Source organism: Bubalus kerabau, chromosome 21 (genome assembly GCF_029407905.1).
Source record: "Bubalus kerabau isolate K-KA32 ecotype Philippines breed swamp buffalo chromosome 21, PCC_UOA_SB_1v2, whole genome shotgun sequence".
NCBI classification, from domain to species: Eukaryota; Metazoa; Chordata; class Mammalia; order Artiodactyla; family Bovidae; genus Bubalus; species Bubalus kerabau.
The window spans coordinates 14,842,732-14,986,910 of NC_073644.1; the positions used below are offsets into that span (position 1 = coordinate 14,842,732).

Sequence of the window (144,179 nt, forward strand, 5' to 3'; positions counted from 1 at the left end):
GAGCAAAAAAGAGTTAAAAAGGTGGATCTAAATAGTGTTGCTAAATTCTTTATTTTGTCATATTGGGGCTTTGGATGGAAAGAAGACAGAAGGGAAAAGGAAGGAAGAAAGGAAGAGAAGGAGGAAGGGAGAAAAGGAAAAACTCTGTCATAAACAGTATCATTTTATAAAGTAATGGTGAAATGAGGAAAATTTTCATTTCACCTCATTTTCACAATCAGCATCATTTTATAAAGGGCATTGAACAACCAAAACATATTTAGAAGGATTTAAGAATGAATGACCCACTCCAGTGTTCTTGCCTGGAGAATCCCAGGGATGGGGGAACCTGGTGGGCTGCAGTCTATGGGGTCGCACAGAGTCAGACACGACTGAAGCGACTTAGCAGCAGCAGCAGCAAGAATGAATGATGTACATAAGTATGTTTAAGAAGATGCATATGTATATATTATTTATCAATTAATAGGGGCTTAAGTTGCCAAGAAAGGTCCATCTAGTCAAGGCTATGGATTTTCCAGTAGTCATGTATGGATGTGAGAGTTGGACTGTGAAGAAAGCTGAGTGCCGAAGAATTGATGCTTTTGAACTGTGGTGTTGGAGAGGACTCTTGAGAGTCCCCTGGACTGCAAGGAGATCCAACCAGTCCATTCTGAAGGAGATCAGTCCTGGGTGTTCTTTGGAAGGAATGAGGCCAAAGCTGAAACTCCAATACTTTGGCCACCTCATGCGAAGAGTTGACTCATTGGAAAAGACTCTGATGCTGGGAGGGATTGGGGGCAGGAGGAGGAAGGAACAACAGAGGATGAGATGGCTAGATGGCATCACCGACTCGATGGACATGAGTTTGAGTGAACTCCGGGAGTTGGTGATGGACAGGGAGGCCTGGCGTGCTGCAATTCATGGGGTCATAAAGAGTTGGACATGACTGAGCGAGTGAACTGAACTAAGTTGACATTAGTTTAATGATATTTTAAAAAGACAAGATGTAGAAAAACAGGAGCAAAATAAATATCTCAGTCAACATAATTAAATCAAGAATTTACACATAGTTTTGATAAATTAGGAAACAAATAGTAGTTAACCATAGTAACACTAAGGGCTTCCCTTGTGGCTCAGCTGGTAAAGAATTTGCCTGTAATGTTGGAGACCTGGGTTCAATCCCTGGGTTGGGAAGATCCTCTGGAGAAGGGAAAGGCTACCCACTCCAGTATTCTGGCCTGGAAAATTCCATGGACTGTACAGTTCATGGCATCGCAAAGAGTCAGACATGACTGAGTGACTTTCACTTTCACATAATAACACTAGGGTATAAATTTTTTTTTTTTTTTTTGCAAATTGAAGATATCAAAAATTTAATTCTAGGGATGTAATATATAATGTTCTCAAAAATGGAAGTAGAATTTAAACATTGTATGCTCACTTTCCTTGCCTAATTCAAACATCAGGGAAACAATCTTTCCTTGAAACAATTGTTTTTGATAGAATTACAAAGACATTGTCTCGTGTTATAAAAAAAAAGACAAGAAAAGAAACTTGTCCAGGTACATGAAGAGAATACAAAGCTAGAGACTTAACATCAAAGAATAATGATAAATAGTATTACATCAAGTTGAAGTGATATGCCAAGAATAACATCAAATCTGTATTTGAGTTAAAAGAGAGAAGATTATGGAAACATATTAGAAGGCAGCCTTAGACTGCAAAACAACATTGCCCATGTACAACAACAAAGTATTCTGGATAAAAAGTTCTGTAAAAATACAATATGTGCACAAAACTTTAATTTCTTGAAAGTATGAATGCAAACCAAATATTTTAAAAATCCCCACAGGTGTTCAAGGACTATATTGAATAAATCAGAAATACATGGGGATTGCAAGATGATTACAGTTGTTTAAACACAGAAACAAAATAAATAACATATATTGTTAGGTTTCTACTTCTGCTTCTGTGATTTAGAGAATTCTGTAATTCGTAAAATCACAAACATACTGACCTTGAAGTTAGGTTATCTTGTTTGATTTCTCCTTAATATCATGTAATTTTGGAAGATCAAAATATTAATTAATTGCTTTGTTTTCAGGAGCAAAGTGTTAGGGAAAGCCTCTTTGCATCATCTTACAATTTGTCCTTTCCCCTGAGTGGAAAGAGATTAATTATTCGTCAGGATGGACAAAGAAGACAGCTGGGATAGTCAATAGCGGTAAAAGTGATGCTATGAGGGTCTCCTTGAAAACAGGGGGCTTTCTTCGTGGACACAGCTGCTCACAGTCCTGACCAAGCTCCTTTTGAGAAGTGAGAGACTGAAAATAAGTGAAGTACTGATTGTGTAGCCAGGTGTTCTTAGAACAAATATAGCTCTTGAATGTGCCAATTGCTATTCTTCTCACGTGCACATAAAACCCTTCTCTATGAGGGATCATACCACTCCCCACTGCAGAGGCAGGATATCATTGCAGTGTCTGTCCAGAGGATTTCAGCTAGCTGTGGACCAATGACTACTGTGTTGGTGGTCCTTTCCTTGTCTTTCATACTTTACTCCAAATGGGAGTTGGGCTGCTGGTATAGAAAATGGTAGTATACCAGCAGCCCAACTCCCAATGGTATGGACCTAACAGAAGCAGAAGATATTAAGAAGAGGTGGCAAGAATACACAGAAGAACTGTACAAAAAAGATCTTCATGACCCAGATAATCACAATGGTGTGATCACTCACCTAGAGCCAGACATACTGGAATGTGAAGTCAAGTGGGCCTTAGAAAGCATCACTACGAACAAAGCTAGTGGAGGTGATGGAATTCTAGTTGAGCTATTTCAAATCCTGAAAGATGATGCTGTGAAAGTGCTGCACTCAATATGCCAGCAAATTTGGAGAACTCGGCAGTGGCCACAGGACTGGAAAAGGTCAGTTTTCATTCCAGTTCCAAAGAAAGGCAATGCCAAAGAATGCTCAAACTACTGCACAATTTTACTCACCTCACATGCTAGTAAAGTAATGCTCAAAATTCTTCAAGCCAGGCTTCAGCAATACGTGAACTGTGAACTTCCAGATGTTCAAGCTGGTTTTAGAAAAGGCAGAGGAACCAGAGATCAAATTGCCAACATCCGCTGGATCATGGAAACAGCAAAAGAATTCCAGAAAAACATCGATTTCTGCTTTATTGACTATGCCAAAGCCTTTGACTGTGTGGATCACAGTAAACTGTGGAGAATTCTGAAAGAGATGGGACTACCAGACCACCTGACCTGCCTCTTGAGAAACCTATATGCAGGTCAGAAGCAACAGTTAGAACTGGACATGGAACAACAGACTGGTTCCAAATAGGAAAAGGAGTACGTCAAGGCTGTATATTGTCACCCTGCTTATTTAGCTTCTATGCAGAGTACATCATGAGAAACGCTGGACTGGAAGAAGCACAAGCTGGAATCAAGATTGCCAGGAAAAATATCAATAACATCAGATATACAGATGATACCACCCTTATGGCATAAAGTGAAGAGGAACTCAAAAGCCTCTTGATGAAAGTGAAAGAGGAGAGTGAAAAAGTTGGCTTACAGCTCAACATTCAGAAAACTAAGATCATGGCATCCGGTCCCATCACTTCATAGAAAATAGATGGGGAAACAGTGGAAACAGTGTCAGACTTAATTTTTTGGGGCTCCAAAATCACTGCAGATGGTGATTGCAGCCATGAAATTAAAATGTATAGAACAGTCTTATGGACTCTGTGGGAGAGGGAGAGGGTGGGAAGATTTGGGAGAATGGCATTGAAACATGTAAAATATCATGTATGAAATGAGTTGCCAGTCCAGGTTCGATGCACGATACTGGATGCTTGGGGCTAGTGCACTGGGACGACCCAGAGAGATGGTATGGGGAGGGAGGAGGGAGGAGGGTTCAGGGTGGGGCACACATGTATACCTGTGGCGGATTCATTTTGATATTTGGCAAAACTAATACAATTATGTAAAGTTTAAAAATAAAATAAAATTAAAAAACAAACAAACAAAAGAAATGGAATAACCAACCACTAAAAAGAAATGATAGCTATGAAACAAGATAGAGGAGCTAATTATCACTACAGTCATACTACAATATAAAATACATCAAATTGACATGCTATATGCCTCAAATTTACACAAGGTTGTATCTCAGGTGTATTTCAATAAAAATTTTCTTAAAGAGCAAAAAAAAAAAAAAAAAGACGCTTACTCCTTGGAAGGAAATTTATGACCAACCTAGATAGCATACTGAAAAGCAGAGACATTACTTTACCAACAAAGGTCCATCTAGTCAAGGCTATGGTTTTTCCAGTGGTCATGTATGAATGTGAGAGTTGGACTGTGAAGAAAGCTTAGCACCAAAGAATTGATGCTTTTGAACTGTGGTGTTGGAGAAGACTCTTGAGAATCCCTTGGACTGCAAGGAGATCCAACCAGTGTATTCTAAAGGAGGTCAGTCCTGGGTGTTCTTTGGAAGGAATGATGCTAAAGCTCCAGTACTTTGGCCACCTCATGCAAAGTGTTGACTCATTGGATAAAACTCTGATGCTGGGAGGGATTGGGGGCAGAAGGAGAAGGGAATGACAGAGGATGAGATGGCTGGATGGCATCACCGACTCGATGGACGTGAGTTTGAGTGAACTCCAGGAGTTGGTGATGGAGAGGGAGGCCTGGCGTGCTACAATTCATGGGGTAACAAACAGTTGGACACAACTGAGCAACTGAACTGAACTGATACTACCCTGTACTGTATACTTAATATCTGTGCTATGGCTCAAATGCAAAAGCATCAGCTGTGTCTGGATATGGTGGGAAGGAGTGTGTGTCATCTGGGAAGCCTGGATTTAAAGCTAGGTAAAATGACTGCTTACATTAGATTTGGGGTGTGTCCCTTTTGCAAGGAATGAGCATCTTCTCTGTTATATAGAGCAAAATCAGTTCTAACAGATGAACAGATGCTTGCAGGATAAATGCTGTGTTTTATCAACCCCATATTCTCTTTTTTTCTGGGTGCATATACTGTCTCCTCCATACTGCTTTGCAGTTAAAACCATGTATCGTGCTCTGGCCAGTGGAATGTGGGTGGAATATGAATGACACCTACATGCCTAGAACATAGAGCTTAAAAAGTTCCCCACAGCTCTTCACTTTCCTTTACCTACTGGCTGGCTTCAAAGGAAATTGAGTAGGCTTCTGAGTCCAGAGGCTTTGGAGAATCCACATATTGGTAAGGAGGCTGAATAAGAGCACCGTACAGAGTGCTCCTGTGCCATATGAGAGATATACAGCTCTGATATCTTCAGTGATTTGAGATGTTGGGTTGAGACGCAGGTTGGATCCCTGTGCTGGGAAGATCCCAGGGAGAAGGGCATCGCAACCCACTCCAGTATTCTTGCCTGGAGAATCCCATGGACAGATGAGCCTGGTGGGGTACAGTCCGTGGGGTCACAAAGAGTCAGACACAACTGAGCATGCACAAATACAAGCTGGACAGGTCATCTGTGCACGAAAGTGTCCTCACCGTGTCTCTGCCCATTTCCTTGATGGACAGTGGGGTGGAGCCTACCATCCAGTCGCATCCATACTGGAGCTTGAGTTAACTTCTCAGATGCCACAGTGGTCTTCATCAGATCCTTAACTCTGCTTTACCCCATGGCCTCTGTGTGTGTGCATGTGTATGTGTGGGCACACCCATGCCCTTTTTTATAAGCCTCTGATCTACAGAATTTCCAAGAGAAAATATTGTTGAGTGCCATCTACACAACAAGAACTTTCCTACGTGCTGGGAATGCAATGGTAAACAAACTAGGAAAAAGGCATGCCCTCATAGTGCTCGCATTCTAGTGGGAAAGCTTGGAATTAGAATTCATGCCACACATTCTTTTTCTGCTATACTCTATCCCTGCTGTTCCAGAACTGCTTTCTAGTTTCCAAATCAATTATCTTTCTATATTCATAGGCTTGGAGAAGGCAATGGCACCCCACTCCAGTACTCTTGCCTGGAAAATCCCATGGACGGAAGAGCCTGGTAGGCTGCAGTCCATGGGGTCGCTAGAGTCGGACACAACTGAGCGACTTCACTTTTCACTTTTCACTTTCATGCATTGGAGAAGGAAATGGCAACCCACTCCAGTGTTCTTGCCTGGAGAATCCCAGGGATGGGGGAGCCTGGTGGGCTGCCACCTATGGGGTTGCACAGAGTCAGACACGACTGAAGCGACTTAGCGTTCATAGGCTACATTAACTTTAATATTTTTTATCTACTGACATATATTGCCTACACGCAATCTGAGTATTCACCTATGTGAACCTTTCATTTTACATCAGGATGATCAGTCAAAATTCTGACTGGCATTTTATGGCTCTAGATAAGGGAGCAAAGAGCATATCTACAGATTTTTTGTCTTCACAGATTCTGTTTTTGTAATCAAGAGCCAGATACACATTACTTAGTGATCTACAGGTATTTAGAATCTATGTAGAAATATAAGATTGCTTTCCTAGGTAGCTCTTTTATAACAGGAGGGGAAAATATATAAGAATACTATGAGTTAGTGCTGCAACAGTAACTATATTTGAAACTTTCAACAAAGTTCTTAGTTTTCAAAAGTCCAGATAAATATTATATAATCTATAAGCTAATTTTAAATGTCTTGAAATAAGATACATTTTTAAAACTGATTTTTAATTTAGAGCTTAAACAATATTTTGGTGGTTCAAGTACTTTAAATAATTTTATTTAAAGTCTTTTGTAGAAGGAAATAAGAAAAAAAGAGACAGTTACATTCAATTTTCTTTTTGTACTTTTCTCTTGAGGAATAAAATGGCATAGATATGAGGGATCTTAGTATTTTTACCACACTGTGACTTTAACATTTTTATATTGATATATTTCATTGCGTAAAAGACTGAGTCAAGATTTTGGTGACATAACAAGAGTGACTAGTTAAAGATAGTCATTCTCTCTTATATGTCTGTCCAATGCAGGAGACCTGGGTTCAATCCCTGGTTTGGGAAGATACCCTGGAGAAGGGAAAGGCTACCCACTTCAGTATTCTCGCCTGGAGAATTCCATGGACTGTATAGCTCATGGGGCAGCGAAGAGTCAGATATGACTCAGTGACTTTCACATGGACTGTATAGCTCATGGGGCGACAAAGAGTCAGACATGACTCAGTGACTTTCACTTTCTTTATTCTACTCTTTATATTACTGTGCTCCATAGAAAATGCATATTCATTTCTTTAGCCGCATAAAATTACCCTCTTAAATTCCTACAAATAACTAGATTTTCTATGTTTCACAATAAAAGTGTAGAAGTAATTTATCAATCTTGGCGGCTAATACTGAATATTTTGCTCACCAAGACAGAGGTACAGCATTGTTTTCAAGTGCTAACAACTTTCCTGTATCAACCATATGTACCACATTTAAGTTTCTGATTCTGTCCTCTAAAATTTAGGAGTTTGTACTGAAATACATCTGACTTTTATTGCATCTGGTCATATTTTTCCACCATCAGTCCCACCCTCAGTAATCCATCATCATCAGCTCCTGCTGTGTCCACACCACCTGTTTGCTCCACCTCTGCTCTCTCTGCATCAGCTGCTTGAATCCTTTCTTTGCGTGGTTTTCCATCTATCTCTTCATTAGCTGCAGATGAAGCTTGTTGCTTCCAATCTGCCAAAAATACACTGGAACCTCTTTATTTTCTTGTCATAATCATGCTGTACATAAAAATGAATGAAACCTTAAGTCTTTTGATGTGGTGGTAAATCCTATGACAGCTTTGTAAATTAAATATTTAGAGAAATGCAGTTGGTCCAAAGTGAGTGCAGATCTGGAAGTATCATTGTGCCTAGAGAAAGAGATGGATATATGGAAACCACTGAAGCTGATTATTAACAGACCACCACTGATATTTATGTTTTCATAGATTATTATAAGCACTATTGTATATACCTTTATTATATTAATTAGTCATGCAACAGTTAGAACTGCACATGGAACAACAGACTGGTTCCAAATAGGAAAAGGAGTATGTCAAGGCTGTATATTGTCACCCTGCTTATTTAACTTCTGTGCAGAGTACATCATGAGAAATGCTGGACTGGAAGAAGCACAAGCTGGAATCAAGATTGCCAGGAGAAGTATCAATAACCTCAGATATGCAGATGACACCACCCTTATGGCAGAAAGTGAAGAGGAACTAAGAAGCCTCTTGAGGAAAGTGAAAGAGGAGAGTGAAAAAGTTGGCTTAAAGCTCAGCATTCAGAAAACTAAGATCATGGCATCTGGTTCCATCACTTCATGGCACACAGATGGGGAAACAGTGGAAACAGTGTCAGACTTTACTTTTGGGGGCTCCAAAATCACTGCAGTTGGTGATTGCAGCCATGAAATTAAAAGACGTTTACTCCTTGGAAGGAAAGTTATGACCAACCTAGATAGCATATTGAAAAGCAGAGATGTTACTTTGCCAACAAAGGTCCGTCTAGTCAAGGCTATGGTTTTTCCAGTGGTCATGTATGGATATGAGAGTTGGACTGTGAAGAAAGCTTAGCACTGAAGAATTGATGCTTTTGAACTGTGGTGCTGGAGAAGACTCTTGAGAGTTCCTTGAACTGCAAAGAGATCCAACCAGTCCATTCTAAAGGAGATCAGTCATGGGTGTTCTTTGGAAGGAATGATGCTGAAGCTTAAACTCCAGTACTTTGGCTACCTCATGCGAAAAGTTGACTCATTGGAAAAGACTCTGATTCTGGGAGGGATTGGGGGCAGGAGGAGAAGGGGATGACAGAGGATGAGATGGCTGGATGGCATCACCGACTTGATGGACATGAGTTTGAGTGAACTCCAGGAGTTGGTGATGGACAGGGAGGCCTGGTGTGCTGCAGTTCACGGGGTTGCAAAGAGTTGGACACGACTGAGCGACCGAACTGAACTGAACTGAAAGTACTAAAACATATCTTAGAGGTCTAACCAATTTTTTGTGTGTGAGAGAGAAGCCTTGAATTAAATAATTTTTCAAAGATATCATTAAATATTTCGCAAAATATATTTTTACTTAATCATTATAAATGAAGCAATATTGCTTCATTACATCACATATTTATTTGATCCCTTAAATATGTAATAATTATTTATGTAATTTATGCATTCTGGAATGCATTGCCTGGGGTGTCTGCTGCTAGAGAACTCACAATTTAATGGAAACAAAGAAGCACAAGGTTTAGAAGAGAACACAGGATCTGTTCTGACTGACGGATCACCAAGGAGTTGTGGGTTCTCATATGCAGTGGACTCTGACCCTGAAGGAGGGCTATCTGTGAAATGGGAGTGGGGTGAGGCGGGACATAACGATGGGCAGTTTGAGGTAACTTTTGTACAAGGGATTCAGGGAATAGGAGTGGAATTGGTTTAGAGCAGCATGGCACATCTTTGCAATACATGGGAAAAAATTCTGTCACTACTTTAATATATTCTTTATACAAAAATTCCCTTTTCCCTTCCTGGTGAATGTCACCTACTGAAAATTGGCTAGGTGTCATAATTTTTCAGATAGCTCCACTCCCTATTATAATCTCATTTTAGTATTTAATCTTTATTATTATTTTTCAAACAAACCATAACAAAAATTTTTATCATTTTTTCCTTCCTTTTCTGTCATCAAATATGTTTCAGTGAAACAAAAAGACTCAAAGGGTTTTATTGTAAAGAGTCTTTCCAACATGTTAAGAATTTTTTGAGAAAATCATTCATTATAAAGTCTCTATATATCATGAAAAATGTAATCATTTATTATAAAAAAGTATCAGATAATGAATTAATGTTCTTGCCAGAATTAAACTAGTATCCCTGAGGTAATTTTTTTTTTTTTTTGTTAGTCACTCAATCATGTCTAACTCTTGGGCAACCCCATGGACTGTAGCTCATCAGGGTCCTCTGTCCATGAAATGCTCCAGGAAAGAAAACTGGAATGGGTATCCACTGGGCGACCTTCCCAACCCAGGGATTGAACCCAGGTCTCCCACATTGGCCTGCATACAGGTTTCTCAGAAGGCAGCTGAGGTGGTCTGGTATTCTCATCTTTTTAAGAATTTTCCACACTGTTCTCCATAGTGGCTGTCCTAGTTTGCATTCCCACCAACAGTGTAAGAGGGTTCCCTTTTCTCCACACCCTCTCCAGCATTTATTGCTTGTAGACTTTTGGATCACAGCCATTCTGACTGGTGTGAAATGGTACCTCATAGTGGTTTTGATTTGCATTTCTCTGATAATGAGTGATGTTGAGCATCTTTTCATGTGTTTGTTAGCCATCTGTATGTCTTCTTTGGAGAAATGTCTATTTAGTTCTTTGGCCCATTTTTTGATTGGGTCATTTATTTTTCTGGAGTTGAGCTGTAGGAGTTGCTTGTATATTCTCGAGATTAGTTGTTTGTCAGTTGCTTCAAAACTGGAAATAGACCCGCCTTATGATCCAGCAATCCCACTGCTGGGCATACACACTGAGGAAACCAGAAGGGAAAGAGACACGTGTACCCCAATGTTCATCGCAGCACTGTTTATAATAGCCAGGACATGGAAGCAACCTAGAGGTCCATCAGCAGATGAATGGATAAGCAAGCTGTGGTACATATACACAATGGAGTATTATTCAGCCATTAAAAAGAATACATTTGAATCAGTTCTAATGAGGTGGATGAAACTGGAGCCTATTATACAGAGTGAAGTAAGCCAGAAAGAAAAACACGAATACAGTATACTAACGCATATATATGGAATTTAGAAAGATGGTAACAATAACCCTGTGTACGAGACAGCAAAAGAGACACTGATGTATAGAACAGTCTTATGGACTCTGTGGGAGAGGGAGAGGGTGGGAAGATTTGGGAGAATGGCATTGAAACATGTAAAATATCATGTATGAAACGAGTTGCCAGTCCAGGTTCGATGCACGATACTGGATGCTTGGGGCTGGTGCACTGGGACGACCCAGAGGGATGGAATGGGGAGGGAGGAGGGAGGAGGGTTCAGGATGGGGAACACATGTATACCTGTGGCGGATTCATTTTGATATTTGGCAAAACTAATACAGTTATGTAAAGTTTAAAAATAAAATAAAATTAAAAAAAAAAAAAGAAAAAAAAAAAAAAGAATTTTCCATAGTTTGTTTTGATCCACATAGTCAAAGGCTCTAGTGTAGTCAATGAAGCAGAAGTAAATGCTTTTCTGGAATTCTCTTGCTTTTCCTATGTTTAGTAAACTTTTTTTTTTAATCAGCAAAAGTTAAAGGAATTAATGTCTTTATTTTGTGAAGGAATATTTATCATAATTTCAGCAATTTATTTTGCTACATTTTTATTCTGTCCCCCCATCAACATAATTTTGAATAGTTTTCAATTTTAGAAAACTCATCTATGCATATAACTCATAGGCATATATGCATAGATGAGAGATCTATTTATCATCCATCTTCCTCTTATTTTCCCTTTCTGCACAGGGAGTTATCTGACATATCTACCATTATGTTTTCTTGATGTTAACTTGATAATTATATTTAATGACTGGTTTTAGATATTTTAAGGACTTAGGAAATATTTTATGTATTCTAATTTATTTTAATGAGTATGTATAAGTCCTGTAAAACATTCATTTTACCATTTTAAAGAATATCTATCTTCCAGAATAACGCATTGTATGTTGACTGTCAAATTTATGCTAAATGTGTCATTCGGAAGGCAATACATTCCTTCTGTAGGATTGTGAGAATAAGCCTTATGTCAGAGGGAGGGAGAAGTACTCCAGATCTTAGAAGAGTATATAAAATTTAGTGATAGAAAATGAACTATTGTAGGCAAGGGACAAGCACAAGGGACAATATATAAATAAAAGATAAAGTATGTGTTGAAGAATGTACAGCAAATAAAAAATTGAACTTCACCAGCAGTTTCAGATAGAGTACTACTGGTTAAGCATGCACAGAAGTGTGGGTTGGGTATGTTTCACCTTTTTTACAAGCGAAAAACCAAAAAACAAACTGAAGCATCAAGAATTCAAACCCCTTCCCTCAGATCGCACCTTTAATAGTTGATGGGGACACTAGTAATCAATTCATTATGCATCAATCAAGGGTACTACATGGTATTCTTCAGGAGATGACAAGAGATCTAATGCTTTCAACAAGGAAAACCAACCAGCTAAGGAGGTGCTTTGACAGGGACCCCTGGGGCAGGGCAGGACACAGATGAGGCAGGTGTCCATGGAAGGAATGAGGAAAGAGAAAAATTCTCACTGCTTCTAAATCTGATCTATTCACAGATTTCCTCTGATACAGTCCTTGTCACAAATTTAAGTCAATTTCAGCTTCTGACACATCATTAAATCCTTAAATGGACTAAGACCTGAGCTTCTAATAGCCATCTTATATTCTACTTAGAGGTGGCATGCAGTATTTGATATATCCCAGGACTTAGTATTCAAAGGGGATGAAGGCCATGAGAAAAAGTTTGAGTTTGAAATTTAAATGCCAAGTTTAAATTATTCTGAACACCAAAGTATTCAAGCTAAATAAAGCCTGTCAATTTTGCAAGCAAACGCAATTATTTCCTAATTTGTATGCATGTATATGTGTGTGAATAGATATTTGTGATTGTATTAATCACCCATTTTTGAGTTTCATTTTGCTATTGGAGAAGCAGATAGGAAGAAATCACAGAGTTTTTTTTTGTTGTTTTTTTTTAAACCAATTAGACCCTTATATCCTAGCTTGCTTTTCTCATCTGTATCCTACTTTGCCCCAGGGGTACCAGGATTAAAAATCATCTCCCCTTACTCGTTCTTTGGGAACCAGACAAGAGAAAAAAAGAAGAGCAATAGAGATTTTGTATGTGTGTGAGAGAGAGAGAGAGAAGGGAAGAAAGGAAGGAAGGAAGAAAAAGACAGACATTGTAAAGAATTTCTAATTACCTCTGAGTTTAGGGCATTTAAAACCACCCTCAAGCTTCATTTTTCTGACTCACTTGTCTTCTAATGTTAAGGCTGCTTGGAAATAAGATGAACCAAAAGATTTAAACATGTGTCTTAAAAAGATGCACAGCACCTGCAGGAAATGGTAATGAATCGAACCTTAATGCCTCACCCAAATTCCATGTAATCCAAATGCAAATGGTGTGAAATGAAGATAGACATTATGCCAGTTTGGATATTTTTTTTAATGGAAGAAAAACTCAATGAGTATTAAATATCTCCATGTTTCATCATATGAGTTTAAAGTAAAAATTATGATTAGTGTGGCTGACTGTGCTAGTCTGAAAGTTAGGCTACCTTGTAAATCACAATCATTAAATGACTAAAAACAGATGTTTCTTAAATTAATATAAGTAAACATGCCTTTCCTGTACCTCTACAGGTTGGGTAATCAGGTTTAATTTGTTTCGTTGAAAAATCGTTGACAAGGCTATTCATAAATTTTAGTCTAGTGATATCAAACCTTGAGGACTTCTTATATCTACATGAACCTTAAAAATATAGTTTCACACCTAGATAGCCATAAGATATCCAGAGGGGCACCAAGGGATAGAATAAAACACATCATTAGAACAAAGCCTCAGCAGAGAAGACAGATTATTCATATCTGAGACCAGATCTTCAGAACCCCGCCAGCAGCTTCCCTCACCACCTTCTACTTTCTTAAGCCCACACCGGTCACATTCATGAACATAAGACCAACAAAAAGAGCAGCTGCTGCTGGTGGTGGCTAGTCATTAAGTCATGCCTGACTCTGCAACCCATGAATTGTAGCTCACCAGGCTCCTCTGTCCATGGGATTTCCCAAATAAGAATACTGGCGTGGGTTGCCATTTCCTTCTCCAGGGGATCTTCCCAACCCAAGGACTGAACCCACGCCCCCTGCTTGGCGAGTAGATTCTTTACCACTGAGCCACCTGGAAAGTATCCCCAGCAGTTTAGCACAAATCCATTTGATGAGTGTGTGGGGACCATTATAGATTCTGTTTACATAATTCTCAGTATCAAATATTCAACATCACAAGGATTTCTAACTATAGCTTCTACTTCCATCAGACAGTCCAAAACTGAGGAAACCCTCGTTAAAACATTAGAGAGTGTTAAAAGTGGTAAAGTAAAGACATATTAGTATCTAAAGTGTGATTTTTATCCTCTATCAGGAAACACTGCAGAGAACTCACTTTAGAAAAACTGAGCAGCAATCTGAGATATTACAAGCGTCTCTGCCTGAGGCAGTATGTGGAAATTCCAATAAATGGTCAAATATTTTATTCTTATTTACAGAGCTGAGGTTTGCTGAAGAGTCACCATCTGCTGAAGGGTCTGTATGACCTGGATTCTGTTCTTTTCTCTGTATCCACTGCCCATCACCTTCATTCATACTAGGCATTCTACCTTGAACAGTTCTAAGCACTGTGTATATTGCATCCTTTTCCTAGCATCATTCATTCACAATACTGTGCTTATATTCTTGTCACTCAGGGTGAACTCCCTTTACCAGAAGCACAGTTATCTCCTGGTTGCCTGCTAAAAATGTAGATTTTTAGAATCTACCCCAGATCTATTGAATGAAAAATCATTTTAACAAGATTCCAAGTTGGTTCTAAGACACATCACAGTTTGAAAAACATTTCTTCCTCATACCACTAAAGTGACCTTTCTAAAATATAGAACTCATAAGACTTCCCTGTGGTCCAATGGTTAAGACTCTGCACTCCCAATGCAAGGGGCATGGGTTCGATCCCTGGTCATGGGAACTAAGATCCCGCATGCTGCATGATGTGACCTAAAAAAACAAACAAACAAAAATGTGGAACTCAAAACTGAGCGAATGAACATCAGTCATCATCTTTCAGCCCTTAGATTCATGGAGGACTGTAGTGGACAAGGAATCATCTATTCTTCTAAATTGTGGATGAACACATTGAGACAACCATAAGTGTCTCAATGACTTTTCCAACTCACCTAAATAGGAGTAGTGCTAGGACCATAATTCAAGTCTTTGTGGATTAATTAGTTTTTCAATGATACCACCCTGTTTTTTCTTTAAAAGAAGACAATATAAAGAAGGCTGAGTATCAAAGAATTGATACCTTCGAATTATGGTGCTAGAGAAGACTCGAGAGTCCCTTGGACTGCAAGGATATCAAATCAGTCAATCCTAAAGAAAATCAACCCTGAATATTCATTGGAAGAACTGTTCCTGAAAGTCCAATCTTTTGGCCACCTAATGCATAGAGTTGACTCACTAGAAAAGTCCCTGATGCTGGGTAAGATTGAAGGCGAAAGTAGAGGGGGACAGCAGAGAAAGACATGTTTAGATAGCATCACTGACTTAATGAACATGAATTTGAACAAACTCTGGGAGATAGTGGAGGACAGAGGACCCTGGCTGCTACAGACCATAGGGTGTCAGAATCAGACACGACTTAAACATAAACAGACAATATAGAGCCATTGTGGCCAGAATATGAGATAGGATTTTTGGAAGATCTAAAGTTACTTATAACCTTTTTGCTAATGTTTTTTTCTTAAAGTTAACATCTTATACAGAACTTGGAGACAAGAGAGACTCTAATGTAATAAATAGCTCCAAGAAATGCCATCCTGAAAAATCTCAAATGTGGCTTTACCTGTTAGCACATATATTAGCACATATCTTACTAAAAAGTTGATGTAGACTTCCATTGGCACTACAATACTCTAAGGGTTTGAGAGCATGAGAAATGGGAGACTCAGAGCTGTTTTACTTTGTAATATGTTGCTTGTCAACTTTTTCAAATCACAAACATATTTCAAAACTTTGGAGAAAGAAACATGGGCACCTCATATGCCATAAAAATCAAATCAATTTGTATTTTTCACACTGCAAATAATTTCTAAGACTCTTGGGTAGAGAAAATCATAGTATAACAATGTGTTCCCACTGCTCAATTAAGAAAAAAATTTACCACCCCTTAGCAATCTTCAGAATATTTCTTAAAATCAGTATTTTCAGGTCAAAGAGTACTCAGAAAACATTTTTCTGTTCAAAAATTTCATTTTATTACCCATTATTTGAAAAAAGTGATTCTGTTAAAATAATGTATCATAAAAATATGACATTTTTCATACATTAATTAACAATACAATGGAACATCATTCATTAAATTGAACATTTCAGGAATTGTTCAAATTAATGAATCGAACAAATGAATTAATGTTCAATTAATGAATTGAACAACAATTGAACTATAGTGAACAAACCCACAGTTTCCTAGAGTCTTAATTATTTGGTAAGAGTAACTAAATTAAGTATTTGTGGATGATTAGTTGATGCCTCAAAATCTTCATAGGAGATAGGAGTCTGAGATATATTTTTGCAGTTTGAAAGTTACTTTGTGCTTTACAAATAAAAGTATTTTTAACTATTTAGAACATTCAACAACTATTCATTAGATTCCTCCTATGTTATCCTTGTCCTTGTTTAAAGTGTTAGAAATATCACAATAAAACTGAAAGGCACAGTCCCTAAGAGACAATAAGCAAATAATGAACAGAAAAACTAATGAAATATTAGGAAGGAAAAGCATAGAGTAAAATTATATAAAATATCTGGGAAGAAAGGTGGTTTGGACTAACAAGATAATCAAGATAACTTTTCTTTTTTCTCTAAGAAGGTGACATTTAATTGGGGAAGTGAAGAAAAAGCAATACTATTAATAAAAGGAACTTGAGAAAAAAGTATCCTAACCAAATAAAGAACAGATGATAAATTATAACAATGAATTATATTCCAATGAGTATTTATCACTATTTCCCCAAGAATATTCTATGAAATTCTCGTAAGACTATACTCACACCTCCATGACCACCTCCACCGTTGCAACAATTATACTGCCAAAGAAGCTTGGAAGACATAGCAAATTGTATGTACTTTAAGATATTAAAGAACCCAACAAATTTTGCAAGACAAATAGCTATTTTTGCTAATGTTTTCAAAAGATTCTTAACCATTAAATTACTAATGTTTTGATAATTATTACAAGTTAACATCCACAAAACTAGAAAAAATCTGGCATGGGTAAATCATCATCAAAATCATCTTTGTCCTGGCAATGTAACAGTGTCTACTTAGTGGATTTCAGACAGAAGCAGATTTCACGAAAAAAGGGTATGAGGTCCAGCTCTAAAAAGCCATCAGTTGTCATTACTCCACCATATGCCAGGTAGATTTTCTCTCCAAAAATTTTAACAGACATTTCTTTACCTATTAAGTTCTACTTTTTTCATTTCTCTCTCCTTTCCTAGAGTACTGCAACAGTTCACTAAAAGGAAGCCTTGCTTCCAGTATTTTTTTTTTCTCAAATGTATCATCTACCAGTTTCCTAACTTAACTATTTAAAGAAAGCTAACATTACATCTTCCCTATAAAACATCTGGTCACTCACAGTAAATCCCAACTCCTTGATATTTACACAAGAGATTGCATGCACTTGTAGGATATATCACCCCTCAACCACCATTCCACATCCCAGAAACTTCAGACACATCTCACTCTTTTTTTTTTTAAATTTTATTTTATTTTTAAACCTGAAACACTGTATTAGTTTTGCCAAACATCAAAACGAATCCACTACAGGTATACATGTGCTCCCCATCCTGAACCCTCCTCCCTCCTCCCTCCCCACACCATCCCTCTGGGTCGTCCCAGTGCACCAGCCCCAAGCATCCAGAGGGTGGGAAGATTTGGGAGAATGGCATTGAAACATGTGTAATATCATGTATGAAACGAGTTGCCAGTCCAGGTTCAATGCACATCTCACTCTTATGTAAACATCTCTGCTCCTTGTCTCCCACCTGCGATGAAAGCATATCACTAATACCATCCCCACTTCATTTCCTTGATCAAGCTAATCCCTAACCATCTATCACTGTGGTCGTCATCATCATCAATAATACGTATCTTAGTTACGTGACAGGTTCTGAAAGCAATGCAGTGAATCAATTAAAAATCAGGCTCTAGATTCAGACTCTCTTCTATTAAAGTCTACCTAAGTCCCCTTTATCTCTATTTTTTTCTGGTCGTGTGTATTCTTAACTTTAATCCCAAAATATCTTTTAAGGGAAAACATCAGATGAATAATGTCATTTAACATTTTTTTTTTTTTTTTAAATAACAGCGGCTTTAGCTTCACAGCAAAATTGAGAGTAAGGTACCAAGATTTCCTACATACCCCTTGCCCCACATATGGATATTCTCTGCCATTATCATTATCCCCAACCAGTGCCATATTTTGTTATAATTGATGAACTTACATTGGCACAAGATAATCACCCAAAGTCCACAGATTATCTTAGGTTTCACTCTTAATGTTGTACGTTTTATGGTTTAGGACAAACATATAATGATGTGTTCATTGCTACAATATCATACAGGATAGCTTCACTGTCTTAAAAATCCTATGAAGAATATCATATGGTTGAAATTATACAGTATGTAGCCTTTTAAAATTGGCTTCTTTCTCTACATAATAGGGATTTAAATTCTGTCCAGTAATAGGTATTTAATTTTCATTGCTTGTTACATCATTTCTTTTCAGAGCTAAATAATATTTTCTTGTCCAAATGCATCATGCTTTATTTATCTATTCACCTAGTGAAGAACATTTTGGCTGCTTCCAATTTTTGGTGATTATGAAAAAGCTGCTCTCAACCCTGTGTGCAATTTTTTTCTGTGGACACCTAAAGCCAGACATCCAGGACTCTGAAGTCAAGTGGGCCTTAAGAAGCATCACTATGAACAAAGCTAGTGGAGGTGATGGAATTCCAACTGAGCTATTTCAAATCCTAAGAGATGATGCCATTAAAATGCTGCACTCAATATGCCAGCAAATTTGGAAAACTCAGCAGTGGCCATAAGACAGGAAAAGGTGTTTTCATTCCAATCCCAAAGAAAGCCAGTGTGAAAGAATGTTCAAACTACTGCACAGTTGCACTCATTTCACACTCTGGCAAAGTAAGGCTCAAAATTATCCAAGCTAGGCTTCCACAGTACATAAACAGAGAACTTCCAGATGTTCAAGCTGGATTTAGAAAAGGCAGAAGAACCAGAGGTCAAATTGCCAACATCTGCTGGATCATCAAAAAAGCAAGAGAATTCCAGAAAAATATCTACTTCTGATTTACTGACTACACTAAAGCCTTTGACTGTGTGGATCACAACAAATTTTGGAAGATTCTTCAAGAGATGAGAATACCAGACCACCTTACCTGCCTCCTGAGAAACCTATATGCAGGTCAGGAAAAAAACAGTTAGAACCAGACATGGAACAATGGACTGGTTCAAAATTGGGAAATGTATACATCAAAGCTGTATATGTCACCCTGCTTATTTAACGTATATGTAGAGTACATCATGAGATATGCCTAGACTGGATGAAGCACAGCTGGAATCAAGATTGCCAGGAGAAAGATCAATAACTTCAGATATGAAGATTACACCACCCTGATGGCAGAAAAGTGAAGAGGAACTAAAGAGCCTCTTGAAAGTGAAAGAGGAGAGTGAAAAAGCTGGCTTAAAACTCAACATTCAAAAAATGAAGAGCAAGGCATTCTGTCCCATCATTTCATGGAAAATAGGTGGGGAAACAGCGAGAAACTTTATTTTCTTGGGCTCCAAAATCACTGCAGATGGTGACTGCAGCCATGAAATTAAAAGATGACTGCTCCTTGGAAGAAAAGCTATGACCAACCTAGACAGCATGTTAAAAAGCAGAGACATTACTTGGCTGACAATGGTCCGTCTAGTCAAATCTATGGTTTTTCCAATAGTCATGTATGGATGTGAGAACTGGCCCATAAAGAAAGCTGAGTGCTGAAGAACTGATGCGTTTGAACTGTGGTGTTGGAGAAGACTCTTGAGAGCCCCTTGGACTGCAAGGAGATCAAACCGGTCCATCCTAAATGAAATCAGTCCTGAATATTCTTTGGAAGGACTGATGCTGAAGCTGAAACTCCAATACTTTGGCAACCTGATGCAAAGAACTGACTCATTGGAAAAGACCCTGATGCTGGAAAATATTGAAGGCAGAATGAGAAGGGGATGACAGAGGGCATTATGTTTGGATGACATCATCGACTCAATAGACATGAGTTTGAGCAAGCTCCAGGAGATGGTGAAGGACAGGGAAACCTGGAGTGCTGCAGTCCATGGGGTCACAAAGAGTGGGACATGACTGAGTGGCTGAACACCAATAACAAAGTTTTTAATCCTTTGGGTATATACTCAGAAGTATCAGTACAAGCACTAGATTGTATGGTAAGACTGTGAGTTCATGTGGCTGTGCTATTTTGTGTTCCTACCAGCAATAAGTGGTAGTTCCCGTTGCTCCACATCCTCATCTGATTTTTGCTCTCAGAGTTCTGGTTTTGGCCATTCTAATAGGTGTATTGTGGTATCGGTAATTTTAAATCTCTGATGACATATGCATGATGGGAAGCATCTTTTCATATGCTTATTTGCCATCTGTATATCTTTTTCTGTACCTCTATTTCGTGATTTGCAACATGGGACTAATCATACTTCCTATTTTAGATGTGTTGAATGAATTATATAAATTAACCATGAAATGAGCTGAGAAGGATGTTTGGCTCATCTTAAGTAGCTACTAAGTACCATTTTTTTTGCCCAGTTCTTCGTATGCTTCATTCCCTCTGATTCTTGCTACAGAAATGTGATTTATCAGCATTTGCAGATGAGGCAACAAAGATTCAATAGTTTCCACTAGGGATTGTAGGGGTTAAATTGTTAGATCTGGGATATGAATCCGTATGTGTCTAATACCAGAACCAGTTTCCATTAACCCCTCTATTATTTCTGCAGTGAACACTCAGTTTTGGGATAGTGCTTCTAGAAAACACTTTCTAATGTGTCTACTTGACTTCTGAAACCTTTGCCCATAGCTCTATTATTGGACTGCATCATTAGAAACTGCACTATAATTATCTGATTATGTAACCATCTCTTTGAACAATATTTTGGAAACCTGAGAGTAAGAAAAACATGTATTTTCCTTTTTTAGCAATCCTAGCACATAACAAAATAACATTCATGTAGTAAGCAGTCAATTTATTTCTTAAAATATCAATAATATATAAGTGACTGGCCAGTTAAAGTTGTCAGAAACTAGCCTTCAGGATAAGTGATGAATTTATGTATGTGTGTATATGATTTGAATTTGTTTTTAACAGATATCTTTTTGTAATAAAATGCAAAACACTATTTTTCAAGTTGATTGGGGCTTCCCTGGTGACTCAGATGGTAAAGAATTTGCCTGCAATGCAGGCTACTCAAGTTCAATCCCTGAGTTGGGCAGATCCCCTGGAGAAAAGAATGGCAACCAACTCTAGTATTCTTGCCTGGAGAATTTCATGGATGAAGAGTCTGGCTAGCTACAGTCTGTGGGGTCGCAAAGAGTTCAACATGACTGAGCAACTAACACTTTTACTACCCTTTTCTGTAGCAAAATTCTGTTTTTTTCAAGTTGATTATGAAATGTTAGTTATCATAAAAAATATTTTATTTTTTTCACTAATTTGTATTTAGCCTCATTACAGCCATAAAGAAATTACCCATCACAGTCCCTAGAGTGCACCTTGGAAAACTATTTTCCCTTATACAAAATAATAATTTCATGAACAAGTTCACATACTAAAAAAAAGGACAAATTAAGCATCTTTTTTTTTAATCTACTTCAGCTAATTCAAACACTAATCTTTTTATAACCTTGACAAAGCTGTGAATGTTAATAAGCTTTAAGGCAAGAGGGGATAGAAATGGAAATCTTTATTCAATAACAGAAAAACCTAATGATTTTATAAATAAGAAACAGACTTCTTGGCATAGTTCCTCTAATAGCTCAACCCCTCCAATGAATTGAGATGCTCCAAAAATATCATCAGTTACATATTATAAGCTTGCTTTTCCTGTATTTTTGCTTATGGACACTACTTCCATAATCAGCTCCATTCATTTATATGTCTAGTTGTATATTTGAAAAACCCTCTACCAGTCCCCTGTTCATATAGCTTATTATGAAATTTAATTCTTGAATTACATCAAAAGTGAAAATTAAAATGAAATAATTCAGTAATGTTAGTGTTCTTCCTTTATTTCTGACCTCTTAATATAAAAATGAAGGCACAATTTCCCAAGTTGGTTAGTTACAGATGAATTTTTGTTGCTTAATTAATGTAATCATTCAAAAACACCACAGAACAATGGAGTCTACAGAAATATTATATTAATTAACTTATAAAAGAAGTAAAACATCTTTTATAATCAATATTTCATATAAGACGGAGAGCATTTGGGGTTGTTATCATCAAGCACATCAGATAAATCTGAGACTTCCCTAATTAGTGTAAATAAGTTATGGCACATGCTCTGCTTTCTTTCCGACATTGTTTCCCATGCTACTAGCATTGTGCTACTAATCAGAATAATAACATTGAAGAACTGGTGCTACCTAGTCCAATACAAAAATATTTTTAAGGTTAACGTACACAGTACATTATTCACAATATTATCGTGAATAATACACAGACACATGAGTGTCAATTACTTTATGTCAATTTATTGAGCAAATTGGTATGCCAGTTATAACATTCAGTTTATCTCTGTATGGGAAATGTCACTAAAAATATGCAAGAAGATACAGTGAAAATTTGGAAATAAGAAAATGCCTTAAAACAGTAGACAATAGCATACTACACAATAATGGGAATGAATGATCTAGCACTAAACACTGCAACATAGATCTATATCAAACAATAAGAGAATAAAGGCAGAATGGTTACAAAGTGCAAGGTTCCATTTATATATAATTTTAAAATAAGAAAACCTAATTTTTAGTGTTGGAAGTAAGCGTAGTGGTTACTTTTGAGTGGGTAGTGACTCCAATGGAGCAGGAGCCATTATGAGTTAATAGAATATTGTTTTCCTTGACTAGAATACTAGTTACACAGCTGTGCTCAACATTCAAGAATTTATACCACTGTATATTTCTGAACTTTCTTTGAAAGTTCTTTGAACTTGTATGTATATATGCTATAATTCAAAAATGCATTCCAAAACATAAAACTAATGCTAAGTGGAAGCTTCTGAAGTTTCAATAACTTTCAAGATACTGAAAATAACTCATTACAAACTAAGAAAAATAATTTACAGTTATCTCATCATTAGGCTCCTATGTCTTTTTGCCTTTTGGAAGCTCTTGGTTTGTTAAAAAATAAAAAATAACACTAAGAAAAGTAATGTTAACTAAACACTTATTTACACCAGAAGAAATTGTCACTTAATATAGGGTTATAATGGGCTTTCCAGGTGGTTCAATGGTAAAGAATTCTCCTGCCAATGCAGGAGACACAGGAGACCCAGATTCGATCCCTGAGTCAGAAAGATCCCGCGGAGAAGGAAATGGCAACCCACTCCAGTATTCTTTCCTAGAACATTCCATGGACAGAGGAGCCTGGCGAGCTACAGTCCATAGTGTTGCAGAGTCAGACATTGAATCAAATGGGTAGAAATTAAGAACTTGTTTTAATCTTTCCATTAATTGATTCTGAATAAGAAAAATATTATTTGCTCTTATATAAATGTTTGTTCAACTGCAGATATATATTTTTCTCATGTTCCACTGAATTAAATTCCAAGAGGGTATACTGACCTAATTTTAATGCATAAACAAATATTTTCATGGTACATTGATTTTAATATTTTGTGAATTTGTACATTATTTCTAATTAATTACCATAACCTCAATGGCTTTCTTTTTGTAGATGTGGTGCATGCTTTATTATTTTCATGAGTGTTATCGTTATAAACTATAATTAAAAACAGTGATTATTTTATTGAATGTACTTAAGATTTTTGTAAGTATTCTTGAATCATTGAAATAATGTTTTGGTGGTATTTTACAGGATTTTTATTACATTTAATTCATATTTAAACATGAGTTTTAAGAAATGCCAGACAAATATATCTGCTCTAGTAGAATGCAGAAATTATATATAAAACATATACATGTATGTGAATATTTTGTGTACATATATGTGTTTATATATATATATATATATACACACACACACAAACCTGGTAAAAAATAAAAGCATGAGGATGGTATTACCAAAGATCTGATATTTGTGGTTCCATTTCCAGAACTCTCCAGAATTATCTTTGCAGGAATTTGGAAGGACAGTACAGTATTAAAAAAGCACTATCCACTTTAAGTATGTACTGGGTTTAGTTAATGTTGAGGAAAACTTTTTCTCCAATTCTATAGCTTTATTATCTTAAAAGAAATAGATTTATTTAATATGGTTGTTATTGTACTGTGTAGTCTCAGTCTCATCTTACTTTCATTGTTCCACCCTCGTGTTTACAATAGTGACCTATTGTCAAAAAATCTTTGATCGGTAAAAACAGGTAGTTTACAAAAATCCAGCTAAATTTGAGAATCATGAAAAATATACTGAGACCTTGAATATTTTATTTTAGAACATTTATCTATGCATTAATTCAAGAAAATAACCATGTTGTATGCAATGTGGGAGACTTTTTCTTTGTAACACTGGTTGGAGTTCTGAGTCATCTTCCTAGCATAAGTTACCCTTAATTCATTGTTTACAGTTTCCAATTCAGCATTCTTTAAAGTAGTGTGTGTTGGTGTGTGTGTGTGTGTTTATTCTTTAATAGTTGCATGGCACAACTGGTTATAATCATTTTAAAATTACTGTCATGACTTTTCAAGAATTCCAAAAATATTTGGTATTTTCTGTGGGAAAATTGATTCTCTTTATTTGGTTCATGTAAGATGTAATTAAGTTATGTAACTGCAATAACAAGAACAGCAGTTATTTATCAGTTTGGGAACAAATGTTACTAACTCTCAACAAACATCCAGCTAACTGATGTCAGCAGAGGCCACCAACACAGTAGAGCACAGAACATGAGCAGTGACAACACAGTTAGCCAAGAGCATCCTTCCATATGCTTTACAGAACAAACAGAGTGGACAGGTCGATCCAGAGAATCCACTGCACTGAGGTTGATGACGGCAAGTCCAGATGTACACAACTCATTTTTACTAAAATCTGAACATGTATTTCCTATCTTTTGGGGTCAGAAAATGTGACTGCTTTCCATAAAATATATCTCAGAGTCATTAAAGGATAACTAAGCCTCTGTAAGAGTTTTATTTCAACTGTGTTGCTGAAAAGCCTGGGGGTGTTAAGTGACCATAGAAAATTTAGAATCATTGCGAGATTCAAGGTCATTATCACCGAAATGGCAAAACCTCTGAGGGTTTGGTTGATTCAGCCTTCATACTTAGCAGCACAAATCCCATGGCAAGGCCAGCACAGCTCCAACTGCGAGACACAAAGAGGTCAGCATGATCTGAAATATGCATTTCTCATAAAGAAATATTCAGCTATCTGGCTTCCTCTGCCTTTTATCCTTTTGCCAATGAAAATTTACAACAACAACAACAAAAATATTCAGAGAGGCAGTAAGTTGATGCTACAGGAAAAAAGAAAAAAAGAAAATCACCAGGCAACACTACCCAGTACTTTTTAAAATACCAAAAACAAAACAAAACTCAATCTCAGGGATATTCTAATTTGCCTGAAACCAGAGGATGTAAATTAGTGCGCATTTAGGAACATAACGATGATGTAGAGGTGGAACTTTATTAGGCCTTGATATTGCATCCAGTTAAAGAACTGAAGCAAAATCCAGAGAACTTTCCTTGTAGAAAAAGAGCTTCAATGAGATCCTGAGCCTACCTCTGCCATTAAATGATACTTTTCATTGTATAATAAAATTGACAACTCTTCTCTCATCAACTTACTAGCAATTTTGTTTTCTTTCACTTTTTAAAAATTTAAGTATATATAGTTGATAATATAGTCAGTTCAGTTCCGTTCAGTTCAGTCGCTCAGTCATGTCTGACTCTTTGCGACCCCAGAGAAAGGCATGCCAGGCCTCCCTGTCCATCACCATCTCCTGGAGTTCACTCAAACTCATGTCCATCAAGTCAGTGATGCCATCCAGCTATCTCATCCTCTATCGTCCCTTTCTCCTCCTGCCCCCAATCCCTCCCAGCATCAGAGTGTTTTCCAACGAGTCAACTCTTCTCATGAGGTGGCCGAAGTATTGGAGCTTCAGCTTTAGCATCATTCCTTCCAAAGAAATCCCAGGGCTGATCTCCTTTAGAATGGACTGGTTGGATCTCCTTGCAGTCCAAGGGACTCTCAAGAGTCTTCTCCAACACCACAGTTCAAAAGCATCAATTCTTCAGCGCTCAGCTTTCTTCACAGTCCAACTTTCTCATCCATACATAACCACTGGAAAAACCATAGCCTTGACTAAACAGATATATTAATTTCCTGTATATATTAATAACAGTGATTCCATATTTTATAGTTCATACTCCAATTAAAGATATTAAAAAATAACCTTTATATTCCCTGTTCTGTACAATGTATACTTGTTGTTTATTTTATGCATATACTAGTTTGGATCCCTTAATCACATATTCCTATTTTTCCCTCCCCAAATCCTTCTCCCCTCTGGTAACCACTAGTTTGTTTTCTAATCAATACATGTGTGAGTCTTTTTCTGTTTTGACATACACATTCAACTGTTTTACTTTTTTTTTTTTTGAGTCCACATAGGGATAACATACAATATTTGTCTTCCTTTCTCTGACTTACCTCACTCAGCATGATACACTCTAAGTCCTTCCACACGACCGCAAATAGAGTAATTAGTATGTGTGTACATGCTCAGTTGTTCAGTTGTGTCCACCGGTTTGTAACCCCATGCACTGTAGCATGCCAAGGTCTTCTGTCCATGGGATTTCCCAGGCAAGAATACTGCAGTGGGTTGCCATATCCTTCTCCAAGCCATCTTTCTAGCCCAGGGATGAAACCTGTGTCTCCTGCATTGGCAGTCAGATTCTTTACCACTGAACCACCCGGGAAGCCTCAAGTAACTAGTATTCCATTGTAAATATTATATAGATTGGTGGACAATTGAGTTTTTCCATATCATAACTATTGTAAATAATGCTGCTATGAACATTGGGGTTCTGGTATCTGTTTTAATCAGTATTTTCATTTGTTGGATATATTAATATAACCAAGAGTAGAATTGCTGTATCATGATTTGGGCTTCCCTGATAGCTCAGTATTGATCCAACCTAGCTATCCCTCATGGGCCTCGACTCCTTCTCCCTGCCATCCTCAGAGCCCAGTGCCTGGCTTAAGCCTCACAGAGGTGTGTGGTTGAGAATATAAGGTTACTGAGGGATGAAGGATCGCAGGCTTATGCAAAAAAAAAAAAAAAACCAACACTTTATGAGTGTGGTGGAGGAAGATGGCAGAGTAGAAGGATGTGTGCTCATCTTCTCCTGCGAGAACTCCAAAATTACAACTCCCTGCTGAACAACCATCGATAGGAGAATGTTGCATTCCACCAAAATAAGATACACCATGTCCAAGGGCAAAGGAGTAGCCCCAGCAAGAAAGCAGGAGGGGCAAAATAGCACTTAGAAGAGATACTTGGAGGGCTCAAACATACCTTGTTCAAACCAGGACCTGGAGACCCCACAGAGGCTGAGCCCAAACTGTGTTTACTCAAACACAGTGTCTCCTGTGGAGGTATGGGTCAGCAGTGGCCTGCCGCAGTGGCAGGGGCTCTGGGTGCAGCAGTCCTGGGTGTGGCATAAGCCCTCTTGGAGGAGTTCACCATTAACCCCACCATAGTGCTGCCAGAACTTAACACAGGACTGGGGAAACAGACTGGGGAAACATCCCTCAGGAGGGAACAAATAAAACCTTGTGCACACTAGGACCCAGGAGAAAGGAGCATTGACCCCATAAGAGACTGACCCGGACTTGCCTGTGAGTGTCTAAGAGTCTCCGGCTGAGGTGTGGGTCAGCGGTAGCCTGCTGCAGGGCTGGGGGCACTCAGTGCAGCAGTGCATGCATGGGACCTTTTGAAGGAGGTCACCATTATCTTCAACCTCCACCATAGTTTGTTTCAAGTCAAACAACAGGGAGGGAACACAGTCCCACTCATCAACAGAAAATTGGATTTAAGATATACTGAGCATGGCCCTACCCATCAGAACAAGACCCAGGTTTTCCCTCAGTCTCTCCCATCATGGAGCTTCCATAAGCTTCTTACCCTTATCCATCAGAGGGCCAACAGAATGAAAACCACACTTGCAGAAAACTAATCAAACTGATCACATGGACCACAGCCTTGTCTAACTCAATGAAACTATGAGCCATGCCGTGTAGGGCCACCCAAGATGGACAGGTCATGGTGGAGAGTTCTGACAAAATGTGGTCCACTAGAGAAGGAGAAAGAAATGGCAGCCCATTCCACTACTCTTGCCTAGAAAATTCCATGGATGGAGGAGCCTGGTAGGCTACAGTCCATGAGGTCACAAAAAGTTGCACATGACTGAGTGACTTCACTTTCACTTTCAGAGAAGGGAATGGTAAACCACTTTGGTATTCTTGCCTTGAGAACCCCATGAACAGTACGAAAAGGAAAATGATAGGACAATGAAAGAGGAACTCCCCAGGTGGGTAGGTGCCCAATATGCTACTGGAGATCAGTGGAGAAATAACTCCAGAAAGAATGAAAGGATGGAGCCAAAGCAGAAACAATACCCAGCTGTGGATGTGACTGGTGATAAAAGCAAGGTCCGATGCTGTAAAGAGCAATATTGCATAGGAACCTGGAATGTCAGGTCCATGAATCAGGGCAAATTGGAAGTGGTCAAACAGGAGATGGCAAGAGTGAACATCAACATTTTAGGAATCAATGAATTAAATGGACTAGAATGTCAACAAAAGAGTTTGAAATATAGTGCTTGGGTGCAATCTCAAAAATGACAGAATGACCTCTGTTCATTTACAAGGCAATCCATTCAATATCACAGTAATCCAAGTTTATGCCATGACCAGAAGGTGAAGTTGAATGCTTCTATGAAGACCTATAAGACCTTCCAGAACTAACACCCCAAAAGATGTCCTTTTCATTATAGGGGACTTGAATGCAAAAGTAGGAAGTCAAGAGATACCTGGAGTAACAGGAAAATCTGGCCTTGGAATACAAAACAAAGTAGGTCAGAGGCTAACAGAGTTTTGCCAAGAGAATGCACTGGTCATAGCACACATCCTCTTCCAACAACACAAGAGAAAACTCTACACATGGACATCAACAGATGGTCAATATCAAAATCAGATTGATTATATTATTTACAGTCAAAGAAGGAGAAGCTTTATACAGTCAGCAAAAACAAAACCAAGAGCTGACTGTGGCTCAGATCATGAACTCCTTATTGCCAAATTCAGACTTAAATTGAAGAAAGTAGGGAAAACCATTAGACCATTTGGTATGACCTAAATCAAACCCCTTATGACTACACAGTGGAAGTGACAAATAAATTCAAGGGATTAGATCTAATAGACAGGGCCCTGCAAACCTATGGATGGAGATTTTTTTACATTGTACAGGAGGCAGTGATCAAGACCATCCCCAAGAAAAAGAAATGCAAAAAGGCAAAACGGTTGTCTGACGAGGCCTTACAAATAGCTGTGAAAAGAATGGAAGCGAAAAAAAAGGAGAAAAGGAAATATATACGGGTTTGAATGCAGAGTTCTAAAGAATAGCAAGGAGTGAAAAGAAAGCCTTCCTCAGTGACCAATGCAAAGAAATAGCGGAAACAGTAGAATGGGAAAGACCAGAGATCTCTTCAAGAAAATTAGAGATACCAAGAGACAATTTCATGCAAAGATGGGCACAATAAAGGACAGAAATGGTATGGATATAACAGAAGCAGAAGATATTAAGAAGAGGTGGCAAGAATACACAGAAGAACTATACAAAAAAGAACTCATGACCCAGATAACCACAATGGTGTGATCACTCACCTAGAGCCAGACATCTTGCAATGCAGTCAAGTGGGCCTTAGGAAGCATCACTATGAACAAAGCTAGAGGGGATGGTGAATTCTGGTTGAGCTATTTCAAGTCCTAAAAGATGATGCTGTGAAAGTACTGCACTCAATATGTCAGCAAATTTGGAAAATTTAGCAGTGACCATGGGACTGAAAGCGGTCAGTTTTCATTCCAGTCCCACAGAGGGGCAATGCCAAAGAATGTGCAAACTACAACATTATTGCACCCATCTCCCACACTAGCAAAGTAATGCTCAAAATTCTCCAAGTCAGGCTTCAACAGTAAGTGAATTGTGAACTTCCAGATGTTCAAGCTGGATTTAGAAAAGGCAGATCAAATTGGAAACATCTGTTGGATCATCGAAAAAGCAAGAGAGTTCCAGAAAAACATTTACTTCTGCTTTACTGACTCTGCCAAAGCCTTTGACTGTGTGGATCACAACAAACAATGGAAAATTCTTAAAGAGATGGGACCAGACCACGTGACCTGCCTCCTGAGAAGTCTGTATCCAGGTCAAGAAGCAACAGTTAGAACTGGACGTGGAACAACAGACTGGTTCCAAATTTGGAAAAGCAGTATGTCAAGGCTTCATATTGTCACCCTGCTTATTTAACTATATGAAGAGTACATTATGCAAAATGTCAGGGTGAATGAAACACAAGCTGGAATCGAGATTTATGGGAGAAATATCAATAACCCCAGATATGCAGATGACACCACCCTTATGGCAGAAAGTGAAGAAGAACTAAAGAGCCTCTTGATAAAAGTGAAAGAGGAGAGTGAAAAAGTTGGCTTAAAACTCAACATTCAGAAAACTAATTTCATGGCATCCAGTCCCATCATTTTATGGCAAATAGATGGGAAAATAATGGAAACAGTCAGAGACTTTATTTTGGGGGGCTCCAAAATCACTGCAGATAGTGACTGCAGCCATGAAATTAAAAGACACTTGCTCCTTGGATGAAAAATTTTGACCTAACTAAACAGCATATTAAAAAGCAGAGACATTACTTTGCCAACAAAAGTCCATCTAGTCAAGGCTATGGTTTTTCCAGTAGTCATGTATGAATGTGAGTATTGGACTATAAAGGGAGCTGAGTGCCAAAGAATTGATGCTTTTGAACTGTGGTGTTGGAGAAGAATCTTCAGAGTCCCTTGGACTGCAAGGAGATCCAACCAGTCCATCCTAAATGAAATCAGTCCTGAATATTCATTGGAAGGACCGATGCCGAATCCGAAACTCTAATACTTTGGCCACCTGATGCAAAGACCTGACTCATTGGAAAAGACCCTGATTATGGGATAGATCGAAGGCAGGAGGAGACGGGAATGACAAAGATGAGATGGTTGGGGAAGGGAAGACAGTCGATGAGATTACCGACTTGTTGGACATGAGCTTGAGTAAGCTCCCAGAGTTGGTGATGGACAGGGAAACCTGGTGTGCTGCAGTTCTTGGGGTCATAAAGTCAGACACGACTGAGCGACTATTCTGAACTGAACTGAACTGATAGCTCAGTTGGTAAAGAAACCACCTGCAAGTCAGGAGACCCTGGTTCAAATCCTGGGTCAAGAAGGTCCGCTGTAGAAGGGATCGCCAACCCACTCCAGTATTCATGGGCTTTCCTGTGGCTCAGCTGGTAGAGAATCCACCTGCAATGTGGTAGACCTGAGTTCGATCTCTGGGTTGGAGGATCCCTTGGAGAAGGGAAAGGCTAACCACTCCAGTATTCTGGCCTGGAGAATTCTATGGACTGTATAGTCCATGGGGTTGCAAAGAGTCGGACACGACAGCTATGCTCATTCACTTCACTCACTATAGTAATTCTATTTTTAGTTTCTTGAGGAACTTCCATAATGTTTTCCATTGTGACTACACCAATTAACACTGCCACCAACACTGTACAAGAAAAGATTTCTTTTTCTTCACATCTTCACCAAGATTTATCATTTTAAAACTTTTTGACAATAGCTCTTCTGTCAAATGTGAATTGATATTTCATTGTGGTTTTGATTTGCATTTCTCTAATGATTAGCAAGGAGCATTTTTTCATGTAGCTCTTAGTCATCTGTATGTCTTCTTTGGAAAAAATTTTATTCAGGTCTTCTTCCTAGTTTTTAACCAGATTGTTTTATAGATATTTAGTTGTATGAACTGTTTATATATTCTTGACATTAATCCTTATCAGTCATATTATTTGCAAATATTTTCTCTCATTCAGTAAATTGTCCTTTCATTTTGTCAGTGGTTTCCTTTGCTGTGTAAAAGCATTTGAATTTAATTCAATCCCATTTGCTTATTTTTACTTTATTTATTTACTTGCCTTAGGAGTGAGATCAAACCAAAAAATATTGCTATGATTTATGTCAGTGACTGCTCTGCCTATGTTTTCTTCTAGGAGTTTTATGGCTTCAGGATTTACATTTAGGTCTTGAATACATTTTGAATTCATTTTTGTTCATAGTGTGAATAAGATAGGCCACACTCTTCCCATTTTACAGATGATAATACAGAGACTGAAGAAAATAACTAAGATAACAAGCTCTAGAGTTCAGATTTAAAACTGAATTATCTGACTCAATGATTAAATATCCCACTGTGGAAATATCTGATCGCTGAATGAGCTTCCCAATATCATACTTACAATTAAAAATAAAGTTAGAATAAGGACTCTAGTCTCTAGACTTTTAAATCAAAACACTTTTTCATATACCATCTTCTGATCTAATTTATTTTATTGTGTTTTTATGGCAACTGGGTTATGAACATGCCCTTTTTATTTGGTCTATTGGTTTTCATGGAACAGGAATTATTTGCTAACTTTTACCTAAAATTGACATTTGCAAACAGAATACTTGAGACAGTGGTAAGTGAATAAAAAAAATCTGCTTTTGGCAATAATGGAAAATGAGCTTAAATTACTGAATATGTTTCATTATAAAATATTAAAGTAAAATATCACAGCACACCAAAAAATCTTTGTATTTGATTTAGTACTACTGTCATTGGTGGTAGGCATGACTTATTAAAGTAGTGAAATAAATGTGTAAAGCTTGATATGAGAAATTATGTAGCATTTATAATGCTAAGCCTGTTCCTATAATAGAAACCATTATAGTTATAGACATGGTCAAATAGTAGCAGAGATTACAGATGCTGGATAATTATTACTATTTTATTAAGGGAAATTAAAAACTGCCAAAGGAAAATATTTTTGAGGGGAAAATGCATTTCTAAAAAAGGTAGAATAAAGTATAGTTACACTTATGTAGATTGTCAAATCAGGTAAACTTATGGTGGAAGTTCGATAAAAAATGAATTGATGAGCATCAATTCTACAAAATTCCAATGGGAAAAAAGTTCAGAATTATGTCTAGCTCCTATTGCACAATAATTATCAAGAAGATGAGAAAGTAGAACAAGTATGAAGCATAAAGGGTATGAAAAGGAACTAGCTATTCAAAACACTATGCAAAGTGCTTCAATAACATATATCTTACTTAATGGTCATCATTAAAACAAAGATTTAGATTTTTGCTATGCAGGCTTATCTCACTAAAGGCATTTGTTTGTGGCTGCTGATAGAAAATAATAAAGCATATAACTAATTAAATAATAAATATAAATAATATCTCCTAGGGCTTTTTTAGTTTACAGAGTACTTGCATGTGCCTTGTTTCATTTAATTATTATAATAGTATTGAGAGGTAATATTACAGCTTAATTACAGAATAGAAACTAATGCCTCACGTGTCCAGTGGAGGCCAGATTTCAGAAGCGAGAGCATGGGGGCTCTGGCTAAGTTATTTCAGTCCTGTCTGACTCTTTGTGACTCTTTGGACTGTATCCTGCCAGGTTCCTCTGTCCATGGGGATCTCCAGGCAAGAATGTAGGAGTGGGTTGCCATGCCCTTTTTCAGGGGATGTTCCTGCCCCAGGGATCAAAGCCACATCTCTTAGGTCTCCTGCATTAGCAGGCAGGTTTTCTACCACTAGCTCTACCTAGGAAGCCCTACAGAAGTGAGATTTTGTCTCAAAGTGAGCCTTCTGAGGAAGGCAAATCTTTCTAGAAGGGGTGCCATTGATGCTGGCAGGATAGCAAGAAGACTAGAGTTGGGAATTAAGTCAGATCTGATCAAAGTGAAATAAGGAAAACCTAGGTAGTAAAGGGGGGTAGAAGGTGATGATGGGTTTAACAACAAAGCTAATTTTGTTTGTAACTATTATTTATTATTTTTATAATAAATTTTATTATTTACATCATTTAAAATTTTATATAAAAAATTACACAGCAAATATCCACTGAGTACTCACTGTGTGCCAGACTCTCTGTTAGAGTCTGGACATGCAGCCTAGAATAAAACAGAAACAATCACTCTTGCAGTGGAGTTTATATTCTTATGAGAATGAAAAATAGAGCAAAATAAAGTGAACAACATAATATGAGATAATAGTAATGCAGTGAAAAAAAATTCAGAAGACTAAGGAGATACAGAGTTAGACGTGTGTGCTTTTAGAGAGGGTGGTGAAGAAAGTCCCTTCTCAAGTTACAATTCATGAGCAAAATAGAATAAAAGGAATATAAGAGGAAGTCATGAAAGTACTTATGAAAAAGCATTATCAAGGAGGTGCCTGGGCTGTAACAGGAACTCATCATATTCAAATAAGAGCAGTAAGGGCACTGACTGAAGCAGGAAGACATGAAATATAGAAATGTTCTTGGTGAGGCAACCAGAGGTCACATCTCATAAGGTTTTGAGACCATGATAAGAATCTTATTTTTACTTTTTATTAAAAGGATATTTAGAGAACTTTGATAACAGCAGTGAAAAAATATTTAATATTTTAAAATATTACTTTTTATAAATAATTTTTACAAGGTCACACTAGCTACCTTATGCGTAGGAGACTAATTGTAGAATAAGTTTGGAAATAGAAAAAATAGGGAATTGCAAAGAAAAACTGTTTGCCTAGTAAGGATATATTTGTGGATTCAGCCAGTGCAGAGGTGGTAGAATAAATGTGAGGTAGTCATATGCAGAAAATACTTTTAAAGTTGAGCCAGTAGGATCTGTGATTCATTGGACATTGGTTACTAGAGAAGAGAGGAGTCAAGAACGCTGTTTAGTCTTATAATTGAGCAAGCAAATGAATGATGAGGTCATTCATTGAGATCAGGACCCTAGATGAAGAACAGATTAGAAGAAATTCAAAGGTTTTGTCTGGGATGTGTTAGGTCTGCGATGCTGACTTGAATGAACATATCAATCTGTAAGATAGAGGAGTCGAGACTGTTTACTAAGAAACAACTTTTTCAAACTTAGCAGTAAAATGACAGTAACAAAGATTTTGAAAGAGCGAGCAGTGAGATGGGTGGCAAAAGACAGTGAACGAAAGTGAAGACTGTACACCAAGCGAAAAGGAAGAAGAAACTGTTAAGGGGAGAGTAATAAACTATAAAATGCTCCTAAAAGTGAAAGTTGCTCAGTAGTGTCCTGTCTCTTGGTGAGCCCATGGACTTTACAATCCATGGAATTCTCCAGGCCAGAATATTGCAGTGGGGAGCCTTTCCATTCTCCAAGGATCTTCCCAACCCAGGGATCGAGTCCATGTCTCCCACACTGTAGGCAGATTCTTTACGAGCTGAGCCACAAGGAAAGCCCAAGAATACTGGAGTGGGTAGCCTGTCTCTTCTCCAGTGGATCTTCCTGACCCAGGAATCAAACCGGGATCTCCTGACTTGCTTATTGGATTCTTTACCAACTGAGCTATCAGGGAGGCACCCATAAAATGCTCCTAGAAATTGGGTAAATGGATGAAGCTTCTCCTATGACTTTTTAAACAGAAAATAAAGAACAACAGGCAATTTGTGACATGGTGGAAACACAAGTTGAAGTGAAGTTATATGTAAGACAGAATGTTAAGGGTGTTGAGAGGGTGAGGATGAACAATTATTAGGACATTTTACCATAAAGTGGGAGAGGAGACAGAGGCAGAGGGAACTGTGAAGTCCAGGGAAGTGAAGATTTTTTCCCCCCTGTTTTTTTGTTTATTTGTTTTGTTTTGTTAACGGTGAACTGTAGGGCTTTGAAAGTTTTCTAAGATTAGAATCAAGATGCATAATGAATCTAAGTGGATAGGTTAGGTTAAGTTTTGGCTAAACATGAGCTGGGAACAGGTAAGGACATGCAGTCATGTATGGTAAAATACGTGATGTATAGACATTTAAATAATTAGGTTTAAACAACACAATCAGACTTAAATATTATTTTCTTATTTAAAAAATAAATATTATAATTATCATCAATTTCATCACCATAATAATTTTCATCACCATTATTAACATTATTATAATACTGTCTAAACTATATACTATATGTTATACTTAATGAATTATCACATACACTCCCTGTTTGATATTGGTAAACTGGTTAGAGCACTGCTCAGGACATTTAAAATATTGATCTACATATTTTAACTACTGACAACACCTAAGAAGTCAGAAGTTTTCCTAAATGTCATGAATAGCTATGGAATTTATTTATATATGTATACTACTCTTGCTATTAAAATAAATCCTGCTGTGAAAGATTATTTTAAGAAATATCCCACTCCTAGAGTGGCAATTGAAAGAAAATATTCATGAGAGGATGTACTGCTGGGCCTTTTCTTGTTTATTCCTCATTCCCCTTATCACAGCCCACCTTCTTGAGCTCCATAAGTCATTCAGAAAGGATACAGAGGCCCCAAGCTATAGAGAGATTTCCTATACAATCCAATCAAGACAAAGGGGAGTTTTGTCTTCTTGGTTTATAGAATCACTAATCCCACAAATCTCCTTGGAAAGGTTTAAAATTATTTCCTGTTTTGTGTGTTACACAGGTATCCCATTAATATGACAGAATCTATTCTGTTTTATAGTTATTCTATATGAATCATCTCTGTTCAGAAACTAGAAAGAGCGACCTCGTGTATTACTAACCTATTAAGTCAGAGACCTTATGTTGTACTAACCCATTAAGTCCAGTCAATAACCTTGCTTTGGGTGATATGATAAAAGCAGGATTAAGGAGGTTTAACTGGAATGCCACTTGATATGTTGGATTAGGTACCACAGTCCAATATGAGAGTTGTAAAGCATAACTAATAATTTCCTTTTAAGGGAAGCAAAGGGAATTGCACTGAGTGCTAATGTTGACCTCAAGAAAACCCAGACACAAACTCTGATTCAACATCTCACTTGTCAACATAGTGACTATTTATCATGAAATAATGTAAACATAAAATTATAAACAGATGAAATTAATGACATTACCTCTATCGGTATATTTTACATTATATTTTACATGTTCTCCCAAATCTTCCCACTCTCTCCCCCTCTCACGGAGTCCATAAGACTGTTCTATACATCAGTATCAGTGTATTTTAGTAGTGAAATATAGGAGTTACAGTATAATCAGTGGAAGAAAATGAATTGATATTTTACTGAGAGAGATGCTTTTACTAAAATGTGATAAATGTAGGTGTAATATTCATATACCTGAGATAACAGCCTTCTCCTCTGACTTCCCTTAAGTTTTCCTCTCCTATGGACAGAGGAGCATGCATGATGCAGTCCATGGGTTCACAAAGAGTCAGACACAACTTAGCAACTAAACCTACACACAATCAGGATAAGATTAATACCAAATATAATTTCCCATTATCTTTTCCAACTAATATGCTTTTTTTTGACTTGTGGCTTACATATACATTGTTACTTCATGAAGGAAGCATTCCATTGATTTATAAAAGTTATTTTTAATTAACAGGATCTCAGCATCAGAGACTTAATAGATAAAAACACATTATACAATATAGACAGTAAAAGAATTGAAAAAAGAATTGAGAAACATCTAACTTAAATGCCAATGTTTTCACAAAAACAAGTGACTTGACAAATTAGAATTTAACCGATTAGAGATGAAAATAGTCAAGAATATGAATTCTACATAGAAATCATTCCCAATTTTTCTTCTCTTATAATCTTGCAACTAAGAGCTATTTGTTAAAAATACTGTGATAAAGATGACTTTGAATTGTAGGACACAATTGAAGGCAAAACCTACAGAGTTTTCTAATTAGTGAAATTCAAAAGGAAGCATTTTATGGTTGGTTTTCCAATCATTTAATTTTGTTTCTATTCTAATTTTCAAAATGTTTCAGCATTGATCAAATCAGCAAATAGCATAATTAATAAGCAAAATAAACCCTGGCAGGTTATTGCTATAGAATGCAAAGGAAAAGTGACAAGAAACATGTTAATGATGAGACAACATCAAGGTCTAATGGTGGCCTGCAACATAATGTTGTTATTTAATCATTTTTAGTTGCATTCAATATTCCCATTACACACAGGCTGTAATGACCTATCTAGGATGGTGGCCAAAGGCATTAAATCTGAAAAAACCCGGGAAGACCATGCTATCAGGGTAAAATAGAGATTAGAACCCTTGTGCAGGAAGCCATCCTTCTTGGCAGTGCAGAAGAGCATTAATCCATTACACCAGAATGTATGGTAATGACCTCCTCTGTGCAAATTTAGAGACTCCTGGAGAATAACCACTGGATTATGTCATCCTTGCACATAGAAAACAAGGCTATGAGCTTCTCAAGTACTGTGACCATGATCTATGGAACTGATTTACAGCCTACAGCACAATGTTTATCATAAGCTATGGATCAGTAAATGTGAAATCAATCTAGACATTAATAAGGGAAAGAAAGTGATTAAAAAATAGGCACTTTGGACTGGGAGAAAGAAAAGGAGATAAGTGATAGGGAGCAATTATCTGATTCTTAGATGGAGAAGTAACTGGCACCGAGGAGCTCTAGATGCAAAAGGGGAGGATGTATTATAAGGAGGTGAAACAGACTTCAGACCTTGCATATAAGAATTTAGCTCCTAACAAACTGGTTTCTAAATGCCCAACTGCAGGGAAATAAATTATTGTTAAAACGTAAGCATCCAAAGGAATTTATGTGACCAGATGAGATACTTCAACAGGATACAGGAACAAAGCTGCTGTCAGTTATTGTCAAGAGATGTCATAATAATAATAATAATGCCAAGGATTTGGCATTCAGCCATCATCAGAGTTGTGTCTTCTTTAAGGTGTCTTCTTTTATCTGTGAATGATGCAGAAATGTCATTGACTTTTTTCTTTGAACTCTCACTGCATGTGAGCATGCCAAATCACTTCAGTAGCGTTGTGATAACTAACTCTATTTAAAGATAACGGCAAAAGTGGATAATTTAGGCATGCTATTCATCTTTTAATAGAATTTTAATGAAATAATTAAAGAGTGCTGTTGTTGTTTAGTTGCTTAGTCATATCCAACTCTTGCAACCCCATGGCAATAGCCTGCTAGGTTCCTCTGCTAATGGGATTCTCTAGGCAAGATCCCTGGAGTGGGTTACCATGCCCTCTCCAGGGGATCTTTCCCACTCAGGGATCGAACCCCCATCTCTTGCATCTTCTGATTGGCAAGTGGGTTCTTTATTACAATCGCCACCTGGAAAGACCAAGCTCTCAGTAGATGGCTTAGATTTACAAGAGGGTTGTCAGCGTTGCTGTAATGACCTCCAGCCATACAGTGTAACAGAGCCAAGGTAGGCTTTGTCAATCAGTTTTACAGTCGAGGACAAACAGATGAGATCGTTCTGTGCACAGGGCCTTCTGTAAATATGAGATGCATAACCCTGTTTTGTTCAGCAAAAAGATGTCCCCGGAAAACACTAAGGAAGCTTCATGGGGCAGTTTGGTTAAATTTCTGGAAAACATTCAGAGATCCGCAATTTAAGGTTTCAGAAATTCATGAATCTGAGACCTGTGAACACAGCATCGTGTTTCAACAATAATGGAATTCAAAATGTCCACTGAGTATAAAGAAGTGTCTGTCTCTCTAACAGCAGGGTAGCAGAAAGTATCCCAAGCCAATTAGTCTCCCTGCATTGCAGATTTGCTCTGCATTGCTGTTTCAACAGCTCATTACTACATTAATGAATACAGCCTCAGAGGCAGGCATTTGTACAATCGGTGATGGTTCGACCTCTCCAAAAGTGAGCACCTAATTACTGCTTCATGTGCAGGACTGATTCAAAGGTTATTGCTCTTTCTCTAAGCACGATGTAAAACTTCTTATTGATTCACCTGGATTTAGAATAACAATAGGGGTTGTCAGTGCTTAATGATTAGATTCTTTTGTTGTCAAAATATGTCTGCAATATTGAGTTCTAACTGATCTCTCTACAGGAAATTCTATATGCACAAAATCTAATATTTGGTCATTGGCCTTGGAAGCTAACATGTAATATTTCGGAGTGCCTATTGCATACCAGGTATAAAATAAGCATTTTTAGTGAAATGAAATAAAAGATAAGTTAAAGACAGAAAAAAATCGAGCAATAAAAATAAATGATTGTGTATATTATGTGATTTAAAGTCTATAAAAATGATGAAAAATTTAGTGGATGATTCAAGTAATAAATAGTCTTGATATTTCTGTTATTTAGATTTTTCAAACTTATATGTTGCTTTCACATGTATTTTTTGTTGTTGCTTTTTCTTTTGAGTTTTGTTTGTTCCTAGTCTTGGCTTAATTTGGTTTTAAACCCATGACAATGTAAGTTTTTTTTTCCTTGACATTGTTCATAAGAAATGTCACAGAATTCAGTGTAGTAAGCTGTCAGAATCAAATACAATGTTCTTCTTAGAAATGCTCTGTAAAAAAACTCTTCAACAATCATGAAATTAGTCACCTTGAAGCAATATCTGTACTCCCATGTTCAACTGCCATATTATTCACAATAACCAAAATATAAAGATACAGAAATAACCTGTGTCCTCCCACAGATGAATGAAGAAGAAAGAGAGAGCAATGCTACATATTATTCAGCCTTGAGAAATGAGAAAATCCCACCATTTACAACAATATGGATGAACATAGAGGACATTTTGCTAAGTGAAATTAGCCAGATAGAAGAAGATAATCTCATTTATATGTGAAACCTTTAAAAAAAAAAACAACTCATAGACAGAGAGCAGAAAGGTGTTATCAGGAGCTGGGGTTGCAGGAGTTGGGGGATGAACAGGACAGAATTGGGGGCTGTTGGTCAAACCTGAAGTTCTGTAGGATGAGCATGACAAGTGTAGTTCATAATTCTGTACTGAAGACTGGAGATCTGCGGAGAGGGTAGGTTTCAGATGCACTCCTCGCAAAAAGAAATGCTAACAATCTCAGATGACCTGTTAGCTTGACTGTAGAAGTCACTTCACTATATATATGTATATCACGTCATCATGTTTTGTGCCTTAAGAAGTATATGTATACATATATATATATATATATAAAATTTAAAAAATATTTTTTAAAAGATTACTAGAGTATCTGATAATTTGGGCTGTTTTTCAAGGAATCTGTAGATTTTATGGAAGTTGTCAGTTTATCATGATAAAGGTAATTTGAGAAAAGTAAGGCATACAGCTAAAAGGCTGTCATTGAATAAAATTTCATTATCAGAATTATAGAAATCATTAATAACTTAAAAGTGCTTGCCAAATCAATATTCAATCTTCCTAACCTGATATTCTGTTTCAAATAATCGGTGCAGAAGTGGACACTTTTGCTGACCCTTGATTTACCCAGAGCCACAGGCGAGTCGGGTTGCAGATTCCGTCAGTGGCCTTGAAACAGCTATAGCTACGCTTATCGCCTGACACATTAATCAGGCACTATATGTGATTGATTGCACTGTTTCTAAGGCTTTGGAACTGATCACCGGAATGAAGGATTTTTCCGTCTGCATTAAAGCACAAAGTCATTTTAAAGACCAGTTTTAGGAAGGTGAGCAATAACTGTCATCAACAATGAAAATTTCACAAGCACTTGAAAAGTGGTGCAGGAGTCTAAAGTATGAAAAGAACAGCCTTCGGGTGGCTGCCTGGTACATTTTCTGTCTTGGGAGTTCATGGTGCATTTATTAATATACTTTAAATTAAAGTCTCTTTTGATAATGACAGCTTTTCTTTTGTGTGATTTTGTCTGATATTTTGTTTCCCTGTGGAAGTATTACATAGTTCCTTGAGTAAGGAAACTTTAATAAAGCCCTGAGTTTTGCACTGTTGTACAGGATTTAATAGGATCTTTCTTTTTTCATTGTCTGTGCTCAAAAGTCAAATCTCTTTACATTTGTCCAGTTCAAACAAGGAGGTCTGCACAGTTGATATAACCTGACCCAGAGCACTCAGATTTGCAGAGTTCTCTCAGAAAAAAAGCATCTGTATGGATGGAGGAGAGTAGTACGCAGTCCCATGCTTCCAGACCCTTCTACAAGAGCAATGTGTAAATAAACATTGTTGTTTCACTCTTCTTTTTGCCTTGAAAGTTGTTTTTTCCCTATTCGCATTGGGTTACTCTTCTTGTTTTTCTCTATCTCCCTTCACATACATTTTGGAACTCACTTGGATTACATATCTAATCCTTTTGCTCACCAAACCAAAAAAGTGTACCTAATCTTGTTAATGTTTCAGGTTTTAAGAACTTTTATGGTGTTGACAGAAATGAAGCAATCATTACAACACAGAGAACAATTTTTTTTTAAAGTAGAAGGAAATAGCTTCCCCACACTGAACTATTAAGTGTCAGAACATACAATCAGTTAAATAAAGTGGAATGACAGTTGATCCATTAGTCAAACAGGCATGGCCTTGGATCCTATGTTTCATCACTCATTTTGGCATCACAAAGTAAGTTAGTTGGTCTATTTATCTAATTCTCAGTTCCTTCTCCTTAAAGAGTGGAAATAAAGCCACCTTAATATAGTTGGAAAGGTTAAATGATGTAATATATGCCCAATATCTGGTAAGGAGATTGGAACATAGTAGGTACTCTATGATTCTTGCAATTTTAGTTCCTCCTGTAAGTGTTTGAACAAAGGAAATTGCTTCTTTAATGGGATTCCCTAATGCCTCAGCAGGTAAAGAATTTGCCTGCAATGCAGGAGATGCAGGTTGGATCCCTGGATCAGGAAGATCCCCTGGAAGAGAAAATGGCAACCTACTCCAGTATTCTTTTCTGAAAAATACCATGGGCAGAAGAAACTGATGGGCTACAGTCCAAAGGGTTGCAAAGAGTCGACATGACTATGTTACTCAATCTATTCCACAGCCCCCGCTTTCATTATACCATCACAAAAACATATCAAATAGGTAAAATTAGCTGTCAGTTCAGTTCAATTCAGTTCAGTTGCTCAGTCGTGTCCGACTCTTTGCGACCCCATGAATGGTAGCACGCCAGGCCTCCCTGTCCATCACCAGCTCCCGGGGTTCACTCAGACTCATGTCCATCGAGTCAGTGATGCCATCCAGCCATCTCATCCTCTGTCGTCCCCTTCTCCTCCTGCCCCCAATCCCTCCCAGCATCAGGGTCTTTTCCAATGAATCAACTCTTTGCATGAGGTGGCCAAAGTACTGGAGTTTCAGTTTTAGCTTCAGTCATTCCAAAGAAATCCCAGGGCTGATCTCCTTCAGAATGGACTGGCTGGATCTCCTTGCAGTCCAAGGGACTCTCAAGAGTCTTCTCCAACACCACAGTTCAAAAGCATCAATTCTTCGGCTCTCAGCTTTCTTCACAGTCCAACTCTCACATCCATACATGACCACTGGAAAAACCATAGCCTTGACTAGACAGACCTTTGTTGGCAAAGTAATGTCTCTGCAATTAGCTGTAAATTATAATAAATAGTGTATCAGAATCATTTTTGTATCTTTTACAGTCTATTTATCCAAACTGGTGTAGGTGTCTATGAAAATCCTCTCTCCCTCTTTCATGCACACGCACATACACATACACGCAATCCTTAAAATCAAACAAAATATATATACAAAGAAAAAAGGTTGTTCATTTATTCAGAGGCTATCATAACATGTTATTTAATTTATGGCCTTATGTGATGTAAACTCTACAAAGAAACAATCAATAGAGAAAAAATATATATGTTATATATATAAATTGATAAAGAAAGATAACTATGTGGACTTCAAAATTGTTTCACAATTTCCCACTTTTAATAGTTTAAATACAGCTTTGGAAAACATTCTAGTTATCAGTACCAGTTTGTATGTTGAAACAGTCAGAAGTTTCTGATATTGTCAGACTTTGTAAAGTGAGTCAATAATTATGCTTCAGATGATAAATAAAGGAGTAGCATTGTTTTACTTCTCTAGTGAAATATTCACCTAAATTATTTGATATTCTGTATATACCACAGTCAACGTTTCAAATGAAAAATTTCTTTATTATTATATGTGAACAGAAAAGAAACACAAACAAAACTACTGCAGAATAATTCCACTTTACACTATTGAATCCAATTTATATTCCATTATGCAATCAAAGTCATAAATAAAGAATTGTCCATTCTGAAAGACTGACTTTAAATGAATGATTCCCTTTATTGGTATTAATTACAGCCTTGCCCACACACATAGCTAGAAAAATTACCATATATCTTGCAAAGTCAATTTGAAAACTATAATGTGAGGAATGTTTGTACAATTGTACCTGAATCAGACCACTTCTACTATTAACAATCTAGTTGCATCTCCTGTGGCTTTTTCCATTTGAACTGAAAGTTGCAGAGAGGGATAATCTAATTCAAAGAGCTCAAAGGAGACTAAAGTATTCATTGAGGCTGTTCATTTATTTCTGACAGGATTCAAGTGTAGTTCCAGAATTTTGAAAAGATACTCTAATCATGTATGAAAACCAGTCAAGAAAAAACTCACCATGCTTTTCATGTTATTTTTTTTATTTTATTTTATTTTTAAACTTTACATAATTGTATTAGTTTTGCCAAATATCAAAATGAATCCGCCACAGGTATACATATGCACTCTGGAAAAAATCTTGTTTCAGATATGGGAATATCGAAATCGGCACAAGTAAACAAGGACATTCACAAAAATAAAACATAATGATTCCCTTCATATACAATGTGTGTTGCTTCTAAAAAAATATGGAAAATAAGAATTTAATATATGCCAAAGAAGAGCAATTATACCCACTGAAACAACTGAAGCCTACTTCAGTATAATACAGTCAGGGTACTGGATTCCAGTTCTGAATTTGCCAAAAATTCTTTCAAAATGAATATACTAGAGAAAGCCACTTGATGGTCTTAGAGTTCACTTTTTGTTCTAGAAAAGAGAGTTGTGTGAAATGCTTTGCTGTTGTTCAGTCACTCGGTTGTGTCTGACTCTTTTGAGACCTTAGAGTCTATTTCAATCTTGTAATGATTGAAATTACTAAGTTATAAAGTTTAGCAATTCAGCTATGAGATGATGGAAAGTTTTTCTATACTTTGAGCAATTCTAACATGCAAAATGCGAAAATTTGGGGACTTCCCTAGTGGCCTGGTGATTGAGAGTCTGCCTTGAAATGCAGGGTCACGAGTTTGAATCCCCAGTCAGGGAAATAAAGTCTCACTTGTTGTGGAGCAACTGAGCCTGTGCACCACAACTAGAGAGTCTGTGCACCCCAATAAAGATCCCGTGTGCAAAATTTTAGTAATATTTCAGTACTATTTTTATTTTTAAATAAAATTTAAAAGTTACATATTAAAATACTTTTAAATTATAGCATCAATAATATAGGTACTTTTTCTATTAATGATCTTGACAATAGGATAAAAATAGCTATTTGACAATATTATATTAAAGTATATTGGAGATACAGCAGTATCAGTCTACTTCCCAGAAAAAGGTTGCATTCTAGGAATTGTTTATGCACTGGATGAATTTGACTCATTGTATGTCCTTCCCGCTCCTGAGAAAAAATGAATAGATTTTGCAAAGCCAAATCCTAAAAATTGTGCAGAGCTCCCTGCTTCAGTCCATATCATATTTCACTGAAAGCTATTGGTCTTTTTTTAAAAGCATACTAAAAGAGGGACAGATTAAGGGTAGCTTTTATGGGATTTATAGGTTTGGTTCATTCATTTCGGTATGTGTAGAATGGCAAGAGAAAGAAGGGGAATGAAAGAAGGATAAGAATGCTAAGAAGATTTACTAGTTCCTATTCTATCTTAATTCTCCAAACCTAAACTTCAATAGCTCTGGGTCTACTACTTATTTAAAAAAAAAAAAAATCATGTGCATTTTAGACCATGCGGTTTCAAAAATAGTTTTCCCAAATAGCCTGGACAGTCTTCCTCATGAATGACCACCTTGGTTTTCATCTCAGTTGATTGTGGGGTGATTAGAAGCCTGGTCTTTTAATTCTGAAACTGGGTTCCAATCAAAGTACCGCCATGTCAACTCTGTGGCTGAAGGCCAGTTATAAAACTCTCCTCTGAGCCTCATTTTATTAATTTAGGTAGTAATATTGAATAGTAACAGTTCCTAGTCCATAGGTTTGTTGTGAAGAGTTCAGATAGTGTGTGTAAAATCTACAGCACAATTTATTACTTACTAAACTGTCTTATTCTGGAAAAGCATATCTAGCTTCTGTTTTTTCAATATTCATATCCAGTCTTACCTTTGCTATGAATTGCCACTGTTAAGTCCTTATTAAAAGGCAGGAGCTTCAGCTCTGTTGCCAAAGGGACACTGAGTGAGAGATAATCAATGAGACGCGTTTACTTTTGAAAGTTCAAGATCATACTGTTCGATTCTTAGCTCAGTTAAGTGGTATTATTTAGGTAGGTGTCTTTGCTAGACCTCAGTGGGCAACTTTCATCAAACCAAAATCAAAATGAGGTTCTAGCATCCTGACAACTGCCTCATCGTGAGAGTATAGCTGCTAACCACCTTCTATGAGTTCAATAGTTCCTGGGACCCTGAGTTTAGTCACGAGGCATTGCCAAACTACAATACAATTTTTTAAACAGGTAAAACATCTCTTGTGGGTTTTCATTTCTTACATTTTCTCTAATTTATCTGTATACATTGCACTCCTGAAGTCATTTCTATGAGATAAAAAAATAATTGTTCAAATATCACAGTGTTGTGAGTGTTCTGAACAAGTTTTGCCTTATCAGTAAAGGCATCTATTGCTGAAAATAATATGCTTCACAATGTTAGAGAAGCATAACTGTGAAAATATTAATTTCTCTATATTTATGTATCATCCATTTCTCTATATTTATGTATCACCTTTAAAAACTGTAACTCCAGTGTGATCCAGTTGGTTTATTGCTCACTTATTATAAAATGGCATATGACCTAAGTACACGCAGATGCTTCCATTCACATGAGTTCTTATGATATGGCACTCAAGCAACAAGTAATCAAAAACATATTATCAAGAATTATGAAAGGCTCACTGTGCCAGAACGATGGTTTTAAGCAATTAAGTCTTCTGTCAGTATTTATTGCTTCCATATATCAGTGCACAATCAATGAGGCACATGCATATAATTCTTTAAAATGTGCAGAAAGTCCTATGGTCCCATTATGCTCCTTGCATATCAACTCACACTGGCTAAGGAATATGAGGAATCAAATGCTCCCTCTCCACATATCTTATGTATACAAATACCATACCATTGGGAGGTATGGAAAAGGTGTGAATTTCATAAACACTTAAACATGATCATTAGTGTTCCTCACTTTGGAAATACATTTTGAAACAATTGATCTAGAAATTACATCGTTTATCATTTTTACATCTATAAAATAGGAAGCACACATAACTAGGGTGATGCAGGAAAGCAACACTTCTTTGTTGGGAAAGCATCTTTTCATTCTGTCAACAATTATTTAATTAGGGTTTACCATGTACTAAAATTCCATGAAGGATGCTGTAGGGTGTATGAACGTTACTAGGCACTCCAAAGAGGAGCTCGAAGATACTACATCAAAGCATGTATCCATTCAAAAAAACCTGTGCTGCACATGTACTGAGTGCCAGACTCATCCTGGGTGCTACAAACAATACAATGAAAATTAACCATCACTTCCCTGCACTCCTGAGCTTGCACAAGAAAAATAAATAAACATAAATAAAATTTGGACTCAAATGTATAACTGTAAACTGTGATAAACATTATGATATAAAAATAGAGGGCAATTATGAACATATGAATGAGTGAAATCCATTTTGTCAGAATGGTCAGGAAAGACTTAACAAGAAAGCAATGTTTAAGCTGAGATGAGAAGTGAGACAGAAAGTAATTGGAAGAAAGATCTGGTGAAAGCACGTTGGAAAATGATAATGGGACAGTTCCTTTCCTCACAAAATATTCAAGACCCTGAGATGCAAGGAAGTGTAGTTTGCTAAAGGAATTGAAGTAACATAGTCATAAGCCACATGTCCAGAAAAAAAGTCAAGCAAATCTAGTATAGAGATCTCAAACTCGACATATCATTCAAGTATCATAGGTCAGATTTCTTAGATTTGGTCATTTATTTTTTTTTAATTTATTTGTTTTAATTGGAGGCTAACTACTTTACAATATTGTAGTGGTTTTTGCCAAACATTGACATGAATCAGCCATGGGTGTATGTGTGTTCCCCATTCTGAACCCCCGTCTCATCTCCCTCCCCATCCCATCCCTCTGGGTCATCCCAGTGCACCCATCCTGAGCACTCTGTCTCATGCATCAAACCTGAACTGGCGATCTGTTTCACATATGATAATATACATGTTTCAATGCTATTCTCTCAGGTCATCCCATCTTGCCTTCTCCCACAGAGTCCAAAAGATTGTTCTATAATTCTGAGTCTCTTTTGCTGTCTTGCATATATGTGAACTGTGAACTTTCTGATGTTCAAGCTGGTTTTAGAAAAGGCAGAGGAACCAGAGATCAAATTGCCAACATCCGCTGGATCATGGAAAAAGCAAGAGAATTCCAGAAAAACATCGATTTCTGCTTTATTGACTCTGCCAAAGCCTTTGACTGCGTGGATCACAATAAATTGTGGGAAATTCTGAAAGAGATGTGAATACCTAATCTGCCTCTTGAGAAATCTGTATGCAGGTCAGGAAGCAACAGTAAGAACTGGACATGGAACAACAGACTGGTTCCAAATAGGAAAAGGAGTACGTCAAGGCTGTATATTGTCACCCTGTTTATTTAACTTATATGCAGAGTACATCATGAGAAACGCTGGACTGGTAGAAACACAAGCTAGAATCAAGATTGCTGGGAGAAATATGAATAACCTCAGATATGCAGATGACATCACCCTTATGGCAGAAAGTGAAGAGGAATTCAAAAGCCTCTTGATGAAAGTGAAAGTGGAGAGTGAAAAAGTTGGCTTAAAGCTCAATATTCAGAAAATGAAGATCATGGCATCCGGTCCCATGACTTCATGGGAAATAGATGGGGAAACAGTGGAAACAGTGTCAGACTTTATTTTTCTGGGCTCCAAAATCACTGTAGATGGTGACTGCAGCCAGGAAATTAAAAGATGCTTACTCCTTGGAAAGAAAGTTATGACCAACCTAGATAGCATATTGAAAAGCAGAGACATTACTTTGCCAACAAAGGTTCGTCTAGTCAAGGCTATGGTTTTTCCTGTGGTCATGTATGGATGTGAGAGTTGGACTGTGAAGAAGGCTGAGCACCGAAGAATTGATGCTTTTCAACTGTGGTGTTGGAGAAGACTCTTGAGAGTCCCTTGGACTGCAAGGAGATCCAACCAGTCCATTCTGAAGGAGATCAGCCCTGGGATTTCTTTGGAAGGAATGATGCTAAAGCTGAAACTCCAATACTTTGGCCACCTCATGTGAAGAGTTGACTCATTGGAAAAGACTGATGCTGGGAGGGATTGAGGTCAGGAGGAGAAGGGGACGACAGAGGATGAGATGGCTGGATGGCATTACTGACTCGATGGACGTGAGTCTCAGTGAACTCTGGGAGTTGGTGATGGACAGGGAGGCCTGGCGTGCTGTGATTCATGGGGTCACAGAGAGTCGGACACGACTGAGTGACTGATCTGATCTGATCTGATATAGGGTTATCGTTACCTTCTTTCTAAATTCCATATATATGCGTTAGTATACTGTATTGGGGAGAAGGCAATGGCAACCCTCTCCAGTACTCTTGCCTGGAGAATCCCATGGATGGAGGAGCCTGGTAGGCTATAGTCCATGGGGTCACTAAGAGTTGGACACGACTGAGCGACTTCACTTTCACTTTTCACTTTCATGCATTGGAAAAGGAAATGGCAACCCACTCCAGTATTCTTGCCTGGAGAATCCCAGGGACAGAGGAGCCTGTTGGGCTGCCGTCTATGGGGTCACACAGAGTTGGACACGATTGACTTGACTTAGCAGCAGCAGCAGCAGCAGTATACTGTTTGGTGTTTTTCTTTCTGACTTACTTCACTCTGTATAATAGGCTCCAGTTTCATCCACCTCATAAGAACTGATTCAAATGTATTCTTTTTAAAGGCTGAGTAATATTCCATTGTGTATATGTACCACAGCTTTCTTATCCATTTGTCTGCTGATGGACATCTAGGTTTCTTTCATGTCCTGGCTATTATAAACATTCTTTATTTAAAAGCCAAAGGAAACCCAACAGGGTATAAAAGAGAGGAGCAGGGTGTGATGAGATTTATATTTTGAAATCTCTCCAGCACCTTACTCACATTGATAAAACTCAGCAGCTTTTTTTCAGATCTCTTGCATCTTTAAATATCTGTTATTATATTCAATCAGACACCCAGGAACATGCATATTTCCATAGTCATTAAGAAATGCATGCAATATTAGAGTTCACAGAGCCAAGGGACTTCATGCTAAAAATCCTTACTCTATAGGTAAGTGGTATTTGGACTTTTAAGGCTATTGGTCAAACTCTAAGACATAGAAACTAGACCTTACAGAAGCAATTTAATGAAGGGGGCTCTCAAACCCAAGTAATTATATATGGACAAGAATGAGTCTAAAAGATTTTAATTCAACTTTAGTATTAAGGACAAAATTTTAAAGGCTGGATAGCTTAAAATTTGGTTCACTAGTTCACACATAATAAATTATAATCTAGGTTGCAGAAAACATAATATCAATGTAGGACATAAATTAAAAACACAAAGGATTCTAAAACTCACGACCAGCTTTTATCTCTCTTGATCTGATCACCTCTCAGTCAACTTACCTCCTACTCTTACATGTCTAGACAAGTATTGCTACATTTTTTCCTTGTCCTGACTCCTCAGTATCTTCCCTTTATGCAGACATCCATTTATTTTTCAAGCTATTTCAAACCCCTTCGAGTTTTTACTTCTGTGAGGGCTTGGAGACACTTAGTGGAAGTGGAAACACAAAGGGCAGCAAAATGTTGGTAGACTTGACAGATCTTGAATATAGAATTGGTTAAAGTAAGCTTAAGAGAAGGTCTGAAACTATAAAAAAGGAGTGTGTTGGTATCTCTGACACTCAGAAATACATGGGAGAGGATCAGTTTGCAGGATGAGCAGAACGAGTTTAATTTTGGAAATTTGTTTGAAATATTTATGGAAGATCCTGGTTAAACTATATAGCCATAAGCTCAGTAAGGTAAGACTGTTGCTCAAGGGCAAAACCAAGGAAGGAGGTACATTTCAATATGTATGGATGATTAGTAAAACTGAAGTATTGGCTAAAAAGTTCATTTGGGTTTTTCTGTAATAACATACATAGTTGTACAGACAAATAAAAGAGTTCAGACAAGGAATAATAAGAAAGTCAAGATCAGAACCCAGAAAAAACTTGGCTGAAAGAGTAGAACCAGATGACATAAAGGCAGCAGTTGAAGAAGTCAGAATATTTTCAGGTTGGAATGTCATCGAAATAAGTGGAGAATGGTTTCTTGGAAGCTCAGGTTCCATAGTGTCCAATTATCCAGAGACATCAATGAGCAGGAACACTGTGTATGGATTTTGCTTGCTAATAAGTAAACAACTTTTTAAAGAATGGCTTCAGTAGAATTATATAATACAAATGATAGAGAAGCAAAGACTTGGAAATTGCTAAAAATTTTTTGTTTTTTTTTTCACTGAAAACACAGATAGGACAGTGTGCCTTTTTTACAATTTGTGAGTTCTGAGTACTTTTAAGCAGTTGAGTTCAATGACTGAAAGAAGTTTTTCTTTTTTCTAAAGATGAGAGCCAGAGAAAATAACTGAAATTTTAGGATAGCAACAGAAGCAGGGAAGTGAGTGAATGGATGAAGAACACACAAAAAGATTTGGACTGCTAGAGCAAGAGTACTGAAACTTCAGTAATTTAAGAAGCATATATATGCATATAAGGTTTCACATGAAGCATGCAAAATAACAGTCACCTAGATGACCAGATATTGGAAACTCCTAAGATCCAGGGAACATTTCAAAAGGACCTAAGGTCTTACTGCATCCAAGAGGCTCTTCTATTGTCTCTACTCAATGACCCAACTTATCTTATTTTGGCCTATATTGATAAGCATTAAGTTAGAAGAATGCTTACTTTTTTGTCATTTCTCATCAAAGACCAGACAGTAAAATAAAAACCATGTAGGGGGAGATAACTAGTGAAGTTAAAAGAATCCATTTTGAGAGCTGAAAGCGGAAATGGGTGACTTAGTGCGGTGCGTGTGTGTTTAAACCATCACAGCTTTCTTTCAAGAAGAGAACCAAAAAGCACACAATGTGGCAGGTCAGGAGCAATTCAAACTTAAGTGAATCAAAAGAAAATTTTAGGAGCACTTTTCAAGGCAATAAAAATCCCAATAATGAAAGGTTCTTTAAATACATCAAAAGGACTGACTCATTCAGCAAGCATTTATCCAGTGCCTATTTCATGAGCATCAAGAGGACCAGGGGGCAATCATTGACTTAAAAGGTACTCAAGGGGGAAAAATGGACTGAAGGACAGCTGTGAAGATTTGTTCCTATTTTTTTGAAGAAAATTATCAGAAATTTACCAACTAAATTTCCTTCAGTGTTACATGATACATTTTTAAGCCTTTCTATTTTGAAATAATTTTAGATTTTTAGGAGTTTCAAAGACAGTATAGCAAGTTCCCATATATCTTTACCAATTCTCCTGATGTTAGCATCTTACATAAACATGCACATTTCTCAAAATTAAAATAAACTTTACCTAATGCTATTAACTGAACTAGAAGTTGTATATGGATTTCACCAATTTTCACATGAAGTTTTACTGCTTCTATGTAACAAATGGGTGAGTATAGTCCACAGAACAGAACCTATAGGAAATGCACATACCCTTTAGCATGACAGCAGGTGGCATAACAATGAATGTAGATCCAGGAAATGACTGTTTTTACCACACTCTGGAGCCAAGAATTATGCCACTTCCATATATTCATTCCAATATATTTTAATTTATTTTTAAAGAAGCTTTGTTGCCTTTCAGTAGAGGAGGAAGAGACAACAAAATTTCTATATACAAATTACACCTTCTTAATTTCCTTAAAAACCTCATGTCTTCAGTTGAATTTTAGTCAGGATGTTAAAAGGCTCAAAAATGCTCCACACAACACAGAAAAAAGAGTGACTAACACTTTCACTTTTTTTTTTTTTAATGCTCTGTATTCCTGTTGCTGTTTAGTTGCTAAGTCGTGTCTTATTCTTTTTTGATCCCATGGACTGTAGCCCATCAGGCTCCTCTGGCCATGGGATTTCCCAGGCAAGTATACTGGAATGGGTTGCCATTTCATTCTTCAGGGGATCTTCCTGACCCAGGGATCAAACTTGCATCTCCTGCATTGTTGGGAGGATTCTTTATTGCTTATACCCAAATCAGATTCCCATCACTCTCCCTCTAATGGGCTAAAGTGAAGAATATGGAGCTTGTATGGCTCTTTTTAGGCTTCCCAGATGGGCGCTGTGGTAAAGAATTTGCCTGCCAATGCAGATGTAGGTTAGATCCCTGGGTTGGGAAGATTCCCTAGAGAAGGAAATGGCAACCCATTCCAATATTCTTGCCTGGGAAATCCCATGGTCAGAGGGCCTGATGGGCTCCATAGTGTTGTAAAGAGGTGGGCACGGTTTAGCACCTAAGCAGCAAGGGCTGTTTTGCCCTCCTGTGGCCTCCTGAGTCAGTCTTCAGAGTTCTGTCTTGCTTTCTTTTAGCCTGTGCCACATGCCAGTTCTCTTTGTTGTCCTGGGTTTACTTTGAATACTTTGTTATTATTGAATACTATATTATATGGTTCCTATCTCTCATCGTTTCTTGTGTGGTCCAGTAATTAAAATACTGTTGCCTTTGGAAATTCCCTGGCAATCCTGTGGTTAAGACTCCACACTTCCACTGAAGAGAGCACAGGTTTGATTCCTGGTCAAGGAACTAAGATCCTGCAGGGCCGGTAGTGTGGCCAAAAACAAATAAATTAATAAAATAAAGTATTATTGGTTACATTGTTAATCTTGGCCTCTTGGCCAATGTGTTACTTTTGTGTAGTGATCATAAAGAACAAGATTTAACATAAAATAGGAGGGTTAGCTTACATAATGATAACAGTTTAGCATTCCTATCTTTTGCCTTGCTATTTAAAACATTATGTAGTCTCCACAGAATCCAATTGACTTTAATTCCTATTTGTAAGTTGGGCTTATATGTTATTGTTTCCATATTTTATTAATAAGTCATGAGAAATTTTAGAAGCTCCTTGAGAATGAAAGTAATTTGAAGATTAATCACAATTTTGTCACTAATCTGGATAATAATCTGTCATTAAACCAGTTGTATAGGAGATTAATCTAAAGAACTTATAAATTCAAAATCCTGGGCTCTATACATTTGCATTTTTAACCAGCACTTACAATTAGACTACATTTTGAGAACTACCAAAATACTTGCTGTTGATATTAGACTGTGAAAAGGTAGTTGTAAAAGGTAAAATGACACTTTTTCCCAATTTTTGCTAACAAAAACTTAATATGAACCTGATTTTTAAATCATAGAAAAGTATATATTTTGAATAAGATTCTCTCCCTTCAAGGATATGACTAAAATCTTCAATTGTATTTTTCATCATAATAATTACACTTGCAAAATGAATTCACCCAGCAGTTTATTTGCAAAAGCCATAAATGTTTGTAAAACTCCCTCATAACTTTTTATAAGGCTTGCTTAAGCCATTATGGGAAAATGAGCTTGTTGATTCAATGAAGAGAAAGTCATTATCTTGTCTTTTCTACACATGGCATTCCAAAAATTTAGAAAAGACATGATTAAAATAAAATTCCTTGCCCAACTTGTCTATCAACCAAATGTGAAAACTTTACCCAATAGGACTGCAAACTGCTAGTAATTCAATGAGAATGGTACAAACTTAGAAACATACTCTCTCTCCTTCTTTCAATCACGTACATTATATTCTTGCTTATAGTAATGACTGAGTAGTTTGTAGCATACTATTCTGTTGCTGTTCAGTTGCTAAGGTGAGTCCGACTTGTTGCAACTCCATAGACTGCAGCACACTAGGCTTCCCTGTCCTTCACTACCTCCTGGAGTTTGCTCAAACTCATGTCCATTGAGTCAGTGACGCCATCCAACCATCTCCTCCTCTGTTGCCCCCTCCTCCTCATGCTCTCAATCTTTCCCAGCATCTGGGTCCTTTCCAAGGAGTTGGCTCTTCACATCAGGTGGCAGTCCTTCCAATGATTATTCGGGGTTGTTTTCCTTTAGGATTGATTAGGATTTCCTTTAGGACTGACTATTGTTCAAACCAATGACAGTTAAATTTCTTTTAAAAAAAGTAAACTTAAAAATCAGCTGTCTGAAAGTACCACAATGCATACAAGTAGAAACTGGGGGCCTTGAAGGATAGAATTCAAAATGCTTAAAGACTCAAATTTTATCTAATTACCCCTGGAAATACTCACAGGTCTGCATGGTTCTCAATAATAGAGTTTATGCAGAAAGTGCAAATATTATTAGACTGAAAAATAGAAATAAAGATTCAGTTGAAGCAGAGTGGGTTACAAATTTAGGCAAGAAATCCTCAAACAGAGGATGCCACGGTTTGGAGGCTCAAAGTCCCTATGTACAAGTGAAAATGAAAGTCTCTCATTCATGTCCGACTCTTTGTGACCCCATGGCCTATATAGTCCATGGAATTCTCCAGGCCAGAATACTGGAGTGGGTAGCCTTTCCCTTCTCCAGGGGATCTTTGCAACCCAGGGATTGAACCCAGGTCTTCCACATTGCAGGTGTACTCTTTACCAGCTAAGCCACAAGGGAACACCCTTCACCCCCCCATTCCCTACCATGTACAAAACTAGCTTGAAATCTTGGCTGACTCCTAAATTACACATATGAAGGACGTTAATCCAAGAAGTCCTGAGAAAAGTCATAGAGAGAGGCTAAGAAGATTGAGCAGAGATTTCAATACCTTCTCCCTTCTAGAAAAACTACAATTTGAAATTCCAGCATAAATAATTGAGGGGTTGGAAAAACACTCGAGATTCCCAATGAAACCATCAAGGAGCCATGCCTTAGGATTAACAATCATTTCACAGCACTGATAACTTGAAATATCCAGAATATTCCAACTGAAGCAAGCATAAAAATAAGCTTCCACATTATCAAGGTGATCTGTCGATAAGGTAATTTCTGCTAGAAGAGAAATCAACACTTTACAGAGGAAGACAAAAATATTCAGGTTCTTTGCAAGGAAACATCTATGATCTTCATTATACAATAAAATGATAAGATGTGATCAAACAATGTGCTCAGAGAACCACAGAAGATTCTTACATCAGAAGACAAAGATTTTAAATAATCATCAATGATGTCTTAAAAACTATAGAGAATGATAAGCATAACGAAAGAAGAAATGGGGAATTTGAAGAGAACTATAAGTCAGTTGCAAATAGTACAGGTATTTGCAAACATTAAATATAAAAATAAAACATCTGTAACAAAAAATACATTATGTGGAACAGTCAACTGATTATGCAATGCAAAAATAAAGGTTCAATAATCTCAAGAGCAATTATTCAAACAAAACCCTGCCACTCAAGAAAGAACTGAGAAAAAATAAGCAAAACTTCAATAATCTGTAACAGTGTAAAACAGTGTAACTAACACAAGCCTTAGAGAAAGTGAGCAGAAAGTAGGGAAGGGACAGATAAATACCTGAAGAAATATTGGCCAACATCATTTCAAATTTGTTTAAAAATATCATATAGTTCCAAGAATTTTAACAAAGCCATGATAAGACAAATAAATAGAAAAATACATTTAAGGATAACACATTCAAAAATCCTAATTAAAATATAAATTTCTGGAATCACCTTAGCAGTAGGAGCTACTATATAAAAAGGACTATTAATAAAAGTGCCAAATGACATATTATCAGAAATAAGGACCTATAGTAGAACACAGGGAAATCTACTCAATACTCCATATTGACCAGTATGGGAAAAAAAAGTCTTAAAAAGAGTTGATATATGTGTATGTAAAACTGATTCACTTTGCTGTTTGCCTGAAACTAACACAATACTGTAAATCAACTATACTCCAATAAAAATTTGTTAAATCTGGTACAGTTATACTAATGTAAGGCAAAACAGACTTCAAGGTAACAAGCGTTGCGCTTGGTTGTTCAGTCGTGTCCAACTCTTTGAGATCCCATGGACTGTAGCCCGCCAGGCTCCTCTGTCCATGGAATTCTCCAGGTAAGAATACTGGAGTGGGTTGCCATGCCGTCCTCCAGGGGATCTTCCCAACCCAGAGATCCAACCCAGGTCTCTCACATTGCAGGTGGATTCTTTTTTTTTTTTCTGTTTATTTTTTTATATAAATTTATTTATTTTAATTGGAGGTATTCTTTACCGTCTGAGCCACCAGGGAAGTGCAACAAGCATTACACTAAAACAATTTTAAAAATTATTAATTTTAATGACAAGAGTGTCAATTCATCAACGAGGTATACAAATCTTAAATATGTATGCCCATAATAACAAAGGGCTTCTCTTGTGGCTCAGACGGTAAAGAGTCTGCTTGCAGTGCATGAGACCTGGTTCGATCCCTAGGTCAGAAGGATCACCTGTAGAAGGGAATGACTACCCATTCAAGTATTCTTGCCTGGAAAATTCCAAAGACAGAGGAGCCTGGCAGACAACAGTCTATGGAGTCACAAAAGTCAGACATGACTGAGTGACTAACACTTCCACTTTCTTTTGTAATAACAAAACTTCAAAATACATGAAATGAAAATTGACAAAACTATAGGCAGAGATAGGCAAATCTATAATCATACTTGCAGACTGAATAGACATCTATTAGTAATCGAAAGACCATGTGGATAAAAATGTCAGTAAGGAAGCAGAAGAGTCACATTTCCATTCGACCAAACTTGTATTCTTAAAACACTACACCCCATACTAAGACAGGCCATATGCTGAGCTATTAAACAAGCCTCAACACACTTACAAAGATTGCATTCATTTAGAGTATGTTGTCTTGTCACAACAAAATTAAAACAGCAATCAAACTATGTTTGGGATGCAACTAAAACAATCCTTAAAAGGGAAATGTTTCCTTTAAATGCTTATATCAAGTAAAAGAACTATTTACAAACAAACATCAATTAGGCACAAATAAACGGAAGGAAATAAAGAGAAAAATGAAAGAGAATAGAACAAACTGTAGAAAAAAATTGACAAATTCTAAGTCTGGACTTTTCAAAAGATTGATGAATTGATAATCTATATATTTCAAGGGATAAAAAGAAATACAAATATTAGCAATGAAAGATGATTCATTTTCATAAAACCTATAAATCTTAAAAAGAAAGTAATACAGTGATTAAATTTTTGCCTCCAGTTGTTCCCAGTGCTAGAAGTGAGTCTGGCTTTTCAGAACCAAAAGTCCTTTTATATGTCTGCTTCCTATATTGCCATTTGTTTTGCCACAGGGAGAAATGTGTTGACTTCTGCTGGACCTTTCCTTTGTGTAGAAGAAAGTCCTTGTCACTAAGGGACTTGAATTATTATTATTATTATTTTTTGCTTTTTTTCTTAAAGTGAAAGTTTTGGAGACCTGTTATACTAATACATTAAGTTCTTTATTATTAAAAGTAATTTGAGAGACACATTTATTGAGTTTCAGTTAAGTTCAGTTCAGTTCAGTCGCTCAGTCATGTCCAACTCTTTGCGACCCCATGAATCGCAGCACACCAGGCCTCTCTGTCCATCACCAACTCTCGGAGTTCACTCAGACTCACGTCCATTGAGTCTGTGATGCCATCCAGCCATCTCATCCTCTGTTGTCCCCTTTTCCTCCTGCCCCCAATTCCTCCCAGCATCAGTCTTTTCTAATGAGTCAACTCTTCACATGAGGTGGCCAAAGTACTGTTATTGAGTTTACTCAAAGTTAAATTTAAAAATGTATCTTTTACAGCTCAATACTGTAGCCTGCCAGCCTCCTCTGTCCATGGGATTCTCCAGGCAAGAACACTGGAGTGGGTTGCCATGCCCTCCTCCAAGGGATCTTCCAGACCCAGGGATTGAACCCGAGTCTTTGATGTCTCCTGCATTGGCAGGCAGGGTCTTTAACGCTAGTGCCACCTGGGAAGCCCGTTTTCTTTATTAGTGCCAAATAACTTTCCCCTGTAGTATTCTATTCATGGTGAAATATAAATTATATTATATTCTATCAATTAAAAGTGAATTTAAAAGATACAGTAACAGCTTATAAGAATTTATAAAAGAACACATTAATTGAGACTTACTGAAACAAAGGTATATATTTTGTCATGTGTAGAGAATTAAGGGGCGGTGGCTATTTGATAGTCCTAGGTAACTCAGTTGGTCTTCTCTAATCATGCCTCTTAATATCCTTCATAAACAAGTCTGAAGGTAAGTTCACGCTATCTGAAGTTAAAATGTTTAAATGAAAAAAAAATTTTTAAGAAAACCTTTATTTAAAAATCAGAAAGTAAATTTAGTCCTTTCAAGGTTATGAAGTGCTACAATATGGTGAGGGAGACATACAAGGTACTTAGTGCTCTAAAATAGTTAACGGACAAAGGGAGATTGAATGAAAAATAAAACTTCATTTAAAAATAAGCAGATTTCATTGCTGAGTATTTGCCATTGATATAGATTTTTCTCACACCTCTGCTGTTATATACATTTATCATCTAGCTTTGGCAAAAAAAACTTTCAGAAAAAGTATATGACAATTTCCATTTGAATTTTATTTCATTCATTCAAAAATGTTAATTAAATTTTCAACATGACAGGAAGAGCAGCACTAGATAATATGACCAGAGATGAACTGGATATATAATCTCTAACATCCATTCATCTGGACTAAAACCGATTTAAAGGAGTTCTTTGCAGATTATGTTTTCAAAAATTAAGTATGGCATGGACATCATATTCTCTGTTTACTTGTACAACACATACCACCGTAGCACCAAGAAGACCTGATGTATTTTACAGAAAAAGACTACAAGTCCCTCTTTATCCTCAGATGTCCTCTTGCAGTTATTTTTCAGAATGCAGAAAAGTAGTACCAGCGGTATAATGAGTCAAAATTAGACTTGCCTTTCCCAAAGCCAAATTAGTGTCATTCCAAGAACTGTTTAACGAGTTGAATGTGAGATTGCTTTGACATCTGTTATGGTTAAGTTTGGCATTACTCCTGGCTAGAAGGATATGATATTTTATGGGGTAAAATCCAAATCCACTTTTTCCTGAATTTCCTTATTGCTGATGTGCTATTGAACAAAAATTCAATGATTATTCCTTGTCTTTAAAGCTGTAAAAAACAATTATTTATTGACCAAGAATTTAACTACCCACTCAGTCATCAAGGGCTGTTCCTACCTTGTGGTTTTTAATTAGTATTTTCTTGTACAGTTTTCCTGCATATTCTTGTAGCCCATTCCTTCACTTACTTAGGGTCTTTTAACTAAATGAAAGGTCACCTAATAAAGGGATCTGAAACCCAAATCCAGTGTAGGAATGTGAGGAGTGAGGGGTTCCCTCACAAGTCCAATGCTTTTCTGGACTCCTGCTGGGTGTCCTAAAATTCACCTCAATTCTGACACTATTTACCAGATAGAGGATTTGCAAGTTAGAGGTTCCGTCCCACAAGACTGCCTCCTCCCCACTTCAGATGCCAGTCACCAAATCAAGGTTTTCACCTGTGCTTCTTACCAACTGACTACAGATGGAAGGCCCCCATGACCCCCTCCTAAGATTCAATTAATTTGCTAGATCACCTCACAGAACACACAGCAACATTTTACTTGCTAGATCATTGTTATATTATAAAAGGATATAACTCAGAAACAGGGAGATGAAACAGCTACATAGGACAAGGTACAGAGAAAGGGTACAGGCTTCCATACCCTCTCTTAGCATGACTCTCACCCCAAATTTCCACATTTTCACAAACTAGGAACCTCTCTGAATCTGTCCTTGTGGGTATTTATAGAAACTTCATTACATCGGTATGATTGATTAATTCATCGGCCATTGATGATTGAACTCCATCTCTAACCCCTTTCCCTTGCTTGGAGGCCAGGATTTGAGACTGAAAATTCCACCCCTCTGATCACATGATTGGCTCCACTGGCAACCAGCCCCCATCCTTAGAGGAGTTCCTAAAGTCACCTTGTTAGCATGACAAAAGACACCTTTAGGACTCGCAGTTCTTAGGACATTCCAAGTATTTTAGGAACTCAGAGTCAGAAATGAGGAGGAAGACCAAACATATACTTCTCATTATGAATCACAATATACCTCCTCAGTGGGATCTACCCTGACAACCTAAAAATAGAACTACAATTTGATCCAGCAATTTCATTCCTGGTTGTATATCCAAAGAAAATGAAAGCACTAACTTGGAAAGATTCATGGACCCAATGTCCCAATGTTCACAGCAGCATTATTTACAAGAACTGAGATATGTAAGCAACCCAAATGCCAAACAACAGATAAATGGGTAAAGATGTGGTATATATATTCTGTGTACATACATATACATACACACACTGGAATATTACTCAGCTATAAAATAATGAAATTCTTCTATCTGCAACAACATGGATTTAAAAGATATGTGAAGGGTAATACCCTCTAGATTCATCTATTTTGTTGCAGATAGAATTTTAACATCAACTCAATGGGCATGAGTTTGAGAAAACTCTGGAAGATACTAAAAGACAGGGAAGCCTGGTGTGCTACAGTCTATGGGATCACAAACTTAGCAACTGAACAACAGAATCCTTAGTGAAATAAGTCAGACAAAAATGCATACTCTGTTATTACTTATATATACAATTAAAAAATAAATAGATATAACAAAACAGAGAGAGACTCAAAGATGTAGAGTACAAATTAGCAGTCACAGGTGGGGTGATGTAAAGGTGGAAAGGGCCAGACAGAGGTAGGGGATTAAAAAATACAAACTGCTATGCATAAAATAAATCAGATACTAGGATATATTATACAGCACAAGGAAATACAGCCATTAGTTTATAATAACTTTAAATGGAATATAATCCATAAAAATATTAATAATTATATTGTACATCTGAAACATAATATTGCAAACCAAAAATATTTAAAAATTAATAAAGTTCATTTTAGTTTAAAATAAATAAATATATAAGTAAAATAACAGGCATCTAATCCAAATCCCTGATACTTGCCCAGTTTTGTTTTCTCTTTTTATAGTCAAGACTATCTGATATACTCTTTAATATTTTATTTTATATTGTATGTCTCCATGCACTGGAATGTAGTTTGGATCTTTGGTCTTTTATGTTCTCAGCCTAGAACAATGTCTGGCACATAGCTCACATTACATAAAAAATAAATATTTGTTAAGTGAATGAATAAATTTTATAACTTATTCAGTAAGTATTCAAAGATATTGTGAGGTCAAGACTGTGACTTTAATACACAAATAAATTTAAATTTCCTTTTTATTCATTTATAATTTTATTTTTTGAAGTAAAAAAGCATATGTCAATTGAAGGAAATGAAATTTTCACTTATTGTAAAAACTTACTTCATTTGAGAATAAAAAGCAATTTATCACATAACTATGTTTTTGAAACATTATACACAGATGAATTCTAGACAACTGAAGTGTGCAGTTATATTAAATGAGTTAAAGAGAATACTGACTGCATTACATTGAAATGGGAAATTTTAGCTGATATATATATGTGTGTGTATGTGAGTGTGTGTGTGCATACGCTCAGTCATGTCCAACTTTTGAAAATCCATGGACTATAGCCTGCCAGGCACCTCTGTCCATGCAATTTTCCAGGTAAGAATCCTGGAGTGGGTTGCCTTTTCCTGCCTCCAGGGCAGCTGACATATATATTGGATGGGAAATGAGCTAAGTTTTAATATTCAAGGGATGTTCCCGACCCAGGAATCAAAGCTGCATCTCTTATGTGCAGGTGGGTTCTTTACCACTGGTGCCACCTGGGAATCCCATTTAGGTGATTAGCAGAATGCAAACGAATGTAAAGATTTTTTGTAATATAAGAAAATAAACGATAGCAAAGAATTTTTCATCTAAAGAAAAATAAATGAGGTATTATTTAATAGGTTCTATCAGTGTACATTATACCTTAGAGTGTTTTATCAAGACTATCTACATTTTTGTTTGTTTGTTTTATGCCTTAAGGACAAATACTTTGTTTCCTGAAAAAATGAACTAGATATTTTAGAGAAACAATAACAACTGTTGAGAATTCTGTTGAATCTATTCAAATTCTATTTTTTGTTTATAGCAAATACTTCAAATTTTGAACTGAAGCATTTTACAATATAAACATTAGACAGGATGAACTCTATTTGCAGAAAAACTATCAGAAACTTAGAAATAGACAAAAAATTACTAGAGGTTCTTTAGGTGCTGTTGTGGGCTATGTTTCTGGTTCACTTACTGTTGACTAAGATACATCATAATTCTTCAAAGGTTAACATGAATTTACAGATTTTTGTCTAGTGAAAATGCACATGTATTTTATCCCCAAATAATCCACATTTTACTGTTATGACTGCAGAATGCTAACCAGTTTTGAAATTAACTCAGCAAACATCATTTATTAATGTATATAAATATTCAGCTACTCAAATGCTTTTTGAATCTGTTTTAACATCTTAATAATTCCTTCATTAATTAATGAGCTGAATGAAACCTTTGATACATAGTTTATATTGTCATGAGAATCTTGTTTTTATTTTTCCCCTTGTGTAATATATATATAATGATAATAATTATATGCCAATTCAGTTCAGTTCAGTCGCTCAGTCCTGTCCAACTCTTTGCGACCCCATGAATCGCAGCAGCCAGGCCTCCCTGTCCATCACCAACTCCCGGTGTTCACTCAAACTCATGTTCATCGAGTCAGTGATGCCATCCAGCCATCTCATCCTCTGTCGTCCCCTTCTCCTCCTGCCCCCAATCCCTCCCAGCATCAGGGTCTTTTCCAATGAGTCAACTCTTCACATGAGGTGGCCAAAGTATTGGAGTTTCAGCCTCAGCATCAGTCCTTCCAATGAACAACCAGGACTGATCTCCTTTAGGAAGAACTGGTGGGATCTCCTTGCAGTCCAAGGGACTCTCAAGAGTCTTCTCCAACACCACAGTCCAAAAGCATCAATTCTTTGGTGCTCAGCTTTCTTTATAGTCCAACTGTCACATCCATACATGACCACTGGAAAAACCATAGCCTTGAATAGAAAGAAGGACCTTTGTTGCCAAAGTAATGTCTCTGCTTTTCAATATGCTATCTAGGTTGGTCATAACTTTCCTTCCAGGAAGTAAGTATCTTTTAATTTCATGGCTGCAATCACCATCAAAATCAGTGATTTTGGAGCTCAAAAAAATAGTCTGACACTGTTTCCACTGTTTCCCCATCTATTTCCCATGAAGTGATGAAACCAGATGCCAACAATGACATACAAACATATATACATGCTTACACACATATTTGTATAATTGATATACAATTATTGACACTTATTTAACAGGTACATCTTGAAATATGTTGATACCTTCAGTTACACAATATATTAAGTTCTAGAAATATGCTGAACAACACTATGCCTATAATTAATAATACTGTTGTTGCTATTGTTCAGTCACTCAATCATGTCTGACTCTTTGTAATACCATGGACTGCAGCACACCAGGGCTTTCTGTCCTTCAACATCTCTCAGAGTTTGTTCAAATGCATGTCCATCGAGTCAGTGATGCCATCCAACTATCTCACCATCATCAACCATCTCTGTCTTCCCCTTCTCCTGTCTTCAATCTTTCCCAGCATCAGGGACTTTTCCAATGAGTCAGCGCTTCACATCAGGTGGCCAAAGTACTGGAGCTCCAGCTTCAGTATCAGTCCTTCCAGTGAATATTCAGGTCTGATTTCTTTTAGGATAGACTGGTTTGATCTCCTTGCTGTTCAAAGGATTCTCAAGAGTCTTCTCCAGCACTACAGTTCAAAAGCATAAATTCTTCAGTGCTCAACTTTCTTTATGGTCCAACTCTCACATCCACACACGACTACTGGAAAAACAGTAGCTTTGACTAGATGGACCTTTGTTGGCAAAGTAATGTCTCTGCTTTTTAATATGCTGTCTAGCTTTGTCATAGCCTTTCTTCCAAGGAGCAAACATCTTTTAATTTCATGGCTGCAGTCACCATCAGCAGTGATTTTGGAGCCCAAGAAAATAATACTGAATTATTCACTTAAAAATGTGTTAAGTCAGATATCATGTTAACTATTCTTACCACAATTTTTTAAAAAGCTATGTGATATGTGAGCCTTTGTAGTAGTGGCATGGTGCTTTCATAATGTTTTCGTGTTTCATCCTTATTGTGGCATATATCAATATTTCATTCCTATTTAAGGCTGAATAATATTTCATTGTATGCACATCCCACAATTGGTTTGTACATTCAGTCACTGATGAACATTTTGGTTATTTCCACTGTTTAGTTGTTGTGAATAGTGCTGCTATACATATGTCTATGCAAGCATTTGCTTGACTACCTGTTTTAAATATATAGTAGGAGTGGATTACTGGGTCATATGGTGATTCTGTGTTTAACTTTGAGGAACCACCAAAGTGCTATATGAAACATTTTTAATCAGTAAAATCTATAGAGACAGAAGACAGATTGGTAGTTGCTAGTCAGCTATGGTGGGAGAGTAATGGGGAACAACTGCTTAATGGTTATAGGTTTTCCTTTGGGGATAATGAATTGTTTTGAAATCAGATAGAGGAGATGATTATGCAATATTGTGTAAATACTGTCATCGAATTTTACACATTAGAATGTTACATTTTATGTTATATGTATTTCAACTCAGTAAAAAATGTTAAAAAGCTAGTAACTGCTGACAGCGTTATAGAAATAAAATTTAATCTCTTATTAATATGCTTGAATTAATAAAAATGTTTTTATCTCTAATAACAATGAAAAATTATCACTGAAAATGTCAATTTACAGATTTCTCTAAATACTAAGTATAATTTATTTCATTAAAATATATTATTGCTATTCAAGGAATAGCAATCAGAAAGATTAATTTATTAATCAGATTAATAAATTAATCAGAAAGATTAATTTATTAATAAGCTAGAGTGCCATATTTGACTCCTTGTTTCCAAATTATAATAAATATACTGAAATATCTTTATGAAAGGTAATTAATTTACTTATTCATATATTTTTAGGGGGATATAATATATATATATATATATATATTTAAAAAGGCTTCCCATGTGGCTCAGTGGTAAAGAATCCACCTGCAATGAAGAAGATACAAGAGACATGGGCTCAATCCGTGGGTCCAGAAGTTCCTCTGGAGCAGGAAATGGCAAGTCACTCAGTATTCTTCCCTGGGAAATCCAAGGACAGAGGAGCCTGATGGGCTACCATCCATGGATCTGCAGACAGCTGGACATGACTGAGAGATTTAGCACCCACATTTACACACATAAAAGTAGTAATCCTGGTTTCTTGCTTAAATCATTCAAAAGAGTAAAATAGTTATTTTTTAAAGAAGTCTTTACATTTGTAAACTGTAAAATATTTTTACATGTTATTGCAGGAGCCAATAGTCCTTTATATATCTTAGATTCTGTATCCAAACCTGCATACATGAAACATATTAGAAATGGGAATATTATGATTTTTATCTTATTGATTTTATCTTATTTTTATGTATATTCCTTATAATATTTCTCCATTAAGATAATTTTAAAGATGACAAACTAAAGAGCATTTAAAACAAAAATTCCTTTGTCAAATTATATCAAAATGATGACAAATTTTCAAGCTGAAAAGGGAAATAGTGCATGTAGCACTATCTCAAAGTGTTATGTTTTTATATCTTATTTTTCTATCATTATATCTATTCAAACATGTTCATTATCATCTTCTAAATCAGTATGCTAACATAAAGTTTTTAAAATATATTTAGTTTCCAGACTGTTATTATTTTTATTCTTACATATACATCACAGTAACATTGCTGCTACTGCTAAGTCGCTTCAGTCGTGTCCGACTCTGTGCGACCCCATAGACGGCAGCCCACCAGACTTCCCCGTCCCTGGGATTCTCCAGGCAAGAACACTGGAGTGGGTTGCCATTTCCTTCTCCAATGCAGGAAAATGAAAAGTGAAAGTGAAGTCACTCAGTCGTGTCCAACTCTTCACGACCCCATGGACTGCAGCCCACCAGGCTCCTCCGTCCATGGGGTTTTCCAGGCAAGAGTACTGGAGTGGGGTGCATCGCCTTCTCTGCACAGTAACATTATGTTTCTATAATTACATACCCAATTTCAATATCTTCTTAATAATACCTTATCTCTTTCCATCGTGAGTTTCATTACTATTTATTTTTCAAGGCTAAATTGCAACATGCTGATAAAGTATCATGAAGAATATACATCAGAGTTATTGAAATATTGTATTCGATGCTTGCTAATTTAAGTAATAACCCATTATGTCCCCCAAGAAAGGAAAAACTATTTTATACTTTTTGGTTCCCTGAGAGGAATAGCTCAGTTCAAATCTGGTCTAATCTAAAATGCCAACACATAGTATATTTAAATGTTTTTATCATTGTATCGCTAGTTCTCATATGATTCTCCCTTTGATGAAGCTGTGATTACAGCTTCCCAACCCACATATGGAAGAAACTCCAGGAGAGAGTGAAGAACAGGGGAGCCTGGCAAGCTGCAGTCTATGGTGTTACAGAGTCAGACAAGACTTGGTGACTCAACAACAGCAACAACACATGGAAGAAAAAATGTAGAACATCAGCACACTTACAGGGGTGACCTCAGAGTACACACACACACACATACATACAGTAAACGCACAAAAGTGAATTATAATAAGCCCACTAATGGCCACTTGGCAGGAATCACATTTTTAGAAAGAAACATGCAAACTTATTTAAGTCCGACTATGTAGTATTAACAGAAACCAGAATATGTAAATTGGTTCCTTAATGAAACCTGTGGTATTAAATGTCATTTCAAATAATATTAATGGTTTCCTTTAAATTGTAGCATTCTTTAATTTTGAATAAGAATTTAGTATTAAAAATCAGAAAGAGGTTACTTAAAATAGCACTGAATCCTGAAAAAGGCCAATCATGCAATTAATTTAATTTTTCAAAAACTAGGAAATAAGTTACCGCATACTAAGTCTAAATTAGTCAAAGAACTATTGGGACAATAGATAATTTACCATCTGTGCTTCACTATCAACAAGGACACTAATTTCACATATGAAGTCAAACACAAGAATTATGAGAAAGTTACATGATGCTGCTGAGAGATTACATGAATAATGGAACTCTAAAATTAACCTCAGTCACCAGCAAGCAGATGCTCCTCCAACCTGTCAGTCAATCTTAAGTCAATTAAGATATTTTGAATAAACTACTGCCATGGAGAGAATTCATTCATTTTAATATGTCACTCTCATTGAATGTTTTTCACTGTGCCCTAAAAATGCATTTACATTGATGAAAGTTTAATTAAGTCCAAGTAAAATTTTCCCTATACTTAAAAACCAAGACTACAGAAAAATTATAAAGTTTATTCCTTAAATATTTGAAGTTTTGAGTGAAGCAGAAAGTGACAGGATTGAAAAGAAGGAGAGAATTTGTGATTAGAAAATTGGGAAGGTTTGGATTTAATTGGTATATAATTTTAATGTGAAAATGGCACACTTATTATCCTAAATCAGGTATCATCCAAGCCAGCTAAAAGCAAGACAGAGATAGTTGGTTGAGATTTTTAGAAATAGTTATAATTTTAGCTGTTTTCAATTATTGCATATAATCTAAATATCCATCTGGTTCTGCATGTTATGAAAAGAAGTCATGAGAATTTTGGCCAATTTATGTAATCAGTTTAATTGATCACTATAAAGATGATCTTCTGCCCAAGGTGACTGATACGGGCAAAGACAAATAGGTGATACAGCTATGCCAATTCAGCCTGATTTCTTGAACCTGTCATGCAAATACAACCAAGATGTCTTTTAAGCTTTCTTTCCTTGCCTTTGACACTCATAAATTCAGCTCCAATCTATTAATCTCAGGGCTTCCCAGTTTGCTCAACTTGTAAAGAATCCACTTACAATACAGGAGACTCCAGTTTTATTCCTGGGTCAGGAATTTCCCCTGGAAAAGGGATAGGCTACCCACTCCAATATTCTTGGGCTTCCCTGATCATGAACCACTGGAGTCCTACACCATGCACAAGTTCAGCGTCTACCCTATGATTTCTACAGATGGGCTGACATTCATATGATGACTTCTGGAGTATTTCTTCCGCTGCTACAGAATCAGTTTAGCTTATGAATAGTCAGCTCATATGTAAGCCCTTCACCTTAGACCTACATATGAAGCCACATCCCTTCATCTCCAGACACACATCTTTCTATCTAGAACATGTCATTTACCGAGGATCATCGTGGTAGCTGAGATGGACTGTGGCTTAAAGGAGGGGGCGAAGAATGCAGCCTGAGGAAGGAAGGTGAATACTGATGGGGAGATGGATATGTTCTGCAGAGGCATAAGCATCTTTTTATTCGACACCTCCGTTCTTAAATGAGCCTGGTGATGCTAGTAGTAAAGAACCTACGTGCCAACGCAGGAGAGGTAAGAGACATGGGTTCAATCCCTGGGTTGGGAAGATGCCCTGGAGGAGGGCATGGCAACCCACTCCAGTACTCTTACCTGGAGGATCCCACGGACACAGGAGCCTGGTAGGCTACAGTCTATGGGGTAGCAAAGAGTCAGACATGCCTGAAGCGACTTAGCAGGCACAGCACACATGCACATTCTTAAATGTCTTTAAGGTGCAAAGCAAGTGTCCTGGCAATCTCTCTTTTCTCCTTCTTTTCTCTGCCTCCTACCTGAGATTTCAGAGAAATTGAACTGTTCTTCTTTTTACAAACTATTCACCTATTCAGTTCAGTTCAGTTCAGTCACTCAGTTGTGTCTGACTCTTTGCGACCCCATGGACTGCAGCACACCAGGCCTCCCTGTCCATCACCAACTCGCAGAATTTACTCAAACTCATTGTCATTGAGTCGGTGATGCCATCCAACCATCTTATCCCTGGTCATCCCCTTCTCCTCCTGCCTTCAATCTTTGCCATCATCAGGGTCTTTTCAAATCAGTTCTTCCCATCAGATGGCCAAAGTATTGAGTTTCAGCTTCAGCATCAGTCTTTCCAATGAATATTCAAGACTGATTTCCTTTAGGAAGGATGGATTGGATCTCCTTGCAGTCCAACGGCCTCTCAAGAGTCTTCTCCAACATCACAGTTCAAAAGCATCAATTCTTTGGCACTCAGCTTTCTTTATAGTCCAACTGTCACATCCATACATGACTACTGGAAAAACCATAGTTTGATTAGATGGACCTTTTTTGGCAAAGTAATTTCTCTGCTTTTTAATATGCTGTCTAGTATGGTCATAACTTTTCTTCCAAGGAGCAAGTGTCTTTTAATTTCATGGCTGCAGTAACCATCTGCAGTGATTTTGGAGCAACCATCTGCAGTGATTTTGGAGCCTCCAAAAATAAAGTTTGTCACTGTTTCCACTCTTTCCCCCATCTATTTGCCATGAAGTGATGGGACCAGATGCCATGATCTTCGTTTTCTGAATGTTGAGTTTTAAGCCAATTTTTCCCACTCTTCTCTTTCACTTTCATCAAGAGGCTTTTCAGTTCTTCTTCGCTTTCTACCATAAGGGTGGCTTCATCTGCATATCTGAGGTTATTGATAATTCTCCCAGCAATCTTGATTCCAGTTTGTGCTTCATCAAGCCCAGAGTTTCTCATGATGTATTCTGCACATAAGTTTAATAAGCAGGGTGACAATATTCACCTTTTAGCAGTTTATTTATTTTTTTGTCTCACAGAAAAAAATTGAATTGTAAAGAGATTACCTGCAGAGTGACATTTTTAAATGATTTGGTTTTGGTTACACCTATAAAGTAATACACGATCCATCCTCCCCTGACAAGTTTGAAGTTAGTACCAACTTCAGAAGGAAACATAAATATTAGCACTAAATAGGGGGCATGGAGAATGTTTCATCTCCATAATGCAAGTGGGAGTGGAAAAACAAGGAATTCTCAGTGGGGCCACAATTTTAGGGAAAAACCAAGTTGAGTTCAACTTTATAAACAGAGATACCCCTTGACAAATATATTTTATTATAAATATATCAAACAAGCAAGTATTTGTCAACTTCATTTTCTATCATTCATCTCCCCATGAAGAGTATTTTAGTTGTGATACAGTTTTGTTTGGTCACTGAGTCTTTGGGACCACATGGACTGTAGCCCACCTGGCTCCTCTGTCTGTGAGATTTCTCAGGCAAGAATACTGGAGTGGGTTGCCATTTCCTTCTCCAGGGGACCTTCCTGACCCAAGGATTAAGCCCAAATATCCTGTATTTATAGGAGGGTTCTTTACTGCTGAGCCACCAGAGAAGCCCACTGTGAAACAGTTACCAGCAGTGTTCTGTAGGTTTAGGGCACTGAACTGGGGGGTTTGGACAGTGCTTATGTATTTTATATATTGGGCCACTAAGAAAATAGGTATATTGTCTATAGAGGAACATCTCTTTCTTGTAAATGTTCACATTAAGGGGAAAATATGACTCATCTCTAGTTCCTGTTGTAAAGGTATAGTACAATCAATTATTGACAAAGTATGTCCACAATCATCATATTTCATGCACATGAATACACACAGGTGTGTGTGTGTGTATGTTTGTGTATTACTGAACAGACTAGATCTCAAAAAGAAAAGTTTGATTGTTGATTTTCCTATATTTTTTTCTGATGAGAGAAAGTATAGCCCAAAGTGTGACCAGAACTAAGGATTTGCAGTACTATAAATATAATTTTATAATTATATTATCAACATGAGAATTTACCATTCATCCTTGCATGTTTTTATTCATTCTTGTAGTATACATTCCTTCACCTTTGATTTTAATAAGCCATCAATTAAAAGATTTGCCATTATTATTTTATGAATCACTAATAAAGAAGAAACCTTGTGAATTCAAAGCTGGCTTACATTAACAACAATCCTGACAATAAATTAATTGGTTGCATAATCCTTTCATTATATTAAAGATTCCTCATCTATTCAAAGGAATTTTGCAATTTTAAACTATATTCCATCTAGTCAAGGCTATGGTTTTTCCTGTGGTCATGTATGGATGTGATAGTTGGACTGTGAAGAAGGCTGAGCGCCTAAGAATTGATGCTTTTGAACTGTGGCATTGGAGAAGACTCTTGAGAGTCCCCTGGATGGCAAGGAGATCCAACCAGTCCATTCTGAAGGAGATCAGCCCTGGGATTTCTTTGGAGGGAATGATGCTGAAGCTGAAACTCCAGTACTTTGGCCACCTCATAAGAAAAGTTGACTCATTGGAAAAGACTCTGATGCTGGGAGGGATTGGGGGCAGGAGGAGAAGGGGATGACAGGATGAGATGGCTGGATGGCATCACTGACTCGATGGACGTGAGTCTGGGTGAACTCCAGGAGTTGGTGATGGACAGGGAGGCCTGGCGTGCTGCGATTCATGGGGTCGCAAAGGGTCGGACACGACTGAGTGACTGAACTGAACTGAACTGAAACTATATTCAGTTTGCATTCTCTAGCATGGATTGGCAAGCATTCCCCATGTGTAGTGACAGTTAAACATTATCGACTTGAGGGCACTTTCCTTTCTTGGTGTCCGTAAAGCACTGGGAGGTAGCTTTGCAGGACACTGTGGAATAGCTGTCGTTTTCCCTGTGGAGAAGATTTGTTTTGCTATTATCAAGGTGATGCCCCATTGCTCTCTTTTTTCCCTTTCTTTGAGCACAATAACTTCTTGCTTCAGTGCTAAAGCATTTTGTAATCTTTAGAAGATTTAAATGGTAATTAATATCCACGGTTAAAGTGACAACAATGAACACAACTTGATTGAAGTGATGAAAATATGATCAAGTTTAACTGAGTTCTCACATGCATAAGCGAGGACAATTGAAAGTGTTACTCACTCATCGTGTCTGACTCTTTGTGATCCCATAAACTGTAACCCTCTGTCCATGGGATCCCATATACTGTAATCCTCTGTCCATGGGATTCTCCAGGCATGAATACTGGAGTGAGCAGCTATTCCCTGATCCAGGGATCGAACCCAGGTCTCCCACATTGCAGGCTGATTCTTTACCCTCTGAGCCACCAGGGAAGCCCAAGCAAGGACAATTGGCTCACATTTATCCCTCAGCCACTGTGACTGTAAGGTGCCACTGATCAAAATATAATGTCTCTGCATTTCAGATACAACATAATCTGAAAGAAAGCTTTAATAAATATGCTGTGATACTTCTTGAATTTTACCACATGCCAACAACTATGCCAGGTGTTAGAAATTATGGAAGGGATTTGCCTGTGGTCAAGCAAGACTTGTGTAATCAAATCTATGAGAGCAAAGAAAGTATGGTGAGGTGGGGAAAAAAATGTGCTCAAGAAATTCAAAGAAGATAATCCCTGAAGCTGGAGAGAACAACACACACTTGAAAAGGAAGACGAAAGAGACGTAGAATTTGGATAAGTGAAGATGGTGAGGGAAAGATACTTGAAGCCCAAATCAGATTTGGAACAAACATTTGGAGGTGCAGAAACAGGAAGGATCCTCAAGGGATGATGAGAGGGTTGATCTGGCTGAAGCCTAGCATGTGAGAAGGAGTAACCACAGATGAGACTGAAATAGACTTTAAAGAGGGAGTGTCCTTGAATGCAGTCTGTGAAAACCAGGTAAGTCTTGAAGTTTTCTGACGTCACTAACATGTTCAGAATTGTTTTTGGAAAGCCAAACCTGTGCTGTTGACTAATCTGAGTCAATATGATAGTTTGACAAAGGTCAGGATAGTGCATATTACGGAATATCTCAACTATTTGCTGGAGAAGGCAATGGCAACCCAGTCCAGTACTCTTGCCTGGAAAATCCCACGGATGGAGGAGCCTGGGGGGCTGCAGTCCATGGGGTCACTAAGAGTTAGACATGACTGAGTGATTTCACTTTCACTTTCCACTTTCATGCATTGGAGAAGGAAATGGCAACCCACTCCAGTGTTCTTGCCTGGAGAATCCCATGGACGGAGAAGCCTGGTAGGCTGCAGTCCATGGGGTCACACAGAGTTGGACACGACTGAAGCGACTTGGCAGCAGGCAGGGATTGATTTTGGCGATTTCTGTATCTTCTAAATGCAAGTCCCACAAACTCCAGCATCCCAAAGCTCCTTCTAATAAAGCCACCACACTGTGTGCATAGACAGAGGATTAACTTGTTCATGCACACACCTAGGACACAACTCACAGACTCAGACAGTGCAAATTAAATCAGCAAAAACACCAGGACCATATGGAAAAAAGAGTAAGCAGATCAGTCGCTGGAGAAATTGCAAACAGCATTTGAGGTAGTAAAGTATGGATTTAACAATATGAAAATTAATAAACAGCTGAGATAAGATAATGGTTGAGGAACTCTGAATGATGGAAGAGGTATTTTAAAAAGCTGCTATAAATAGACCTGTATAGTCAGTAACTTAGTTCTCAATTATGTTTCTGTTTTCATGGGTCAAGGTGAAATTGCATGTTACGGCAAAACTCACTCAGAATAAAATTGGACTCCATTTCCCCCAAAATAAGTAATTTTAAAACTGAAAAATAGAAAAAAAGAAAAGAAAAAAAAAACAAAGCAACTTATGGTTTTCTTTTCTCAGGGGATTAACTGAGAATCTCAGGGGATTAAATGAAAAGCTGGTGGATTATTTGTTGTCCTCAGCAAACAGAAACTAGAAGAAGAAAACCCCAAAATGAAACAAATACTATGAAATTAATTGACTCTTCATACCATTTCTCCATTCAAGCTTGCAAACAACTGAAGATTTTACTAAATCAATTCTGAAAGAGAAGCTTCTGTGTCCCTTTGTCTCACTCTGGATATTGGTAATGATTTGATTCTTTTTTTTTTTTTTGATCTTAATGTTAATTTTCTTTTATTTTTTTTTAATTTAATTTAATTTTATTTTTAAACTTTACAATATTGTATTGGTTTTGCCAAATATCAAAATGAATCCGCCACAGGTATACATGTGTTCTTATTTCTATCTGGTCACACTCGTGTCTTCAGTTTGCAAAAATTAATGTGTACACTTACAGCATATGTATTTTCCTGTACACATTTATTATTTAAATAGTTAAAATTCTAAAATAAACTGTTAACAATAGTAAAGTATGTTAAATAAGTGCTTGTGTAACATTAGGGCTAAAATTAGATTTTCAAACCTTTAGAATTTTTGTCTCTAGAACTACCAGGGGGGATTCAAACGAACATATCTTGATAGCCATTCCAAATACCCACCTCTGTGTTGAAAATTAATAAGCATGACTTGGAAAAATCAAAGATATGGAAAACTGTCTTTAAAGAGAAGCTCTACTGGTGAATGGTAGCCTGACTGCATGTTTGCTAAGTCGCTGCAGTCGTGTGCAACTCTTTGTGACTCTATGGACTGTAGCCTGCCAGGCCCCTCTGTCCATGAGATTTCCCAGGCAAGAATACTGGAGTGGGTAGCCACGTCTTCCTCCAGGGGGTCTTCTCAACCCAGGGACTGAACCTGTGTCTCCTGCCTCTCCTGCATTGCAGGCAGATTCTTTACTGCTGAGCCACCTGGGAAACCCCAAATGGTAGCTTAGCGTCAGCCATATTGGAGACTTGGGGTACACATTATGTCTTCTTAATAAAGTGGACCTGGGGATTCCAATGGAAGGGAGATAGTATAATAGTTGGGCTGACTCTCCAGGAAGATTTGAAATGTAAAACATCCTCAAGTATTGGAAAAAGATTATTTTTTCACCTATAGAAACATAAATAAGTTCAGATATGCAGATGACACCATCCTTATGGCAGAAAGCAAAGAGGAACTGAAGAGCCTCTTGACGAAAGTGAAAGAGGAGAGTGAAAAAGTTGGCTTAAAACTCAACATTCAGAGGATGAGGATCATGGCATCCAGTCCCATCACTTCATGGCAAATAGATGGGGAAACAATGGAAACGGTGACAGACTTTATTTTCTTGGGCTCCAAATTCACTGCAGATGGTGATTGCAGCCATGAAATTAAAAAGACAGTTACTCCTTGGAAGAAAAGCTATGACAAAGCTAGACAACATATTAAAAAGCAGAGACATCACTTTGCTGACAAAGGTCCATATAGTCAAAGTTATGATTTTTCCAGTAGTCATGTATGGATGTGAGAGTTGGACTATAAAGAAAGCTGAGCACTAAATAATTGATTCTTTTGAACTGTGGTGTTGGAGAAGACTCTTGAGAGTTCCTTGGACTGCAAGAAGATCCAACCAGTCCATCCTAAAGGAGATCAGTCATGAGTGTTCATTGGAAGGACTGATGTTGAAGCTGAAATTCCAATTCTTTGGCCACCTGATGCGAAGAACTGACTCATTGGAAAAGACCCTGATGTGGGGAAAGATTGAGGGCAGGAGGAGAAGGGGATGACAGAAGATGAGATGGTTGGATGGCATCACCGATTCAATGGACATCAGTCTGAGCAAGCTCCAGGAGTACTGGTGATGGACAGGGAGGCCTGGCGTGCTGCAGTCCATGGGGTTGTAAAGAGTTGGACATGACTGAGCAGCTGAACGACAACAATGTTAAGCAAAGTTGTGTATTACAAAAAGACAAGTAATGGAGAATAGCACGAAAAGAAATTATGTTAGAATATGATAGTACTACTAAACTTTGCTGTTCTCATTCAGTAGTCTAGTAAAGTTTTACTCATTACTTCCTTTTGTTCCATAGTTAATAAATCTGGGTTAAGATATTTATCTGGCTTCAATTTATTTGTCAAACTAGTTCTTTATTCAACCTAAAGCACAGAAAATTCTAAATTGTGGATAATTGTGAGTGCAAAGATAACTATTTGCTACACTTGACTATAAGAAAGAGTGTACTAATTATTATATTCCCAATAAACTTTTTTTTTAGTTGATCTGGATGTCCCATTCCAGAATGCTGAAGTACATTTATAGACACTAGATGAACACAAGCACTTCACCTGAAACCAAGAATTCAGGTTTCATCAGCCTTTATCAGATGTTGACTTCCTCAACATCTCTTTGTCCAAGGAAGGAGTTAGGACTAAATTAGTCCATAAATGAATACTTCTCTCCTGTAAGAAATTAAGATTTATAATAAAGGCTGAAAAGGCAGTACACTCTAAAGGCTGAGTTTTACTTATTTTAGCCCATGAATGTGATTAAAGCAACAAGAAAACAGTCCCATCTTTCCCAAATAATGAAAAAAGAGGGAACATTTGTCTCTAAGATGAAAAAAAGGGGCTATTATTAGGCTCAATTCTGTGAAGTTATTTAATAGAAAATCATTATAAAACACAGAGAATTAAAACATCCCTTTATACCTAGAAAGTAGCAATTGAGAGTACGTATTTAATAGTTGATTTATAACCTCATTTTACATTTTCCTTTTTACTTGCACCAGTTACTTGAACTATAAGTTCATTTTGTCATAAAGAAATGGGAATATAATCACATCCTAATTACATAGCTTTGGGTTATTTGTACAATTAAGTTATCTATTACAAAGTTAATGAATGTTAATAATGCAATTCTCTTTGGTGACCTGATTGATATACTAACATTTATTGTGTACTGCAGTCATTAATTGAGGAATACTAATTGAATAAACACTAAATATTATAATGTATATTTTTCTCCTCCAAAACGTAGTCATTTATAACAATTTTGTTTTTAACCAGTCTCTCAATTTTTAAAGTTCTAAGTAAAAATAGAGCAGTTAATGCTCACTCATTTATCTTATTTTTCATAAGAACATGGACATCAATGTAAACTAGTCTCCCAAGATTTGGGAGAAAATGTATCCTTTATCCCAGATAGGGACAAGCATGGAAAAGTGGATTAGCAAAAAAAAATGTGCCTCAAATATTAATACCCTTGAAATTTGATACAGGGAAAATTGAAAATAATGGAGGAAATCCTTCTTAGTGGTACAAGATAAGAAAAAATTACATGCACACAAAATTAACACTAAGCATTCCAACGACTGAGGGAAGTTTGCTGTCTTTATTTCTTGTGCTTAGATATTGTCAGTAGTCACAAATCAAGTTAAGGTTTAGATTCTATTTGTGCCTTTGCAAAGCTATGCATCATTGTGCCTTGTGGAAGAAATCGTTAAAGCACATGTTCTGCCAAGTAACTGCTGATGCTTACTTCTAAATTTTGATCTGATTGCATGAGATACTTTAGGCAAAGACCTTAAAAGAGTCCATTTGAAAAAGATTATTTTTAAGATGCTTATTTGTACGTGTCACCACAGATTTACACCTTCTTGTGATAACTTTGAAACCATTAACCTATTTCTTTCAATCCCTTTGGATACCTAAGATTTCCCTACTTAATTTTAGAACATATTTAGCAAAGTACAACATGTTGTTCTAAGGGAAAAAAAAAATCTCTAACATTCATAGAATTGGAACTGACATATTAAAGTTGCACCAAGACATAAAGTAAAGTTGAAGGATGTAGTTATTATAACATAAAAGTTATTTTCATCTGAAGTACCCACATAATTGAAGTAAATGTGAATTCTGCTTGTGGGAATTATCTCAATTTTCCACTTCAGTTATCCAGCATAAAAATAAATAATGATGTTTTATATTCCCAAGCAATTAATACTTAAGCATAAATAATATACTAGTGTTGATTTTTATTGCTTTTTGTTTAGCACTGAAAATGCATGTCACTCACTTAAATGGTTATAAATACATTTGTAGCTATGTTTTTTATTTCTCAAAGTTCAAAATGCATCTTAAACTAATTCATTATGAGTGTTGAGCATGTAACAGCCCATGTTTACTATATCTTCTATAACACTTGGCATAAGGAAAATAAGTGAAAACATATATTCTTCCCTAGATATTATCTTTCTGGAATTGAATAAGAAATGGTTTTACAGCAGTCTTTATCCCTTCCAACACAGTAATGGAATTGCAGCATTGTTGGTACAAAGTCACACCCAAGAATATTCCAAAATTTATCTATAACAAATCTATGTTTCATATTTACGTATTTTATATGCAATTATAACTCAGCAAAAAATAATGTTTTCTCTTGCTAACTTCACTCACAAAATAATGGTGAAGTTTTTGCAAATGTCACAGCATATTCTTCATTTTTTATGAAGGTAAATGACACCCCACTCCAGTATTCTTGCCTGGAAAATCCCATGGACAGAGAGCCTGGTAGGCTACACTCCATGGGGTCACAAAGAGTCGGACACGACTGAGCAACTTCACTTTCAAGCCTAAGAAAATATGGATGATTTTTAAGTGGCTATATTCATATCATCAGATTATTACTACCTTAAGCAAATAAATGGTAAGAATTTATGAAAATGAGAAAAAATTATTTCACTAGATCAATGGCATTTCTGCCATTTTTCTGGCAAAGTGACTGAAAATTATTGTTCAAAATATTCTCTGTATAGATATAAAAATATCAACACAGCTTTGCCTTAAAAATGGCATACCTGGTTTTAAGCAGAAATTTCTTAAATGCGAAAAAAAGTTGTGTTGGTTTCAATTTTAATTACTTTTCCAGGTTGACTTAAGATAGTTATTCTGATTTCTCAGAAAACCATTACTTAGATAAACAGTCTCTTTTAACTTACAGAAAGTACTGTAAAAATTAATAAAGAGAAACCTCAATTAAACAGTGTTGGGACACCATAAAGGGGAACTCTCATGCCCTGTTATTGCAGTGGAGCTAAATGAGAAAAAAGACTCCCCTTTGTTCCTGGCAAGGGCTCAGCCAAAGAAAGCCATGGACGCTTAGTTCATCATAGCCCTCCCAACTTCCTTTTCATTTCTATATGGAAAGGATCCCCTTTCTTTCCCCTGCAGGGGCAGGCATTGGGGCTCACCCTGACTGTAAACCCTGAACTGCAACTCTCTGCTAATCCCTAGTAAACCAATCTTTGCTGGAGAAATATTTGTTTCAGGTCAACTGTGTGTGTGTGTGTGTGTGTGTATTCAACTTGAACCTTTAATTTGACATGAGTAGAAAAGTCTGAGTATAATAAAACTATATAAAACAAGTGACAGTAACTCTTAGATTAAGTGATTTATACAAGGTCATAAGAAAAGTAAGTCATTTGCAGCAATACATAAAAAACAAATTGTTGCAATTGTTTTCACTGAGCTTGAAATCAGATAGCCCCTTATAATGTAGCCAAAGACTTCCCTGGTGGCTCAGATGGTAAAGAATCTGCCTGCAGTGCAGGAGACCCTAGTTCAATCCCTAAATTGAGAAGATCCCCTGGAGAAGGGAATGACTAGCCACTCCAGTATTCTTGCCTGGAGAATTCCATGGATAGAGGAGCCTGGCGGGCTACAGTCCATGGGGTTGCCCAAAGAGTCAGACACGAATGAATGACTAACACTTTCACTGTCAACCATGATAAGGATATCTTAATTGTGAACACTTGACAAATTATTTTGTGCAAAATACATTAGAATTTAATACATAAACCTGAAGTCTCTTTCTCATCTAGCCTGAATTCAGTTCCACAACTTTCCAGGGTTACAGAGATGAACTCTCCCTATAAAGACAATACTCTATGAGCAACAGGTGGTGGCTAGGCCATAACTAGATACTATACTGTTTAAAAGACAATATGAAAAACTGGAGACATAGCAAAGCAAATTTAATTCACAAAGGCAAACTAATAAAGTCAGTCCTAGAGATTTTATAGATATGATGCTCAGTTCAGTTCAGTCACTCAGTTGCATCTGATTCTTTGCAACCCCATGGACTGCAGCATACCAGGCTTCCCTGTCCATCACCAACTCCCAGAGTTTACTCAAACTCATGTCCATTGAGTTGGTGATGCATTCCAACCATCTCATCCTCTGTCGTCCCCTTCTCCTCCTGCCTTCAATCTTTCCCAGCATAAGGATATTTTCAAATGAGTCAGTTCTTTGCATCAGGTGGCCAAAGTATTGGAGTTCAGCTTCAGCATCAGGCCTTCCAATGAATATTTAAGACTGATTTCCTTTAGGGTGGACTGGTTGGATCTCCTTGCTGTCCAAGGGACTCTCAAGAGTCCAACACCACAGTTCAAAAGCATAAATTTTTCAGTGCTCAGTTTTCCTTATTGTCCAACTCTCATATCCATGCATGACTACTGGAAATACTATAGCTTTACTAGATGAACCTTTGTTGGCAAAGTAATGTCTCTGCTTTTTAATATGCTGTCTAGGTTGGTCATAACTTTTCTTCTAAGGAGCGAGTGTCTTAATGTCATGGCTGTAGTCACCATCTGCAGTGATTTTGGGGCTTAAAAAAATAGAAGTCTCTCACTTTTTCCACTGTTTCCCCATCTATTTGCCATGAAGTGATCTGACCAGATGCCATGATTTTAGTTTTCTGAATGTTGAGTTTTAAGCCAACTTTTTCATTCTCCTCTCACTTTCATCAAGAGGTTCTTTAGTTCTTCAGTTTCTGCCATAGGGTGGTGTCATCTGCATATTTGAGGTTATTGATAGTTCTCTTGACAATCTTGATTCCAGCTTGTGCTTCATCCAGTCCAGCATTTCTCATGACGTACTCTGCATATAATTTAAATAAACAGGGAGAAAATATACAGCCTTGACATACTCCTTTCCCAAATTTGGAACCTCTCTGTTGTTCCATGTCCAGTTCTAACTGTTGCTTCTTGAATTACATACAGATTTCTCAGGAGACAGGTCATGTGGTCTGGTATTCCCATCTCTTTAAGAATTTTCCACAGTTTGTTGTTATCCACACAGTCAAAGGCTATGGCATAGTCAATAAATCAGAAATAGATGTTCTTCTGGAACTTTCTTGCTTTTTTGATGATCCAGCAGATGTTGGCAATTTGATCTAAGGTTCCTCTGCCTTTTCTAAATCCAACTTGAACATCTGGAAGTTCATGGTTCATATATTATTGAAGCCTGACTTTGAGAATTTTGAGCATTATTTTACTAGTGTGTGAAATGAGTGCAATTGTGCAGTAGTTTGAACATTCTTTGGCATTGACTTTCTTTGGAATGGAATGAAAACTAACCTTTTCCAGTCCTGTGTCCACTGCTGAGTTTTCCAAATTTGCTGGCATATTCAGTGAAGCACTTTTACAGCATCTTCTTTTAGGATTTGCAATAGTTCAACTGGAAGTCCATCACCTCCAATAGGTTTGTTCATATTGATGCTTCCTAAGGCCTACTTGACTTCGCATTCCAGGATGTCTGGTTCTAGGTGAGTGATTACACACACCACTGTGGTTATCTGAGTCATGAAGATCTTTTTCGTACAGTTCTGTGTATTCTTGCCACCTCTTCTTAGTATCTTCTGCTCTCTTAGACCCATACAATTTCTGTCCTGTATTATGCCCATCTTTGTATGAAATGTTCCCTTGGTATCTCTAATTTTCCTGAAGAGATCTCTAGTCTTTCCCATTCTATTGTTTTCCTCTATTTCTTTGCATTGATCACTGAACAATGAACAATTAAGAAAACAGCTTTTAGGAGGTGTTTATGGCCATTGCTCCTTTGTAATGCTAAAACCAAGATGAGGTGGAAACTTAAATGGTTGTTACCAGGATGTGCTACCAATATCTCTTTAGATTATATTCATTAGATAATTCCCCACTCCCTAGGAGTAAAAAAAAAAGTATAAACATCAAAATAAACTTAAAACTCATACAGGTCAGCTCAATTTTTTATTTGCTTTTCTGTTTTTTTTTTTAATTTTTATTTTATTTTTAAACTTTACAAAATTGTATTAGTTTTGCCAAATATCAAAATGAATCTGCCACAGGTATACATGTGTTCCCCATCCTGAACCCTCCTCCCTCCTCCCTCCCATACCATCCTTCTAGGTCATCCCACTGCACCAGCCCCAAGTATCCAGTATCGTGCATCGAACCTGGACTGGCAACTCGTTTCATACATGATATTTTACATGTTTCAATGCCATTCTCCCAAATCTTCCCACCCTCTCCCTCTCCCACAGAGTCCATAAGACTGTTCTATACATCAGTGTCTCTCTGTTCCTTTATTCACTAGTGGAACAACAGACTGGATCCAAATAGGAAAAGGAGTACATCAAGGCTGTATATTGTCACCCTGTTTATTTAACTTATATGCAGAGTACATCATGAGAAATGCTGGGCCGGAAGAAGCACAAGCTGGAATCAAGATTGCTGGGAGAAATATCAATAACCTCAGATATGCAGATGACACCACCCTTATGGCAGAAAGTGAAGAGGAACTCAAAAGCCTCTTGATGAAAGTGAAAGAGGAGAGTGAAAAAGTTGGCTTAAAGCTTAACATTCAGAAAACAAAGATCGTGGCATCTGGTCCCATCACTTCATGGGAAATAGATGGGGAAACAGTGGAAAGAGTGTCAGACTTTATTTTTTTTGGGTTCCAAAATCACTGCAGATGGTGACTGCAGCCATGAAATTAAAAGATGCTTACTCCTTGGAAGAAAAGTTATGACCAACCTAGATAGCATATTGAAAAGCAGAGACATTACTTTGCCAACAAAGGTCCGTCTAGTCAAGGCTATGGTTTTTCCAATGGTCATGTATGGATGTGAGAGTTGGACTGTGAAGAAAGCTGAGTGCCAAAGAATTGATGCTTTTGAACTGTGGTGTTGGAGAAGACTCTTGAACAGTCCCTTGGACTGCAAGGAGATCCAACCAGTCCATCCTGAAGGAGATCAGCCCTGGGATTTCTTTGGAAGGAATGATGCTAAAGCTGAAACTCCAGTAAAGTACCACCTCATGCGAAGAGTTGACTCACTGGAAAAGACTCTGATGCTGGGAGGGATTGGGGTCAGGAGGAGAAGGGGACAACAGAGGATGAGATGGCTGGATGGCATCACTGACTCGATGGACATGAGTCTGAGTGAACTCCCGGAGTTGGTGATGGACAGGGAGGCCTGGCGTGCTGCAATTAATGGGGTCGCAAAGAGTCGGACACAACTGAGCGACTGAACTGAACTGAACTGAGTGGTTTAGTATTGAATAAATTGAAAATTAATTTGAGAGATAGACTGAATGGTATAAATATGCATCTATAATTATAAATGTTTATATTCAGTGTAAGAATTAAACATAAGAATATGGGAATAAGTGATTCTGAGTGAAACGAGTGCTAATAATATAGGTTGGGGTAAGTATGAGTTATCTTCTTTCTTATAGATTTGGATGTTGCATCCCAGAGTGGTTGAGCAACTTTTTCTACATTGCATGGGCTCTAGGTGATGAAGCATGTATTCAGTGTACATATGGCTTCAAATCCCATGGAAGAACATGGAATGCTGAGTCTTGATTTTCAAAAATTAACAAGAATTTGAGATGAAATTTATTTTACTTATGCTTTGACAAGTTTTGACTGTAGTCATAAGCATGAAATAGTGAATGAAATTAATGGGAACTATGAGAAATTAATATCTGAGAAATAATAGAAATCTATTGTCTTAAACCATGTCTATACTGATAAATTCAAGTAGCTATTCAAAAAAATCTTCATGTATATATCTACATCTATCTATCTATCTATATATCTACATATCCATCTATCCAGTGAATTTAATAAGTATTACTAACCATCAAACTGTAGCCCTATTCACACAAGGTAAGATGAAAGCAGAGTATGGGTATGTATGTATTTATGACTGTGTTATGTATGTATTTATGGGTATGTATGTATGACTATGAAAGACAAAAGTGAGACTACATTAGTATATGTAAATGTGTAAACTTTTTCTGAAATCTATCCTCTCTCTCTCTTGCTAATCTATCTCTATTTGAATGTGTCATTTCTAATGCTGTAATATACTCATTGACTATGTATTACATTGGGTGTTTAAACCAGGGGCAAAGCTACTGACTTTGTTCAAACAATTAGGCTGGCTATGGTGCATACAATCACAGCCAAAATTCTGGTCCCCTCACAGTGCCTTGATATGGTGAAGGTGTTCTAAATTCATGATGATTTTAATGAGTGACTGAACTGAACTGAAGTTAATTTTATACACTAAAACCATAAAATTAGAGTTTTGTAATTCATCAGACATACAGATCTGTGTTTCTTTCTTGGGTGTTGGGATAAGAAAGTACAAGTTGCCAAGGCACAGATATCATTCACCAATCTCATTGAGAAAAGACAACTTCAATGATAATAGATATCTGAAGGGATGTGAGAGATGATTATAATATTTAGCACTGAATTTCTTTACTGTGGACTTTATTACTGAAGTTTTTACTTTATTAAAAAGAAATAATATACTTTAGAAAGGGCTTCCCTAGTAGCTCAGATGGTAAAGAATCTGCCCACAATGCGGGAGACAGGGGTTCAATCCCTGGGTTAGGAGAAGAGAATGGCTACCCACTCTGGTATTCTTGCTTGGAGAATTCCATGGACAGAGGAGCCTTCGGGAAAGTCCATGGAGTTCCAAAGAGTGGGACATGACTGAGCAACAGACAGGTAGGCATACTTTCGAAAGGAGAGACCAAACTACATTAATGCCTAAAGATACACTCAAATATTTCTTCAGAAATTTATTTTGATACATAATGGGTGGCTCTCCTGTCTTGTTTAGAAACTTTTAACAGTTTAAGATAGGAATTTATTTCTGATTCCTTTTTTTATTGCAGGAGTTTCTGAAAATTATCCTGCCTTGCTTTGAGACTTTGTTTACTGATCAAAATTAATAAAAGAAACAAAATTTGAGTCATTACCTTTTTTCTCACAAACAGTGCAAAATAATTTCACAAATATGTTCACTTTTAGAAAACAAAGTTACTGTGACTTTTAAAATTAATTTTTATAATTAAGGAACTTTAGTAAGAGTCCAAGGCTACATTTCTCTTTGGATCTAATTAAAACAGTATTTTATACAGTTGTGCCTGAATTTCTTTTCTCAACCAGCTAAACAGAAAAGAAAAATTAAATTGCCCCCAATGTGGCTTTGCAAAGAGCTTCAGCAAATTTAATTAACCTACCTTGAGTCTCCTTAAATTCAGTGTGAGGCAACTTGCATCAGCAGGAAAAAGGACAAAGCCATGAAGTGATCTCTGAAAGGCTGGGGTCCATTTTAATGGAGTAAGTTGCTAAATGAAAATAAAAACCTATGTCTCTGTCTCAGTTTGAAAATGTAAATTAATTCTTTCAAACTGTTAATCACTCAGATTTCATGGTTCAAAAGTTAAGGAAACCCCTAGAAAAGTAGGGTCACTTAAATGATTTGTAAAGGTGAATGAGTACTCAAATTACACACAAACTTTGTACTTTATATCAAGAGCACATACTTTTTCCTGCATTAGCAGGAAAATGTCTTCTCCCTTCTTACAAATAACAAATTCTTACCTTTACTTGTCTACCCACCTGAAATGGTACCTCTTTTTAAAATATTCCTTGACAGTCGCATGCAATCTTTAGATTTTTCCTCTTCTCTGTATCCCCAAATACTTATTTCCCTTATATAAAGTTGGCATCAAAATTACTTGTATACATAGGTCTTTGATGGAAAATAAAGGACAGCAAGGAGATCAGACCAGTCAATCCTAAAGGAAATCAATCCTGAATATTCATTGGAAGGACTGATGCTGAAAGCTGAAGCTCCAATACTTTGGCCACCTGATTCGAAGAGTTGACTCCTGAAAAAGACCCCGATGCTGGGAAAGATTGAAGGTGGGGGGAGAAGGGGGCAACAGAGGTTGAGATGGTTGGATGGTATCACCGACACAATGGACATGAGTATTAGCAAACTCTTGGAGATAGTGAAGGACAGGGAAGTCTGGTGTGCTGCAGTCCATGGGGTCACGAGTCGAACACAACTTAGGAACTGAACAACAACAATATTGTTGCGAAAAGTTGTGTTTTTCCCACTTGCATGCTAATTTTAATTATTTTATTTACTTATTTTCTCACCAAAGAAGGGAAACTCACTAAAGTTATCCCATTTAAAGGGGTCTTTTTTAAGGTATCATTTGGGTCCTCAATAGTAATATGGTACTGTGTCTGTCTGGGGTTGTTTATTGGATTTCTCTGTTAACAATGAGACTCAGATCCTCTGTTTCTATGTTTGGGCATCTATTTCTGTCACTAGGAATAGCATGTAATGGTTAAGAATGAGTTTTTACCATTGAGTATGAGGTTTTCTGTGGGTTTGTTATATATTTATATACATATGTTATATAATATATATGTATAGTTGCTCACATGTTAATGAATCTGCCTGCAATGCAGGAGAGTTGGGTTTGATCCCTGGATTGGGAAGATCCCCTGAAGAAGGGAATGGCTACCCAATCCAGTTTTCTTGTCTGAAGAATCCCATGGACAGAGGAACCTGGTGGCATATAGTCCATGGGATCGCAAAGAGTCAGACATGGTTGAGTGACTGATACTTTCATTTGTGTATGCCATTGTAATAAGTCTTTATTTTATTGCAGTGAAATGGACTGGAATGGGTGAATTTAACTCAGATGACCATTATATCTACTACTGCGGGCAGGAATCCATCAGAAGAAATGGAGTGGCCATCATGGTCAACAAAAGAGTCTGAAATGCAGTACTTGGATGCAATCTCAAAAATGACAGAATGATCTCTGTTCGTTTCCAAGGCAAACCATTCAATATCACAGTCATCCAAGTCTATGCCCCAAACAGTAACACTGAAGAAGCTGAAGTTGAACGGTTCTATGAAGACCTACAAGACCTTTTAGAACTAACACCCAAAAAAAGATGTCCTTTTCATTATAGGGGACTGGAATGCAAAAGTAGGAAGTCAAGAAACACCTGGAGTAACAGGCAAATTTGGCTTTGGAATACGTAATGAAGCAGGGCAAAGACTGATAGAGTTTTGCCAAGAAAATGCACTGGTCATAACAAACACCCTCTTCCAACAACACAAGAGAAGACTCTATACATGGACATCACCAGATGGCCAACACCGAAATCAGATTGATTATCTTCTTTGCAGCCAAAGATGGAGAAGCTCTATACAGTCAGCAAAAACAAGACCAGGAGCTGACTGTGGCTCAGACCATGAACTCCTTATTGCCAAATTCAGACTTAAATTGAAGAAAGTAGGGAAAACCACTAGACCATTCAGGTATGACCCAAATCAAATCCCTTATGATTATACAGTGGAAGTGAGAAATAGATTTAAGGGCCTAGATCTGATAGATAGAGTGCCTGATGAGCTATGGAATGAGGTTCATGACATTGTACAGGAGACAGGGATCAAGACCATCCCCATGGAAAAGAAATGCAAAAAAAGCAAAATGGCTGTCTGGGGAGGTCTTACAAATAGCTATGAAAATAAGAGAGGTGAAAAGCAGAGGAAAAAAGGAAAGATATAAGCATCTGAATGCAGAGCTCCAAAGAATAGCAAGAAGAGATAAGAAAGCCTTCTTCAGCGATCAATGCAAAGAAATAGAGGAAAACAACAGAATGGGAAAGACTAGAGATCTCTTCAAGAAAATCAGAGATACCAAAGGAACATTTCCTGCAAAGATGGGCTCGATAAAGGATGGAAATGGTATAGACCTAACAGAAGCAGAAGATATTAAGAAGAGATGCCAAGAATACACAGAAGAACTGTACAAAAAAGATCTTCACAACCCAGATAATCACAATGGTGTATCACTGACCTAGAGCCAGACATCCTGGAATGTGAAGTCAAGTGTGCCTTAGAAAGCATCACTACGAACAAAGCTAGTGGAGGTGATGAAATTCCAGTTGAGCTCTTTCAAATCCTGAAAGATGATGCTGTGAAAGTGCTGCACTCAATATGCCAGCAGATTTGGAAAACTCAGCAGTGTCCACAGGACTGGAAAAGGTCAGTTTTCATTCCAATCCCAAAGGAAAGCAATGCCAAAGAATGCTCAAACTACTGCACAATTGCACTCATCTCCCATGCTAGTAAAGTAAAGCTTAAAATTCTCCAAGCCAGGCTTCAGCAATATGTGAACCGTGAACTTCCTGATGTTGAAGCTGGTTTTAGAAAAGGCAGAGGAACCAGAGATCAAATTGCCAACATCCACTGGATCATGGAAAAAGCAAGAGAGTTCCAGAAAAAACATCTATTTCTGCTTTATTGACTGTGCCAAAGCCTTTGACTGTGTGGATCACAATAAACTGTGGAAAACTCTGAAAGAGATGGGAATACTGGACCACCTGACCTGCCTCTCGAGAAATTTGTATGCAGGTCAGGAAGCAACAGTTAGAACTGGACATGGAACAACAGACTGGTTCCAAATAGGAAAAGGAGTATGTCAAGGCTGTATATTGTCACCCTGTTTATTTGACTTATATGCAGAGTAAATCATGAGAAATGCTGGACTGGAAGAAACACAAACTGGAATCAAGATTGCCAGGAGAAATATCAATAACCTCAGATATGCAGATGACACCACCCTTATGGCAGAAAGTGAAGAGGAACTCAAAAGCCTCTTGATGAAAGTGAAAGTGGAGACTGAAAAAGTTGGCTTAAAGCTCAACAATCAGAAAACGAAGATCATGGCATCCGGTCCCATGACTTCATGGGAAATAGATGGGGAAACAGTGGAAACAGTGTCAGACTTTATTTTTCTGGGCTCCAAAATCACTGCAGATGGTGATTGCAGCCATGAAATTAAAAGACGCTTACTCCTTGGAAGGAAAGTTATGACCAACCTAGATAGCATATTCAAAAGCAGAGACATTACTTTGTCAGCAAAAGTTCATCTAGTCAAGGCTATGGTTTTTCCTGTGGTCATGTATGGATATGAGAGTTGGACTGTGAAGAAGGCTGAGCACTGAAGAATTGATGCTTTTGTACTGTGGTGGAGAAGACTCTTAAGAGTCCCTTGGTCTGCAAGTAGGTCCAACCGGTCCATTCTAAAGGAGATCAGCCCTGGGATTTCTTTGGAAGGAATGATGCTACAGCTGAAACTCCAGTACTTTGGCCTCCTCATGCGAAGAGTTGACTCATTGGAAAAGACTCTGATGCTGGGAGGGATTGGGGGCAAGAGGAGAAGGGGATGACAGAGGATGAGATGGCTGTATGGCATCACTGACTCGATGGACATGAGTCTGAGTGAACTCCAGGAGTTGGTGATGGACAGGGAGGCCTGGCATGCTGCAATTCATGGGGTCGCAAATAATTGGACACGACTGAGTGACTGATCTGATCTGATGTTTCCTCTATATCCAGTTCCTAGAGACTTTCTATCGTAAAGGAAGTTGAATTTTGTTGCAAGCTTTTTCCTGCATCTACTGAGATGATCGTATATTTTTTATTCCTTAATTTGTTAATGTGATGTACCATATTGATTTGCAAGCATTGAACCATGCTTGTATACCTGAGTTAAATACACTTGATCATGTTGTATGATTCTTTTGATGTATTGTTACACTTGGTTTGCTAATATCTTGTTGAGGATTTTTGCATCTGCATCTATGTCCATTGGTGATATTGGCCTGTAATTTTCTCTCTTGTGATATCTTTGTCTGGTTTTGGTATCAGGGTGATGCTAGCCTCATAGAATGAGCTCTGAATCTTCCTTCCTCTGCATATTTTTGGAATAGTTTGAGGAGGATAATAGTTTTTAGGAGAAGTTGTAGAAGCTTAATTTTTGGAGTTTTCTATGCCGGAATAAGAAATAATGAAAGAAGGTATGGCTTCAAACCAAGCCCTGGCATTTATTCAACTTCCATCTATTTATGTCCAAAAGGTACATCTTCAACTCTGTCATGAGTTGTAGCAGTCATGGGAACATTTTCAGCTCTTGTTTTCATTTTATTCCAAATATATGGTCTACTGATGCTTGGTAACTATGTCAAATGCTTAAGAATAGGGTCAACAGAAAGCATCAAAGAGCTTCAAATCTAAGAGTGGAGAAAAGACAGTGAAAGCAACAAAAAAATGCCTATGCAGATGCTGTGGGAAGTTCATAATTTGGATTTGAGTTTACATGCATATGTATATACAAGTAATTTTATTTATTAAATAATAGGAATTAATCTAATTACAAATAAAATTAGGGAATTCTATGTTTACTAATTGTTGGATATTGAAATTATTCCAGCATTTTCATCTCACTTTCCTGTGAGATTTTTGCTTATCCCCTACTCCTTCCTGGATGGGAAAAATATCAAATTTCTCTACTCCTTGTAAGTGAAAAATGAACACCTTTGGTTATGTAATAATTTAGAAAGTCAAAAATGTCATTAGGAGAAATTAATAGTTAACTATCAATAAAAAATTTCAATAATTAACTGAGAGCAAGTTTTGGTTTAAGATATGCAATAGATCTGTGGACATGCTTGACATTGTTACACAATCATCTGGGATAAAAAAAAGACATTGACTAAAGCCACAGTGAATAAATTTCTAAAACATAAATAAGTAATCTAGCCTTCAGAAAACAACATATTCCTACTAGAGTACAATAGAAGTCAACAATTTCAATGATTAGTTCTTTTTACTGCTGTAGGAAATGCAAGGGACATGTTTATCACTTTTTTTTTCCTTTAAGAATTCAGCATCCAACATCCTAGATACTAACTGATTTTCATGTTTCCCTGGCAGTATATGATTTATTCATGATTTGTACTATCAACCAGAAAAGTTATATCTTTTTTCAGGATTTTTTCTAATATTGCTCATCTTTCCTTTAAAGACTGATTCCTTCACAGTATCTGAACTCTTTTTTTTTTTTGGTTGACATAGTGGTGTTGAACTGTTGCAATCTCAGTGGTGTCTCAGTTAATGATACCCTTCAGCTCAAAAATACTTCATTTCTCTCCTTATCCTTTGCTTGGAATTGCATGTTTTTAGTCCCCAAACCTCTTGGCAAGAGAAGGAAAAATGCTACTTTCAACAATGCATTTCAAATATAAGGGTTAGAGAGAGAGGGAGGGAAGCACATTTAGAACAAGATGAAGTTACCTAACATAATAAGTGTAAACTTTTATATATCCTCTCTCCTCCTCCCTCCCCAAAATCATAATGCGGGTAGGTAAAATAGAAAATCAAACCAAACCAAAGGGCACTAACATATCTCAGCTACAAAAGTAAAATACTACCATTGATATGAACATTTATGTGCAGTGATTTCACTCATAAGCATATGGAATTGGTGCTGTAAGGATGCCCTCACACAGGTACGTTGGCTGTTAGTTTGAATTTATGTGATATGCTTTGACAGCATGAGTTTACCTATAATTTCTCTTATATCTAAATAATATTTTTTATATTTGTACATAGTTCAGGTGATGCAATCCATTTATGCAATATTCTATCATCAGTTGAAACTAATGCAAAATACAAATATTTCTTAGAAACTAACAACTGAAATTATGAATTCTAGGAGAGTTCAAGCCAAAGTTACTAAAAATAAAGCAGCAGATCTTGATTGGTACCTATCCAAATGTGAAATACTTTTAGTTACCATGACTGTAGGACTCTATGCTAAGATGACATTCTATTTAAATTTAAATTTATTGGTCAACTTGAAATTTAAAATCAACTTAAAAACTAACCTTTCTTTATAAGAAGGAAAGTATAATTAATATATTGGCAATGTTTTATGTATCACCAATATGCAGTATATCAGAAAACCCTTTCTAGCAGGTCAAAGGGCAAGTGTTAGAGATGCTATTATAAAGATGGGTTGGAAGCTGATGTGTATTCCAATGCATTATCTCTAATTTTAATGTAACAATTTAGAGTACTGACTCTAAAAGAAGGATAGCTCCACTTAAAACTGACAAAAATAACATCTTTAAACAAATATTGCATTAGTATAGGGCAAGGCATTTTACATCTACTATCTTATTTTATTAGTGTTAGTCATGCAGTCCTGTCCGACTTTTTGTGACCCCATGGGCTGTAGCCTGTCAGGCTCCTCCATCTGTAGAATTCTCCAGGTAAGAATACCAGAGTGGGTAGCCATTCCCTTCTCCAGGGGATCATCCATATTAACAAATTGAACCCAGGTCTCCCACTCTGCAAGGAGATTCTTTACAGTCTGAGCCACCAGGGAAGCCCATGTCATGCTCTCATAAGAATCAGACAATATGTGAGAATCAAAATGATCTTTTACATTACTTACTTGAATCTAGCAAAACAATTTCCCCTTTTATCCAATTGTTTTTCTCAAAAGACTTGAGACAAAAGTCAGAAGTGATCAGTTCAGTTCAGTTCAGTCGCTCAGTCATGTCGGACATTTTGCGACGCCTTGGACTGCAGCACGCCAGGCCTCCCTGTCTATCACCAACTCCTGGAGTCTACTCAAACTCATGTCCATTGAGTCAATGATGCCATCCAACCATCTCATCCTCCGTTGTCTCCTTCTCCTCCTGCCTTCAATCTTTCCCAGCATCAGGTCTTTTCAAATGAATCAGTTCTTCCCATCAGGTGGCCAAAGTATTGGAGTTTCAGCTTTACCATCAGTCCTTCCAATGAATATTCAGGACTGATTTCATTTAGGATGGACTGGTTGGATCTCCTTGCAGTCCAAGGAACTCTCAAGAGTCTTCTCCAACACCACAGTTCAAAAGCATCAATTCTTCAGCACTCAGCTTTCTTTATAGTCCAACTCTCACATCCATACAGAACTACTGGAAAAACCATAGCTTTGACTAGATGGACCTTTGTTGGCAAAGTAATGTCTCTGGTTTTTTATATGCTGTCTAGGTTGATCATAACTTTTCTTCAAGGAGCAAGCGCCTTTCAATTTTATTGTTGCAGTCACCATCTGCAGTAATTTTGGAGCCCCCAAAATTAAAGTCTGTCACTGTTTCCAGTTTCCCCTTCTATTTGACATAAAGTGATGGGACCAGATGCCATGATCTTAGTTTTCTGAATGTTGAGTTTTAAGCCAACTTTTTTACTCTCCTCTTTCACTTTCATCAATGGTTTTTGCTAATGTCTCGTTAAATACAGCTGAGACTGAGAAATACTTTAAAGAATAAAATGTCTCCACCTAAATAAAATATTCAAAGTATATTATTTGGCCTGACAAATTTGAATTTAGAGTATGTGTTTACTAAATTATTTGGATAATTTCAAGATTCTTTCAAAATAAAGAGCATTTGATAATAATATTGACTATCATATAATCAACACAGTGGGATATCTTATGTGGTGAGTACTGAGGCATGTAGTTAAAACAAAATATGTTACACTACTTCCAAAGCCTTGCAGTAATTTAACATTCCAATTTTGTATTTCTACATTTCACTATGAAGTGAAGTGAAGTCAAGTCACTCAGTTGTGTCCGACTCTTTGCGATCCCATGGACTGCAGCTTATCAGGCAACTCCGTCCATAGGATTTTCTAGGCAAGAGTACTGCAGTGGGTTGCCATTGCCTTCTCCAGGGATCTTCCCTACCAGGGATCAAACCCAGGTCTCCTGCATTGCAGACAGACGTTTTTACCATCTGAACCACCAGGGAAACATTTCACTATAATGCACATAAATATTTTGTGGAACATTCATAATTTCTCCCATTTTCTAAGTGTTCTAGGAAAAATGAACACTAAAAAGTGTTCTAGGATTTGAAGAAGTTCTATTTACATAAAATTTATTTGTTTCAGCAGTTATTAAATAGAATACCTGCTATATGGCAAATATTACACACTTCAAGAACTGAGAAAATAATTAGGACCAACCACCTATCCTTAAATGTTTATAAAATAGTGATCCAACTCTGCTTAAGGAAAATAAAGAATTCTGTCTATATTGTGAGGATTGTTATTTTTAGGAATATGCATTTCATAGAAGTCCTTATAAACTCTGCATTTTTATTTCATGTGTGCATAATTGTACTGCATAGTCTTATAATCATGCATCTTTTAGAAATATTATGTAACCCTTTATAACATTTTCTATCTAGCAAGTCAGACAGTTAACAGAGGTGTTACCACTGTTTAAAGAGCCCATCATAAATCTCAAATTTAAAGTCTTTATTTCCCTTTTGGAATAAAACTAGAAAAGGAAAATAAAATAATTTCCTTAAGTTCCACAGAGGTGTGATGCAGAACATTTCAGACCTTATGTGACGTCTTCCAAAGCCAAGTGTAATTAAGCATGTAGAAAGCTGGAGACTGCTCTACGGGTGAGAGGGGAATGCAACAATCGTGTGTTCTTATTAAAATCATAAAGTTTTCTTCTAACTTGTATCCTTCAGGTGGCAAAACTATTATCAATTTCATGCATTATGTTCTTTCCTTATAACTTTTCAAGCTTATATTTGTGGCCATGGTTTTATTTATTTGTTACAAATTTTTGTACTTTTGCAACATTGGCAGTAAATTCAGATTTTAATTAACATTGAGCCAGCTATGTTTTCACAAAGCACCACAATGGCTGAAAGCTATTATGCCTGATTCTTTTTCTATATTAGATATGATGCTTTTGTGAGAAAGTGCTTTTGAGTTCATGGGTGTTTATAATACTTTCTATTGCTCAACTGCTGCTGCTGCTGCTGCTGCTAAGTCACCTTAGTCGTGTCCAACCCTGTGAGACCCCATACGGCAGCCCACCAGGCTCCCCCGTCCCTGGGATTCTCCAGGCAAGAACACTGGAGTGGGTTGCCATTTCCTTCTCCAATGCATGAAAGTGAAAAGTGAAAGTGAATAAACTTTTCAAGCTAAGAAAAGTTATTTATCTTTACTGACTAATCAGGTATTCTAGAATAATTTTACAAAGGCCCAGCTGTAAAGGTTCACATGAGCCACACCTAACATGAAACTGTTTTTCTTTTTCTTTTTCAGGTTTAGCTGAGCCTGATGGTCTAGCATATTACATCATGTAGATCCCAACAAGAGGATTTCCCAGATGGCGCTGGTGGTAAAGAACATGCCAGCCAATGCAGGAGACCTAAGAGAAGTGGGTTCAATCCCTAGGTTAGGAAGATCTGGAGGAGGGCATGGCAACCCACTCTAGTATTCTTGCCTGGAGAATCTCATGGACAGAGGAGCCTGGGAGGCTACAGTCCATAGGGTCACACAGAGTTGGACACAACTGAAGCGACTCAGCACAAGAGGATTAAACTAAGTATGTTGAGCAATAGGGGAGAAGGCAATGGCAACCCACTCCACTACTCTTGCCTGGAAAATCCCATGGACGGAGGGGCCTGGTGGGCTGCAGTCCATGGGATTGAGAACAGTCGGACACAACTGAGTGACCTCACTTTCACTTTTCACTTTCATGCATTGGAGAAGGAAATGGCAACCCACTCCAGTGTTCTTGCCTGGAGAATCCCAGGGACGGGGGAGCCTGGTGGGCTGCCGTCTATGGGGTCTCACAGGGTCAGACACAACTGAGGTGACTTAGCAGCAGCAGCAGCAGTTGAGCAATAGAAAGTATTATAAACACCCATGAACTCAAAAGCACTTTCTCACAAAAGCGTCATATCTAATATAGAAAAAGAATAAGGCATAATAGCTTTCAGCCATTGTGGTGCTTTGTGAAAACATAGCTGGCTCAATGTTAATTAAAATCTGAATTTACTGCCAATGTTGCAAAAGTACAAAAATTTGTAACAAATAAATAAAACCATGGCCACAAATATAAATGAGGAATTTATAGAATATAGTTGTTGCCAAAAATATCCATAGCAGGTATAATGTTTATGTTTGGAGTAAAGAAAAGAAGGGAAAATAAAATGTCTGGTCTCTCAGGTCTCTGGGTCAAACTTTAAAACATGACGAGAAATGTTTCATAATTATCCTGTCAACTATATTGTCAATATGAAAAGGACTGATATCTATATCAAGACAAAAAACTTTTAAAACTCAAAAATAAGAAAACAACTCGATTTTAAAAACAGCAAGACATTTGAACAGACCCTTCACCAAAGAAGATAAACAGCAAACAATCACAAAGAAAGATGTCATGTGTCATTCAGTTCAGTTCAGTCGCTCAGTTGTGTCCGACTCTTTGCAACCCCATGAATTGCAGCATGCCAGGCCTCCCTGTCCCTCGCCAACTCCTGGTGTTCACTCAAACTCATGTCCATCAAGTTGGTGATGCCTTCCAGCCATCTCATTCTCTGTAATCCCCTTCTCCTCCTGCCCCCAATCCCTCCCAGCATCAGAGTCTTTTCCAATGAGTCAACTCTTCGCATGAGGTGACCAAAGTACTGGAGTTTCAGCTTTAGCATCAGTCCTTCTAAAGAACACCCAGGACTGATCTCCTTTAGAATGGACTGGTTGGATTTCCTTACAGTCCAAGGGACTCTCAAGAGTCTTCCCCAACACCACAGTTCAAAAGCATCAATTCTTCGGCACTCAGCTTTCTTCACAGTCCAATTCTCACATCCATACATGACCGCTGGAAAAACATAGCCTTGACTACACAGACCTTTGTTGGCTGAGAAGTTCAAATTAAAAAAAAAATTGATATCAGTACATACTTATTAGAAATTTCTAATAGCCAAAGTTCCTAAACACAAGGGGAAGGAATAGGAGGCCCTGTTCACTTCTGCTGGAAACACACAATCATACAGTCACCCTAGAAAACAGTGTGACAGCTCCTTTTAAAGGTAATCATACTCTGAAAAGTACCATTGATATTTTGCTAGGGAATGTATTGAATTGGTAGATTGCTTCGGGTGATATGAACATCATTACATTAATTCTTCTACTCTATGAACATGGAATATTTTTCCATTTACCTGTATCTTAAATATCTTTTATAGTTTTCAGAGTACAGATATTTCACCTCCTTTGTTAAGCTGATTCCAAGTATTTTATTATTTTTGATGCTAATGTGAATTGAGATTATTTTCTCAATTTCTTTTTCAAATAGTTCATCATTAGTATATATAAACAACTGATTTTTTATGTTAATTCTGTATCCTGCAACTTTACTGATTTCATTTATTAGTTTCAATTAATTTTTTTAAGGAGTATTTGGAGTTTTCTGTCTATGAGGTCATACCATCTGCAGAGACAAATTTTCCCTTTCCAACTTGCATGCTTGGTTTTTTTTTTCAATTAATTTTCTTGCCTAATTGCTTAGGCTAGACTTTCCAGTATTACATTGAATAAAGTTAGTATTTTATTCATATTTCTTATTTCTTTTCTTATTTCTGAGTAACTGAATAGTACTAATTTTAGTTAAATATATACCTTCTACATAGAGGAAAGGTTTGAAATCAATATATGTACCACAGACTCTTAAACATATTAAGCATTTTGATTAAATATTCATCTAGATTAACTATCAAACTAAATCAATATATGTATAAATATAGCTTTTATACATATATTAGCATTTAATTTTACCAGTAGTAGTACATTTAAAAATATTCACAAAATAAAATCAATGTGAACGTATCTTGCCATCTGACTCAGATTAACATTGACTACACTAAACAATATTTCTTGATCTAATATAGAAATCAAACATGAAAGAAACTGCAGTCATCAATACTTTGGTATAATTATATTATTTTGGTATAAATTTTGTATATAATCATAAACAAATATTAGTAATATAAAATATCAATGTACAATTAAGAACAAGATTAGAAGGATAGCTATAATAAGTTTTATTCAATACTTTACAAGACATTGTAGCAACTGAAAGGAGACATATAAAATAAAGACAAGGTAAAAAATTTGGAAAGGAAGGAAAATACTGATATTTTTTCCAGCTGGTAAGCTTTAGTTCAGTTCAGTTCAGTTCAGTTCAGTCGCTCAGTCATGTCTGACTCTCTGTGACCCCATGAAGTGCAGCACACCAGGCCTCCCTGTCCATCACCAACTCCCGGAGTTCACCCAAACTCATGTCCATTGAGTTGGTGATGCCATCCTTATGTATATTAAAAACAATTCATAAGATTATTAATTACAAAGGGTTTTTGCATTGTTGCTAAATAAAAGATCAATATAAAATTTTAATTACACTTTATATACCACCTATGTTTAGAAAATTAAAAATAAAACTATTTTAAATTTTATAATAAAAATTATAAAATAAATTTTTTTAATTTTAAAAATAATTAAAAATAACTACCAGTCACAATATTAGTGCATAATATAAAGTATCAGGAATAAGTGTCCTAAAAGCTATCAAGACTATTATATAAATATTATAAAACTACTTTAAAATATATTATGAGGCTTCTATAAATATATATATTGTTATATATAACAATATTTATTTTATGTCAGTATTGTATACTGTCTATAACATGTTATCAATTATATTATACATTAATAAATTATATAATTGATATAATTATATAACATAAAACATTATTACACATTTTAAATTTTACATATATATTTACATTATTTATTAGGAATCAGTTCAGTTCAGTTCAGTCACTCAGTCGTGTCCAACTCCTTGCGACCCCATGAATCACAGCATACCAGGCCTCCTTGTCCATCACCAACTCCCAGAGTTCACTCAACTCATGTCCATCAAGTCGGTAATGCCATCCAGCCATCTCATCCTCTGTCATCCCCTTCTCCTCCTGCCCCCAATCCCTCCCAGCTTCAGGGTCTTTTCCAATGAGTAAACTCTTCGCATGAGGTGGCCAAAGTACTGGAGTTTCAGCTTCAGCATCAGTCCTTCCAATGAACACCCAGGACTGATCTCCTTCAGGATGAATGGGTTGGATCTCCTTGTAGTCCAAGGGACTCTCAAGAGTCTTCTCCAACACCACACTTCAAAAGTATCAATTCTTCGGCGCTCAGCCTTCTTCACAGTCCAACTCTCACATCCATACATGACCACTGGAAAAACCATAGCCTTGACTAGACGGACCTTTGTTGGCAAAGTAATGTCTCTGCTTTTGAATATGCTATCTAAGTTGGTCATAACTTTCCTTCCAAGGAGTAAGCGTCTTTTAATTTCATGGCTGCAACCATCATCTGCAGTGATTTTGGAGCCCAGAAAAAATGAAGTCTGACACTGTTTCCACTGTTTCCCCATCTATTTCCCATGAAGTTATGGGACCAGATGCCATGAGCTTAGTTTTCTTAATGTTGAGCTTTAAGCCCACTTTTTCACTCCCCACTTTCACTTTCATCAAGAGGCTTTTTAGTTCCTCTTCACTTTCTGCCATAAGGGTGGTGTCATCTGCATATCTGAGGTTATTGATATTTCTCCCAGCAATCTTGATTCCAGCTTGGGCTTCTTAAAGCCCAGCGTTTCTCATAATGTACTCTGCATAGAAGTTAAATAAGCAGGGTGACAATATACAGCCTTGACATACTCCTTTTCTTATTTGGAACTAGTCTGTTGTTCCATGTCCAGTTCTAACTGTTGCTTCCTGACCTGCATATAGGTTTCTCAAGAGGCAGGTCAGGTGGTTTGGTATTCCCATCTCTTTCAGAATTTTCCACAGTTTATTGTGATCCACACAGTCAAAGGCTTTGGCATAGTCAATAAAGCAGAAATAGATGTTTTTCTGGAACTCTCTTGCTTTTTCCATGGTCCAGCAGATGTTGGCGATTTGATCTCTGGTTCCTCTGCCTTTTCTAAAACCAGCTTCAACATCTGGAAGTTCACGGTTCACATATTGCTGAAGCCTGGCTTGGAGAATTTTGAGCATTACTTTACTAGCGTGTGAGATGAGCGCAATTGTGCAGTAGTTTGAGCATTCTTTGGCATTGCTTTTCTTTGGGATTGGAATGAAAACTGAAATTTTCCAGTCCTGTGGCCACTGCTGAGTTTTCCAAATTTGCTGGCATATTGAGTGTAGCACTTTCACAGCATCATCTTAGTAAGTCTTCTCAAAAGTTATCAGGACCTTTAAGAAAGTACTATAAAATTACTTTAGCTATATTAAAGAGAATTGCTATAAATATATGTGATTATATAATATTTCTGCTTTTTATCATTTATATTAAATATCCATTTATATCTATTTAATAAATAGCATGTTACAATTTGTTATTCCCTCTACTCAGATTGATTTAAAAGTCAGTGCAATTCCAATTAAGAAGAAGAATTTTTTTTTTTAATTTTCATTTGGCTGCACCATGTCTCATTTGTAGCATGCACGATCTTTAATTGTGGCGTGTGGGATCTAGGTCCCTGACTGGGGATGGAACCCAGGCCCCTGCATTGGGAGAATAGAGTCTTATGACTGTACCACTAGGGAAGTCCCAAGAAGGATATTTTTGTGAACATATAATGTTGACAAGAAAGCAGATATGAGGAGGCTAAGGTTTGAGAATAGTAAACATCTTCTTGATTTGCAAAATTTTTATAAGGCCAAATTGATGAAAATCTGTCTGATTCATGGCAGAGATAAATAACCAGAGTACAGTATGGAAAGCCCAGAAATAGACATAAATAAACTTGACATATAATATATAAAGAATTTACATTGAAGTATAGATAATATATTATGGATCATTTAATAATGCTGGGACAATATATCTATACAGAAAACAAGTTTTAAAACAAAACCCTATTTCATATCATTAACAAAAATCAATTCTGCATGAAACAAAGAGATAAAAGAAAAATACACTTTTACAGGGAAGTTAACCTTTTTAGGGTCATGTGGTTGAGATGATCTCTTTTTAAAGGATTAAGCAAAGTATAAATCATAAAAGGTATATCTTATAAACAGAAGAAACTCTGTTTATTAAAAGTCATTATAAATAGAATAACAAATATGTTAAGACAAGTCCAAAATGAGAGATATTTGCAACACTAGTGAAAAGATTTCAGAAAACATAAAAAAAAACTAACAAATCAATATGAATTAAAAATATGACAATCTCCATTAAAAATAAACAAGTACTTCACAAATATTGGAAAAGAAATGATCAATTTAAAAAGAAAATACATGATCTTTTTGAACACTAATCAGGTAATTGCAAATTAAAACAACTTTTAGTTTCATTTCACACACAAAACAACTGGCAAGATTTTAAGTCTTAGAATTTTGAGAAAATGCAAGATCATGGCACAATTATAGCTCATATACTGTTAAAGATATAAACTGGACAAAAAAATGGGTAATAATGTGGCACATTTTAGCAATGTAGCCTTTTGTAATCTACATGTTTCAATGGTGGATATACACCTTATAGAAGTACACACAGGCGTCAGGACACATTACACAGGAATGTCTGTACCAGTATTGTTCATAATATCCATAGACCTGAAGTCATTCAAATGGCCATCAACATTACGGACAACACATACAGTATTGATACATTCACATATCAGAACGTTATACAGCAGTAAGAATGAACTACAACTATATATAAAACAGTATGTTTGAATCTTCCGAATATAATATTGAGAAAAAGACAGAAATAACCCACATTGTTATCTCAGAGCTAGAGGCTGTAGGCCACAAGCAGTAACATCAATGCAGTGCTCATCACCTCCAAAACATTTAAGGAACCACTATTAGGAAGTCCTGTGTTTATATAGACAATGCTTCATATTAATATTCTAAAATTTCATAGGCTAATATTGGACTTCAATTTTTAAAAGTCAGCATTGTATATATGAGATTTTTAAGAAAATTTTTGTGACACGTCTTAGGACATAAAGAGCAAGTAAAAATGGTGTGGTATTAAATAGATACTGTATTTGCTGGTAGAAATTGTTTCTCCTACAAGCATGTTCACAATTAAGTTATATTTGAAGTCATTCTGGTGATTTCCCCACCTATTTATGGCCTTTAGTGTAATTCTGCAACATAAATATATCACAACAACAGTACCTGAACAAGACTAAGATTTAATGTGCATTTTCCTCTCTTATTCATAAAGAATGAAATGTAAACATCTACATTTTTATAATTCACAGCAATTACACCACTCTAGAATGCCTTTAGATTTAATAAGAATTCACTTCCTTCAGAACTACTTTGTTGAAAGCTGAGGGCTTAGAAATAATACATTGTGCTCAAAACCAGCACAGTGAGGCCCTGCACCAGAAAGTTATTCCAAAATTAGAAGGTTAAATGTATTAAGCTCTGTAGTATGAGCACTGACCAATGTAAAATATCTTTGATTTTCAAAACCCCATTTTAAAGTTGAGTCATCAATTTTGGTTTTGCTTTTTGAAGGACAGGGAAGCCTGGTGTGCTTACAGCCCATGGGGTTGCAAAGAGTCGGATATGACTGAGAGACTGAACAACGACAATGTTCTGGGACTTCAAAATTAATCCAGCTTCTTTGGGGGCCACTGGATTTGGAACTTAATGATGTCACCAGGCAAGCTTCAGTTCCTGAAGGGCCTGTGCATGCCTACCTGTGTGTGGGAGTATATTCATTTCCAGGAAAGCCTACCACTGAGGATTTCTATTACTTGTGATAGTAGAGATCCAGGTCGATTATGCTTTCAAATACACATATGTAATCTTTTGAACAGGCATTGTTGTTTGAGCATCACAGATTCAGAAAACATCAATTGAATGTTACTTCAAAGCAAATCTTACTGCTTTCTGTGTCCTATCAACTAGGAATGATTAGTTCTCTAGATTCGCAGACTCTTAGAAATATGATACAGATTCAAGGAGTAGGAATCTTCCTTTGAAATATAAGCGCAATCAAAAATCTCTCTCCAGACAATATTTAGTTCAGTGGAGGGGACTGTTAAATCTAGATATTTCTGCGAGGCGGCTTCAGGTTATATTTCTAACACTTTGAAAAGAATTCTGATTAGCATTGATTTCCAATAACCTGAAAATCTATGATACCTCCCTGAGGGCTCAAGTCGAGGGCAGCAAACTTTGGTTGGCTTTTCTGCACCTGGCTTCTTTTAGAAGCCAGCAAGGCACATTTCCACAGGGTGGGAAGAAATCCAAATGCACATTAAGCAAGTCATAAAGATAAGACTTACTGTCTCCAGAGGATTGGTAATTTTCTATGACCTGAAAATGAAAATCAAAATAACATTTGAACGTACTCACTTGTTTGATAGTAACACTAGGGTAGGATTTGATAGAACTGGGTCACTGCCCTGAAGGATTGTGCTTCCTAAACTGGAGACAATATATATTCAAAGAAGCTGCAAATCTATGTTTGTTTGATTTTCTTTTGTTTGTTTCTTTGTTTGTTTGTTTGTTTTTGTGCCGGGGCGGAGGGGAGGGGGGGCTTTCTTTCAGTGAAATTGAATCTGTGATAAATTTAATTTTACTTCCTTCCCAGGCTTTCTAATCTATGTCCATACATTATAAACTGAGTTCTTCAAAGCTTAAAGATAGTCTAGATTCTAAGAAAGTAAATGCAGTTGGGAGAAAATATCTTACTTAATGCAGGTTTGACCAAGATAGTAGCAATGAATCGATAACACCCAAATGTAAAAGCTTTTTGGACAATGTGTAGAACCTACATTTTATCTTTCTAGTAAACTTAAGGTGCTATTTAATAATCCCTTTGGCAGCTCAAAAAAGATCCATCCAAATAGGATCAAAAGAATTTCTTGCCCTTACATATATTTCACTTCCTTTCAACTATTTATTTTCCTTAGGAAATTGTCTTGTGTTTCAGCAGTAAATGTGTTCTTGCCTGCCTTTCTCTAACAATACATTAACAATGAATTTATGACACATGGAAAAGTTCTTCATGACTTATCTGTTGTTGAAGATTTTGGCTTAAGTCATTTTATTTCAAAGACTGTGATATTTTGATACCAAACTAGGGAAAAGTATTAGAACTTTAAAGAAAGAGTTATCAAAATAAATTCACAAAATGTCTTCTTTCTCCAGATTTAAACTGCAATATTATATCTGTTCATTGAAATTTGGACTCATCTGTATAGAAATCTCCACAGAGATGCGATTTATTGTGTCCACATCAGAATTTTTATTGCCAAACTGAAACCTATCTTTCTAAAGGCCATTGCCAACTCACCAAATGGAAATAGTATTTCCTCGGTTTTCAAATCCTGGGAGCGCTTCTTGATTTTTCTTTTTTTGCCACTCTGTGCAATTCACTCCACATAAAGAAGCCTCAACTCATTCCTGGCTCCCTCAGTCACAACACTCTATTATATTTTTCTCAATGCATTCATCTCTTTCTCTGAAAATATTGATATCTTTATGTGCTTGTTTGCTGTTTCCCTTTGGCTCCTAAAATGTAAGCTCCCTTTGAATAGAATTTATTTTTAAAGTCCACTATTAATATCATGTGCATAGCACAGTGCCTGGGGCATAAATTAAATATTAAAAATATCTATGTTAAATCATGAAAGAATAAGATACCTTACCTTTAGTACCAAGAACAGGGCTACACATAAGGGCTCTTAATTAATTTCAGAATTCACAAATCCTATATAAGTAAATTCATAGAGACTTATGACTTAATTTTCAATTAGCTTTGATAAAATGAACATTTTATCAAATACTGTCTCCTGCTCAAAAACACAAATCTTCGAGTTTTTCAAAATACCTTCCTTTTAAAACAAGAAAATTTAAATAATTAAGTGTTATAATGATTAAATGGTTTTTATAAAACACATCTAATAGTACATACTCAGCTCTATTTAAAAACAGGAACTTCAGGTGCTTGATTTAATATCCACTTGGTTTCATGCCTGTATTTTGTTACTGTTGATATTTTTATTTTGTGGAACATCTTTGTTACCCTGCATGCGTTGTTTATGCCTGGAAGCATGCAGACAGCCCCCACTGGTAATGAGAGGTGATAAGCTTGTCGGCAGCCAGGTGACTAGACATCTAAATATGGCCTCAATGAGTCAGATGTAAAAGAGAAATAAAACAGCTACACTAACAGAGTTTTCTATTTTCACCATGCTAAAGAAATCAAAACATTTTACTGCCTGAAAACAAACATCGTATGGAAAATAGTTTGCAATAAACAGAATTGTGGTTTTTAAAATGTTACTAAACAGGCTCTTTCGGAGAAGGCAATGGCACCCCACTCCAGTACATACATTGGAGAAGGAAATGGCAACCCACTCCAGTGTTCTTGCCTGGAGAATCCCAGGGACGGCGGAGCCTGGTGGGCTGCCGTCCATGGGGTCGCGCAGAGTTGAACAAGACTGAAGCAACTCAACAACAGCAGCAGAAAAAGAGGCTCTTTAAACAGAAGTCATCAATAAATAATACAAGCCAGAAGTGTCACTGCTGCAGAAGATTATGTCTTCATCTTTGTTTCAACCAGAGACTAGTAATTCAAGATCCACAAAAGATCACAAGTTCTTAAATGGACACTAGACACAGTCACATGCTCCAATGACACAGATGTTGACAATAGGGGAGATTCTGCAAGTATGGGGCCACAGGAACTCTTACTTTTCACTCAGTTTTGATGTGACTCTAAAGCTGCTCTAAAAAATAATCTATTAAAAAAATCTTGCAAATGAGTTATGGTTTGGGAGAAACACCTTAGAGCATGCTAGAAAAGATCACTGTTATGTACATACACATAGACACACACACACTGTCTCTCTCTCTCTCTCACACACACACACACACATATCTCTAATGATTATCTTGTTTTCATGTGGTGAAACTGAGTCTCAGCAAGGACGCTAAATTCTTATAGAACAAACTGGAGTCAGGTTCCAAATTTCAATTGATTCCTAAATGCTTACTCCTTTCCCTGAACCAGTTATTCTCAGGATATTTGCATCAATATAATTTATTCTTGTGTATGTGTGTGTGTGTGTGTGTGTGTGTGTGTGTTCAGTCGCTCAGCCACGTTTGACTCTGTGACCCCATGGACTGTAGTCCACCAGGCCCCTCTGTACATGGAATTTTCCAGGCCAGAATACTGGAGTGGATGGCATTTCCTAACCCAGAGATTGAACTGCATCTCTTGCATCTCCTGCATTGCAGGTGGATCCTTTATGACTGTACCACCTGGGAATCACTTAATCCTGTTAACTCTTCCTAGATTAAAACAATAAGATATCAACACTGCCTTTTACTTCAACTATCAAAAGAGCAGCATTCTGGAAAAATCTTTTGCTATATCTTTTTTAAGAATTATTGACAAGATGATGCCAAAATTTCCATTTAAAAAAATATCAATTTTTTAAAATTTCCATTTTAAGAAAATTATTTTCAAGTTGGCCTCTTCTAACATTTACTGGTCCCCAAATCCCAAGAACTACTGTCCAATGTAAACTTTTTATTTTTTCTTTAAAAAATAAGATACTGACCTCATAATGATGATTTTAGCTTGCACATAGAAAGTATTAGAATTTAAACAGTTGGACAAAAAGTGTTTTTTCAGAGAACATTGATTTTATTATTATTTATGTTTGATGATGAACATATTTTTTAGGATTTTCATAATTTATAAAGGTACTAAGATAAAGTTGTCCTAACAAAAAAGTTAATGGATAAAAATAATTTAGAAGAAAGATACTATAAAAGCTACTTATATAGTAAGAACAAAAGAATAAATCTTTACTTAAAGAAAATATGTTTAATGTTTTAAACTCATTAAATTCATACCATACTTATTATAATCAGGCCAAGAGGGATGCTCATATGTTCCCTTGCGTCGATTGATTTTCCTATGATATTTAAATGAATGGTGTTGTATTATAGTCATAAATAACATCAAAGTGTACTATTCATGTGCTGGGATTAAAGTTCTGCTGCTACTGTGAAGTTAATCATCTTCACAATTATATAATCAAATGAAGAACTTTGAGTAGTTTTTTTTAGAGGGAGAAGAAAAACCCCTAAGGCTCCTTATCTTCACATTTGTGGAAAGAAAATAAAAAGGAGCTTTTAAGCGACACATCCTTGGGGAACTCTTTGGATACCGTGGGCATTTAAGAACTACAGTGAAAAAGTAGAAATTAAAATATCCTGGATTTCAGACATAGAATTTTCTTGAGGGTAAAATTACTAAAAGATGATAAAACCAAAGACAAGTAAAGATTAGTTAGGATAAAGATTTTTTACATTCTACAATATATTAATCACCCATAGAATATGGTATTTCTATTTTTTTGAAAGATGAAAGTAATGACCAACAGGAAAAAGTAGACCTTTGTCATTTCCTTACCTTCTGGATGACAAAGGGGAAAAAATAAGCCTAAAGTTAACTTAAAAGATCATTTTCCATTCATAGTTAATTCATTCCTCAGACAGTAAGAAACTACTTTCAGATTCAGTCCATAAAGTAAATGTCCTGGTGATACTGAATTAAAAGGAGGTATACTGGATATTATGAATTATTAACAGTACAGTCTAGAAGCTGAAGAACACAATATTAATTCAACTTTAATATTATAATCCAACTGCAGTAAAATATCCTTTTTCTATAGATCTGTGTGACCAATAACTTATTTTTAAGAAAATAATTTTCTTGGATTTAAAGTTATTTCAAAAATCGAGGATTGAGTTGATTACTTCTACCAATATCAGAAAAAAAAAAAAGGAAAAAAAATAGAAAGAAAATTACCAGTCTTCTCGAAGCATGTATTAAATTTCCTCTTCAATTCAAGCCATATCCTTGGCCACAGAATGTAACAAACATGGCCCCTTAACAAGCCTATTTAAAGGTGGAGAATCTGAAGCTCTGAACAGTTTAGCATGTCTGTATAAAAACAGTATTTGTTGGAATTTTTCATTTCCATGTGTTCACCTTTTAAAGAATATTTGCTTAACTAAAAATTCAAAAATTGAGAATGAAGAACAGTTACATATGTATTGGGAGTATTGATCCTGTTGTTGTTAAAGTAATTATTTTTGGTCAGATTGATCTGGGGAAGGCTGAGGCCCTGGATGCCAGATGAGAGAATGGTGCTTAGTAGCATGCAGTACCACCTCCAGCTCAACACTTCCCCTACTAACATCACTCTTTGCCTTGTTCTTGCATCCCAGAGTCTGGGGTACCTCACCAGCTGATGTGCAACCAAAAGAGAAAAGAATAAGCCAGAAACTGAAAAATACATCATTGATGATATGGAGTCCTGCCCCAAGGACATAGACATGGAACCCAGAACCAAGGCCACCTCTGAAATTGACTGAGGCCCTTTGTAACTATTGCCAAAAACTTCCCCCCACCAACCATCACCAGCAGGCTTCCTAACTCCATATTAGGCAAAAATGCCCACCCCAGTGCTCTCCCTATAGCACCCTAATCAATCACCTAATGCCAACATTCCAGCAGGAATTTTCTTTGTCTTGAGGCTATGAAAATTGACTACTACCACCTGCAAAGTGTCAACTCTCCCTGATCTATCAGGAGGTTATCACATTATCTCTGCTCTTTGTTTTTTAATAAACTCACTCTTTCCTGTAATACTCTGTGTCTGAATATTCTTTTCCAACCCACATTTGGACAAGATGGACAATAGGGTAATGTAACTAGGGAGGAACTATATACAAAAGCTGCTTGCCATGGTGACCCTCATCTAAGCAGTGAAGAAGTCTTATATCCTAGTCCTGTGATACCTCCTAGCATCAGATGGAAGCGTCCTTCCAGTATGTGATGTGGGAATTGCCCAGGACTTCAAAAAATCTGGGCTTCCAAGCACTGCTGGTGGTGCTCCACAGGAGCCAAGTGAGCCCTAGATGGTGGGCCTCTGTGAGGGCACCAACTTCTGTGCTTCCCACGCGGCTGATGTAGGGATCATCCCAAAGGCCTTCAGCTAGAAGAAACACTTAAGATCCATCACGATGGGCTGGAGGGGGTCTTCCACCACCAAGATAAAAGAAAGCAAACCAGAAACTAAATGTCTTCTCCCCCTGTATCAGTAAGATTTTTGTGTTGCCATTCATAGGATCAAAAGATAACCAAATTAGGAAAGTAGGGAATAGAATCATATATTATGACTTTTTCATTCATATGTGGATTTTTAATATAAATGTGGAGCCATAAAACCCTAATGATTGCAAGTCAAAATATTTCAGTGAACGATATTGAGCAAGTCCTTTCACTGATTGCCTCAGCTGTACCTGATGTGATAAAGGGGCAGCTGGTAACTGATTCACTTAGTATCAATCAAAAACTATGTAAACAGCGTGCTAAACCTGTAACTGTAATATATCAATTTAGTTCAGTCGCTCAGTCGTTTCCGACTCTTTGCGACCCCATGAATCGCAGCATGCCAGGCCTCCCTGTCCATCACCAAATCCTGGAGTTCACTCAGACTCATGCCCATTGAGTCAGTGATGCCATCCAGCCATCTCATCCTCTATCGTCCCCTTCTCCTCCTGCCCCCAATCCCTCCCAGCATCAGAGTCTTTTCCAATGAGTCAACTCTTCTCATGAGGTGGCCAAAGTACTGGAGTTTCAGTTTCAGCATCATTCCTTCCAAAGAATACCCAGGGCTGATCTCCTTCAGGATGGACTGGTTGGATCTCCTTGCAGTGGTTGGATCTCCTTGCAGTCCAAGGGACTCTCAAGAGTCTTCTCCAACACCACAGTTCAAAAGCATCAATTCTTTGCCACTCAGCTTTCTTCACAGTCCAACTCTCACATCCATACATGACCACTGGAAAAACCATAGCTTTGACTAGACAGACCTTTGTTGGCAAAGTAATGTCTCTGCTTTTCAATATGCTATCTAGGTTGTTCATAATTTTTCTTCCAAGGAGTAAGTGTCTTTTAATTTCATGGCTGCAGTCACCATCTGCAGTGATTTTGGAGCCCAGAAAAATAAAGTCTGACACTGTTTCCACTGTTTCCCCATCTATTTCCCATGAAGTGATGGGACTAGATGCCATGATCTTCGTTTTCTGAATGTTGAGTTTTAAGCCAACTTTTTCACTCTCCTCTTTCACTTTCATCAAGAGGCTTTTGAGTTCCTCTTCACTTTCTGCCATAAGGGTGGTGTCATCTGCATATCTGAGGTTATTGATATTTCTCTTGGCAATCTTGATTCCAGCTTGTGCTTCTTCCAGCCCAGCGTTTCTCATGATGTACTCTGCATATAAGTTAAATAAGTTGGGTGACAATATACAGCCTTGACGTACTCCTTTTCCTATTTGGAACCAGTCTGTTGTTCCATGTCCAGTTCTAACTGTTGCTTCCTGACCTGCATACAGATTTCTCAAGAGGCAGATCAGGTTTTCTGGTATTCCCATCTCTTTCAGAATTTTCCACAGTTTATTGTGATCCACACAGTCAAAGGCTTTAGCATAGTCAATAAAGCAGAAATAGATATTTTTCTGGAACTCTCTTGCTTTTTGATGATCCAGCAGATGTTGGCAATTTGGTCTCTGGTTCCTCTGCCTTTTCTAAAACCAGCTTGAACAACTGAAAGTTCACGGTTCACATATTGCTGAAGCCTGGCTTGGAGAATTTTGAGCATTACTTTACTAGCATGGGAGATGAGTGCAATTGTGCAGTAGTTTGAGCATTCTTTGGCATTGCCTTTCTTGGGATTGGAATAAAAACTGCCCTTTTCCAGTCCTGTGGCCACTGTTGAGTTTTACAAATTTGCTGGCAAATTGAGTGATTATATATATATATATATATATATATATATATATATATAATATTTATGGGGTCACACAGAGTCGGACACAACTGAAGTGACTTAGCAGCAGCAGCAGCAGCATCATATATATAGACCTTCCCAGGTGGCACAATGGGTAAAGAATCTGCCTCCAAGGCAGGAGATGTAGGTTCTGACCTGGAGAATCCCATGGACAGAGGAACCTGGTGGGCTACAGTCCATGGGGTTGCAAAGAGTCAGACACGACAAGTGACTGAGCATGCCTGAAGCTCCTGAGCATGCATGCACTGTAGGCAAGAAGACTTGAGCGGGCTGCCATGCCGTCCGCCAGGGGACCTTCCCCACCCAGGGATTGAACCCACATCTTTTACATATCCTGTATTTGTGGGTAGTTTCTTTACCACTAGCACCACCTGGGAAGCTTATATATATGTTTAAACAAATGGTTTTGAAATATGGACACTGTGCTTACTACAGGAGTATTGCTCTCAAAAGGTTATTTTTTTCAGCATATATTAAGTGTATTAATAAATATATATAAAATAGAGCAATATCCTGTTAAGTGTCAAAAGAAGTATATATATAGGGTATTAAAAAGTGAGAGCTGCTTTCTGGGAAAAAAATAGAAATTTGTTTGTTTTTACAAAGAGATAAAGTACAAAAGGATTAATACTAAAGCATAGATAAAATAATCAGAAAGATGTATTCAAGAAAAAGTGTTCTTACAATTCTTAATAGAAAGGTCACTTCATCTTAGGTAATAAACAAACATGCTTAATGGAAGGTTTATACTCTTAACATAATGGAACACTGCTTAAAAGGGAAGCTGATGAAATGATACTTAGTATGGTCTAAGTTTAAAGGAGTTTAATTTTACATGTAGAGTTGTTAATATTTATATTCCCCTTCATTTATTACAGAAAATGAAGTTTTTACAGTTCATGAGGGATGTTCTACACAACAGAGTATGGGAACAGAGACCTTAGAGCCAAAAATGCTCCATGAGAGCGTGGAGATATGAGATAAAATTAACTTATGCCAGAGTTCTAGGTAAGTTTCTCAATCACAACAGTTACCATGGGAAGAATAAAGGATAAATCAAAGAAGTTTTACCTAAGTAAAACTGACTGGACTGGAAGACAGGTTAGAAATGAGAAACAAAAGAGAAAAATGAACCAGCCATGGTGCTCAAGTGTCAAACGTGCATGACGGTCTGTGGGAAGATAGTTCTACTGGCGGATGGGAAGTCATCTGGAAAGCCAGCTTAAACAGGAACGTGATGAATTATGTTTGAGGTATGCTTGACTTGAAGAACAATGGAAAATCCAAGGGGATCATAGCAGATTATGTCTGAGTTACAAATGGCTTCAAATCCTATAAGGGTCTATCCTCACCTGACGCTTCAATCCCTGTCAATACAACCCTGACAAATTGTCATTCAACTCATGTTTGACACCTTTGAGGACAAGAAAATTCCCTATTTTCCTATCAATTCAATGTACTTTAGAAAAATACAACTTTTACAAACATCCTTCTCACACTGATTCAAAAATGTGTCTTCTTAAAAATGCTAGGCTTTGGTGCTAGCTGTTCTCTGTGGAAATAAAAAATAAATCCAATCCTTCTTTCCCCAAAAGACCCCTCAATAATTGTGGGCACTTTTCATGTTGCACTGAACTTTCTCTTCCCGACGTTAAACATCACTTGATGTGCTTTTAGTCCTTTGACTGAGTCTTTCTTTAAAGTGTAGTGAGTAGAACTAAAGTAAAATTTCAGAGAAAGAACAGGGTTAAGCTTAAAAATATTAGAACTGATCATTATGAAGACTCCCGAAGCACAAGGAAAGACTGCTCAGGGAGGAAAATCAAACACAAGGAAGCAGAGGAGAGGGCAGGAGATTAAACCTTAGTAAATGACACACACGAAGTAAATAATAGAGAATAAACAATCTGAGTAAAAGATAGATTTGGTGGGCACCAAGAGAGCCAGGGCAGGGCAGGACTAGTAAAACTAAAGAGTTTCATATGACCAGAATATTAAAAAAAATATATTTATAGAAAATCCTGCAGAGAAACTAATATTTACAAAAATAGCTGAGCAAAGAATCATTGGGTCATTTATCAATTAAACTATGAGTGGTGGGCTTTAGGAATGCTGTGCTCCAGGGAGTCAGATTGCAGAACTTTATATGGTTATGGTGTGGAAAATTTTTGAGAGTAAAAGAATGAGAAAAGTATTGTAACTACTAGAAATAATCCTGTTGACGCTTCAAGATCCAGATCAAGAGGTTTGATCTATGATCTCTGGATCTCTGAAGGTTTCTTAAAAGAAACCTTCCCTAAGACCTGTTGTTGTTGTTCAGTCACTAAATTGTGTCAACTCTTTGCACCCATGGACTGCACCACGCCAGGTTCCTCTGTCCTCTACTGTTGCCTGGAGTTTGCTCAGATTCATGTCCATTGAGTCAGTATTGCTATCTAACCATCTTATCCTCTGCTGTCCCTTTCTCCATTTGCCTTAAATCTTTCCCAATATCAACATCTTTTCCAGTGAGTTGGCTCTTCACCTCAAGTGGCCAAAGTATCGGAGCTTCCTGTGAACATTCAGGGTTGATTTCCTTTAGGATTGACTGGTTTGATCTTTTTTTTTATTATTATTATTTTTTAATTTTATTTTATTTTTAAACTTTACATAACTGTATTAGTTTTGCCAAATATCAAAATTAATCCACCACAGGTATAGATGTGTTCCCCATCCCCAACCCCCCTCCCTCCTCCCTCCCCATTCCATCCCTCTGGGTCGTCCCAGTGCACCAGCCCCAAGCATCCAGTATCGTGCATCAAACCTGGACTGGCAACTCCTTCCATACATGATATTTTACATGTTTCAATGCCATTCTCCCAAATCTTCCCACCCTCTCCCTCTCTCACAGAGTCCATAAGACTGTTCTATACATCAGTGTCTCTTTTGCTATCTCATACACAGGGTTATTGTTACCATCTTTCTAAATTCCATATATATATGCGTTAGTATACTGTATTGGTGTTTTTCTTTCTGGCTTACTTCACTCTGTATAATAGGCTCCAGTTTCATCCACCTCATTAGAACTGATTCAAATGTATTCTTTTTAATGGCTGAATAATACTCCATTGTGTATATGTACCACAGCTTGCTTATCCATTCATCTGCTGATGGACATCTAGGTTGCTTCCATGTCCTGGCTATTATAAACAGTGCTGCGATGAACATTGGGGTACACGTGTCTCTTTCCCTTCTGGTTTCCTCAGTGTGTATGCCCAGCAGTGGGATTGCTGGATCATAAGGCAGTTCTATTTCCAGTTTTTTAAGGAATCTTCACAGTGTTCTCCATAGTGGCTGTACTAGTTTGCATTCCCACCAACAGTGTAAGAAGGTTCCCTTTTCTCCACACCCTCTCCAGCATTTATTACTTGTAGACTTTTGGATCGCAGCCAATCTGACTGGCGTGAAATGGTACCTCATAGTGGTTTTGATTTGCATTTCTCTGATAATGAGTGATGTTGAGCATCTTTTCATGTGTTTGTTTGCCATCTGTATGTCTTCTTTGGAGAAATGTCTATTTAGTTCTTTGGCCCATTTTTTGATAGGGTCATTTATTTTTCTGGAGTTGAGCTGTAGGAGTTGCTTGTATATTCTCGAGATTAGTTGTTTGTCAGTTGCTTCATTTGCTATTATCTTCTCCCATTCTGAAGGCTGTCTTTTCACCTTGCTAATAGTTTCCTTTGAGGTGCAGAAGCTTTTAAGGTTAATTAGGTCCCATTTGTTTATTTTTGCTTTTATTTCCAATATTCTGGGAGGTGGGTCATAGAGGATCCTGCTGTGATGTATGTCAGAGAGTGTTTTGCCTATGTTCTCCTCTAGGAGTTTTATAGTTTCTGGTCTTACGTTTAGATCTTTAATCCATTTTGAGTTCATTTTTGTGTATGGTGTTAGAAAGTGTTCTAGTTTCATTCTTTTACAAGTGGTTGACCAGAGTTCCCAGCACCACTTGTTAAAGAGATTGTCTTTAATCCATTGTAAATTCTTGCCTCCTTTGTCAAAGATAAGGTGTCCATATGTGTGGGATTTATCTCTGGGCTTTCTATTTTGTTCCATTGATCTATATTTCTGTCTTTGTGCCAGTACCATACTGTCTTGATAACTGTGGCTTTGCAGTAGAGCCTGAAGTCAGGTAGGTTGATTCCTCCAGTTTCATTCTTCTTTCTCAAGATTGCTTTGGCTATTCGAGGTTTTTTGTATTTCCATACAAATTGTGAAATTATTTGTTCTAGCTCTGTGAAGAATGCTGTTGGTAGCTTGATAGGGATTGCATTGAATCTATAGATTGCTTTGGGTAGTATACTCATTTTCACTATATTGATTCTTCCAATCCATGAACATGGTATATTTCTCCATATGTTAGTGTCCTTTTTGATTTCTTTCACCAGTGTTTTATAGTTTTCTATATATAGGTCTTTAGTTTCTTTAGGTAGATATATTCCTAAGTATTTTATTCTTTCCGTTGCAATGGTGAATGGAATTGTTTTCTTAATTTCTCTTTCTGTTTTCTCATTATTAGTGTATAGGAATGCAAGGGATTTCTGTGTGTTGATTTTATATCCTGCAACTTTACTATAGTCTTTTCTGACCACAATGCAGTAAGACTAGATCTCAATTACAGGAGAAAAACTATTAAAAAATCCAAGATATGGAGGCTGAACAACACACTGCTGAATAACCAACAAAGCACAGAAGAAATCAAAAAAGAAATCAAAATTTGCATAGAAACGAATGCAAATGAAAACACAACAACCCAAAACCTGTGGGACACGGTAAAAGCAGTCCTAAGGGGAAAGTTCATAGCAATACAGGCACACCTCAAGAAACAAGAAAAAAGTCAAATAAATAACCTAACTCTATACCTAAAGCAACTAGAAAAGGAAGAAATGAAGAACCCCAGGGTTAGTAGAAGGAAAGAAATCTTAAAAATTAGAGCAGAAATAAATGCAAAAGAAACAAAAGAGACCATAGCAAAAATCAACAAAGCCAAAAGCTGGTTCTTTGAAAGGATAAATAAAATTGACAAACCATTAGCCAGACTCATCAAGAAACAAAGGGAGAAAAATCAAATCAATAAAATTAGAAATGAAAGTGGAGAGATCACAACAGACAACACAGAAATACAAAGGATCATAAGAGACTACTATCAACAATTATATGCCAATAAAATGGACAATGTGGAAGAAATGGACAAATTCTTAGAAAAGTACAACTTTCCAAAACTGGACCAGGAAGAAATAGAAAATCTTAACAGACCCATCACAAGCACGGAAATTGAAACTGTAATCAAAAATCTTCCAGCAAACAAAAGCCCAGGTCCAGACGGCTTCACAGCTGAATTCTACCAAAAATTTAGAGAAGAGCTAACACCTATCCTGCTCAAACTCTTCCAGAAAATTGCAGAGGATGGTAAACTTCCAAACTCATTCTATGAGGCCACCATCACCCTAATACCAAAACCTGACAAAGATCCCACAAAAAAAGAAAACTACAGGCCAATATCACTGATGAACATAGATGAAAAAATCCTTAACAAAATTCTAGCAATCAGAATCCAACAACACATTAAAAAGATCATACACCATGACCAAGTGGGCTTTATCCCAGGGATGCAAGGATTCTTCAATATCCACAAATCAATCAATGTAATACACCACATTAACAAATTGAAAAATAAAAACCATATGATTATCTCAATAGATGCAGAGAAAGCCTTTGACAAAATTCAACATCCATTTATGATAAAAACTCTCCAGAAAGCAGGAATAGAAGGAACATACCTCAACATAATCAAAGCTATATATGACAAACCCACAGCAAACATTATCCTCAATGGTGAAAAATTGAAAGCATTTCCTCTAAAGTCAGGAACAAGACAAGGGTGCCCACTTTCACCATTACTATTCAACATAGTTTTGGAAGTTTTGGCCACAGCAATCAGAACAGAAAAAGAAATAAAAGGAATCCAAATTGGAAAAGAAGAAGTAAAGCTCTCACTGTTTGCAGATGACATGATCCTCTACATAGAAATCCCTAAAGACTCCACCAGAAAATTACTAGAACTAATCAATGACTGGTTTGATCTTGCAGTCCAAGGGACTCTCAAGAGTCTTCTCCAACAGCACAGTTCAAAAGCATCAGTTCTTCAATGTTTAGCCTTCTTATTGGTCCAGTTCTCCCATCTGTACATGATTACTGGAAAAACCACAGCTTTGATTATACGCACCTTTGTCAGCAAAAGGATGTCTCTGCCTTTTTTTAAAATTTTTATTATTATTATTATTTTTACTTTACAATATTGTATTGGTTTTGCCATATATCAATATGCATCCACCACAGGTATACATGTGTTCCCCATCCTGAACCCCCATCCCTCCTCCCTCCCCATACCATCCCTCTGGGTCATCCCAGTATACCAGCCCCAAGCTTCCTGTATCCTGCATCGAACCTGGACTGGCGATTCGTTTCTTATATGATATTATACATGTTTTAATGCCATTCTCCCAAATCATTCCCCCCCCTCCACTTCCTCTCCCACAGAGTCCAAAAGACTGTTCTATTTATCTGTGTCTCTTTTGCTGTCTCGCATACAGGGTTGTTGTTACCATCTTTCTAAATTCTGACTGAAACCAGAATTGAAAGAGACACGTGCACCCCAATGTTCATTGCAGCACTGTTTATAATAGCCAGGACATGGAAGCAACCTAGATGTCTCTGCTTTTTAATAGTCTCTCTCGGTTTGTCGTAGCTTTCCTTCCAAGGAGCAAATGTGTTTTCATTTTTTTAATTTCATGGCTGCAGTCATCATCCGCAGTGATTGATGGGGATGCTGCCCAAAGTCATAGGCATGCTTGGCCTCTATTCCTCCCCTAATCTATTCCCTTCAACTCTTTATGAATTCATTTGTACTATCAATACCCTCTTAATAACTCACTTGTACATTGATCCTTGTCCCATATGTGCCTCCAGCAAACCTAATGTAATACAGAACCTCTTTAAGAGGGGTGATAACCAGCTACCTGCCTGTTTTCGGTTTGGTTGGTTTTGGCTATTTTGTGGTGATTAATGGGAATTTCAGGGCATGAGTTTACATAAAAAGGATAAAAAAGAGTCACTTATAGAAATTCTCTCTGCGTTATATTTATCATAATTTCAATCCTTTTTCCATCTTTATTTCTGAAAATTTCAGATACTGGGTTTATAATTTTTTGATCATTTTGTCATTTTTCTGAGAGATTTACTCAAATTTATCTTCTCACATTTTAATCTTTTTCAATTGATGATGTCACAGTGTTAACCAAAATCATTCTTTATGAATATTTGTACATAAATTTCTTTATTGTTGCAAATACACAATATACTCACTTCTCTTTTTGAAGATATTACTTATATATGTATTTATGATTTCCTCTCTTCTTGTTTTTTAATGACCCTTATGAACTTTCGTTATTCATTTCCTTTATATCATTCATGTCCAATATCTTCCTTAAATGTTTGATGTCTGATCTTTCCTCTTTCCTATCTACTTTCCTATCTTTCACCATGACACAGATTCGCCCTTTCAGTGAACTAACTTCAGTTTTATATTTTGGTGAAATGAGTAGTAGTTAGTACTAGACTTAGAAAGTAAAGGAATAATGGTTATCTCTCTTTCACATATAAATGTTTAACCTACACTTTCAAGTACTATCTCATATGCAGCATATGCATCCCACTTTAAAAGATATTTTTATTTCTATTTTCTGGCCTATATTAGTCTACTCTCTGGCTTCTCATGGCTGACAAATTTCAGGTTCCAACAGTCTGTTAATTCAGTTACTACTTGACTGCCACACTTTTCAACTTCCAACATTTTGTTAGCAACATATCCTCTTACATTCTCTTTCTATTTTGGTTTATCTCTTTCATAATTTTTAAAAATATCTTTTTAAAGTTTATTGACATTTGAGGACAGAAGAAAGTTTAAAAGGTACATTCAATCTGTTATTATTATTTTAAAATTTTATAATGACCTTATTGCTCTTATTTAAAAAAATAAAAAAATGAAGACTAACACGGTCAGGACATGCAATGGGGTTCATTTTCTTTACTTGGACACTTTTATTGTATGGCTCTTCCTTAACCTTAATCATGGCAAGGCTTTTCTGATATGTCAGCTTCTCAAAGATTCTGTTAAACTAGCACTCTGTCAATCACATTCCATCCTTACTTTCATTGATTTTCTTAGCATTTCGGGTAATGTATGATTGCTTTCAAAAAGTTTCTTAGGTTTGTTTATGGATATACATGTATTAATAAAAAAAACAACTTTATGGGTTTAAAGACTTCTAGATGGATGTTTTTTTCTCTTTCAGTACTTTAATGATGTCTTCTAACTTGCAAGATTTCTAATTAGAAGTTGGATATGCTGCATACTTATATTTGCCACTCTGTATCTAATGTGTGTTGGTTCTCCTCCAACTATATGCCCTTTCTCATTGTTCTTTATTTTCAGACATTTTAATACAATATGCATAGATATGTGTGTGTTTGAATAGTTTGTGTCTTTCTGAGAATATTTTCATTTTGTCCAATTTATCTAATTTGTTTACATATAACTGCCTATAGCATTCTTTTATAGTTATTTTTGTTTCCGTAAAATTAGTAGTAATGACTTCTCTTTCATTTTCTTCTAGTGATGTGAATTTTCTCTCTTGCTCTCTCTCCCTTCTCTTGGTCAATCTAGCTAACGGTTTATCAATTCTGTCAGTCAGTTCTTTCTAAGAACCATCTTTTTGCTCTATTGACTTTCTCTATTATTTTATCTTCATTTCAATAATTTCTATCCTCATATTTATTATTTCTTTCATTCTACTTCCTTTGGTTTCATTGTTCCTCTTTTCTTCCAGTAACTTGAGGTAGAAGGTTAGGTTACTGATTTGAAGTTTTTTCTCTTTCTTTAAATGTAGAGTTTTACAGCTTTACAAACTCTGAATTTCCCTGTATGAACTGCTTCTATTATATTTCATAAATTTGGTATTGTGTGCCTTCATTTTTAATCATTTTCAAGTACTTTTAAAAGTTTCTTTTATGATTTATCTCTTTTGTGATTTATTTTCTAACTCACTGGTTAATAAGTAGAGTCTTGTTTAATTTCCTCATATTTGTGAACTCCTCTGATTTTTATCTGATTTCACTCTAACATAATCAGAGAACACACTTTTGTATGATTTAAATCTTTTAAAATTTATTGAGGGTTTTTAAAGTGGCCTGCTGCTGCTGCTGCTAAGTCACTTCAGTCGTGTCGGATTCTGTGCAACCTCATAGACGGCAGCCCACCAGGCTCCCCTGTCCCTGGGATTCTCCAGGCAAGAACACTGGAGTGGGTTGCCATTTCCTTCTCCAATGCATGAAAGTGGAAAGTGAAAGCCCAGGAGAAGGCAATGGCACCCCACTCCAGTACTGTTGCCTGGAAAATTCCATGAACGGGGATTCATGGGATCGCAGTCCATGGGATTGCGAAGAGTCGGACACAAATGAGTGACTTCACTTTCACTTTTCACTTACATGCATTGGAGAAGGAAATGGTAACCCACTCCAATGTTCTTGCCTGGAGAATCCCAGGGATGCGGGAGCCTGGTCGGCTGCCATCTATGGGTCGCACAGAGTCGGACACAACTGAAGCCACTTAGCAGCAGCACATTAAAATGTGTTCTCACTATTGTTGGGTGGAGTATCCTGTTAAGAGTATTTTTTGTATGATTTTGTTCAAGTTTTCTAATTACTTGTTGATCTTCCTACTTGTTTTACCCATCATTGAAAGTAATGTATTTAAGTCTCCAAAAATTATTGTTGAATTTTGCATTTCTCCCTTTAATCATTTTTTGTTTCATGTATTTTGGGACCTGTCTTAAAGTGTACATATATTTACAAATGTTATAATTTTCTGATACATGATATATTTTTCATCCTTCTATTTTCATATTATTTGTATCTTTGAGTCTAAAGTGTGTTTCCTATAGAGACCATGAAGTTAGATTTTAGTTTTTACCCAGTCTGACAATTCCTGTCTTTTTTGAGTGTTGAACCTATTCATTTTTAAGGTTATTATTGACATAGTTAGAGGCAAGTTTGCCTGATTTCACATTTTGCTCTGTATTTGTTTCATGACTTTTGTGCCTCTATTACTCTTTTGCTTATTTTTTTTGTAAGAACTGAATTTTTTTATGTGTAACATTTTAACTTTTTGATGTTTTTCTCATTCTATTTTGTAATGTTCCAGGGTTTACCAGATTCAGCTTAATTTACAAAATCTACACATAATATATACTATTTCCAGGAAGGTATAGTGATTTTATATCTATATAGCTCTCTTTTCTCCCTCTTCTCTCTTTTACTTGTGTGTGTGTTTATTTATTTTACATACATGTATTTTGGTCATATATGTGTGTGTGCATATGTGTGTTCATATATAAAACTTGAAAATAACATAGCTTGATAATAATATGGTGAGAAGAAATGTTTGTTTCTCTAGGTAGAGTTATACCCAAGTAATTCAAAGTCATCGTTTTCAATGTATCTTTATGTCTACACCTTTATAACTACCTTCTGCAGCATGTCTCACTCTGTTTATTTCTCAGTTCTATTCCCAATATAACCTAATTCATCTCAGCCTGGCCAACTATGTCAAAAATTGGAGGGCATTTCATTCTGAGTAAGTCACTTTATATATTTTCATCATAGTAAGCTATTCCAGATAGACTAAGAACACTGTGCCACTTACAGATGTTCATTCTCTCATGCCAAATGTATTTTATTTCCACATGTGGTAAATCATGCCAACAAAAATTAGCCATGAGTTCTTATTTCTTTACTTCTTATGCAAGTATCAAGGTTAATCCTACCTAAATAGTTTGAATTTGTCACTCAGGAAAAAGCATTATAAACATTCTTTTAGAAGTTATTATTTCTCCTACTCAACACTAAAAATAATATATTTAATTTTATGAAATAAGGGCTGAATTCATGCACACCCCATTTTAATGAAATATTTACTATTACTAGTTACTAGTACTACTACGGAGAAGGCCATGGCACCCACCCCAGTGCTCTTGCCTGGAAAATCCCATGGACGGAGGAGCCTGGTGGGCTGTGGTCCATGGGATCACGAAGAGTCGGACATGACTGAGCGACTTCCCTTTCACTTGTCACTTTCCTGCATTGGAGAAGGAAATGGCAGCCCACTCCAGTGTTCTTGCCTGGAGAATCCCAGGGGCGGGGGAGCCTGGTGGGCTGCGGTCTCTGGGGTCGCACAGAGTCGGACACGACTGGAGCGACTTAGCAGCAGCAGCGCTACTACTGCCACTATTACTGAGAAAAAACCATCTGGAGTGTTTTGTCCCATCAGTATATTAACATATTCCTAGACAATCTCCATCAGACATGTTCTTAACGTACTAGAATGACTAGCACAAAAACTGACCAAGAAAAATTTTAAACCAGTAGAACTTTAATTCCTAGAACAATTATTTCATGGTAAGCAAACATACTTATCATATTTGATACGAAATGGTATCCTAAAATTATAAAGTCACTTTACAAAATTCATGGAATATTGTAAATATTATTCTACTTCCAAAGATAAAACAAAAAGCATATTTAATGATCAAAAGAATAAACAGGGAGTCAAGTGAGGAAGAAATTAATACATGACACCTTTCACATTGGAAAACATGGAGATGGTAAATTCTCAAGATTCATAGCAGTACACTATCATGATAAAGCTTTAAATTATAAACATCTGGATTTGTACCCTTTCTGTCTTTGATTCAATCTCGGAATTTTAGTTTGCTTTCTGAAAATTGAGGATTAATTTAAAAATAAATCAGGAGCTGTCAGTTTGATGTCTGTCATAAAGGAAACATAAAATATTTTGTAATTTATTTCATTAATTTATAACATAAATTTCAGTATGTGTATCTTTCTCAAAATAGAGTAACTTGAAACAGGGACATTTTCTTTCCAATAAAGGCAATCATATGAACACAAAAATTACATTTTACATTATGTAATATGAAAAACTTTTTAAAAGCTCAAGATCCAAAACATATTGGAAATAATGTAGAAGAAATGTTTAGGCTATATTCCTTAACAATTTGGTTGAGGTCATGGAAAAATTCTCTTCTGAAATATTCTACTTCATTTTCCTATAAATGCTACCTCAGTAATGCATCATAAATGAACTAAATATCTTACTATAGTATGTAAAGTATGTAATTTTTAAAAGAAATCATTACACATAATTCAACTATTGATTTACATTTCTATTACCTTACTAGACAGTCATGTACTTTCAAGGTAATTATCTTTTTTTTAAATTCCAGTGATTGTTATAGGCATGATCACATAGAATTCACAGTAAAATGAATGAATGTATATGATAGAGATCCATGAACACTCATTCTAACAATACAGTGTCACGCAATGTCAAACTTTAAAATCTTCATTTTGAAATTCAAGGTGGATAGACTATAACAGAATAGCGTATCAATATCTGTATGTACCATTTCATTATATGATTTGCTTTTCACAAATATGAAATACATTAATAAAGCAAGAGAACCCCCTTATAGTAGTGCTGTACAAACAATGTTGCTCTCTAGTGCTAGATCTGCTTTCAGTGCAGGAGACCCCAGTTCGATTCCTGTGACGAGAAGACCCCTGGAGAAGGGATAGGCTACCCACTCCAGCATACTTGGGGCTCCCTGGTGGCTGAGATGGTAAAGAATCTATCTGCAATGCGGGAGACCTGGGTTCGATCCCTAGGTTGGGATGATCCCCTGGAGGAGGACATAGCAACCCACTCCAGTATTCTGGCCTGGAGAACCCCCATGGACAGAGGAGCCTTGACAGGCTACAGTCCATCAGGTTGCAGTACCAGTCAGACACTACTGAGTGACTAAGCACAGCGCAACAAGAGAAATTGATACACAGGAAGAACAAATGCTCTAATGATAAATAAGGTCATCAAAACTTTTTTTTCTTTTAGGGAAAAACCACATTGTAACAAGTAAACTAGTTAATCATCAGCAGTCATGAATAGACTCGTCTTATCTAAGCACATGATTTGAGTATATAACAGGTTAAAATATAGTTAGAAGCAGAAAAAGAAATATAGAAAAAACACAGAAGCTCCCTAAATTCTATTCTATAAATGTAATGTAACATACTCATACATACATAAATATTTATTCTCTAAGTAACAGCTTGATTAGAGTACAAACAAAAACAGAAACTTGCAATGAAGCTTGTCCTTTAGTCCATGAAAGAGAAACAAAAAATGGATATTATATGAACTAAATATATTAGAAAGTTCTGAATGGATATCCATTCTATTCCTAACACTGTTTAGAAAGCCCTCTTGTCTAGGGGGTCCAATTTCTAAATGGAAAAATTCTTTCTCATTTTAGAGCAAAGACTCTCTTAAGTATGTTGATTGACATTTGATATGTTTTAATTATGTTCGAAATTAGGCAATTTCCTTGTGATGTGGAAATATGACTGACAAATTGATTTAAAATCTTTAATCCCTGAAGTAAAAGTTCACTCACTACCTAGAACATCCAAGTCCTCAATAACTTTTAATAAATTTATATATTTTTTTCACTATAGAAGGAATATGTTCTATATAAAACATTTGAATCATGCATCAAAATGATAAAAATGTATGAAAATATTTACTTCTAATCACAACATTCAGATATAACTACTCTAATAATTTTGATTTCATTTTATCTACTTTGACTATTTTTGTCTTACGTTTTACTCTTTTGCAACTTGTGATCTCTATTTTCAGTTTCTTAAAGGTTATCTTTAAATTCTAGGTTGCAAAGCCTACCCAGGGTGTTCATATTCTTGGAATAAAAAACTTTGATCAATCCTTTCCAACTTAAATATTACAATTGTGCAAGTTTATAGTTTTATAACTTTTTTGCCCTCCAAAGTAGACATATTTATATTATTTTTTTATGTTATACAGTCAACATTGGTTCAGGTTTATCCACACATTTGCCAATTTCATTGCCCATGATTCCACTTTAGACCTAAGATAGTTTTCCTTCTCCTTAAAGGACATACATGTTTTTATATATCCCTGAGTCAAGAACAGTTCTTAGTGGAATCTCTATTTTTATCTGAAAATGTCTATATATCACCTTTGTTCTTTTAAAACATGTTTTCTGCATTTACAATTAAAAGCAACTTTTTCCCAGGGTATTTCAGGTATTATTGCACTGATGTCCAGCTTCTGGTGTTCTTTAGAAAACACCTGGAAACCCAATTGCCACCCAGTATTAGGTACTGCTTTCATTTAGCTGGTCAGCTCCTGGTAAGTGGGCTAATTAGAAGGTGCTGTGCCACTTGCTTTTTTTTTTTTTTTTTCAGATTACTACCAGATGAAGTATTTCTTGGGAGCCTATAAAGCAGCAGGGATTCAACTTCCATTGTCCAGAAAAGACAGCTCTGGATGCTTGTCCCAGCATCACGCATTCCTTAGCACCTGATCTGGGCAACAGCATCATTTTCTTGCCCTCGGGTGACAGCATGGAAACACTATGATGCACTCCACGGATGAGGGGCTTTTCCATTCAGTATGTCCCACCCATGTTTTTAGTTTTTTACCTGTTTTGACCTGCACCCTTTCACCCCAATAGCCGGGGTCACCCACTCAGAAACACTGCTTAGCCTAATATCCAATAATAACAGCAGTCTTTTTTTGTTTACTTTGTCTTTTCTTTTTTCTTAATATATATTAATATATATTATTGAAGCATAGTTGACTTACAGTGTTTCAGATGCACAGCAAGGTGATTCAGTTATACACATACACATATATCATTTTTAAATTATTTTCCATTATAGATTATTAAAAGATATTGACTATAGTTCCTGTACTATACAGAAAACCTCTGTTGCTTGTTGCATATCCATTTTTTAAAATTAGAAATCTAGCATTCTATTCAATACTAAGTCAAACAAGTGGAATCAGAATGTCATAAATTTTTTAGGCAAGAATTCGTAAGCTTTCTTAAAAGTGTTTTGCATATTATTTATATTTTTGTATAGAAAAGCTTTTCAACTACACTTGATAAAAGCTTAAGAACATACAAAAAAGAAGAGATGGAGAAATTGGAAAACATAAACTAAATTAAATGAGAGTACCCAATATGAAATAGAAAAAGTGAAACAAGCTAGATAAAAGATCATAATATAGTCCAGTTGTTTTTAAACATGGCTGCTCATTAGAAACATATCTGGAGATCTGGAGAAATAAAACCAATACTTGGGCATTTGTATCTTTCAAAATATTCCAAGATAATTCCTGGTTCTTCCTAGCTCAAATTCCAAAGAGATATACTAGGATTTGACAGATAAAGAAAAACAATACTCATGAGAGAGACCACAGCCACATTTAGCACTAATTTGATTGTTCAGGGTGCAGTGAAGGTATAACAATCCCAAATACCTTATGCAAAGCTCAGTGTCAAATATAATAGTAGTGTATATGATGTGGTTGGTCTTTGAGGTGACTCAGTAAAGAGTTAAATGTAAGTAAAGAGTTCCAGTGTAGGAGCGGCAGGTGACCTGGGTTCAATCCCTGGGTTGGAAAGATCCCTTGAAAGAGGAAATGGCAACTCACTTTAGTATTCTTGCCAGGATAATCCCATAGACTGGCTATAGTCCCTGGAACTGCAAAGAGTCAGACATGACTGAGAGATTGAGCATGCATGTATTTTACACAAGAAAATCATTTACCCCATTTTCTGAGAATACTGTATCAGGTAAAATGAAAGTAAAATCTGGTAAGTCAGTAACACACACAGCTATTTATTTTTATTCTCTCCTATATTCTGACATCCCCTAATTCGAGAAAACTTCTGAGTCCTCCCATAATCAATGAGACACATGTTATTTGAACAAATAAGCCAATCCTCAAAAAAAATATTACCAGATGTTTTGGCTCACATTTATTTTGATGGCCCACTCTGCTTAGAGGGGATTAAGGAATGAGACCTGACCACACAGTATTTTGTCCATTCTGCATGTCAAGAGTAGTAAAAGGCCCAGCCTGACCAGAAATAGTAACATTATGTCTGCATCAGCTGAATAACAGGGAATCCTGTTCTGACTTCTCACTGTGTTCTTCAAAGTTGCTATTGTTAGAGGATAAGTGAATCTGAGAGCGACATAGGTGTCAATCCTAGTTAACACCCATTTGCAGCTCCCCAGCGTCCCTAATAGAGGTCCAATACAATCCCCTTGCAAGTCATGTGCGGACTCTTGTCCTTGGGGCATTTTACTTACAGCAGTTTCTAAGTGATTTCTCTCCTGTTGCCACTGATGTGGTTTCTTATCACGTGAGCCACCTCATCAGGTAGGGCAACGGTGCGCTGTGACTCTGCTCACCAGTCCATGGTTGAGCACCCAAGAGCCTACTCATTTCAACAAGTCAGGTAGCCGGCTCTGGGATCTGACTGAGACATCTGTTCCCTTTAACCCACAGCTACACATGTTTTGTGGGCCTTTACCTGACCCACCTTAAGTTCACACAAGAATTCCTGTAAGTAACGGTTCCATTTAAGGGTGTTCTTTATTATCTAGTTATTTTAGGGCTCCTTTGCCTCACAATATAGCAAGGAGACCAGAGGAAAGAAAAGGGTTTCTAAACAGATGAGGAAATGACCCCATCTTTTTGGAGGCAGGGTCTGTGATGTATAGCAATTTATCATTCACCTTCTGAGGAAGGCTTCTGATTTCAGTCCACATCATTCTCAGAAATCTCAAAGACTGGTCTTAGCTTGGGATTTTAGATGGATTTGTCAGTGAAACCCCCTTTGTCTTATAGGTAGCTATGTTTTTAACTCTTTGGCCTCTTTTCTCTCAGAAGGCAATTCTCATGATACCATTCATCATCTATTTCACTAAGTGTCTCATGTTGGTTGTTAAATTCCAGTCCCATTTCACTAGATTATGGAATTAGGCTAGAGAACTAAAAATACCTTTGTGGCAGAATAGTAAATGTATACTGTATCCCATTACATGAGGATGTAAATTGTCTTGGTTCGGTTTAGAAATTGGGATTGAAAATCAGTTTGCTTGTAGTTCTAGAAAAGCCTCTTGGACCTACTGCACTCCCTGAGGTCTTTATCACATCAGGTACAGCTGAAGCAATCAGTGAAAACACTTAGTTTAATCCTCAAGTATAGACTTTAACCTCCAGGAACCATCTGCTTTAAGAACTGGCCAGATAAGAAAGAAGGCTTCATATTACAGGCCTGCCGCCTAATCATTTACTTCCTAACACTCAAATAACATCGTCATACTCACAGAGTTGGAGAATACATGCTCATATTCAAATTGTCAACATCAAACCAAGTATTATATTGATATCAGGCTTTTCACTTACATCAAAAGGATGCTAAGGGTATTGACTACATAAGCAAGATCTAATACTACAAGATAGGAAAAAAAAAGTATCTCTCTTACTTTTATATATGCTGCTACATAAATGAGGCCTTATCTCTGTAGCCACGAATAGGTTATGAATTCGTTTCCCTGAACAGAATCCTTAACCTACATTCTCACCAACATATTATCTCTGTCTGGACTAAATATTAGTCCACTTCATTTACTTACAAAAACAAATTTATTAGTAGAGAGTAAATCATTTAATTTATTATAATTATTATAAGCATATTTTTATATCCTATGTAAAATATAACTTGATAAATAGAACCCATTTCTTGGCTCTGCTGAAAAATAAAGACCTACTCCTCAGAGGAAAATGCTTTGTTTTCTAGAAGGAAAAAAAAAAAGTGCTTCCCTATCCAAACATACTTATTGTTTAACACCGGTGACAATTTTATGAGACTGATGAGATTTAATATTCTCAGCCCCTTGCAGCTTAATGAATTGACTGAAGACAGAAACCCGACACCAGATCCTTACTACTCCAGGTGCCCAGGAAGTATTTCAGGGCCAGATGTTAGAAGGTAGTAATGTGATTTTGCACTTATTATCTCTGGGGCTGGGAAAGAGGTAAATTCACTTTGGTTCATTTTTATTTCAGTGTTCTCTTACTTTTCACTCTTCTCTATGGTGTCAATATAGTTTACATTTCTTAAGGAGTGGTAAAATAACACCTTACTGACTCGGTGTGTTTGGCTTGTGCACTCTTTTTATAGATCTGTCTTTGTTGTTTCAATTCAAAAAGCATTAAATTTAAAGATGTGTACTCTATTGCAATATAAATAAAACAATCAAGTGGGAGAACCCGTTTTATTTTTTTTTTGTTTTGTTTTTTGTTTTTTGTTTTTGTTTTGTTTTTGTTTTTTTTTTTGTTTTTATTTTTAAACTTTACATAACTGTATTAGTTTTGCCAAATATCAAAATGAATCCACCACAGGTATACATGTGTTCCCCATCCTGAACCCTCCTCCCTCCTCCCTCCCCATTCCATCCCTCTGGGTTGTCCCAGTGCACCAGCCCCAAGCATCCAGTTTCGTGCATCGAACCTGGACTGGCAAACATCCATGTCTCCAGGTCATTTCCTCGTAAAGAAAATTATCACAGGAGAAAGTTAGACATTTGTTTGGTATAGCTAATTTTATCTTCAAGTGGGAGCTTGGCAGGGCCCCAGATATATTTGCACTCTATTCTTCAAAAGCAATGGACTGTTATGGCCTTTCATTCAAGGCTTTTCCTTCCATACCATCAGTTCCTAATTGTTCTCTTAGGAAAACAGAGTTTTGATCACAGAATGACTGAAGCTAGTTTTCATTTAACTTTTTATTGTCTCTCAGTGTTTTAGTTTTGGCTAAGACTTTCAATAAAATCCTGTTTTGCATTTCAGGGTACTCCAATGGAAAAAATGATAATTTTAGAAATCTTTTAAAAAGTAAAAGAATTAAAATCCTGTGAATATTAAGATTTTTTTTTCAAATATTACTTAAACTTCTTTAGAGCCATGGCTCTCCTAAAAGAAAAATGTTGTTGATGTTGGGTGTGGCTGCTTTACTATAGTGTCTGCATTTGAAAGAGAATATCTTTGTGTATAGATGTAGGAGTATTTTGCTTCCTACAGGATGGTCTCAATGATCCACAGTCAAGGTCAACATTTGCATTAAATGGAAAATCTGAAGCATGTGTGATTTAGGTAATGAATTTGGAGCCTTAACTAACATTACCACAATACCTCAATGATATGGTTGCCTTAGTATAATCAATAAGGTGAATTTTGCTAATTTCCCTAGCAAGCTGTATGAAAGGAAGATAGTCATCCTAATTTGGGTTTTTTGATAGAGAGTAAACAGCCCCTGGTAACACAAATTAGAGTACCTACATACACTACCCATATTTTTATTGTTAGAATGATATTTGTATAAACATCCCCATGTTTTCCACATAATTTTCACCATAATTAAGTTCTCCTTTTTGCCAGTGTTTTCTGGACTTAAATAATGAAATAGGTAAGGGCAAATTATGCCTCTTTAGGTAGTTTTATCCTAAAACTATACTTCAGATATTGCTGCGGGAATAGACCTTCAATAATACACAGATGTCCAAACAAAGTTATTTAAGAACAACTTTAGTTTCTAGAGTCGAGTCTTTGGATGAAACAGCCACCTGTTAAGTAAAAGTCAAAATATACTTATTGAACCTTCCTGATATTTAATTGGGATAATTTTATGGCCATATTTTAAACTATTTCAACTATTCACATGGCAAGAATTTTTAAAAATGTAAATAACTGATATGAGGATATATTAAGATGATTGAATAAATAATTTATCTAAGCATTCTACCTACCTGACAGGAAAAAAAAAATACACCATTTGATTGACTCCTAAAATGTTAGTTAAAAAATTTTACCTATACTTCTTGCTTCAAAAGTAAAATTGATACTTTACACTCTATGATGCATAAGCATTCTTTTGTAAATAGTAAGATGCTTTGATTTGCTCTAATGTTCAGGAGATAATATTAAGGCTTTTTTGGTTCCTGTTGAGGGACTGGAATAATGATCCTTGTAAGTAAGAATCAGAAAAAAAGCATCCCAAGCTCAGAACTGACCAATGTACAAATTTTGGAAAATGATAAACATTTCCTAACCTCTCAATTTCTACCCCTTATCCACCCTTATTTCACTTGGGTCATGAACTTTGTTGAGTGTGAAGTTGCAAAGATTTTCAAATGCTTGAGCTTCTGTTTTCAAATCTCTTCAGGATGATCGGAAATCATGATGTAACGGCAAACTCGGGAAACCCTGCCTTACTACCTTCTTCTCAAAACCCAAGATTGAAAGTTTTCAAATGATGTGGGCAAAGAAATATTCACTTGGAAGCTGACTAGGATTTAAACCTCTGAGTTTTATGTGGTTTGCTCCTCTGTCTGATCTTCTGACACTTTGAGAGCTGTTTTTTATCTATACTAGTCTAGGACTTTCACATACTTACCTCTAAACAAGGAAAAAGCTTTTTTCCATTAAAAGACTGATTTCTTTTTGAAGTACAGCCCCAGTCAAACCGTGTATATTTAAAGAAAAAAAACACATCAAAGCATCAGTCAAGATTGATATGGGATGGCTAGTGTGATATCAAAGAGCTATTATGGATTAAAAATCCCAGATAACAGAAAGTATGGGTTTAACTCTATGATATTTTAAGTAACACATACATACATAAATAACTTGGATATGCATTTTTCAATGTATAAACTTCCATTCACCAAAAAAATGTGAATAGTAAGATAACCTATGATTAATATCTTCCTATAATTTCCTTTCAGTTTGTAAATTTTCACTAATATATTTTACCAGATTACTATTTAAGCAGGAATCTTCTTTTCCTTTTTCTCTCAGTCCAGCTTTATATTTCCATCTTTAGACCTCCTACAGATATATTACCAGTAAAAATGAATAAATATTATTATTTTTAACTGGAAAATAACTTGCCAACCAAGACAGAGAGGTTGATTCTTCATTTGTGGGGCTAGATTTACACTATAAAGTTTTTTGTTATTTAAATACATTATATTTAATCACTCACTACTGGCTTCAGTGGTAAGATCACCAGATAATGTGCTTTTCTGGTTACCTCTTAAGTTTCTTTCTCCTTCTCATCCTGCGTTTGAGCTCTAAACATTAGAATTTCTCAAGACTCCATTCTGAGTTGTCAGTATTCTTTTGGAAACTTTTTCCTCGGTAATGTTATCCATTTCCATGGCTATAATAGAAACTATATGTCAAGGACTATAACATTAAACTGTAGTCTAGTTGCCTCAAAGAACGTCAAACCCATATAACTTATTTCCTATTTGAAAATATCCCTGTTGATATCTAAAAGGAGAAGAAAAAAGAAAGAAAATAAAACACAGAAAAGAGAAAGAAAATAGCCAAACAAACATAACAAAACATACCCCAGACTGCCCACTTCATCTTCTTGGGTACATCTCTCTCTGGTCTTTGCCAGCTCAGTAACTGGCACTATTATCCAGCCAGTCACTGCACTTGGATGTCTGGAAGTTACTATTGATACTTCTCTTTGCCACCACGACAGACCATTTCCAAGTTCTGTCAAATCAAATCCCAGTGCTTCCTTACCAAGCTCCAGTCACAATAAGTGTCTTTCCATTTATTAATTTCACCAATGCTTTGTCACCTCAGTGTCTTCACTGTCAAGCATAAGTGCCTGAAAAGTATTTCCCAGCACCTTTCAGTGAAGATCTACAGCTTCTTCTCTACCCTCAAGCTTCCAGCTTATGAATCACTTTGTAAGGAGCACTTCCCAAAATAACCAGTCCAAGGGTGGATCACCTGATTCTGGTTTCTGACTGAACCAGCAAAAAGAAAAAAAAAAAAAAATCCTCATCTATCTATCTCATCTTTCTGTCCAGAACCTATCTATGCTTTCAGTTCAGTTCAGTTCAGTCACTTAGTTGTGTCTGACTTTGCGACCCCACAGATTGCAGCATGCCAGGCCTCCCTGTCCCTCACCAGCTCCTGGAGTTTACTCAAACTCATGTCCATTGAGTTGGTGATGCTATCCAACCATCTCATCCTTTGTTGTCCCCTTCTCCTCCTTGCCCTCAGTCTTTCCCAGCATCAGGGTCTTTAGCTTACTGTAGTTTCAACACAGAATATCATTCTCTCCTTTCTTTCTTTTTTTTTGTAGAGCACAGAAAGGAAGGCATTTTTCCCAAAAGATTTATACTGCCTCTTTCAGGAAGATAAATTCTTGTGAGGAAATTAGACTGGAAGTCATTTTCAATAATCTGTGTTCTTTATAAGGTAGTAAGGTAAAAGCAATTCTTTTGGAGATTAAACATTGAAGGAGATGAGCTTAATTGGAAGATCACAATCAAGGAGCTGGGAGTCCTGCTAGAGAAATAATATCCTAATCTAGTGAATTACAGATAAAGAAGGATCTTGTGCACTTCCATCACCAAAGGTATTATTCTCAATTTCATGGGCCAAATACTTTATATTCCTCTTTCATAAATTCATTTTCTTATTAAACCATGTACAAAGTAAACCATGAAGTAGAATTAAATAAAATGAAAAGAGAAAAATGCTATCAAATTAAGTAATAAAAGAGTACAATTTAAAAAAATATTAAAAAAAAAATGTAGACATCTGGCTTCCCTGGTGGTTCAGACAGTAAAGAACCTGCCCACAACCCAGAAGACCCAGATTCGATCCCTGGTTTGGGAAGACACCTTGGAGAAGGAAATGGCTACCCACTCCAATATTCTTGTCTGGAGAATCCCATGGACAGAGGAACCTGGTGCACTACAGTTCATGGAGCCTCAAGAGTCAGATACAACTGAGCAACTAACGCATACTTAGACAACTGACAAAGGTGCTGAAAGCAAAATGACGAAAGAGAAGGAAGGCATGACAACTTACACAAAAACTCTTTTAAAAATAGTATCGTAGAGGGTTAATTGTAATGCAGGATCTCTCAATCTTAGCATACTGGCACTTTGAGTTGGATAATTGCTTTAGGGGAAAGGGAGATTTGACCTGTACATTGTAGAATTACTCATTAGATGCCAGTATCAATCCTCCCCACGCTTGTGACAACTGAACTTATTTCCAAACACGGTGGAAGGTCTCAAGGAGAGTAACATCACCCCCAGCCCCTCTTACCTCGTCCCACTGAGAACCCCTGGCTTCATGTGAAGAGAACATGCCTTTGTGTGAACAAATCTATGTTTAACTCTTAGCTTATCAATCAAATCTTGGAAATGTCATTTAATCAACACATAGCAAAAATTTTCCTCAGGAAAATGGAGGTGCCTACACTGCCTACTTCATAGATTATATCATTCAAATGCTTTCAAGAAAATAATGACAAGGTAGAAAAAGAAAAATAGAAACCAGGGAATAGAAGACTTTAAAAGGCAGATAAAAAAGGTCAAACCTAATTGTTCTATTGAGGTTTCAAATTTCACTCTGATCTTTCTGGCAGCCAAAGTGAAAAGAAAGATGATTACTTTCATAATCATACAAGGGACTGAAAGCCAGTTACTCTAGGAAGCATGGATGCTCTCAGCATTTTCCCGTTAACATTCCTTGCCTTACAAAGAAGACAGGAAGGACACAGAGGACAGGTCCTTAACACTTTTATGGCAAGTATACTCCTGATTTTGACAAAGGTTTTGAGGTGTAGTGTTCTTCAATAAAACCTTGGGGGTTTACATTAAAATATAATCTGGTGAAGGCAACTCTATGATCAACTCAGTTATTAAACCTCAGCTTGACTTAAATATCTTTAAAGTATCAAAACCAGTGATCTGGCTGTAGAGCCCTCAAGGTTTTCAATCAGTCTTACTGTTTTCACTCTGGAGTTTTATAAGGTTTTGTTATCAATTATAGGTGGCACTATCAATTCCCAGGTGGCGGTAGTGGTAAAGAACCTGCCTCCCAGTGCAGGAGACTTAAGAGACACAGGTTCAATCCCTGGGTGGGGAAGATCCCCTGGAGAAGGAAATGGCAACCCACTCTAGTATTCTTGCCTGGAAGATCCCATGGACAGAGAAGCCTTATGGGCTACAGTCCACAGGGTCACAAAGAGTCAGACATGACTGAAGCAACTTAGCATGTTATCAATTATTTTGAGACTCAGTGTGTAGATGAAGGATTGTTATATAGATAGACTGGGTAATAGGGCAATTAAAATTACTCTCTCCCCTTTCTTTCTCCTGGTAGTTAGTACAAGGTATCTACTTGCCTGGGCAGAGCAATGGGAGATGGATCCATAGTAGGTAGAAAAGGTTGTGAGCAGAAGACAAAAGTATAGTCCAGTGAGCCAGACTAGCGCCTTGAGTTTCTTTACCTCCACATTACTGTTGTACACTGTTTATGAGTTTTCCTGATTTTATCTGTCTACAGTATTTTCTCTTAGTATGATCATAATATTGTTAACTACTGTATTTTTCCAATACTTCATCTTCTGAGGTAATCTTTTCACATCCAAAAAACAAAAAACAAACCAGAAGAGAGATTTCTGGCTGTTGAATTTGCAAACAATGAGCTTATTGTTCAATGACCTCCTTTCCACAGGAAAACATTGCAGGGTTAGTCCACTGAAAGTCAGGGAATATTTCTTCTGTCTTTTTTGTTTGTTTGTTTAGTAATTCCTCATTAATACTGTGTATGAAATCATTAAAATAATATACTCTGTGGGGCCATGAATACTGTCTGGTGAACAACTGAGGCACAACCACTTACCAGCTGAGCTTCCTACTGCGGATAAAAGGTAGCCTCATCTTTGTCTCCATACCATTGAAAATAAATGGAAAATAGTCTTTCTTTGATACAGGGCATCCAAAGGCCCCATGGCAGCTAATTGAAAGACATGGTTTTGTGCATGAATCAAGGCATATTGAAAGTGATTAAACAGGAGATAACAAGAGTGAACGTCGACATTTTAGGAATCAGTGAACTAAAATGGACTGGAATGGGTGAATTTAAATCAGATGACCATTATATCTACTACTGTAGGCAGGAATCCCTTAGAAGAAATGGAGTAGCCATCATAGTCAACAAAAGAGTCCGAAATGTAGTACTTGGATGCAGTCTGAAAAACAACAGAATGATCTCTATTCATTTCCAAGGCAAACCATTCAGTATCACGGTAATCCAAATTTATGCCCTGACCAATAATGCTGAAGAAGCTGAAGTTGAACGGTTCTATGAAGGCCTACAAGACCTTCTAGAATTAACACCCAAAAAAGGTATCCTTTTCATTATAAGGGACTGGAATGCAAAAGTAGGAAGTCAAGAAACACCTGGAATTACAGGCAAATTTGGCCTTGGAGTACAGAATGAAGCAGGGCAAAGGCTAATAGAGTTTGGCCAATAGAATGCATTGGTCATAGCAAACACTCTCTTCCAATAACACAAGAGAAGACTCTACACATGGACATCACCAGATGGTCAACACCGAAATCAGATTGATTATATTCTTTGCAGTCAAAGATGGAAAAGCTCTATACAGTCAGCAAATATAAGACCAGGAGCTGACTGTGGCTCAGATCATGAACTCCTTATGGCCAAATTCAGACTGAAATTGAAGAAAGTGGAGAAAACCACTAGACCATTCAGGTATACCTAAATCAAATCCTTAACGATTATACAGTGGAAGTGAGAAATAGATGTAAGGGACTAGGTCTGATAGACAGAGTGCCTGATGAACTATGGATGGAGGTTGGTGACTTTGTACAGGAGACAGGAAGCAAGACCATCCCCAAGGAAAAGAAATGCAAAAAAGCAAAATAGCTATCTGAGGAGGCCTTACAAATAGTTATGAAAAGAAGAAACACAAAAAGCAAAGGAGAAAAGGAAAGATATACCCATTTGAATGCAGAGTTCCAAAGAATAGCAAGAAGAGATAAGAAAGCATTCCTCATGGATCAATGCAAAGAAATAGAGGAAAACAACAGAATGGGAAAGACTAGAGATCTCTTCAAGAAAATTAGAGATACCAAGGGAACATTTCATGCAAAGATGGGCTCAATAAGGATAGAAATGTTATGGACCTAACAGAAGCAGAAGATATTAAGAAGAGGTGGCAAGAATACACAGAAAAACTGTACAAAAAAGATCTTCATTACCCAGATATTCACTATGTTGTCATCACTCACCTAGTGCCAGACATCCTAGAATGTGAAGTCAAGTGAGCCTTAGGAAACATCACTACAGAGAAAGCTAGTGGAGGTAATGGAATTCCAGTTGAGCTATTTCAAATCCTAAAAGATGATGCTGTGAAAGTGCTGCACTCCACATGCCAGTGAATTTGGAAAACTCAACAGTGGCCACAGGACTGGAAAAGGGCAGTTTTCATTCCAATCCCAAAGAAAGGCAATGCAAAAGAATGCTCAGACTATCGCACAATTGAACTTATCTCACATGCTAGTAAAGTAATGTTCAAAATTCTCCAAGTCAGGCTTCAACAATATGTGAACTATGAATTTCCAGATGTTCAAGCTGGTTTTAGAAAAGGCAGAGGAATCAGAGATCAAATCGCCAACATCTGCTAGATCATCAAAAAAGCAAATGAGTTTCAGAAAACATCTATTTCTGCTTTATTGACTATGCTAAAGGCTTTGACTGTGTGAATCACAATAAACTGTGGAAATTCTTCGAGAGATGGGAATACCAGACCACCTGACCTGAACTTTTGAGAAACCTGTATGCAGGTCAGGAAGCAACAGTTAGAACTGGACATGGAACAACAGACTGGTTCCAAATAAGAAAAGGAGTACGTCAAGGCTGTATATTGTCACCCTGCTTATTTAACTTATATGCAGAGTACCTCATGAGAAACGCTGGGCTGGATGAAGCACAAGCTTGAATCAAGATTGCTGGAAGAAATATCAATATCCTCAGATATGCAGATGATATCACCCTTGTGGAAGAAAGTGAAAAAGAACTAAAAAGCCTCTTGATGAAAGTGAAAGAGGAGAGTGAAAAAGTTGGCTTAAAGCTCAACATTCAGAAAACAGATCACAGTATCTGATCCCATCACTTCATTGCACATACATGGAGAAACAGTGGAAAGAGTGGCAGACTTTATTTTGGGGGCTCCAAAATCACTGCAGATGGTGATTGCAGCCATGAAATAAAAAGCACTTACTCCTTGGAATGAAAGTTATGACCGATCTAGACAGCATATTAAAAAGCAGAGACATTACTTTGCCAATAAAGGTCTGTCTCGTCAAGGCTACGGTTTTTCCAGTAGTCATGTATGGATGTGAGAGTTGGACTATAAAGAAAGCTGAGCGCTGAAGAATTGATGCTTTTGAACTGTGGTGTTGGAGAAGACTCTTGAAGAGTCCCTTGGGACTGCAAGGAGATCCAACCAGTCCATCCTAAAGGAAATCAGTCCTAAATGTTCATTGGAAGGACTAATGTTGAAGCTGAAACTCCAATACTTTGGCTACCTGATGCAAAGAGCTGACTCATTTGAAAAGACCCTGATGCTGGGAAAGATTGAGGGCAGGAGAAGGGGACAACAGAGGATGAGACCTTGGATGGCATCACTGACTCAATGGATGACTCAATGAATTTGAGTAAACTCTGGGAGTTGGACTCCAGTGATGAACAGGGAGGCCTGGCGTGCTGCAGTCCATGGGGTTGCAAAGAGTCGGACACAACTGAGCGACTGAACTGAACTGACCAAGGAAGTAAAAGGAATTGGCTAAAGAAATGGACAACCCCAGAGAATTTCCTTGAAATATAATGCTTTGTACATAACTGCACTCACTAAATAGATATTAAATAAAGGAGAATTTCATGTGGTGCTAGGATGACTGTTGGCCAGGGAGATATATATTTACAATTAGGAAGTCAGTAAAAATCTGCTTAAGGGGATTAACAGAGATCATTTAACTATTTGAGGATAAAAAGCATGTTGCAATGTATTCCTTTCTCTTTTAGGGAACACTGATATTGTATAACTTTAAAAAATTTTCAGATTAATTATTCCTTGCCAATGCACATGTATTTCCTATCTATTATCTGGTTATCTGATTTCTGGCATAATTTCACATGAAACTGAAGAGGCAAGCCAGAAATCCTTGTGGCATATTTTGGCAAAAGAGGGCAAAAAGAGTTGAAAATAAAGAGATCTCCCAGTGTCTGAGTTTCTGTTTTTATAAAGTCTGATGTGGCTGGCTTGGCACCTCATTAAGCAAATCAATGCTAATTGCTAACACTTTAGCAAATTAAAGAGGCGTGAGAGGGCAGTGGACAGTCTGGCAAAAAAGTAATGGTCCTGGAAATGCCCACTAACTAAAACCTCACAGGTCTCACTCAGCCCAGTCAAAATGAGGGGCATTTCCTGCAGAAGCCAGTAAAGAAGGCAAGTCTGTGAGCACTTTTCAAGTAAGGAAATGAACAAAATACTTCCAAGAACTTTTGGAGTGTATGTCTTTTTGTACAAGGTCCAATCAATTCTACCTGGGAAAGGAAGTTGGAGGAGAAGCTAAACCAACCTGGGGATTGTCAAGAACCCACTATTTTTTGACACAAATGACAGAAAAGATAATACAAGATAAATTCAAAGGGAGGAAATAAGCATTAATTCTCTAAGATAATACTAGTAGGTTCAAGGTGAGACTTATCCATTCAGAGTTCCTTTCCCCAATCAACCACAGTTTTCATATCAGAAAAAATAAAACTGAGAGTTAGATATGTATAAAGTTATACAGTGCAGGAGAGTAAGATGGGACTGGGTACTCCCAGTCTTAGTTTACTCTTCCACTGGATCTTAATACAGGTAAACATTGGTAAATGCAACATCCATGCATAAGAACAGAGAGCATTAGTCAATGCATATGATGTACCTTATGCTCAACTTAGTAAATGATTCTCAGATAAATTTACATACAGAGAGAGCAGAAGAGCTCTGTAGATGTTGGCTTTCAGGAAGCAGTTGTAAACATAGGTATGAATTTCTAGAGGAATACAGGAGTTATAAATAGAAAAAGATTTTAGATCTTCTACATGGCAATTTTCTGCACAGAATTAGACGAATAAAACCTCCATGGAAGAAGGGTAAACTAAGGATGATTATACGTGTACAGCAAGAATAGAAGAAGAAAGAGGAGTAAGTCAAAAAGACAGTATTTTCAGAGAAGAATAAGGAAAGGACAGGGCTGTGGACACCCAGGAAAGAGATGGCCAACACTGGCAAGACTTGAGAAGAAGTTATGAAACATGAGAATGTGAAAGTCAATGTCTCAGCTGATGATGAGTTCACGTGGACCTTAAGAGGAGGTAGCTTATAAAGCTGAGGTCTCAGAACCCCAGGAAATATACCTTGTGGTTCACCCAACTGGAAGGAATCATGGACTATCAATTATTCTTAGACTTCATAACTGAGACCTGGAGGGGTGTGTGTGTGTGTGTGTGTGTGTGTGTGTTTGGGCATGTGTGATTTTTAAATAGAAAAGAAGGAAATCTACAAAAGGGCATATGGAAATTTTTTTTCAAGAAAGATCTTGAACACTAACAAAACACAAACAAAACCAAAATAATTCCTCATCATCACTTCCCTTCACATAATTCTAAAAGGCACTATTTGAATAGCCAAGGATGTAAACATCACCTGGAATTCTAAAAAGCAGCTGTCTTTTATTTTCATAAAAATATTACAAAATGTAGAAAATGTATCACAATAATTAATTAAAAAACAGCAATGCATATATATAAACATGCATGTGTAAACCATTTATAATTTCATTAAATTTTTATGAAAATGTAGTCATAACCTAGCATTAGAGATGTAGGTGTTACTATTAGGGTTTATCAGAATTATAAAGAAAGGCTGTGCCAGCTACAACAGTAATATATGTCCCTTAGTTTACTGTAAATTCATTCAAAATTGTTTCCCAAAACTGAATTTGCAAATGAATACAATAAATGAACAGCTAAACAAATAAACAAAAATATTAGAATTGGGAAGTCTAATTAAAGCTCTAGTTTCATTATGTTTATTTCACATATTAACTTCCTTAAAAGAGTAAATAAAAAATAATGAAGATTAGTCGGTTTCAGTTTTTAATTTATAAAAGGAGAAAGCTATTACTAATAACAATTTAAGATAAATTCCTATCTGCTTTCCTGGTGGCTGAGTGGTAAAGAATCTGCCTGCCAGAGCAGGAGATGTGGGTTTGATCCCTGGGTTGGGAAGATCCCCTGGAAAAGGAAATGGCAACCCACTCCACTATTCTTGCCTAGGAAATTGCATGGACAGAGGAGCCTGGCAGTCTATAGTCCAAGGCTATAGTCTCAAAAGAGTCCAACATGGCTTAGTGACTAAACAACAACAATATTCCTATCTGTTCAGTGCAATCTATATTTCTCACACTTGCCTATATACTGGAATTACCTGGGAGTTTTAGAAAGCTTAGCTTCTGTCCCAGAGATATTGAATGAATTGCTATGAGATGTGGTCTGGCCATCAGAATTGTGGAAAACTCCTTGGAGTTATTTTAATTTGTAGCCACGTTGAAGAACCAATGTTCCAGGCCAAAATATCATCTGGATAGACATCCTCTTTTATGAAAATGATTAAGCTTGTTCAAAAGGACTGACCAAGGGCATTTCAATAAGAGGTTTAAATTGAAATGTGTGGGTAGACAAGCAGACTTGGGCATAAACCAGATGATGCCTGGAGCCCCACTCAAGAGTGCAACGAGTACCTAAACCAATTTTGCATTTCCTAAGTTCTGGGTTTGTTTGTTTGTTTATTTGTTTTTGTAAGATTAGAAACACATTTGATTGTACCCATAGCCTACAGAAACATCAAAAGCCGGGAAACATGCCCCCCACTCCATGTGATAAAGCTTTTACAAATAGAAAGGATTGCAACTGAGTTAGCAGTCAACAGCACCCAAACTCCTCTGCTCAGACCCAGGAACTTGAGTTCACACTTTCCACTGGGGTGAACAGCACAGTCAAAAATGCAATAACATCATCTGTAAGCCAGCATGTCCATTTATTTTCATCCAAAAGTACTCATCTGCATAGGTTACTGGATCTTGAGTCATAGCCAATTTGGAGACCAACTTGCATATGAGACGGGACTTGACAAGCGGGCAGTGGGAAAGATGCTCTCTGGAGGAGGGCCAGGACCATCTGTAACCTGAAGAAAGGTCACTGTCTTCTCTAGAGACATTTAGTACCAAGAAGGCTTTGCCTACACCAGGCATGGGTAGAATCAGACTATCGCCTTTAAAGTGCTGCTTGGATACTGATAAATCCTTGTTCTTGGCCTCTTCTCTTCCTAGCCTCTGTGCTGACTGCTGCAGTGTTTGTAGCAAAAGTGGTCAGAAGATCTCATTAAGGTTACGTACTTTAGCCTCACTCCGTTTTCACATGCTCATCACTTCTACACAGGACGCCTTGATGATCTTAACATGCATTTCAGGCTCTCTGGCATGGTGGCTAAGAGCATGTGCTCAGAAATCTGATTGCCTAGGTTTAAATTCTGATCCTACCCCTCATCAGCTTGATGAATTAAATTCTCTTAACCTCCGGTTGTCTCATCTATAAGATGCAAACAATAATGATACGAATCTCATATATCACTTGTGAGGACTAAATAATGCATTCAATGCAAATAACACAGTGTTTGGCACTAGCAGTAAAATATTCATTATAATAATTAATTATTTGGCCAAATCATCATCAGCAACATATTTTATTCCGCTCCTACCACATGTTACTTAATTAGAAGAGTGAGACTTGCAGCCTGTAGGAAGGACGGTGGGTGAGGGGCACAGAGTCCCTTAGAGGCAGCCCTTAAGCCATAGGAACAGAAAACCTAGGAAAAAGAATTTCCTTACAGGTCTGGAAATTTCTTGACTAAGATTAAACATACCTACTTTGTGGTTCACTATATCTTTATATTAAATGTTATAGCTTGTCTTTTGTTTTAGTGCCAAATAACTGACAGTGTTTGGAGAAGGA

General features: G+C 36.8%; 1 pseudogene; it reads left to right on the plus strand.

Moving 5' to 3' along the window:
• Nucleotides 1-28,692: 28,692 nt before the first annotated feature.
• On the plus strand, nucleotides 28,693-96,515 carry LOC129635731 (craniofacial development protein 2-like; annotated as a pseudogene).
• Nucleotides 96,516-144,179: the final 47,664 nt, after the last annotated feature.